The sequence below is a fragment of the Sturnus vulgaris genome, chromosome 4 (assembly GCF_052056855.1).
Source record: "Sturnus vulgaris isolate bStuVul1 chromosome 4, bStuVul1.hap1, whole genome shotgun sequence".
In the NCBI taxonomy this organism is placed as follows: domain Eukaryota; kingdom Metazoa; phylum Chordata; class Aves; order Passeriformes; family Sturnidae; genus Sturnus; species Sturnus vulgaris.
In genome coordinates this window covers 27,026,751-27,145,195 of record NC_142246.1, presented here as the reverse complement: position 1 = coordinate 27,145,195, position 118,445 = coordinate 27,026,751, and the positions used below count along the sequence as shown (strand labels likewise).

General features: G+C 39.9%; 3 protein-coding genes across 11 annotated transcripts; 1 reads left to right on the top strand and 2 right to left on the bottom strand.

Annotated features, from left to right (window-relative positions):
- The first annotated feature begins 871 nt into the window (after nucleotides 1-871).
- Nucleotides 872-62,533, top strand: CLOCK (clock circadian regulator). 7 transcript variants are annotated; one of them, XM_088163380.1, is made up of 23 exons: nucleotides 872-1,044; nucleotides 10,917-11,015; nucleotides 30,432-30,542; nucleotides 32,800-32,890; nucleotides 34,534-34,593; nucleotides 34,994-35,142; nucleotides 39,255-39,346; nucleotides 40,665-40,754; nucleotides 42,058-42,178; nucleotides 43,812-43,925; nucleotides 46,480-46,598; nucleotides 50,347-50,429; nucleotides 50,659-50,765; nucleotides 51,208-51,355; nucleotides 51,562-51,637; nucleotides 52,527-52,668; nucleotides 53,054-53,154; nucleotides 54,026-54,115; nucleotides 56,036-56,182; nucleotides 57,286-57,492; nucleotides 58,533-58,741; nucleotides 59,027-59,306; nucleotides 60,892-62,533. In XM_088163380.1, the coding sequence occupies exons 4-23, from the start codon at nucleotides 32,844-32,846 to the stop codon at nucleotides 61,069-61,071; spliced, it is 2,562 nt and encodes an 853-aa protein (XP_088019506.1). In that variant the 5' UTR covers nucleotides 872-1,044; nucleotides 10,917-11,015; nucleotides 30,432-30,542; nucleotides 32,800-32,843; the 3' UTR covers nucleotides 61,072-62,533. The 7 variants fall into 7 exon arrangements, with proteins under 7 accessions (XP_088019506.1, XP_014728903.2, XP_088019507.1 ...); XM_014873417.2 differs by having other exon boundaries at nucleotides 56,024-56,182; nucleotides 60,892-61,739; XM_088163377.1 differs by having other exon boundaries at nucleotides 962-1,044; nucleotides 10,920-11,015; nucleotides 56,024-56,182; nucleotides 60,892-61,739.
- Nucleotides 62,534-70,302: 7,769 nt separating this feature from the next.
- On the bottom strand, nucleotides 70,303-80,677 carry TMEM165 (transmembrane protein 165). 3 transcript variants are annotated; one of them, XM_088163384.1, is made up of 6 exons: nucleotides 80,526-80,677; nucleotides 77,982-78,207; nucleotides 75,455-75,630; nucleotides 74,658-74,840; nucleotides 72,472-72,577; nucleotides 70,303-71,199 (listed from the first exon to the last, which is right to left on the bottom strand). In XM_088163384.1, exons 1-6 carry the CDS (start codon nucleotides 80,574-80,576, stop codon nucleotides 71,123-71,125), a joined length of 819 nt encoding a protein of 272 aa, XP_088019510.1. In that variant the 5' UTR covers nucleotides 80,577-80,677; the 3' UTR covers nucleotides 70,303-71,122. The 3 variants fall into 3 exon arrangements, with proteins under 3 accessions (XP_088019510.1, XP_014728886.1, XP_088019511.1); XM_014873400.2 differs by lacking the exon at nucleotides 80,526-80,677 and adding an exon at nucleotides 79,786-79,992; XM_088163385.1 differs by lacking the exon at nucleotides 80,526-80,677 and adding an exon at nucleotides 79,077-79,127.
- Nucleotides 80,678-81,207: 530 nt separating this feature from the next.
- Nucleotides 81,208-88,902, bottom strand: SRD5A3 (steroid 5 alpha-reductase 3). Its single transcript, XM_088163383.1, has 5 exons — nucleotides 88,040-88,902; nucleotides 85,055-85,210; nucleotides 84,453-84,643; nucleotides 83,258-83,380; nucleotides 81,208-82,848 (listed from the first exon to the last, which is right to left on the bottom strand). Exons 1-5 carry the CDS (start codon nucleotides 88,384-88,386, stop codon nucleotides 82,589-82,591), a joined length of 1,077 nt encoding a protein of 358 aa, XP_088019509.1. The 5' UTR covers nucleotides 88,387-88,902; the 3' UTR covers nucleotides 81,208-82,588.
- Nucleotides 88,903-118,445: the final 29,543 nt, after the last annotated feature.

Here is a 118,445-nt window from a genome sequence, read left to right as displayed (position 1 = left end):
ACTGGACTGAAAAGTAACCGCGAAAGAAAATCCATGACAACTTGCAGCCAAGTTCTTTATTTCGTCCTAGACACAAACACGAATAAACTTTTATAGATACTCTTAGATACATTGATATTCAGATATCAACTGAGAAACAAAATCCTTTTAACTGAGAGAAAAACTGGGATTACTTGCACATTACTCTTAAGCGTTTTATTTTACAGAAAACGGTTCACCGCAATGTTCTGAATAACAAGTTAATGTTTAAATAGTCGTCGCGTATTTATCGAATGGTATTAAAAGCCTCAAAAAGCAAACACGTCTGGTCTGTGCCGCTCTGGGAATTTCACCGGTGTATGCACAGGAAAGAAGAAACCACGGACCTCTGCTGGGACGGGTTCGTTGAACCCCTAAAGATCTCGGGACGCATTTCCCGGAGAGGAGCTGGGATGTCGCTTGTTCCGCTTTGAGAAAGCGCGTGTGACCGCATTCTGTGCCGGGTTCACCGTGCCGGTGGGGAAGCGTGTCCGTTCAGCGGCGCTCCTTGCGCGGGCTCGGCTGGCGGCTCTGCGCCTGTCTGTCCCCGGTGCCTCCTTGCCGCCGCCATTTCCTCGGCCGCGGGGTGAGGTGAGGCGAGGTGAGCCGAGGTCAGGGAGGCGCGCGCCCACCGCGCCTGCGCAGCGCGCGCACCCCTCCCCCGCCCCCCTGCGCACGCGTGGCGAGGCGCGCGCGCAGAGCGGGGATCACCTCCCCGGTGCGCCGTTCCTGCGCACGCGCGGCGGCGGCGGCCCCGGGGTGCCGCGGGTTGCAGTGCGCGCTGGCGCACGCGCGGTGGCGCGAGGCGCCGCGGCGGCCGGCGGCGGTGGGGGCTCGGCGGCGCAGGCGCGGTGGTGTCGGGGGGACTCCCGGGCCCGGGTGCTGCTGTGCCGCCGCCGGAGGAGCAGCAGGAGGAGGAGGAGGAGGCTCAGTCAGGCAGTGCCGGCGGGCGGCGGGCGCGGGGCTTCGCGCGGGGAGCGACGCTCGCCGGGGCAACGCAGGCGGGCAGCGGCAGCGCGGGGCCAGGTGAGCAGCGAGCGTGGCGCGGGGCGGTTCGGGCGGACCCGCCGGGCCCCGGTGTGCGGCGGCGAGGGGAAGGCGGGGGCGCGGCACGGAGGGGAGCGGTGGAAGTTTGACAGCGCCGGCGTGTCTTTCGCCGCGAACCGGGGGGCGGGAGTGCAGCGGCTGCCCTTGGGCGGGCACGGCCGCGGCCGGGGGCGGGGGGCGCTCGCGGGGCACCCGCTAGGCCCGGTGACCCACTTTGCTCCTGTCACAACTCCCGGGCGCGTCGGGAGCGCTGCCCGCCTGGCCCCGCGCCCGCGAACCGGGCAGGGCTGGCGCGGGACTCCCCGGCATCCCCCGGCCCCTTCGCCGCCTCTCCGTGGGGCGGCTCGTCCCGCGGGCGCCGAGGGGACGCGCCCGACCCCGCCGCCCCACGCGCGGGGGAGGTTTCCGCGGCGGCCCTGCGGAGCGCGGGTGTTTACACGGCGGGCGGGCGGCGGTCGGTGCCCGCTCGGCCCCGGGCCCTCCCCGCGGCGGGACAGCTCTGCGGGGCCTCGGGCTCCGGGCGGTGGCGAGAGCGTGCCCCGCGCTCTCCCTGCGGCAGGTGGGCTGGAGTTATGGGGTTGAGTATGCACTTCATAGGCTTTTGGTTTTTTTCCTTTTTTTTTTTCTGGTTCCGATAACTTCATTGCGATAACTGTAGCGTGTTCACGCTCGTAGAACCGAGGGATTCTCAGTAGCTCCCGGTCCTTTTTCGAATTACTGCGGCCTTAAAATCAGTGTGTTAAATACTCCATGCATGCAGGTGTGAAATACGACCAGCGAGGGACTGGAAATCCGTGGTACTTCAATTTTGTGTCTGGGTTAAGGTGGATCAGGATTCCTGGTTGGTTTCACTTTCAAATTCCAGCTATTTTAGGCCTCGATATAAATTGGAAAGGTTTTGGTTTTTTTTTTTTTTTTTGCACGAAGAGGATTGCTTGTGGACCAGTCAAACATATTTGCAGTGAGATTTTTGTAAGGCCGTTGTTGGTAAGAGTTAACCTACCAAGAGGCACAGGGAAAGTCAGATATGGCTTTGGCTGGAATAGGAAACTGCATGGTAGAGGCAGAGTGGCCGATCACACAGAACGTGATTCTCTAAATCCTTAAAATATATCTTTTTTCTTAAATGACTGTTTCACAAGCAATGCTTTTGGTGCCAGTATTGACTTGACCTGGCCTGCCTCTTCCTTGCTTCAGCTGCACCAGCTCAACGGTTTGTGGAATTGTGTCCCGTAGCTAGCTTGAGGAAATGATCCAGGTTAAAATTAACTACCTTGGTTTTGTGTTTTTTGTTTTTTCTTTTTAATGTGGTTATATTTAACCTATATAATTTCTCTGGCTAACAGGTGTGTCAGGAGGCAAGAGGATTGTTTAAGCAAATATCCTAGTGAAAGAAGTACTTGAGAAATATACCTTGACTGTGGTAGTCCTGGCAAAGTTCAGTATGAACAGTTGCAGTTGTTTCACAATATTCAGTTTTACAGAAATAATATTGACTTTCTTTATAAATATCTGTGGTTTTGGGCCTGTTATTTGAAATTGGATGGCATTTGATTGTTGTAATAGATTCTATTTGAAACTCTGCTTTTAAATTTTTTTGAATTGAACTATTAATTTTCATATGCATCCACTTAAGACACTTCCTCAAACTCACTGCAGACACTACTTTCCGATTACCAGATATAATGTATTTGGTTTAGGTTCTTTTTGTAGCATATGGCAGCTTTGTCTGAGAATTTTGTTAGTAAGGCAAGGGTTACTGCTTCTTAACAAACAATTCAAACAGGGAAAAAACCTCCGAACTTCCGGGTTGATATTTAATAGTTTAAGGTGCCATTCAGCCATGTCTTGTTTTTTATTTCTTCCGCTTCATGTTCTTACCTGGAAAAGTTTAACACATATCGGCAAAATAAAAGAATGTGAGGAAAGCAGAGTGTTTTCATTACTAATGCTCTTCTAAGGACCCCAAAACCTCTGCTGTAGGTAACTTTACTCTCTTTATACTAAGCAATTTAAAAACTGAGTGGTAATTACCTTAAATTTAATTTGTAGTGTTGGTTAATTAACTTCTTAGTATAGAATTTCACAGCAGTCATGAATCTTCATGGTTGGATTGGTCTTGCAAAAGAAATTGCTGCTTTTAAGAGCTTTGAGCTTTTGCTTTTTTTTTCCCCCTGTATTTTAAATTTCTGCAAAAAGTTGTCGGTGCCTCATGGTTTCAGCTTAGTTTTATAGATGAAGACTATGGATAGCTCTCCTCTTAGAATAGAAAATTAGTATCCTAATCCAGTTTTTAATACAAAGTACGATTCAGAAGAAGTGGAATTACAGCTGAAAGGTGCCTTTTCATCACATTGTAATGAGTTAGTTTTTCTCGAGGCAAAGACTTTGGTAGATCTCTGAAGTAAAGAAGAATTCATTTTAGTGTTTCTGCTTTTTAAGACTACTAGCTTCCCTATGAACACTGCAAACTGTGAAGGTCAAATGAGAAAGGAGATGTAGAACTGTTCCTGAGAATTTCCTAATATTAGTAGGTACCGGCATAGCAAAGTCAGTAGTGATTGTTCCAGCCATTCTTACTTTCTTTTTATTTACTTTGCAAAGTATTTTTAACCTTTCAGTGTTAATGAACTGGTTCACCACTGAAGAGGTGGCACAAGACCAGGAGAGTTACCAGACTGTTGGGAGAACAGTAGGTGTTTTACAGGAGCTTTATCTCTAGAGGAGAAGAAAAGTGTGAGACTACAGATAGTGGCCAAACCATTCAAATGTTTCTCTCATCTTAAGCTAATACTGAATTATTGTTAGTAGCATTGGTATTATTATTTTGAATTTAGTGATCTTTCAGAATAAAAAGATGTGTTGGAAGCACACCTTCAGTTCTGAGCAGAATCTGAAATGAAAGATCTCAGTGTCTCTGCAACTGGTGCAAGCAAATCTGGCTATATCCATTAGGAAGGTACTTCATTCACTTCCCTGGGTGGTGCACCTGGGGAAAGGAACTTACGAGTATAGTTGGTTAATTTGTTAACTCAATGGGAATCTGTAATAATTTGAAACTCTGGCAGACATTACATTGTTCATTTGCTGTAGAACTTAAAAGATGTGAAATGCAAAATCACAGAAGAGAAAGGAGACTCAGGGTTAATGCAGCTGCCCTGAAGGATTAAATTCTCTATCCTTACTGCTGCCACAAAATTCCTTTGTTAATAATTTTGGCATACCTCACTCCTGAGTGTTTAAATTTATAGTTTTAATGTTCTCTTACCATACCTTTTGTGTATGTTATGAATTCTTTATTATAGCCACTTTCAGAATATATAATCATATACATAAAACGTTTTGGTCTTCTGTGGTTGTCATACATTTATTATTATGTGGAAATAACAAGGCTTCACAGATTCTTTCAACAGTTTAGAGCTGCACACTTTGGACTCTTTCCAACTGTTACATTTTGTCGTTAAAATCAGTGAATAATTTTCCTTATCCTGTACTGATGTTCTGAGTATATTATGAAATCATCATTAATAGTATTAATATTTTATTAAATATAGATACTTAAAAATTATATATATATATGAGATTCAAGACTGATAATGACTTATTTAGAGTATGATGCTTTTGCAGCTTAGTAGATGCTACAGGCATTCCTCATATTCATGATAAAAAAAGTAGCCAAATTAGGTATAAATATGGCTACTTCAATGCTTTGTTCTTTAAACTATGTGTTTGATAATCTCAGAGTATGTGAGAAGGCTTCAGTTTTGAAGCTAATATCATTTTACCAATAATGACAGCCTGGTACCACAAGATAAATGGCATTAGACTATTATCCTTTTGTTAAAACAGAAGAAAACACTTCTTGAAGTAAGACTGATCCAATTGAAGTGGATTTTTAAACTAAACATGTGACATCATTCTTCTATACAGGTCCTTCTAGAATTCCACTAAAAAGAATATTTGTGGGTACCTCTGAGATGGATTTTGATGTATGTTATTTTGGTATATGGTCAGATCCATAAAATAATATGGACGAGTCAAAATTGATTGAGATGGATTTTGTGTGTCCAGCCCAAAATCAAATTTGTATCCTTGCTAGAGGTTTCTGAGCTTTCACTAGTAAAGTTTTCCAAAGTTGAACACTGAAGTTTTGTTCTCATTCACGTCTTCCAGAATCTTATCGCAACCGATCATCTTGGCATCTAAATCTGTTTACTATTCATAAATTAGGCAATCTGTAAATTAGGCCTTCACTTGTTCAAAGGCATGTTCAAACCACACCTCAGGCACACCTATGGAATTGGACTTAGACCAAAACCCTGTGGTGACTCTCCCTTTTGTTCAGAAGCATAAAGGAGTGAGGAGGAAGAGGTTTTGTTCATGTCTCCTTTAAAGAAAAGAAATGTCCAAAATAAATAACAAACCAAAAAAACTCCAAAGTCTAGAACCTCACTTTTCCTTGCAGACAAGATGATTAAAGTCTAATTAGGCTAAAGAGATATACTAGGCCAGTTGTTTTCTTGGAGGAAAGGGAGATGATTTTATATATATATATATATATATATATATATATATATATATATATATATATATATATATATATATATACACACCTATATTCTGGCCTGTGTTCCATTAAAATTTTGAATGCCATTATAAACTGGAACCCATGACTTACGTCTCTTATTTGCTGCCCTTCTTAGAGAGGCATGCATACTTCTGGTGCTGCTCTGTCCAGTAAAGCTTTACTTTTTAGTTTTGCTTCCATATTCTGAAAATTGGCACGGAAATGAAAAGTTGTGAGTTGATGCACCTTCCCAGTGCGATCCAGAGCCTGCTGAGAGATTATGGTTTGAACCCTGTTTGGCAGACTAGAGATTGGCTTTCCAGTTTCTGTGTTCCAGGTTACTGTGCTGTAACCCTGTGCTGCTAGACAAAATGAGAGACATATTTCCCCCCCGATGGCATGTTACAAGAATATATTACTCCTGCTTTGGTGGGAAAAGCTTAACTATGTGTACGGGACCAGGATTGTGAGTACTAACCTTACCTATGTCCTAGACTTCAGAAACAGGTGAAGGCAAAATACTGTGTTCACTGATTACTTACATAGTTTGCATCTCTTTTAACTTTTGAAAAAGTTCTGCTGAATAATGCAGCTCTCACTGGCTTTGGTACTTAAGAATTGTGAATCTTTTTGTATGGAATCCCCTTTTTGTGCCATGTTTTAATGAAGACTCTGCTCTTTGGGATTATGTTGCCTATTACAGCCAGAGCAGACCACAGAACTTACTAACCTTGCATAGTAGTAGTCTTGCTGTGGGACACTTAGAAAAGAAGGAATAGCTGGGAATGGGCTGGTCATCCAGCATGATGCCAGAATTTTAAGTGCTTTATAGTAGGGAGTAGTATTTCTAGCGACCTCACCTACAAGAGCTTTTAGCTTGCAGCACCACAAGTTTGTGAGTGTATCTCCATTGCTTGCAGAAGAATGCTCCCGGATCCCATAAGCGTGTCATTCATTATCTGCTGAACTGGTAGATCTCCGGAAAGTTTCAGCACTTTCTTCACTGGGGCAAGTATTTGTGAGCACAGAGGAGGCAGGCTGGCCTGCAAGAAGAGGCTCTTGAGGGAGGTTAATGCGTGAGTTTCCTCGTGGACATTAAAAACACTGAGGAAATATATATTTTTACATCTTAAATTATGATCTTAACGAGAGTATGAGATACTAAGCTGCCTAATAAAAAAAAAACTTCAAAACACATTAATATAGCTAATTTAATATTTTAAATTCTGAGAATCCTGCTGCTGTTATAAATAAAACATAAGTCACCATTTTTATGTTTGAGTAAAGTTTTTAATGAAGTAGTTAATAATACTTTCTGGCATCAAGAGCATTTGAAGTGTTTGGTGGCTATTTCATTGCATCTTAAATGCAATGTCAGTGACTGCCTCTTGAGTTTCAGGTATTACTGACATGGACCCTGGCTGAGCAATGTTCCAGGAGTTTAGAGGTTGCTGTTGAGAAAATGGTTGTGAATACAGAGAAGGTAGTCTCTTGCTGGTGTGCTGAAGTAAAAGGTGTGTAATTTTTCAGATTAGTCTTGCTAGAGAAATGTTAAATGCTTGGATTTTCACCAGTCATCCAAAAGCCTTAAGATACATTAGGAGAAAAAACCTCTCTTGTTTCACGTGGTAACTTTCCCAGACCTTAGTTCCCCAAAGCTTAATTTGAAACCTTTACGTGAAGTTGTAAAAAGATAAAAAATATTGTGCCAAAATCTGCTTATTTCCTTGGCTCAGGAAATGTTCTAGGAAATGTTCCTTGATTAAAAGTTGTAGGGAGTTGCCTTTTTTTAAGACTGATTTCCTAAGAAAATGTGATTTATGCTTCTTCCTTGTTTTCTCTCATTCTTTCCTTACATATTCACCAGTAGCTTTTGAAATTGTTGATCAGTTGTAGCCGTGTTTGTAGGAGGGATGGAAATCACAGACTGCAGTGTTACCACAGGTTTTGGAAAAATTGGCAAGCTCGGTAGAGAGAAATGTGTCACTGTCCTCTCTTGAGAGAGAGATAATGCAATGGGATTTTGGTAGTGATCTGTTTTTTTCAGCATGCACTGGGTCTGTGTTGGATAGGAGGACAGGAGTTTTATGTGTCATCAGGACTTGAGGAGACAGGAAGTATATTGGGTTGTTTTGGAAAGGGATGGGGACCATCAATACCATAGTGTGACATTATAGCAAAATAATAATAAAAAGAATATTTTTCTGTCAACATAAGAACAAAAGATAGTATTTCCCATATCAGATCTCCAGTAAGCCCACTCCTCTATCTTGTAACATTGAGTTACTTGTTGAAAAGCAGGAGCTGAATTTATGTCTAGAATCACGTTTCTCGCCTTTTTTCCTGTCTGGCCTGTATTTGCATTATCTATTTATCGTAATCAACAGCAGACTAAAATCTGCCTCATTATGTTCAACTTGAAGATTTTTATCAAGTCTCAGTAGAGAAATGTAGGGTGTCCTGCTGGTTGGTTTAGAAAAACTGAAAAACTTAGTAATGGTAAGAAGGAAGAAAACTTTATTAACTTGTGCTGCTTTCATTTCTAGAGAATTCTGTGTTGTATAATATGAAATATACTTGTCAAGCCTTCAGTAACCAACATAGTCTTCATAAATTTTAATTTAGTGGCTCCAAGTATTGAAATAGTTAATTTTTAAAATATCATAGCAGACTGCAAAATAGGTGTTTCTGACTTGTGCTTATTTTAAAGTAGTTTTCATAGTAACAACAAATACTCTAAAGGAAACAGGGTTTTCGTCTACGGTGAGTAGAAAAGCAAGTAGCAGCATGAATCACAGCTTCCAAGAACTGTCAGAATAGGAATGCAGATTCTTTCATACACACACGCTTTCCTGTCAGTTTTAATGTAGTAATGTGATTTAATAAATTTTTCTTACCATCCACAGCAGCAACATCCATTATGTGTAATCAAACTAGTAGTAAAGTTGTGTGTTTGGGAACTACAGTTCAGAGCCAGTATGGTAGTTCCACTGATAGTTCTCTAACATCTCAGCAATTTTACATCTAATATATTTTTCTGGAAGTGTTTTTGTTGCTAAAATGTTGTGCTTAAATTTTTTATATAGCCTTTTTTTCCTACTTCATTTTTTTTATAGTCTTTTTTTCCAGCTCAGCTTTAGCTAAACATTTTGTGCTGCCCTAGAGCTTTTCATGATGTTTCATAGATAATAAGATAGAGTTTCAGCCTTGAGAAGCTTGTGATCTGAATTTCACTGACATAGAAAATGATGGTAGTGACCTCAGAAAGGGGGACAAGGATTCAAATTAATAAGCGAGTCATAGTGAGTGAATTAAACAAGTTCTCATTTCTAAGAACATGATAAGATAAATCAGCAACAAGTAATATGAGAATATAGAAACAAAAGTCAGCATAAAGCAAGTCCAAATAATATACAGATTTGGAGGAAATGGAGCAAAATATTTTACAGGATCTGGAAAGCATAATGAAATCAGAAAAGTAGTCTGAATCAAGAGGAAGAGTAACTAGAAGGTTTTATGAAATAGAGCAGGAAAAAGATCTGTAGAAACTTACAAATTATGTTGATGGGTTTAGCTCCTCTGAAAAAAAAATGAGACAGGAAAAGGATTTGAGAATATGCTGTTTTCATGAGTTTGGATAGGATACAAATTCTAGTACTAAGATATATATTTTTTTAACCCTTTAAGAAATTTAGCTGTCACTCGAACTTGCTTTTAAAGTGAGTGGCAAAACAACAGGCAGTGGTGCCTGAAAATTTCATCTCAGGCATTCCTGGAGCTCTGTCACTACCTTTTATTGCACACAATTTTTCTACAAGCTGGAGGACTTCATATAAATTTCAGTACAATTGAGTGTGAGACTATAGAAGTTTGTAACATCAATGGTGATTGACATACTGCCATTTTATCTAAGTCAAAAGGATCACAAACTTTTTTCGCTAAAGTAACTGAAATTGCTTTTCCAAATTATTTTAGTTAAATTTGTACTGCCTTTATAGAGACAATTAGATTTATGGTTGATTTAGACTGAGTTACATTAAACTTCATGTTGCCAACATAAGAGGTGAAAAATAGTCTTTCATAAACTGGCATCGATTTTTTTTTTTTAAATGCACCTAAACTTCCTGCCCTGTAGAATATAGATTGCCATTTCTTATCCACATACTGATATTTGATTTAATTAATTGATTTCCAACACTAGAATATTTCATTTGACCACTTAGGAAAATAGATATGTAGGTGACAATAGTCTGCATTTCTTATCCCATTAGACTTGGCAGTAAATCTTCCTCAAACATTGGCATTCTTCCCCAAGCTGACAGCTTCTTCTTTATGTGTACTGGGGGACAAGGTGGTAAAGAACAGGGGTTTAGAAATTACTTTGTTTTGGTTATTTTTTGTCAAAGGAAATCCGCCTATCCTTGCATACAATGGAAGGGAATAGATTTATGTATGCCCTAAAGGATATGCTTTGCCACATGGGAGTGCTGAATAGAAAATATCAACAGTGGGTAACTAGGAGTAGATTTTTCCAGCAGGATTATCATCAGTTAGATGATATTACCAAGTTGATGCATGTGTATTTAAAATACAACATGGTGTGTAGGAATACAAAATTTATGATCTGTGGCAGGTGGAGAGCTATTTCTTCGTTGAATTAATAGAGTATTTGTGTGTCGATATCTCTGTTATATAGTTAGCTTTTGCTCAGCACATCATACTGAAATTGGTTTTTTATTAGTGAGGGGAGTTTGATTAGAGGAGGGGGGAGTCTTGTGCTGTTGCATGCCATGTTCTCTGAGAGTTTCAAGTTGTGTTCTGAGTTCATGTGTCCTGTTTGAACCATAGTGCATACAGTTAAGATTTTATTGATGCATTTTCTTTCCAGAAGTTTGCATAGTGTATTACTGATATTCTGCGAGGTCATAATACAATCCAAATCAATTGTAATTCAATAATTGTAATATTAATGTTTTGTAGACATCATTACATCTGTAAATTTCATTCCTACCATTGGGCTATTGCATTTGAATCTCAGGTTTGGATTTCAGACAGTGCCAGAGCTATGTAAAAGGTGGTGTGCAATATTGAAATTCTTCATGAGTGTTTACATTATTCTATTGAATAGAAAAATTGGAAAGTGAAATTGTGAACAATTTAAGGATGCATATAAAATAAGTTAAATGGCAGGAGAGAAAACAGAAATAATCAAGGGCTCATCCCCAAAAGCTTTTTTGAACAGATTAATTGTTGTTAAACTGTGGGGTTTTTTGTTGTTTTTCAGAAGACTGTGCCAAAGACTTTTACTCAGATGACATCACGTTTGGACTACTAATGCTACCCACCCACCCTACAAGGCACAATGTATTTCTAGATAATTTAAGTAAGTATGTAGATTTTATTGCTACAAGAACAGTAATGCTTTAAACAGAAACATCTCTTTTTCAACCTCAGGCAAGGTAGACATTCCACTTCAATTTGAGATTCAAATTAATGGTGTGTGTGGGCAAGAATAAACTTCAAATAAGCTTTTTATAAGCTTTTATCCTGTACACTGGAGCATGGAATAAAACAACTGAACTGTACCTGAGCTGCCTTAGAAACTAGAAGGAAGAAAAAACTCAGACTTCATGAAGGCACTGTCCTGAGCAATGCAGCCTGCTAATGTGGCCCTGTGGTTTCTGGAGACTAAACTAATATCTCTCCCAGGGATGTGTTGCAGTGAATGAATGTATGTACTGCCACACTTACTGCTTTTCTGAGTGTTTTTTTGTTTGTTTATTTATTTGGGGTTTTTTTGTGTGTGGTAGATCACCTTGTTTATGAAAGGGTTGCTTCTCCCTGCTTCCTTGATTGGACAGTGTGTACTGTCCAGCTGAGGATGCATCAGGAGGTGCAGATTTTCATCTTTGCAAGACTTATCCATGTCGTGTCTTGCAGTGAGATTGCTGATTGCTTTGTACATCACACAGAGAGAAGCACAAAACAGCAGGGTAGTTTGTTTATGGTTCATCTTTTGAGCAACAAAGGAATTTTGATTCAGTGTATCATGAGGATCATGGCCATGGCCCTCTGTAGACTTCATGTATGTGTTTTTTGTTTTATCTTTCTAAGTAGGTGTTATTTTTCAGATGTTCTCTTGGCTTTTTGACTGGGTCAAAACATACACTTTTATACTGAGTCAAAAGAAATCCAAGAAATTGATCTATTTATGTAGAACAGACATTGTACCAATCTTGCTGAAATGGGATTATTTTGTCTTGCTGGCAGAAAGCCTTCCTGTATTCCAAGTGGCTTATAATGCATCGGAGGTGCTTGGTCATGCATGATGTTTGGTCATGAATGGAATTACAGGTAGCAGTGCTTGTAGTTAATGATGCCTGACACTTTCTGTTCCAGAACCATGGTTTTCGTTGCTTGTATTTTGCTAAGATGTAAATCTCTGTTATATGTCTCCTTCACCTAAAATTTGACCAAACATTAGCTTGTGTCTGAGAATGAGTTGAGAGGGAAGAACATACTGTTTTCTTGATGCACAATGCAATGAAAATCTTGCCACTGGAAAAATAAAGCACCTGCATATGCTGGAGCAAGCACTCAAGGTTTTAGGAGAAAGAAATTGTTAAGCTGCAGTATTTTTTTCTGCTATCCCACTTACATTAGACAGTATGATAGATTTCTGGAAATATGTTTTCTGCCAGTTCAATGAATTTCCTGAATCCATTTCATCTGTCCAAATCAGATGAGGTAGATATATTCCAAATCCTTTTAGTCATAAGCAGACAGAGCTACTGAGCATGTTCTAGCTGGACTGTGAGAAGTGAACAGGTCTAATCTCCTCGACTCCATTGTAGCATCAGTACAAACACTGAGTAAGAAGATTTTCTTCTGTACTCTTTGTGCTTTTCCTTTATCACCCATCTACTGTTGATTTGGTCCTTCAAATTCTGCTTCAGCAGTATATTTCCATAACTGTTGTCCATTTTTTAATTCAATTTTTCTCAATTCTTTGCTTTTTTTCTTTATTGCTACTCTAATGTTCCCAAGAGATCATAATAAAATTGATCTTTTGATCAAATATATTTCATATAGTGTTTCTTTAATGAAGTTCTTGCATTCCATAAATTGCTTGATTAGCTTCCCGTACTATTTCTTTGTTCCTGTGGCTGTTTGCTGAGATGATGTTTAGAGCCAAGCTAATTTCAGTCTTCCTGTGTCATTAATCTGATTTTTCTCAATTCCCATAGTTGGTTAGCATGGGATTTAGAGATTGATTTGAGTTACTGCAGTAAACCCATTATCATCTTTTACCCGTTTTAAATTTTGTTTGAGTTAGGTAGGGCAAGTTAAATCACAGTAGTAGTGCTTACAAACCTGTCTCAGACTATACTATCTGAATTTCCAGGGAAAAAAACAATAGTGACACCTCTGTCTGAAAGTTCAGAAATGCAAGAGTATTTTCCTTTACTGTATTTAATAGCACAAGTAATAGGAGGAAATGAAGAAATAAATAAGAGTAAGGCTGAAAGAAATAAGATAGAAACAAGAAGAGAAGTAAAAGATTTGAAGTGAGAAAACAGGACATAAAAGATGAAATAAATAAGCAAAGAAGGGAGAAATGGAGCCTAAGGAATAGGGATATCTAGATTTATGTCTTCTGCTGAATTATGGCACAGAGGAAATAAATTTTTTTGTGGAAGCCAGTAGATGGTCTTTTATCATGATTTTGTTTTTCAATTGTGAGTCATTATGAAGAATGCTTACAGAATTTTTCTGAAGTCTTTCAGTGCCATCAGGTATTCTGTTTGTGACATGATATCTCTGTTGATTAGTCTGATTTGAAAAGGAAGGGTATAACTCTGAAGCATTCATTGCAATTGTGATTTGGATGATTAAAACTGCTTTGGAAAAAATTTCACTGTTGTCTCCCCTTACCACTTGCTTGGCTTGGCTTAGTGTGTTTTTGAACTATATTCCTTTCTCAGAAAACTGGTCTGTGAGTTCTGCTGCAGGTGTAGAGTGTTCTTCTGTCTCTACTGGGGACATGGAGTTCTGCATCAATCATGAAATTCCTGGAAAAATTTGAATGATCCATGCGATAATGATGTTTGCTTCTGGAGACCAGATGAAATCTAATCCAAAATAAACCCTCTTGAACAGCTAGCATAGGAGTGTCAGCACCAGCTGCTTTGGTCTACTGATCCATTTCTGCGGTTTCAGATTACTTTCTAATGGGGACAGAGCCATAGTTGTTCGCTTTGCTTATAGGTCAGTAGATGAGGGCAGTGAACTTCTAAGATATGTGTCTGTGTGACAAGTCCAGTCATAAGTTTGGGTTCTGATTTTGAAAAATCAGGTGCCAGGAATACTTTTTTCCAATTTTGGTAATATAAACCGTCAATGACGTGCATAAATACTATAAATGACAGTGGTTCAAACAACTAAATTGTAACTGCTTTTTGTAATTCTGATGGGTTAGTGTGGGTTTTTTCCATACTTATATTTTTAAATTGTCAAGCAGAGGAGTTCTAATTTGTTTCATTTTGTAATTTTAGTATAGAATTCGAAAATATGTATGCTTCCCACCCGAAATGTTTTGCTTGAGCTGCTTATCTGCATTGATAAAACCTCAAGGCCGGTGTTTTATGGCAGTCATTAAGTAAGAGGAAGACAAAAAATGAAAAAGAGATGGTCTTTGCAGGTTTTTGCAGTTATTACCCTTTTTCTTGCCTTAGCTGTCATGAATCATGACATTGCCTGGAATGAATTCCTCAGTTGTTAAGGTGTTGAAAATCTAAGTAATATTTAGGTGCTGGTGTTATATCATTTCATCTTGAAATAGAAGTTGAAAGAGTGCTCTCCATCTGCCCTGTTTAATTTTAAGTTCTGAGTTTCCCAAAAATTTTGCATTCTTAACTGTAGTATAATATCCCACATATCTAAGCCAGTAATTAAGACTAAATTCAGCTATATTTCATATTTATTAGACCTTTGTGGAATCTTGACCTTGGCTTTCAGCATTTTTTCCAGAAAATTTCCAGCATTCAATTAAGATTTCTGTTGAGAGGAATGTTTAAACCTACAGTCTTTTAATATAATCATTAAAATCCTCCTGAAACTCTTAAGCTTGTAACAGCGTAAGCAGCAGTAGTAGCATTTTGGAACTGTTTGGAAAAAATCTGATTTTAATAAAGACCACAAAGCTATTTGCAGTATTAGTTAATTTGTTCAAAATTGAGATATAAACCTAATTTAAAATGAAGAAAAATGTTGAGAGTCAAAATGTGAGTTGTAAGCCAGTAAGTTCTGAAGACTTCTCACTATTTTAAGTAATCTTGGCTTAATAATATTTCACTGTCATATTGAAGTGCTTTGTTTGTGAGTTTTTTAATGTGTTTGGTATAAATAAACTATTTCAAACTTCTATGTGTGCTTAAATACAATACAGCTGTTTTCATTACCCTGTTAGCATATGGCCTGAATGTTAAATTCTATGTTAATTTCAGGATTTCCTGTAAACATTGATAACTTTTGGTATTCCATTCCATAATACCAGGGTTTCATAGGCCACTAGCAAGATCCTAGGTCTTTGAAACCGTTCTTGCAATGTGGTGAGCAGAAGTGAGTTAAATAAAACCTGATTTTAATTTTGGTTTTTGGTAACTGATACATTAATTGTGAATTGAAATAGCTGTAATACTTGTATAAATCTTTCTAGTGTTGCTTTTAGGGACTTAAATGCTGGATGATCTAAGTTAGATTTTTTTAATTAAGTGGGAAAAGAGCCCTCTGAGGGATAAAACCACCCACTGTGAAGGGGCTGAGGTGCCAGCTGTGAAAGTCTCTGATGGTGGGAGTGACTGCCAGAGTGGATCCTGGATGGTCAGACAGGAAATTTCCCTTAACGTTGGGATCTCAAGAGTGCAGAGAAGACTTTGAGGGGCAGGAAATAAGCACTCAGAAACACGTGTCTTGGCACATAGAAATAATGTGGTCTGATTGTTCTGTGAAAGAAAAACTTGATAATTGTAGAAGATAAAAATTAAAAAACTAAGGAAGGGAGTTTGAAGTCACACAAATGTAGCAAATGTGGTCCTAAGTAGTTGATAAGATTTTTTTTGTTGAGTATTATAGATAGTAAAAAGGACTAATAGTTCTCACAGAAATAACTTCTAGGACTCACTTGAAATGTTGTAGGGTTTGTTTGGGATGTCAGGATAGAATTTGAATATCTAGAATACAAAAATACAAAAAGGAGCTGAATTTGTGACTTTTTCCCGCCCTTAATCTAATCTTGAAAATTCTTATCTTAAAATATTTTAGCTGCAAAGTTTTTAAGTACTTGGTGTACAATTTCCTGATACTTGTTGTCTTTCAGTAAATATCATGATCTTAAAATATTTTTGAAAGAATGAGAGACACATGATAGAATTTTGCTATGAGTATTGAACTTAGTCTGCAAGGTATGGAAAGCCTTCATTGTAAAAATTCCCAGTGCATGAAGGGTAATATTCTCATCATAATTAATCAACTTAATTTACAATTAAATTGATGGAGCCAATATTTTGAAGATGGTACTGATATATGAGAAAAAGGAATTTGTAGTTTGTCTTTTGCTGTTTCTCTGGTGACCCCCAGAAGGTGATTTCAGTAGGTTTTCTGGATTTAGCTTTGCACAAGCTCTGAAAGTTTCAGAGGAGGGAGTGCATGCTTCTGCTGCTCAAGAGAATAAAGAAAAAGTGAAAAACATTGTTATCTGCATGAATAGATAATGTTTTAGAAACACAGAATGTTAAAAAATATTCAATGTTACAGTGTTACTTTAAACTATAATTTTGCTTTGAGCTTTGTTTCCTGAACATTTAGAAATTCGGTTGTGTTCAGTGCTCTAATACTCTTCTTTTATTTCCACATAAGAGTATATGCAGAGTGATTACAGTAAAATTAAATTAGATTTAGAGTTGATTTTATATACTTTTTCCTATTGCTACATTGTTGTTTCTATTTAGTAAGTTCAGCACTATCTCCTTTGTTATAGTATCATCTTTTCTACCTGAACAAGTCCAATGTCTGACTAAATGCTGGCTGATTCCATTTCCTTTGAATTCTTCCTTGTAGCAGGATGGCAAAAGGATACTTAGCATCTATACCCAAAGTGGTTACTGAGTGTTTTGCCAAAAGTTTCTAGGGACAATAAAACGAAACTTATTTTGTCTTAGTTTTATTAATTCTTTATCCAAAACAAGAGTTACTTCCTCTCTGTGTCAATTGCAAAACTCTTCTGGTTTGTTGCTTTTTGGGGGGTTTCTGTTTAGGTTTGGTTGGTTGGATTTGTTTATTTATTTGGGTTTTCTGGGAGAGGTGTCCCCTTTCCCTATTAAGGCACTTCATGCCTTTGTAATATGAAGTACTTGTCCTTTATCTCAAGTCTTGCAATCACTGTGATTCCAGTTGAGCATAGATTCTTCTGTTGAAAGTTCTGACGAAAGAGTAACTCCAGTATTTTCTTTAGTGAAATTAAAGTCTGGAATTCTCTAAATATAATGTTGAGTTTTTATTTACAGTATAAGCTTGCTTTTTTAATAATAGGTAGTTGTATTGAGGGATAAACTGAAGGACCTGGCAGACACTATAATTCTAGAAAATTAAGTTCTTCTGTTAAAGCTTGTTAACCATAGGAATATAATAGTAGGCATACTGATACAGAAGTGTGTTTTGCCACATATTTTTGGGGTAGAATATAGGCTTGGTTTGGAAAATACCTTAAAGATCATCTAGTTCTAATCCCCCTCCCCCATGAGTAGGGAATGCCATTCACTAGATCAGGTTGCTCAGGGTCACATCCAACCTGGCTTCGAACACTTCCAGGAATGGACCATCCACAACTTCTCTGGAAAACCTGTTTCAGTGCCGCAGCACCCTCTGAATAAAGAATTTCTTCCTAACATCTGATCTAAATCTTTGCTGTTTTAGTTTTAATCTGTTCCTCCTTGTTCTGTAATTATCTGCTTATGTAAAAAGTTGCTCTCCTTCTTTTTTAAAAGCCCCTTTCAAGTATAGGGAGGCTGCAGTGAAGTTTCTGTGGACCCTTCTCTGCTTTAGGCTGAAGAACCTCAGCTCAGCTCTCTCAGCCTGTCTTCAATAGAAGAGGTGCTCCAATCTTCTGATCACCTTTGTGGCCTCCCTTGGGCCTGCTCTAACAGGTCCCTGTCTTTCTTGTGGTGAGGATCCGAGAGCTGGATGCCGTCACCTCTTGTTACTGGCCTTCATCTGGACTTAGAGTCTGGCTGTGTCCATCCATCCAGTTAGTTTTCCCTCCAATAGACCACCGTTTAAACCTATGTCTCGCTAATTTGGTGAAGAGGATGTTGTGTGGACCATGTCAAAAGTCTTACAGAAGTCTAGTTAGATGACATTGGTTAGTCTTAACCTTGTCAGCTGTTGCTTCGTCATTGAAGGCCACCGGATTGGTCAGGCATGACAGGTGCGCTGGCTGTCTCTGATCTCCTCCTTGTGTTGTATGTGCCTTAAAATTGCTTCCATGATCTTCTCAGACACAGAGGTGAGGCTCATTGTTCTGTGGTTCCCGGATCTTTGTTTCTCCCTTTTTTTTAAAATAGGACTAATATTTCTGTTTTTCCAGTTTTTTCATCTGACTGCCGTGGCTTTTCCAATATGATAGAGTGGCATGGCAACATCATCTCCTCGGGTCCCATAGCCTTCTGGCTATTCAGTTTCATCAAGTGGTCTCAAACTTGCTCTTCTCTTAGAGTGGAAATACACTGAAATGACCATCCCCTAGTTCTTCCCATGTTTTGTTTTGTTCTTTTTTCATCTACCTCATTCATTTTTCTTACCACTTTGTGGTCTCCAAAATGATGTGCAGGAGTTCTGGGTAAAGTGGTAGGTGGAGGTAGGGAGGAGGGGCTGCTTGTTTGGCAATTTTTGACTTGGACTGCACTTCAGTTTTGTAGCTTAAAATTTTCCAACTGTCTCACTTCTTTCTTTTTGAAGATGCTTTCCAGTGAAGTACACTGCCTACTCCATTTTTCAGGCAGGCAAACAGTCCACTCTTCACAAAAGCTTTACAGAATAATTTAGCTGTGCATGAGTCACCCATGCTGGGAAATTTAGGCACCAGAAGCACTTCCACAGCTGCACAAATCATGGATTGTGCAATCAACTTGTAAAAAATAAAGTGGTGACTAGCACTAAATATTTTTAGAAGTGTTTTACTTACATGTATGCATGCATGTGATACAGGTAATTAAGTTTCAGATGAAATATTAGCTTTCTGAAATACATTGGTGTTCTTGGGTGTTGCTGTTAGCAACTGCTGTAATTTTTAAAAAATTATGTCCATTTGGTATACCTATGCAAATTAAGTGTTACAAATAGCTGCTGTTTGTGTAAATCATTAATCAGATTTTCTTAGTTTCAGATTATTAATTTAGAGGAATAATCTTGTATAAGTGTCTGTACTGAGGATCATCCTAAAACCATCCAACTTGATGCTGATTAACATGCTGTTTGATAAACAGGTTGACAACTAAGCAACACATAAGGTATATATATTTACATTTTGCTTGAGAGTCCTATTGACTCTGAGTTCTGGGTTTGTTTTCATATCCAGAAGCTGATCCATGAGTCTGGATCAGTATGTAAGAATGAGTCGCATTCTGCCCAGAAATTTAATTTGTCATGGATTGTCATGTGCGAGGCAGCAGCACATGGGAGAGTAAAGATGTTTCATATAAATATGATGCAGCCTTCTCATATAGTAAGTACAGTGCTCATTTCTTTGAAAACAAATTTGAATCTTGTTTTCCCTAATTCTGCTCTCTGGTTGTGATTTAACACATGGTATAGGTCAGCGTGAAGTGCCACTGTTGCCAAAAGATGTCTAACCTGGTGATTTGCTGCTTCTCCTTCCCCTGTGCCAACACAGCTTTTGAATAGTCGTATGGTGAAACAAATGTAGTTGATTTAGCTGAATGAAACAACATTTGGGTTAGTTTGGGGCTGGACCCAAACTAAAACACGTAATTTTAGGCTATGTTGACTGATCACATATTAATGCTAGCTAAGAGGGGATTTCATGTAGCCGTGGAAATGAGTGGTCAGAGTAATGATCAAAGGCTAACATTACACAAACTTTTGGCTTATCAAAGAGGTTGGTACAAGTGCTTGTAAACATAAGTAGCTGTTAGAGCATCAAGTGCCTGGTCTCTGTAGCCATGTAGTTACCTGTGTTGTCTGTGTATTGCTCTAGCTATCTTTCATGTGGTAATTCTTCATCTGTGGACAGATTCAGAGGAAGTACTTAGTCTTACTTCTCCCACATTCGAGGTAAATATGCTGACCATGAGATAGGAATAAGTCTTTTGTCTCTTATTTAGAGATAACCAACCAGCCACAGAAAAAGGGGCAAAACAAAACAAGAAAAAAAACTCCAACAAAACAAAACCACCTACAAAAATCCCTTGAGTTCCTTTTGCTTAGTTGTCTGGCATGGTGTGCCAGTTCCCCTCTGACCCCACCATCACGTTTTTATGTGGGCATAAGTGAGAGCAGGAAGATGTTTCTGGATGTGCTAGATAATTGTAGCTTAAAGGATTAAGTTGATGATATAAAATAATTTGGTGCCCCTTCAAATTGATTTCAGACTCATAAGCTATCTCCTTTATGGACTGTAAAGGGTGAGGATGAAGCAGGGCAGCAAGTAAGATTACAGCCATGGACTTCAGGAGAGCTAATTTTGCCTATCAGAGGTCTTCTTGAAAGAATCCCATGGGAACAGCAGTCCAAGAGAGCTGGTTGATGTTCAAGCATGACTCCTTTAAGGCTCAAGAACAATGAGCAAGAAGTTGGACAAAGTGGGACAGGAGACTGGCATGAATGAATAAAAAACTGGTGTCATTTTTCACGTGTAATCAGGAAATACACAGGAAATGGAAGCAGGGGCAGATTGCTTGGAATCACTGTAGAGTGCTTGGCAAAGTAGAAACAAGACAGGAAAGGCCAAGATCTACCTGAAATTAAATCTGATTGAGGATGTCAAGGGCAACAAGAAGGGCTTCTTCAAATACATAAATAACAAAAGAAAAACCTAAGATAATGAGGGCCTCTTACTAAATGGAAAGGGGACCCTGGTGATGGAGGATGCAGAGAAGGTGGAGACACTGAACACCTTCTTTGCATTGGTCTTCACTGGAGAAAAGCTCTGGAATATTTTACTCAGGAAACCAAGGTAAAGGAATGTTGGAAGGAAGGCTTTTCTTCAAGGAGGATTGGGTTAGAGAACACGCAGGTAAACTGAACATTCACAAGTCCATAAGCCCTGATGGATTGCATCAACGAGTGTTGAGAGCTGGTGGACACCATAATGAGTCTGCTCATGAGAGATCAGGGCAATTAGGAGAAGTATCTGAGGACTGGAAAAAAGCAAATGTCATCGTGGTCTTCAGAAATGGCAAAAAGGAGAACCCAGAGAATACTGGCCAGTCAACCTCATCTCAATCCCTGGAAAAGTGATGGAATATCTCATTCTGGAGGCCATCTCTGTCCATATGGGTAACAAGAAGGTGATCAGGAGCATGGGTTCACTAAGGGCAAATCATCCTTGGCCAACCTGATTGCCTTTTATGATGAGATGACTACCTGGAGGGATCAGGGGAGAGCGGTGGATATTGTTTAACCTGAGCTCAAGCAAGGCTTTCAGCACGGTCTCTCATGATATCCTCGTAGGCAAACTCAGGAAGCGTGGTCTGGATGAGTGGATGGTGAGGTGGATTGGGAACTGGCTGACCCCAGAGAGTCGCTGTCAGTGACGCTGGGTCTGGTTGGAGGCCTGACACCAGTGGTGTCTGCCACCATTCAATATTGGGAATTGTTTAACTTACTCCTTGATGACTTGGATGAAGGGGCAGAGGCATCCTCAGCAAGTTCACTGATGACACAAAGCTGGGAGGAGCAGCCAATACCCCAGAGTGCTGTGAGCCCTTCAGAAGGGCCTCAGCAGGCTGGAGGGATGTGCAGAAAGGAAATTCAGGGAAGGCAAGTGCAGGGTCCTGTACCTGGGCAGGAGTAACCCTATGCACCAGCACAGGCTGGGGATTGAGGTGCTGGAAAGCAGCTGTGCAGGGAAGGACCTCGGGGTTCTGGTGGAAACAAGCTGTCCATGAGCCAGCCATGTGCCCGTGTGGATGAGAAGGCCGGAGGTGTCCTGGGCTGCGTTGGGAAGGGCATTGCCAGCAGGCTGAGGGAGGTGATCTCTGCTCAGGAGTGCTGTGTCCAGTTCTGGGCTCCTCAGGACAAGAGACATGGAGCTCCTGGAGCAGGTCCAGTGGGGGACAACAAAGATGAGTAAGGGATTGGAGCAGCTCTGTTACGAGGAGAGTCTGAGGGAGCTGGGCTTGGCGAGGAGACAGCTGAGAGGGGATCTTAAATATGTACGTAAGTATCTGCAGGGAGAGTGCCGAGAGGATGAATCCAGGCTCTTGGTATTGCCTGGCAGTAGCACAAGAGGCAATGGGCAGAAACTGATGCACAGGAAGTTCCACCTGAAGAGGAAGAAGTTCTTTACTGTGCAGGTGAACAAGCACAGGACCAGATTTCCAGAGAGTCTCCCTCACTGTAGATACTCAGGAACTGCCTGGACACAACCCTGTGCCCTGTGCCCTAGGATGACCCTGCTTGAGCAGAGAGATTGGATGGGATGACCCATTCTGGTCCCTCCCAGCCTGACCTGTTCTGTGATTCTATGATACAGGCATTCGGTGCAGAAGTAATTTCCGTAACTTCTTGCAGACCCTCTTGGCCAACTGTTGACTTTCTTGATTTCTGAAAGTTTTAGAATGGCATAATGAAAACACAGAGCAGGAAATTTTGACTGAAGTTTTCTCTTGATTAGTCAAATTTTTATGTAAAAAGTGTAAGTGTTCATTTGAATGTGAAAGCTAATAAATCTTCATTTTTTTTTTCTGGTCTTGGATAGAATTTTAGAAAGATTCGTTTGTGTGAATTTCATAATCTCTTCTTAGTATCCTTTCCCACCTTTTAAGACATATCTGCATGCTAAAAGTCTGGCAGTTGATGTGCTTATGTAATGTTCGTGGGTTATTTCAGGAAGAGTAATTGAGGTGGATAGCTGAACATTGTTGCAGTAGTAATAACAATGATAAAGTCTCATTTTCTAAACTTAAGCCTGCCTGTTTATATCAACACCAAACAGAAATTTAGCATGGAATGGAAGAAGAATGTCCTTGGTGTTATCTTGCTTTGAATGTGTAATAATTATGTCGGTTGAAATTGATAATTAATTTTCTCCAGGACAGTTTGCAAAAAGTAGTTGACTTTCTGTATTTAGTCATTCTTCCCTTTTATTATTGGAGTAGACGAAAACCAATGTTTGACTCTTTGATCTGTCTCATTTCTTGGTGAATTACCATGTTTATTTTCCAGTATAGGAATTAAATGTTTAATAAATTTTTCTTCTTTGGTTTGATTTGTTAGGATTCTTTGTAGTATTTTTGCTTTGATGGAAATGTGACAAGCCATTTTAGAAAAATTGATTGTTAAACTAACACTTGTGTCTGATACAAAACATCTCTAAAATTCGTAATGCTCAGTTTCATAAACATTCTTAATTGGATTAAGTATTTCAAAGTGTTTTTAACTCCAGGATAAATATCTGGGTACTGTATTTTAAAGTTTTTTCTTTAAATTTCTGTTGATATTGAGAAATCATTAAGTGAAGATTTTTTTATTGTCTGGTAACTTTATTCTGTAGAAAAAAAGGTGATTTGTGTATAGTAAATAATTTCATGGGATAGTTATAATATTAATTGGGAATTTAAACTTTAGAATGTGCATGGGGAATTTTTTCATCTTTTGAACTTCTGAAAAAAAGTGACAATTGTCAACCTGCTTAGTTCCATCTAAGAGGCTGGAAGGAGGAAGCTTGGTTTTATTTGTTCATTGGAAAATGTACCAAATGTAGGTGGGTTCTATTAGAGAGTAGCAGATTGCAGATTTTACACCATTTATAGCACTTTTTTCCTCAGCACAGTCAACTTTAATTTGTGTTCTTCAGCTGGCTAGCTGACTGCAGGTTGTACAGGAATGTGAAAGTTTTCAGTTTTGGATTGTAACATTAACAGGTTAGAAATTAGCTTCTCTTGACTTGAGCTCCTGTTGTGAAGTACTGGTTTTGTGTTAAGCACCATTGAAAGAAACAGTAGGTGTTCTTTTAAGCCAGACTTGATTATGAAATGTATATTGTATTTTAGGTGTGCAAACACAACACGTACTCTAAGTCTAACCCAGGGTACTTTGTTATAGAACCAGGAGTGGGAGATGTAGCTAAGAGAGATGTTCCTGACAGTACAGAGGGTGCTGTTTCTTAGCTGTGCCAATTTTCAAAGGTAGATGGAGCCACACTTTTAAAACACAGTCTCTATTATTTTGGTCTCATTAAAACTGTGTGGTATGTATGTTCTTTTAAAGACATAATTTCACAAATCTGCTTCAGTGTGTGGCCAGAGCTAAAGAGGTATGCACTTACAGTGAAAGCCAAGGAAGGGCGGAGCCTTAAAAAATGGGAACAAGTGGGATCATAACATGTAGCTACTGTCTTTTTTGTACACACTAGTTGCATGTGATCTGTGAATGTTATTTCTGCCTCTCACTCTTACAGCTTTGTTATTGAAGGAAGAGAATCTCTCATAAGGAACTATGTATACATATGACTGAGAAAATATTTTAAATGAGACTACAGAAGAATAGCAGCTATTTCTTATGGCTAGGTTATTAAATGCTGCCTTTCAAATTTATCTTACAAACTTGGGTTTGTACTATTTTTTATTGTCCTTTTTGTTTTTCTGATTTGAGGAGCTTGTTCACTGATGACTCCAAAATCTGTATTGTATTACTTTCTTTTAGTATCTTTGTTAGTAATTTGATGGAGGAGCATAAACAGCACCTCAGGTGTTTGTAAGTGCAGTTAGTTGGAATCTTGGAAGGCGAAGATAATACAGACAGCCTGGAAAGGGATGGAGGGGAAAAAGCCTGGTAAGTGCTTCAGCACCTCACAGCCAAGGACCAATTATTAGACACCTGGCAACCTGCTGAGTGCTTTCCTGGTCACCCCCAGGGAGCTGGAGGGAAGCCAGGCTCAGGCAAAGAGCCCAGATTGCTAGTGAATTCCTGGTGAGGTGGCAGGTCTGAGGATGTTTTGAGAAGTCAGATTGGTGAGTCAGAGACAAGATCATTGGGGTACATGGAAAAATGTGGGCTAAGTTTGAATGTATCATAAAATAGTTTGGGTTGGAAAGCACTGCACAGAGCATCTGGTTTCAATGTTTCCCTTTTTCCAGTCAGCTGGAACTTAGCTTAATTGCCATGACTTTTCAAATATTATGGAGAATGGCTGTGCAAATATATCAACCAATTTCCTCAGGACTCCAGGATGCATCATATCAGGTATCATGGACCTAAGTGCAGTCAGGTTCCTCAAGTGATCATGAATCTTATCTTCCCTTACAGGGGAAGAAACCTTTTTCTCTAGTTTCTGTCTTGCAGTACACCCATTCAAGAAGTGTGGGAAGAGAGGTTGCAAGCCAAGACCGAAGGAAAAAAGTTGAGTACCTTAGCCTTCTCCTCATTTGTTGTTACCAGTTTACCAACCTTGTTTAATGGGTGTCACCCTCTTCTTTGACCTTCCTTTTCTGATTAATATACTTAAGGAAGTTGATCTTGTTATTCTTTGCATCCCTTGTCAAGTTTGGCTCCAGCTTCACCATGGCCTTCTTCATCCCATTCCTTTACAACTGGACTGCGTCCCTCTACTCTTCCCAGGATATCTGTCCTTGGAGAGAGTAGAGGGATGCATTTATGTCTTGCCCTTTAGTTTGACCAGCAGTCCCTTCTCATCCTTGCTAGAGTCTTGCTTCCAGTTTCTTGTGCCTGGAGATCATTAGCTCTTGTTCTGTATGGAGGACATCCTTGCACATCTGTGAGCTCTGTTGCTCTCCCGTGTGCCTGAGGGCAGTTTCCCTGGGGCTCATATTGGCTAGCTCCAGAGGCCTAGCTTCACATCCCTTGGGACTGCAAATTCCACCAGCGTGTAATCACTGTAGCCCAGGTAAAGTTTTGAGGCTTATTAAAGCTTTCCTGCGTGCATCTTCACTGAAGTCTGGACAAAGACTAGGGAGCTGCACTCTATCAGGGAGGGAGCTGTGAGGCCATCTCTGCCTTGAGTAAGGGGAAAGAGATAAAGACTGCAGAGAAGGGTAGAAGAGTGGCCGCAGAACAGCTGGTCTAGCAGAGATCAGCCCAAAGGATCTGGAGCAAAGGAGTGAAGGGCAGGGGTGTTCTCTTTTTTCGTGAGCTAAAGTGATGGAAATTGCAAATGTCAGTCAAAACTGCCATCAGTCTCAAGTTCTAGAGAAATCTCTCTCCTGATGGTGGGACAATCTAAAACATGAAGCATGCTGGAGAGAATTGCTTTTTCCTGTAGTCCTCATAATTCGTGTTTCTATGAAGATATTATTTGCAGTCACTTTTGAGCAAATTTGTTTGAGCAGCTTGTTTAGGTCCATTACCTTGTCAGGGAATAGACCAGGGCACATCTGTGTGACAAACCATTTCTAAGAACTTCACCTCTCTTTACCTCTGTTGTCACGTTTTCTGCTACTCAGGGTGATCTATAGTCTCTTCTAGCTGCTGTGGACTGCGTATGATAGTACGCAAATAGTATGCACTCTTTCAAATGTCATTATAACTCAACTAAATCAGTGATAGCACTAACTATCACTGTAACAGGCCTTCTGACAGGCATTTAACATCTCATATAGACTGCTTGGACTTAACTCTCTTCCCAAAAATCCTTCAGCAGACGTGAGACTGCCATTCAGGCAATGGCAACTCACGCCACCAGTCTTCTGTTCTGCTGCACTTTCTCCATTATATATCTTGAGTACTCCCTGAAAAGGTGGTGGCCTAAGGAAGCTGCTTATCCACAGCAGACTACTGATGCTACTTACAAATTTTCCTATTAAAAGTCATCTGGGATACATCCATGCTAGAAGCAGCCCTCTCATCGATTGTCCTGTGAAGCACTGAAGATGAACACCTGCTGCTATAGCGTGTTTTATCTCAGGAAATGACATTTCTAGGATGTGTCATTGTTTCTGCACAAGCACAGACCAAAAACTGATTTGTTGATGTGGTAGAGAAGAGCTTGCAATATGTGACTATTCCCAGCTGCTGGAATAACCGGTTCAACTGCAAAGTTTGAGCAATGTTCCTTGAAGCTCCTTTTAGCCCTATCTTTTGATTTATTTTTTTTCCAATTGCCCTTTTTTTTTTTAGGTAAAGAAGCAGACATGTCAGTTTTTAAAATACAGTATTTTCGCAGACAGCCTTTGATTAGAAAGAAAAGATTAATCAGTCATTACCCTAACTTGTTTTCTGTTGGTGTATCTACCATTGCAAGCAAAGGAGCAATTACCTTGAAACCTGCTTGCTTGTTCTATTAGACCAACCTATATGTGACTAGAGAGCAGGTGGTTATGGTTTACCTGTCTAAAAATCTCTTGCTCTACAAAATGCTATGGTTCCTGGGGAGAAACTAAACCAGAGCCAATTCTTCCTATTACTCTCCCCTCTACCCCACCTCCAAAAAAAGAGAAAGGTAAAGAGAAAAATGGCTGGGCTGGAGGTAATCCAGTGAAGCAAAAAGCAAAGTGGAAAATATGAGTGATAGTGATTGGATATTCTGGGAAGAGATAATGACTGGATCTCTGCTTGCCCTAATTATGGTATAATGTCCTAGTAGAGTATAACCTCAGAAATTCATAATCCAAATGATCAGAAGGTCATGGAAAGAAGTATCAGGAAGGTTTGTAATTACCTTCACAGTCTCTATAGTGAACAGGGCTTCTGACGCTGTGCTTACATTGGAAGTCAGGTTCTGCTCAGCTGTTTGCTCTGTGTGATGTTTCTGCTCTTGGTATTTCTTACCCTGGTGGGTGACTAATGTTAGAGCTCTGCAGGGCACTGGGTGCTGTGGCTTTGATTCTTTAAACAAGATCTTCTCTACAGTTAACTGTCAATGATTTTAATAACTAGTTTGCTCCCCTGGCAGAATTGGATTATAGCACAGAAATCAAGTTGTATTGAAGAAGTTAGTATATTTCTGTTTGAAGAAACTGTAGGGTTGGAAAACTGTATTGCTTCCCATGTTTTTCCTGTGATATTCCTGGTGTGAAATTATTTGTCTTAATAATACAAGCCACCTCACATTATTTCTGAGGGCTGTAATCTGCAAAATCATGTATTATTTGTATGCTGTAACATAAATCAAGGCTTTTCTATAAAAATATTTTTTACAGTATAAGGGCAATACTTAATTCTTCTTCAAAAATAATTACCAGTGTTACCATTACGGTGAAGTGCTGGAGACGTAGGGAGTTCAGTTACTGGCTCTATACAAAATAAAATACAGGCAATGTATTCACCATTGTCCCATTCAGTTTTCAGTGCAGTCCTGACAGAACGTCTGTCATTAGCAAGGCTGTACTGTAATTTCGTAGTTTTTTCAATCTTTGAATTTGTTTCCAATATTTAATATTACCAATGTGCATTCCTATATTGATAATAAAATTTGACTGAAGACACTGAAATTCTTTCAGTCTAAAAAAATGGAATTTTTTATCAAATGGTGTGGACCTTATTACCTTATGTTGGATTATGACTTTTTACCCTCTAACTTATTCAGAACCTTTTTTGTTTGGCCAAGCAATGACTTGGGACCCAATAACTTATTGCCTCTCCATGAGTGATAAGTCAGCATAGTGCAGAATTTGCAGTGTTGCTAGTTTTTGTAATTTTTCTACATATTGAGCAATTTTGTGTAGTAATGTTTTGCACATCCATGGCAGCAGCTAAGATTTTTGATTAAGGACCTCAGCTTCCTTTAAGATAATAAATTTCTAGCCACCTTGGTTACAGAAGAGTTGGAAAACATGTCTGAATGTGTTCAAAACACATAGGATCAAGTGACAGACACACATAATTAATTTTTTTAAAAAAATCAATGAGTTGTGGAGACAGAATGATGACCTTTGAACACTTGTGGCTGCCAGTGCTGGCATGTAGGCGTTTTAACCTTTCTGCTGGCTTTCACACGCATGCCATTTCTACTGAGTTAAGAGATCTATGTGGTTTTGGCAGCAAAAGCTTTTCCGCTGTGTTTGGCTTCTCTTTTGGTCTGACTTAAGCTTGCTTGTGTTCGTTCATGACACAAGCATATTCCTTTCCTGCTCTTCTTCAAATCTCTTTTTGAAATGCGTGTAAGAGCTCCCTTTTTTGACATTATAGAAGATCGTTCTGTGATTAAGACCTGTGATGTTTATCTTAAGTGTATAATTGTGATTTAAAAGAAATGCACCTCTACATACTGCAGAGAGGTCTAAAATTTTCATCGTTAGAACTCTGTTAGGCACTGGGTGAGAGCTGGCAGAGTTGCACTACAAGCAGTTTAAAAATACTGGTTTCATGTTGCAGACTTCCATGGGACTCTTTGTCACTATTAATGTTTGCACTTGTCAAATGGAACAAAACAGAATAGGAGAGGAGGCTGTAGGCACCTAAAAAAGTAGGTCAATGGGCCAGCAGGTTATTTGGCCAGACATGAACGAGTGGCTTCATTGAATCATGCTGTAATTATTTCTCTCCTGTTGGCAGATTGTTCTGCTATGCTTTAACTTCCTATGTTAATATTTGCATCTGTATTTTAACCCCTTGAGAGTCTCTGTTAGGTGCAGAAGGCACTTAACTTTTCAAATCAAATGATAATTTTGGTGATAAGTATCAAGTGGTAATTCTGGTGTTTTCCATAAAAATCATTAATGAATTTATGAGTAGCATAATCTTAATTTATAGATCCCAGCTTCCTTTTTAGAATTTAATATACTTTAACATAAAATTTTTCAGAAATGGAAGAAGTACATGCTACAGTGAATTTGTTTTAAGACCAGTAAGCAAGACAGATGGAAACAGGGATGAGGGGAAAAAAATCTGATTTCACGTAGCTTAAAAATGTGGAAAGCAGCATAGTTCAGGGGAAGTAACTATAAAACTAATGTAATGGTATAAAGAGACTGGAAGTAGGTGATCACTTACATGAACTCGGTGCTGAGGTTTTTGTCTGGAAGAAGTGCATTGTGAAGCAAGTTTGTGATTCATTCTAGGAATTGATTTTAAAGTGGGTTTTGAAACAAAGTGTTAATGGCTGTGTTTGAGGGAGAAGCAATAATGCAATGGGGCAGCTTTGCTAGTTGTCAGCAGCAGCAGCATTCTACATGTGCTGCAGTCCTGAAAATAACAATTCTGGAGACTCGGAGAGGAGAAGATGAAACAGAGAAGGCCAGAAAAGACCGTAATAGGAACTTCAATGAAAAGATGTTTAAATAATGGTGTATAAATACACTTTGAAAGTAGTGGATGTGAAGATGTAGTGGTATGAGTGATACCAAATTTGAAAGTGAAAAGGACATCAAGACTAAAGATAGGTGTAAAGTGATAGCTTATAGCCAAGATAAAACTATGCTTATCAAAAAGAACTTTAAAGCAATGTCGATTCAGATAGTGAAATACTTGAGATTTATTTCATAAGTAGAATATTGCATTTAGAGATTACTCTCATTGAAAAAATTGCTTGTCTTTATTTAAAAAAAGAAGTAGATAGTTTTTAAACGCACTGATTTTAAAGCTCTCCGTTGTTATTTTTTGACAGTTCAGAATTTGTTTTCTTCGGAAGAGGATACATCTAAGTCCACATTGTTCTTCACAGAAACCAGGTTTCATCCCTAAACCTCATACTTTAACAAGTCCCAAAGTGTAAAAGGTAAAACTGTGTTCTTATAATTAATAAGGTTCTCATGGCTTTCACTAATCAACACTGACGGGCTGAGTAGCAGTGTTAAATAGTGTCTTTTGTTCTCCAGAACATGACTGAATTTGAGTCGTAGAAATAGACATAGTCCTTTATTTACCTAGTGTTTACTTTCAACTTGACTGATTTGGTGGCATTATCTCTGCAGTCTTATCCTTGGCATGTATAAGCACTGACAGTGTTCAGTGTCTTGCAAATTTGGATGCAAAGACAGAAGGGTCAGACCTTGAAAGATGAAAAAACAGTGTGCTACAGGTGCATTTCCTGTACTTTTCAGTACTTTAAACTATTTGTCTTGGATACCAGATCTAGGTTGCTGGTTCTGACATAGGATCTGTATATTGAAGTGAATGATTTTGTTGAATTCTGGGAATTGAGTGCTCTGTTAAAGTGAAGGATACTGACTTTTAAATTCTAATTCTGCATAATGAATATGTCAGTTATGTCACAAATAAGTTTTCTGTATTTAGTTGTAGAGGTGGTTTTCTTTTGCAGATTAGGGAAAGTGTATAATTTGTTACAGAATTTCATATTGCTCTTGATCCCTATAATTTTAGGTACCATTTTTGTATAAAAATTAATGCAGGGCTAGAAGTGTAATTAGTGCATAGCTGTATTAGTGCTAACTGTGTAAGAGAAATGAAAGCCAGTTTATAGCTCTTGTCTTGATTGTAACTTAGTTCCATGCCAATCACGATAGTTGGCTTTTACTGCTGAGCAACCTGTCTCTTGTTGCGCATTTTTGACAAAAATTCAAACAGACACTTCTTCATAATTTACTTTTCTCATGCAATTTATGGCTGGTTTTCAATGGTACAACTCTGTTACTTGGCCTACTAATTTGGGGAATTTAATTTGCCAGTATGTCCAGTGCAGTTGTTATTTTGAAGAATTGGAGGGAAGAAGTGATTTGCTGCCAGTCTGTCTTCAAAGCACTAGATTTTGGAGGGTGAAGGCAAGGCAGAGGTGGTCTGTACTAATTGAAGAAGTGAGGCGTTTCAGCAGAAGCACCAGCACACTTTGTGATGTGCCTTGAAAGAGATTCTGCTGCAATGCAGCTCTCTCATTTACTTTCTTGCTGCACTCAAGTTATGAAACTTTGTGGTGAAAGATATTGCTCTTGTGAAGGAAACCCACACGGTATGTGGCTGTTGTAGATGCAGAGACAGTTTGGTTAATCACAAGCTTTCTTCCTCAGTTCCCTCATCAGGCATTTGTTGCCATATTTCTCGTAGTATTGACATTGCAAGTTCCACTGGTGTTAGTACTCTCAGAAACAAACAAATATTTATCAGAAAATACTGAGTCACTAAATGGACTAAGATAATCTTTGAAATAAATAGCCTTTTTACTATTAGCTTTGTAGCCTATTAAAAATTCCTGAAGATCAGCAAGTTCAGCTCATATAAAACTTACTGCATGCAGTTGTCCCCTAATTACTGCCAGTGTTACAATCTTGGTGCTCCATGACATGCTCCATGCTGTCCTCTGACAACTGACTTTTCCATATGAAAGAAGTCTGTTTAATTATATTTGTTTTGTTTGAATTTAGCCTTTTCATAACCTGTGTTATATTCCTTTTCTCACTATTAATATTTCGTTTGCATTCTTAACTCAAAGTCAAATGCATGTCTAGAAAACCAAAAATTTCCTGCCATGAGTGACTGCTTTAAGAAATGGTCAGATTAAATTTCTCACAGTACAGAGATCACATTCTAATTGGTATCTTGTTATTATCGTTTCACGTGTCTATGATAACAATACGCTCAAGAAAACGTACAGTAAGAATAAATTATAGTTGTAAAGTACTATATCCCAAATGCCTTCTGTTTGCACTGTTTCTAAATAGAATGTACTGCTAATTGTATTTAACATCTGTTCAACCTTCAGACTTATGAGGGTTCTTTAGGAAAAAGTGAAAATAAAAATTAAAAGCTATATCTCAATTCAGAGTCATAAAAAGTTTTGTATTGGTTTAGTACAGACTTATTTACTGTAGCCTTTCATAATAGTCTCTTGAACTCCGTCATGTACAATGAGATATCAAGGCCCAGGTTTTGCTGGTAATGGAGACTGCTTGAGAGAACAGGGCAGAGCAGAAGGTTGGAAGACAGGGGAGGATTAGGAGCAAATGAAAATGTCAGTATGCTCTAACGAAGAACACTTTTTTTCCCTCAGTCACATTTTGATATTTTTTCTTCTTTTATAGGCAAGCGTACAAATGTCTACCACAAGACTAAAGTGTGATATGTTATGTTTTTTACCATAAGCACCCATAAAATGAGCTCCATTGCAGACAGGTATGTTAATAGATATGGAGAGTTTTGGGAGAATTACTGTTCAGTTATTTCTTAAATAGTCTCTGTATGGTAAATACATTTTGGTGTTAGCTTATGCAAAAACTAAAGGGTGATGTTTTGCTTATTTTTGACAAAGTTAGTTTGGTAGTTGTTAGATGTGTCATTTCGTAGTCACTGGAAATAGTGATTTCCATTGCTTGAGGTTAATCTTAAAATGCATTACTTATTTTCAGCTATGGAACAACATCTGTGCAAGTTGAGCTGATTTTTAATGTTTACTTGAACTTTTAATTTTTTTAGTACTTCAGTTTTTGATTAAGAAAAGCAAATACACTTAAATGATTAGTGTTGCTGTAGATGATAGTAAAGTGACCTGCTAACCTATTTCAAGGGAAAAGTAATAGCTGAAGTATGTTTTCTACTTGATTCCTTGAGCTGCACTCTCCTAGCAGCTTAGGTGAACATCTGTACTTAATATCCTGTATATTACCATTTTTGAGACTTTGCAAAATGAAACTTACATCTAATTTATGTCAAGTTAAATACAATTGAAAAAATAAGAATAAAAGCGAAGGGTAAAACTTCTGTAATGCGTGCCTAACTTGTCAGTTCTTCTAGTGAAATTTTGTGGCATCTCACTGAAACTTCAGCCTTTTAAATATATGAATTGCTTATAAAAGCTTGATGTTTATGTAGTAGCATACAAAATAGCAACTTTCTAACATCACTGTTTAAAATAATGTACAGTACAATTGCCTGATGATTTATAAATCAGAGAGATGAGGTAAGCATTTTAGAAAGGTTGTTTGTCTTAAGGGAAGGAAACATTAAGATAAGAAATTCCAAGATAGACACACAGAGGTCAGTGTGGACAACACTAAATAGACTAAAAGCAGGGAGAAGTTAGAGAAATAACATGTGAAAGTCCATTATAGAGCAGTTCTGGAAAACAGAGGAGTTTTAACTTGATTTTCAAAGGAAAAGGAAATGAAACAGAGGAATTGTATGAAGGATGCTGAGGCATCTTCAACGGAAAACACATTCTTATTTTGGTATTTTAACACCTCTTTAGCAGTAGATGGACAGTTGTCAAGCTAAGAAAGTATGTGATATTTATCGAGGAAGAAAATATAATGAATAATTACTGTTTATCATTGGCATTACTTGTGTATTTATGAAATTACGTATGTGGATGAAGAATAGCATATTCCTTAGATCTCTTCCATTAATAATATTTCAGAATTTAAGAAAAATACATTTTCAGTGGTTGGAATAGAAATTGCCAGTAAGTAAAAATGCAAGTAATCAAGAAGATAGAAAACCAAATTTAAGCCTTGTTCAGTTAAGTGTTTCTATGGGGTTGTAAGTTCTTTTGAGAAACAGTCTGAGAATCTTTTGAGTTGTGTCAGAAATATAAGGTTTTTTTCTTTTTGTTTAGTAAATACAAGCAGAACATAGAAGACTTAGCTTCAGGTTACTGATGATGGTCCTCATGAGACATCACAGTAAAATAATTCCTTGCTTTCTTGATGTAATGGAGATGATGATAGTGAATAGCCAGCTCTTCTTCTTCCTTCTTTGTGATTGGACTTCAAAGGAGAGGAATTCCCACTCCAACATTTATTTCTTTTTGTTTCTTTCAGAAATGACGGAAGCATTTTTGATGGACTGGTGGAAGAAGATGACAAAGATAAAGCAAAAAGGTAAATTTCAAAGTTATTTAAAGCTAAGAAATGTCCTATACTTGTACGCTTATCAGTAGTGTGATTTCTAAACAATAAAAAGATTACTCTTACAAGTAAACATATTACTCAACAGCATTTCTTCTACTATCATTTTTTATATATATTGTATATTTATAATTGTGGTTCCGTTATTTGTCTTTTGTAAAAGGGTACTTTATTCCAAAGGCTTTGCTGCAGTGTTCCTCAAGGAGAAAGCCATTCTTCAAAAATAATGTCTGAGATATTGAGGGAGGTGTTTTTGTGACAGTTTCGCAGCAGAAATTCTTAAGAGTTCTTTGCATCAGGAGCCTGGCAGTAATATGCAGCTTATAAGAAAGTCTCATAGTTTTTATAAAACATTTTCTGATTTGCTTTTCAGAGTGTCTAGAAACAAGTCCGAAAAGAAACGTCGAGATCAGTTTAATGTACTTATCAAAGAGTTGGGCTCCATGCTTCCAGGTAATGCTCGGAAGATGGATAAATCCACTGTGCTGCAGAAGAGCATTGACTTTTTACGGAAGCACAAAGGTAACAATAAACGTTATTTATAAATTCTTAATTTTTTAAAGTGATACTCAGTTATTACATAAAATAGTAAAAATTTTGCAACTTCTTTAAGGAATTTGTCAAAAAAGTTTGAAGCACTCTGGAGAAAGATATTCTTAATATCATCTAGATAGCAGAGATGTAACTGTGTTTTTGCTTATACTTTATAAAACCCAGTACAATTTATTTCGTCCCATAGTTTTCAGTGAAATCTTTTTCCCAAAGAGAAGATTTATTTTTTAAATAACCTCAAAGTTTTTTGTTCTGGACAAACGTTGGTGCAAGTTGTTGAAGTTTTGCTTCACAGGAAAACGGTGATCCATTTCAGTAGAAGTACCTGCTGGAAATACTTAGTTGGTTATTTAGATAAGCCTGGATTCATGAAGCAAGATAAATCACTGAAAAGCTAGTCCAAGAGAAGTTAGGGCTCCTTCTTGTCATGTCAAGTGCTTACACAACTGGCTGCTTAAACAAAAGTGATAAGGTCATTGTGGTTTCTAGCAGTGTTTCTGGGTTGGTTGCTTGACAAGAGAAAGTGAAATACAGGGGCATAGAGACCTGGCGTATGGGCATATTGGCTTTGTATTTTTCCTTTTAGCTGGGAAAAAATGCCAGAAAAATCTATAAATACTTTCAACTAAACTCTTAAAGTTGAAAAATGTACCCTTGGATGTAGAAGCCACTGAGTGTATGTGTGTGTGTTGTTCTTTAAAGGTCATGTGAAAAACCAGAATGATCAATATCCTTGAACATCCTTGCTATGCTTTGTTCATCTGGCTGTTTGCATCAGCTGATGGTGGGGATATACTCAGATATGTTGCACTGAAGTTTGTTACAGGTTGTTACTTCTGTCATGAAAAAAATTCTTCCACCAAGTGTACGCTTGTTTATGGCTAGATATTATATATATTAATATATATATAATATATATATATATATATTAAAAAATCCCTGTTCCTGCTCCTACAGTTGTTCTTAATCTGTCACCTTCTGGTTCACACTGCCAAAAATAAGATGAAATTTGAAGTAAATGGATTCTTTTGCTAATTAAATAATTTCCTTGGGTGGTTTCTTGGAATACATAGTAACTATAAAGCAGTAGGGTCAAAAGAAGTAGGTATAAGGTTATAAAATAAGTAAAGCTATTAAATGGATGAATAGTTATGTAATTGTCAACAGTATGTGTGTCAGTTTAACGTATGAGAAATGCTTTTCCATGCCCTAGCATGTCTCTTCCATGAGTGTTATGTTTCCAGTAATACCAAATGTGCCCTGAATTTTGCGATCAAAATTGTAAACATAACTTAAATGCAAAAGGAGGGGGGTATAATTTGTATGATAATTCATAGATTTGGGGATTTTCTTACAAATTAAATATTGATTATGCTGTTTGAATTTTCTGAGATACGTGTGTCTCATAACAAAAAAAGCAGTATGAAGGCCCTTCTTCTGTAAAATCCAGTTCTTTAGGTTATAAGGGCTTCGTGAAAATTGGTTCTGTTTCAAAGTTGTCTTATCTTGTATTGGTGACTCCTGGCATAAAATACAGAATGCAGAACAAACGTGCAGCAGTGCCAACCAGCAGCACCAGCCATATTTTTTTCTTCAAAGTGCTTTCTGAGATGATTTTTTTTTTTTAAATAAAGGGGCAAAAAGCAGCTCTGGAGATGGTTTCCTTTTAGGGCATGGCACTTTTGTCCTTCACTTGGTATGACAGAATGCAGCTCTGTGTGACTGCACATATCATATTAAGTTCCCTAAAGCTTTGGCTGCCAGTGCTTACTAGCATTGCTGTGCAGTGTTTTACACTAAAATGTTTTTGGACAAAATGTTGGCGAAGTTCAGAAGGATATTTTATTTCCTGAAGTGCTTGGATATGTTGCAATAAAGCAGAATGACATAGCAATAAATGGATTGTTCGGCACTGAGTAGCTGTTTTATGGTGGAAATCCTACTGTGTTCAGCCACCAGGATTTAACTGTGTTGCTTCTGGTTCTTTCTAGACTATTTCCACATTATCTGAGGTTGGTACTCTGTCACCAGCTCCAGATGAGCTCTCTGGGTTGGTTATTGGCCAGTGTGGATTCTGTTTCTCACTGGGAAAATACGGGAGGCTAAACACACTGGAATTGTATCACTGGGAACTTCTCCTTGACTAATACTGCCTGTCATCTTTCTTTGAATTTGTAAACAAGAATTTTTTTTTAAATTAGTAAATGCTGAGCAGTTTAGCTGCAGGTAGAATAATTGCAGGTACTCCTGCAACCCACAGAGAAATGGTGCAGATCTTGGCTTGGCTAGCAATTTCTTTTGAGAATTCTACGTGCTGCTATAGTTACTTCAGATACAGAACTTGAAAACTGTAATTTAATGTCAGAGTTTGGTTATGCTCCTCTTTCTGTTATCTAGCTCAGGAATGTGACTTTACTGCCATTTATCTGAGTGCAACCTTCTGACAGAACTTCTAGGCGTTTCTCTGAAGGTACCAAGTGAAACAGGTTCTTTCTGTTACTTCAGCTGTTTGCCTCTATCATAGTTGCTGTAATGATGGAAAATGTAAAAGAACACCTGTACTTGTGGTATTTCAGAGTTGTTTGTTAAAGGCATGAATTTCAGCTTTTATTTAGCACAAATCCATTCTAATGCAAAAGACAGTCTTTTTAATTCTGAAGTAGGATGGTTACAAGGGCCAGAATAAGCCACTGAATCAGACTTTCCCAGTTTAAAATGAAGATTATCTGTGTTCTGTGGTATGAGAAGTTCCTGGAATTTTGCCTCCACTTTGGTGCAAAGCTTTTCATTTTTGTGTCCTTTGACTTGCCCCTTAGTATTCAATATCATTTTGCTGACTGAAAAGCTACATTTGGGGTCATACTTCTGTTTTCTTTATTCTCCAGCCCACTCTTTCTGCTTTGTGCTACCATTTCAAAACAAATTGGAAGAGCCTGATGAATTTATGTTTTGTGAGATCTGATTATTGGAAAGTCATATTTGTTGATATTTTTTTCACCTCTTGCAGCTTTCCACTTCTGGCCAGTTTCTTGCATGACGTTGATGTTGTTTGTGGTTCTTTTAGTTAAGTCTAAAGCCTTTTTTGTAAAGTTTTCCCCCCTCAATGTGGTAAACAGAATTGCAAACTGCTCCAGCCCTTTGCATATTTAACTCAATTCCAGGTTTTCTGGCTCTTTAAGCCATCTGAACTAAGTCTCTAGCTTATGGTCTTTGTACAGATATGTCCTTTAAAAATAAAAAACTTTAAAGAATTGGTTTGGTTCTTTTGATTTGTCTAAATACCTGATTACTTGTCTAAGATTGTTCTTAAGGCCAGCACATCTGTGATACCCTTGTTATTCATCAGAACTGAAGCACTAAGAGGTCTTGCTTCTTGTTTCAGTTATCACTTGATAAAGGAGCATCACTTTCAGAACCCAGGATCAGGCTTTGCTTAGCAGCTGTTGATTCTCTCGCCTGTATATGGAAGTTAATCTGTATATTTCTCAACTCCTGCAGGAACCTCTACTTAAGATTCATCTATGTCCAAATTCATCTGTGTATTTGTAACAGGCAGGAATTCTAGACTGGAGTCTGTAATACAGCACTTAACAATCTTTGTTGAAAAACTAATCTTTTTAAGTGTAACCAGAAGAGAGCAGGAAAAAGAGAAAGGACAATGATAATTTTTTGTCAAGGATTAGAATGACAAGGATTTACCAAGATACTTGAGCATTAGCCATTTTAATGACATAAACAGATCAGGAATTTTGGCTTTCTAAATCTTTGTAAACAACACTCCTAATAAAACATTTTATTATAATCTCAGAGGAAAGTGTAGTATTTTTGCACTGTCAAAGTCCAATATTTCAGTATTATCTTGAAGTCTGGCAGGACTGTAGCATAAACTGGTTGAAGGAAAGAGAAGACAAATTTAATTATGACACGGGAGAAGACATTTATTTTCTTTTCAAGGAGCAACATCTATATGTAATGAATGAACAACAGAGGAGACTGGAGAACTTTCTACTTAACTGTGTATATGTAGCTTAGGGGGAAAAATTGAGTATTAATCCTTTTATTGTGTATGTGTTTGATTATAGAAATTACTGCACAATCAGATGCCAGTGAAATTCGACAGGACTGGAAACCGACATTCCTTAGTAATGAAGAGTTCACACAGTTAATGTTAGAGGTATATTATTTCTGTTTCTCTGGGAGTAGAATAATTCCTCACCAGGAGTCATTCCATTATGAAATTTTTCAGTTTGATGGCATGCCTTTTTATTCACTTATTGGGTTTGTAACTGTATGTTTTCATGAAGATAAACCATCAAAAGGCCTATGTATTCAGAGTCTCAGAATTTTGTTTCAGAAAAGCAGATTTTCTTTGAACTACATTTTCAATTAAATGAACGTAGTAACAGAGCAGGTCTGTAAATCAACAATGTTTACTGTCCAAGTGGATTTTTAAAATTATCAACATAAGGTACTAGATAAAGAATATTATGCGTAAGTTAAAATCCTAACTATGAAAAAGGCATAACATATCCATGTAACTTGTAAGCAGTAAATAAGTGTTTAATTTCTTTACTTGCTATGCTTTCCAAAACTGGTGTGAGAACATTATTTTCATGAAGATTAAATGAATAATTGCAAAACTACCAGTAAGAAACTTTAAAGTATTTCATTGAAAATGAGTATAAGTCATTTATATCTTGTTAGTGAAACAATTTTTAATAATAGTAAAATGAAAAATATTACAAATTAACAAACACTTTTTTATTTTCATTCCATAGTTAAACCTTTGCTTTGATGCACAGATACTAAAAAAAGTTCTGAGTTTTGGTATTTTAAAAATTAAAAAAAAAAAAATCCTCCGATATAAGACTTTTTTTTGAAGATGTGAGCTTTAAAATTTCCTGTTTAGAAATACATTCCGACATGCTTTTGTGGGTAACTTTCAACTGAAACATTGTGTTGTATTCAGTGGAAAGAAATTTGAGTTCAGTAGAAGATAAGGTAGTCTGAACTGTATCTCACAGGTTTCAAGTCTCAATAAAGTCTCACTGCAAGCTTCTTTCTTTGAGATTGGGAATATTGAGATTTTTAAATACTAAAATTCATTGATTTTGCTGGCTCTTTTACTTGTTCTTCTCATAGTTTTCCCACATCTTGCTTTTGTCTCTAGCTCATTTATGAGCTTTCTGACATCTAAAATGGTGACAGAATTAAAAATAACATGCAGGCAGAGTAGGAGTTAGAGAAAACAGTGGCTGTCTATACATGTACTTTCTTCTGAAACCACAGATAATTTAAAAACAGAACAGTATGGAAATTGTAATGCTTTTAGTGTAAAAACAAGATTAAGGATTTTTAGTAGGGAAAGACATTCTCATTTCTCTAATAAACTAAACTAAAATTGGTCTGTATTTTCTGTATTGAATATAGCTTAACGTTTTTAGTATGCTCTGATTCTTTTTTATTTAACTGCCCATTATGTTTAATTTCAGGCTCTTGATGGTTTTTTTTTAGCAATTATGACAGATGGAAATATAATATATGTGTCTGAAAGTATAACTCCCTTACTTGAACATTTGCCAGTAAGTAACAAATTGCTTTCAGTAACATATCGGTTTGTCTGTGGTTGATTCGTGTTCTGATATGAGTACTAATTAATTGTTGGCCTTTTTGACATTGTAGGTCAGAGGTGTGCTTTGTTTTAATGTTTCTCTTTATTCTTCAGCACAACTGCTTCCTGCTGGTCTGTCTTCTATATTAAACATTTCCTTTGGAAATGCAGAATGCAGTCAGCGCTCTGTTAGAAAGGATTATTATTATTATTAGCATCAGTTTCAATGAAACTGAAGTTACAGTTGTTTGCAGAAGACCCGTTATAGTTCACAGCCTCTACATGAGTCAGAAGAGTATTATAAAATATCTAAATAACTGAATTTTTAAACTACTTTTTTTACTTCTTTTTTTTGACAAAGAATTCTTATAAATACATTGCAATTAGTTCTGCTTTTTAAGTCCAGTATATACTTTAGGGTTTATCATATTCACTTACCTTTAATCTGGGTGACATTGCTGGCTGGTACGTGTAACATTCCAGGTTTTAAAGTTACCTTTGAATAATGCTGTTGTGAAGTGAGGCAAATTAATGAGTGCAAACAATTGATGAGTTAAATTGAGTGCTTTTCCAGAAGAGAAGGACAAACTCTCTGTAAAGTCTAGTTGTCTTACTGTGGTAAGAGACAAAATCAATTCTCTTAAGGTATACATGATAACATTCTAAGAATTTTTAAAAATAATGCAGGTAATTGTGATTTTTATTTTTTCTTTTAGTAGAGTTTGCCAGGTTCTCAGAGCCACATTTGTTCTTGGCTTTTAGGTGTGATTTATGAATTCTAAACATATATTTTATGATTCCTCTTTTTTGAATACTTAACCAAATGCATCCATGCATATAAACACTTGTTCAGTTTTGCTGCATCCGTCTCTGTTGTTCACAGTTTTGTGTACACAGCTATAGAACTGATTATAAAATATGGTAACTGGCAACTCATCCTCACCCAGCAGCTCACTCATCACCCCTCAGTGGGATGGGGGAGGCAATTGGAAGGGTAAAAGTGAGAAAACTCATGGGTTGAGATAAGGACAGTTTGATAGGTAAAGCAAAAGCCATGTATGCAAGCAAATCAAAGCAAGAAATTCATTTACCACTCCCTGTGGGGCAGGCATATCAGAGTGAGTTTTTTTTTTTCCTTGCAAAATATTAATATATATTCCAGCAGGTGGCTTTGTTGAGTCAGTAATGAACTTTGGAATTGTTTTGCATTAAAATAGTAGGCTTTGTGACATTGCACATCTTGAATTAATGCTTATTAAATCTTTTTCTTTCAGTCTGATCTTGTGGATCAGAGTGTATTTAATTTTATCCCAGAGGGGGAACATTCAGAAATTTATAAAATATTGTCTTCTCATCTGCTGGAAAGTGATTCCTTGACACCGGAATACTTAAAATGTAAGTAGTTATTTTGGGCTAACCCCTGTAGGCAGCTCAGCCCCACTCAATCTCCCTCCCTCCCTCCCTCCCTCCCTCCCTCCCTCCCTCCCTCCCTCCCTCCCTCCCTTCCTCCCTCAGCTAGATGGGCAAAGAATCTGAAGAGTAAAGGTAAGCAAACTTGTAGGTTGTGATAAAGCAGATTTACAGGTGAAATCAAAAGCTGTCTGCACAAGCAAAGTAAAATAAGGAATAGTTTGCTCTGTCTGGTTGGTAGGCAGTTGTTCAGCCGTCTCTAGGAAAGCAGGTTTATGTCATGAGTGATGATTACTTGGGAAGACAAAAGCCATAAACCCAGATGTCTCCCTCTTCTTCCTTTCCCCAGCTTTTATTGCTGAGTACAGTGTCATAAATATGGAATATTCCTTAGTTCAGCCCTCCCTGCACTGTCCTCTCCCAGCTACATGTGCACCCCTAGCCTCCCCACCAGTGGAGCAGAGTGAGATAAAGAGAAGGCCTTTGCACTGTGTAAGTAAGTGCTGCTGAGCAATAATGGACACGTCCCCGTGTTAGCAGCAGTGTTCTAGTCAAAATCCAAAACAGAGCACCATGTGAGCTGCTATGGAGAAAATTACCCTATCCCACATAAAACCAGTACAGTAGTTGTGTTAAAACTATCTACTTGGAATTTTACATGATCAGTTTTTGCAGTGTTATTTAAGCAGAGACATATACTTCAGCCAAGAAGAACAGAAGTGTTACTTTGTGTCAACTCTGCTCCAGAGTAGAATTTTCAAAGTTACATTGCCTTTTAGTCTATAACTATTCCTGTGTATTAGAAATGTTCATTCTGTATATAGAGCTTCTATTTAGACAGTTTTAGCAGTTGGCAAGTAAATACATAGCACCCTAATGGAGTTTGGGAGCATGTGCTTTAGTGAACTGAAATTCAGGGCATTTTCTTTAATACAGTTCTAGTTCTCAGAGGTTTTTGTGTCACTAATATTCAAGCCCTTTGTGCACAAAATCTAAAGTATTCTTTAGGTTAGTTACTGTCATTCTGGTTAAAAGCAGACACTGTTGATGCCTTAAGATTTTAGCCTTTATATTTTTCAAATCCTGCACTGCGTTCATGCAAAACTCCAGACACCATCTAAAGTGTTAGTTAACTATCTTCACATTTTGGTCAGACAAGACAATCCCTCTAGGCCTGAGATTCCAGAACACCCCACAGCATCAGGCTCTGAAAAGTATAAATGAAAGTGAATTGAGGGGGAGCAAGCTGGGGGTATATGATTTAATTACTCGAAGCTGTAATTGGAGGATTTACCGCTGACATGTAAATGGACTAAACATATCTGTCTGAAAAAACTCATGAATGTCATCCCTCTTGAGTGTAGCCTCTGGAAGGCTTCTGAGTGTCCACTGTGTACCTGTTTGAAGGCCTTTAATAAATACCTACTTTAGTCTCTTAATCCTGTCTGTCCTCTGTTCTAGGTAGCCACTCCAAGGCATCCCTGTAGCCAGCTGTAATCACTACATGTACAGTACCTCAATATAGATTCAGCTTCATTATTCCTGCTTTCCATTGCATGTTGCCTGTGTACTTCATCAAGTATATAGCCTATTACTTTGTTGGTTTCTTTTTTTCTAGCAAAAAATCAGCTAGAATTCTGTTGCCATATGCTGCGAGGAACAATAGATCCAAAAGAGCAACCTACGTATGAATACGTAAAATTTATAGGAAATTTCAAGTGTTTGAATCATGGTAAGTAATTTCAGCAGTGTTAGAATGGCACACGTAGGCAGCTCCACAGCTAAACTGGCTTGGGACCATGGTGCAAAATGTAGGTGAACTAAAACCAGGCTTTCGAAAGAAGATCTTGAAGCAGTTTTATCACTTCTATATTGGTGTAATGGAAAAGAAGAAAGTGTAGTATCAAGTATTACATGTCTGTGTATTTGAATGCAAAATGTAGTAATTATGCTCAATGCTTTCAATTAAAGAAAACTAGTATTTTGTTGTAAAACATTGTTTAAAAGAATGTAAGAGAAATATAAGCAAATGCTTTAAAATAGAAGAGTTTGAATTTAGTTCAGCATAAGCCATATTAAAACAGGTGACTAACTTGAAGAGTAGTAATACTAAGTACCTGCAGTTCTCATTACACAGGCAACTGGGAAGGAAAATGTAGGTTTTCCCCTGTTTCAGTTTTGTGCTTTCACTTGACCACTCAAATGAGTGGGTGAGCCATACAGCTTTCTGCACTGAGTTCCTACTCCCTTCCATTGAAATTATTTTTATTAGCTGTGTTTAATATTCTTCCTCCGTGCTGCATCTCTAATCTGTTTGGCCAGGCTGAGCTGACTATTTACTCGAGAAGCCTGTTTATTTGTCCAAGTGGGTTCTGCAGTGTGATCACTTAGAAAGCTCACCCAAAAATATTATAAAAAAAACAGTATGTTGTAAATAAATCTGTGGGGTTTTTTATCTGATACCAGTATTGCTCTCACAAAATGGGAAGAGGTTGAGTCTTAATGCAAATACAGTGATGTAATATAGGAAAGACAAGAAACAGTCCTGAAAAGGTCAAATATTGTGCTAGTCTTGGAAAGAGGAGTTGGGAAACAGCAGACCTACTGGCTGCAATTCAGTATTTGGAAATACTCTGGAACAAATACTTAAACTATATATGAGCTTCAAGAGGCTAGCAGGGAATTGAATGGCAACTATTGTGGATTTTTCAGGAAGAGATAGCATCAAATCAGTTCAGCTTCCTCTACCAAAAAGTGACACACTGTGTGGATAAGAGGATAAAGCACAAATAAATTATGGACTTTTAAAAGATGTTTATGTTATCATATTCTGTTCTCACAAATGTGTAGGGGAAGCACATGTTAATTGAAATTGCTGGAGAGTAGCTGCAGAAACTGATTGGAAAGCTTATCAGTGTTGACCATCAATGTGCAATTTTAATTGGCAACTTCTGGATTTGATCAGTGTTTTCATTAATTTAATGTTAATTTTCATTAACAACAGAACATAGTTTGCAATTATGAAATAATCCACTAAAAACAAGAGAAGAATTCATTCCCAGATTTAGAAAAGAAGTTATTTTGGGCTAAAAACACAGAAAAATGGACTAAGAAAAATATGCAAGTTACTACATTTAGGAATATTAAACTATATGAACAGGGATGGTTACAGCCAGCTACATAGCAGTCCTTTAGGAAAAAGAGTTACTGTGGAATGTAAACTGAAGAAGACCAAATCACATTGACCAGCCACCAAGCTGGGAAAATGCAACAGCCTCTCTAAAACATAGTCTAAATCACGTGAAATAATCCTGCTGCACTTCTTAGTAGCACTTACATGTCCTCATCAAGTTTTTGATACTTATTTGTCAGAAGTAAAGAAGTTGGAGACTTCAGAGTAGAGCAACAAAAGCACGAGTATTTTATAAATCTAACAAGGCAAGATAGAAGAACAAAGGACAAGAGCTAAGATAAAAATGAAAGAAACTGCTGATTTTCTTTCTGTTGGAAAGAGCAAGGAGCTGTAAGAAGAAATTTCATGAAGAAACTTCAGTAGGAGTTCCAATCTAGAGCTGAATTAAAACCAGTCAGGCTTCAAAAAGCCTCAAAGTGTTTTGAAATCACCATCTCTAGACCTTGATAAATATAAACTAAATTTGGTGACTGCTGGAAATGAAAGATAAGGTTAATCTGTTTTGAGGTCTAGTCCATACTTTGCCTCCTTTTGATTCCATCTCTGTGATTCAATAAGTGGAATTTGTTCTCAGCTCAGTATCCTGATTCTTTCACTTCCATAATTGTGCCTTTGATTCTTCTGTTACTTAGTATGTCTTCAGCATGTGTTGCTTAAATGTGATGGAAGTCTAGAAAAGAAATACTTACCTCAGAGCTCAAAAGAAAAAGTTAGCAAAACCTGATACAAAAGATAAAAGTTAAGGATACTTTTGAATAAAATGTAATCCAGTAATTTTTACCAGTTAGCAAGAATTGGAACTGTTACTAGTTTCTTTGAAATGCTTTGTCAGCATATATAACTACATATTAACTGTAGTTTTAGCTCTTTAGGAAAGTTATTTGATGGTCGCACTCCCATAACTGCTATATAACTATTCCTACTACTGTGGTACTGTGCATATATATGTAGATATGTAATATTTTTGTTAATACCTGTGAAGTTACAAGCAAACAACAGATAAATATTGGGCCATTTGTCTTCTGATATTTCTGCAATTTTCCTCCATACTTATATTGTGATCTGTGTTGTCATCTCGTCTGTCTGCCCTCAGTTCCCAACTCAGCGCACAATGGTTTTGAAGGAACTATTCAGAGATCACACCGGCCTTCATATGAAGAGAAAGTTTGCTTTGTAGCCACAGTTAGATTAGCTACACCTCAATTTATCAAGGTATGTACAAAGGAAATCACTTTTATATCATTCTTAAATGGACTCTGAATGGGAAAACTTAAGAGAAAATGCATACAACATTCAAAATATTAATGAAAACCATAAGGAGTTCTGTGATATTAAACTGAAAGCATTTCTTACTTCAAATAGCCTAAGTTTTATGCAAAGTATCAAACACTTATGGTGAAAACTAATTTTAAATAGTAATATAAAGGAGAAATATGCAAGAAATAAATTTTGAAGAAGTCCATAGGAATATAATTTTGCAAGATGAACTTAAACAGTATGAAAGATTACATTGGAATTCCACTTTCACTGGAGAAATGATTGATTTTATTTGAAACTTGGATGTGAATTTTTTGTTGCTGATCATCTTTCTGCCATCTGACACAGAAGTAAATCTCAGAGGGCTTAATGAAAGTTTACATTACTTGTCAGTAATGAAGAGTTGGGTTTGAGGTAACAGAAATCTTTTGTTTCAATGCAGTTATTCAGTAACTCAGTGTTTAAACCTAATATTTTGCTTATTTGCTAATGTACAATGTGAAAGTGCCTTTCCAAGTTTAGAATTGAATATATGATACTTGTAGTTCAGAAAGTATAATCCTGTTTCTCTCTAAAACCAGTCAAAATAAAGACTCAGGATACAGTACAATGTAGTCTGTGGTTGTGATTCCGATTATATATTTCACCCAAATACATGAATCAAGGTTCAGGATAGTCTGTTGTCTAACATTTGTTTTTGCAGTTCAACTGTAAAATAATGCCATGAGATGCATGTGGCCCGATGTTAAGCTATTGTCTGTAGTACAAGAACTCTGAACATGCAAACATTTTGCCTCTTAATTTTAAAGCACTGATATCTTAAGCTGAAGACTGTTGATGGTAGCATCTGAAGAACTTGATTTATATACTTTTCACTTCAAAAGCATAGTTGGGAGTCTGTGGAGAAATCATATAACCTTCTTCAGTTCTCTCAGGCTGAATAGGAATTTTGTCTCTAGACTCCAAGCTAGAGAAAGTTTATTTTTTCTGAAGCTTTCATTTGACACTTTTCTTCCCACGCAGGTCTAAAAATTATTCTTCCTGTTATGCCTACAGTTGGTAGAGATGTTATATGTAGGATTTTTTCTTCATTAAATAACTGTGGAAAAAAGACCAACCTGACATTTGCAATTGCTTTTGTCTTTTAAAGTCTGACAGTTCATAGTAAAACTTCTATGGTTCTTACTTCTGGAAGCTGAGAGACATCCATTTATGATCTTCAAGTGTCTCAGTCTCCTGCAGGCCAAAGCCTTACAGATTATACTTTGGCCAACTCTGGTCTCACTCTTGTACCTGAACTTCTGAGCCCTTAGTGCCCACAGAAGCTTCCATGTTACAAAAATTTTAAGATCCTCCCAAGACTTTTGACTGATGCTATTTATTTGGGAAGTGTTTTGAAGAAGAGTTACATTAAAGACTTAATCTGGCAATACATGTTTATGCTTGACATACCCTCTATTATTATTGTGATACCCTCAATTATCATTGACTAGACTTCAGCAAATGAGTGTATGTCAAGAATTTTACCATCCCAGTAACTTCACTAACACATGTGTGATGAAGCCAGTAAGGAGATGTGTGTTTTAGTACTTGCCTTATTTAAGGTAGAATCTTCCTGCTCATCTGTCACTTAGACTCTTTCAGTTAGTATACGGTTCTGGATTTTTTTTTTTTTGTCCTCAAATGTAATTTCTCAGGATATGCAATGCTTTTTGCACCTTTAAAGTTCACGTTTTTATTTTATGCATATGACCCTACCACTTTTGCAACAAAGCATGACACAAATACTGCTCCCTAGTGAAGGCATTTGGTTTTACATTCTGTAATTACATTACATTTGGTACACATTCTTTTAAACATTTGTCTTGCATTTTGGCTAGTTGATGATTTCATCCTATCAAGAAGACAGGATCAATCCAACCGAAAGGATTCTACCAGAATACTTTTTGTTGCAAATGAAAGTCCTTTCTTTTCTAGATGCCTTGTTGACAACTTCAACAAGATGCCTTGTTGAACAAGCTGGCTTCTGTCCAGGGGTACTTTACAGTGGAATATCTGCAAATCATTAGTATAAATGCATTGAGTAATTGGATACTAACCTACTGCCATTTCCTCTCTAACCATGAAGTTTTTACTGTGATTTTACTGCCTGCACTTCAGTGATTTTTACTTTTGACTTGTGCCAAAATAATTAGATCAAAAGAAACAACAAATCAAAAGTATATCTCAAGGATATACTCTTGCTTTGTCATTTCTCTTACTTGAGTGGTGCTTTGTTAAATGCTGTAATTTTAGAAAAGTGGATGAGCTTTGGGTTCTAGGGGTAGTTTCGGGTTTGACGCTTAAGACTTCCTGGCTGGAGTTCACATCAAGAGTCATAAATTTGTGCCCAGGGTTATTTAATTCATTGTTTCCATCTAATTCATCTATCATTCCATCATTTTCTAAGTCATTGTCTTTAGATTTTTGCAGTGATGAAGGTGAACAAAAAACATTGCCTAGGTATGGTCACTTTTTCCTTTCATAGAAAGAAAACTTAGATCTGTTTTAAAAACTGTAAAGTATCCAATTAAACTCCTTGGATTATAACCTGAAAGAATGAAAAGAAAGGTGGTCATTCCCTCTGTTGGTCTTCTACAGTATTTTTCTACAGGACTACTTTAATTACAGATGTTTGCAGGGCAGCAGTGTGCTCATCTGTCCACATCTGTTGCAAGTGTTCTGCCAGTGTAGCAGCAGCTTCTACATTGCAGTCTTTAGGAAACTCTTGTACCTAATCATCAGTAGATTCCAGTGCATTCCTGGCACTGGGAATACCATTGCAAGCTCCTACTAATGACAAATGTGTGCAAGTGTTCAAAAAAGAAAGATTTACTTATCTCTAATTTTAATGTAATTCTCTGAGGGGTGTATTTATATGCTTGTATTTCATCATCCATCTTCCTTCCTGTAAGGCAGTACTGGAAGAGTTTGCAAAAGAATTGGCAGGCTTGGGGTGAGTGGTGTTGTGGCTGTCTCTGCATGAGGCACAATACTCAGTGGGATGTCTTTACCTTGCTCCAAGGGGACAGTAGAAGTTGACTGACATGCTTTGAACACATTTGAGTGGAATACATTTAGAATTATGTGCAGAATACCTTAAGGTCTTGTTGTAATGGAAATACAGCCATTCTCTTACTTTCCGTTCTAAACATAAGAAGAGTGTGTTATATCCAGTGCATGTCTGTGCAGTCAAAAAGGTTTAGAATACTCTGTGTTCATAAGGGGAAGAATTGGATTCCTAAACTCAGATTTAAACAAGTGACCATCTTACTAATGTTGGGTTTTACCATTATAAACACAGACTATAATCAGACTGTGTGGTGGGACTGTTTCGCCTCTTCTTTTGCGTGTTACAATTTAAAAGCATAACTGCAGGAACTGTGGATTTCTGCTTGTGCTACTGTGTCTGTAGATACTGAGTTTGAGTTCAATCTCGTGACACGGTTAGTCCATTTAAATCAACTGAGCATCAGCTTGACACAGTTGAGATTTGATTCTACCTCAGTAGTGTGTGTCTAAGCAAGCAAAACCAATGAAACTGTCTAAAAATAACATAACTATTGTTGAATTGCCTACTAACTTTAGGTAGGTCTGAATTTTGACAGAGCTTAGATACTAGAATAGAGCAGTTTGAAGAGATTTTTATTTTTTTCCTTTTTAGGAAATGTGTACTGTTGAAGAACCCAATGAAGAATTCACATCTAGACACAGCTTAGAATGGAAGTTCCTATTCTTGGATCACAGGTGCAGTTCTTTCTGTGTAGTAGCAATAGCAGCTGAATCACAGTGGTGACTGTAGTATTTGGAGTTCACTAATCTACATTAACTACTCATAGCTTGTGTTGGGTTTAATTTTTTAATTTTTTTGGGAGCACATACTGTAAACAAGAAAGCTTATATAATTAGTTCTGGTTTGTTTGAGATTCTTTCATATGTGTGAAAATAAAATGACTTTTTTTTTATTATTAATTAGGGCACCTCCGATAATAGGTTATCTTCCATTTGAAGTTTTGGGAACATCAGGCTATGATTATTATCATGTGGATGATCTAGATAATTTGGCAAAATGTCATGAGCATTGTGAGTATAACTAAATCACTAAAACTAGCAAATTTGTGAAATTATACAACTGTTTTGGTGAAATTTTGTGATATTTTGAGTGAAGTGTCTACTCTCATTCGTTTGCATAATTATACTGTTGTTCCTTATCTTTTTTTCTCTTGATACAAAACTACAAAACAGATAACTTTGTCTTACAATTCTGGAGTTTCATTGTGGTAAACTGGAGTGCACAGCTCTATGACTAATACTTTTCCAGTTCTTCCAATGGCATTTAAAAGGCTTTATAATGTTTAATAAGTGCAAAAATTGGAAAATTTTCAAATCTGTTCTTGGTCATCGTCTTAATACTGGATTTAGACGTGCATTTGGGCTATATGAACCTGGGAAATAATGTTCTTTTTATGTAATTGTAGTATTTACAACCTGGCAAGACAGTAAACTTTATTCTTCATCTTTACAGTAATGCAATATGGGAAAGGGAAGTCATGTTACTACAGATTCCTTACAAAGGGACAACAGTGGATTTGGCTGCAAACTCATTACTATATCACGTATCACCAGTGGAATTCCAGGCCAGAGTTTATTGTCTGTACGCACACTGTTGTAAGGTAAGTTACTTTTTAAAGTAGTCCTACTGGTATGGGAGCTATCTTGATGATATTTTGGAGGTAGAGAAATTATAGCAGTGTGAAGAATCACTGGAAAACTTCCTGGGATAGTTTGTAAGCACGATGGGTTTGAGGAGTTTGGTCTTTGTGGTTTATTTTTTAAATCATCCTGAGATATAGTAGTCATCCTTGGTTTGTTCTTCTAGTTATGCAGAAGTTAGAGCAGAAAGACGACGAGAACTTGGTATTGAGGAATCTCTTCCAGAGATAACAGCAGATAAAGTGAGTATTTTATATAATTTTATATTACATCTTCACATACTAAAAATAATAAGCAAGCAAATATACAGCAGCAAAAAGTGGTTTTGTCCCCAAATAAAGTAATTATTTGATTTCTAAATAATGTGACTATTGAAAATGATAAAAGAAGTCTAGAGAGAGTGTTTAACTGTACTCTGCCTACAACACCCTTCTTTTTCAGGAGTTAATGTGCATGTAGTTATAACATGGTAGCACCCATAAGTTTTATTAATACCTGATTTCTGCAGTGTTAGATTCCTAAATAAATGGTCTCTCCCTTACTGGAGGTACCCATAATCTGAAAAACCAAGGTCAATACACCAAGAAGGAATTAACAATAGGAAAGTAGGAGCTGTTTAATTGTGTGACTCTGTCCCACTTCTTAAAAGTTTACAAAATTAATTTTGAATTAATGTCCTTGGAGGCTCAATGAGTCTTTACCAGCTTGTGGAGATTACCTGTCATGTTTTAGTTTGACAGTTCAGAAATGCTTTCCTTTGGCAGTTTCACAAGTTTAATCTGTCAGTGCTCCTAGTGGAACAATCTCATCCTTTCTTAAAAGAATAAGCAGTTCACTCATTACACTGTTGTTCAGAGTGAATTGAGTGGCTACAAAGGGAGGGCAGCTCAGTTCGTCAGTCTGTGGCCTAAGACTGCATGCATTTTGGTTTCTAGGCTTATATAGCTTTGGTTTCCACAGATAAAAGCCTCAAATGGAAACAGCTTACAGCCATCAAACAGGCCACTACTTCTGCATGGTCACCTGTGTAAGGGGGTTGATTAGAAACAAGAAGGTCTGAGATATTTTCTAACAAATATACATTGTGTGCTGGATTAGATAAATAATTGTTGTTTATGTGTGTCTCTTCAGAGTCAGGACTCTGGGTCTGACAATCACATAAACACAGTGAGTCTCAAAGAAGCACTGGAAAGGTTTGATACCAGTCCCACACCTTCTGCTTCCTCCAGGAGTTCAAGAAAATCTTCACATACTGCAGTATCGGATCATTCATGTAAGCACCAACTGTTGAAAATAGAATTGCCTTCCTAACGAAGGCTTTCTCTACTTAATTTAATTAAATGCGTAAGTGGCAGTTAGTAATTTTATGAGAACTGTGCAAGTGAAAATACCCTTTTTGATGGTTCAGAGATCTGCAGACTACTCTGAAAAAGACTTACTTCTAGGAGTACAATATCAGACAGTAGTACACCCTATTTCAATCCATCAGATTGCACTCTATCACAGTCAGATTGGTGGATAGTCGGGGGGAAAAAAAAAAGTCCAAGTCTTAACAGTTTTTTTATTAATTAAAAGCTTCCTGTAATTAGATTATTGCATTACAGAATTGAGATAACAACTAACGTGTTTCTTTCTGTTTTAACTCTCAACCGTGCCAGCAACACCAACTAAAATGACAGTGGACACTAGCACTCCTCCAAGGCAAGGCTTATCAGGTCATGAAAAGACTGCACAAAGAAGATCATCTCTGAGCAGTCAGGTAACTGCAGAGAAAAATGTTGTACTTAAACAGTGGAGTTCGCCTTTAAAAGCTATTATTAAATTCATATAAGCTTTGTTTTATTTCTTCTAGAAACACAATTTAAACAGTAAGAGTTTCTCTTGGAATATGTCTCTTAGAATTGCATCATCAGTATGCAACTTTGGTATACTAGATTTTGAAGGAATAAAATAATTAAGCATATATGTTTAGCCTTTGTCATTAAGATCTGCAAGAATGTGAATGAATGTCTGCTTTCACTCACACAGAACTTCCTTCTGTGATTCTGGATTTTTAATAAACACATATATCTATATATACCTAAAATTGCCAATGTAATGCTGTATGTGTCCCTATAAAGAACTCATACAAATTTATGACTAAGAATATTAGTGAATACTTCTATTTCTAAAATCTTGGTAGTTTGAGAAATTATCATGCTTCATGTACTTCCTGATGAACTAATGCGTTCACTTCATAAACAGAATGCTTATTAAAGTATGTATTTCTAAAAATCCTTAGTTTAAGACTAAATCAAAGGTGTCAACTTCCAAACTTGTTGAAAAAGTCTTTCCCTTAATTTAATTAAGACTTCTAAAATATTTATAGTGGTAATTCCTGTTTTATACCTACTACCTATATATATATATTTTTAGCAATGGAAAAATCATGTATATATTTTGTAGATAATCAATTGTTCTTGTTTTCTTAATTCTCTAATAATTAAGATTAGATATTTCATTAAACAATTTACTAGTTTCATCATATGTTCATGCGATGCTGTTTTGGATTTGACACTTTAAAGAAATATTTCATGTCAAGTATGAAGTTCATTCTCTTATGATTATGGAACGATTTTTTTTAATCGTAGTCTTTAAGCTCACAGTCTCTTGGACAACCAGTAACACAGCCAGCAATATCTCAACCTGCAACTTTACAGCTCCAGTCTGGAATGACTCAGGTATGGATTAACTCAATTTATTGTTTATTATTTTTTAAACAGTCTTGTTCTCCTAGACAATAGCATTCTCTTGGAGTAATGGGCTACCTGTGGCTTGGGTGGATGCACTGTTCACTGAATGAAAAACAGTTTGGATGGCTAGGCCCAGAGAGTGGTGGTGAATGGAGTTACATCCAGCTGGCAACCAGTCAGTAGTGGGATTCCACAGGGCTCAGTACTGGGGCCAGTCCTGTTTAATATATTTATTGATGATATATTGATGATACTGATGACAAAGGGATTGACGTCACCATCAGTGAGTTTGCAGATGACACCCAGTTGGGTGAGAGTGTTGATCTGCTGGAAGGCAGGAAGGCTCTGCAGAGGGATCTGGACAGGCTGGATTGATGGGCTGAGGTTTGACAAGGCCAAGTGTCAGGTCCTGAACTTGGGTCACAACAACCCCCTGCAGCACTTTAGGCTGGAAGAAGAGTGGCTGGAAAGCTGCCCAGCAAAAAAAGGACCTTGGGGTGCTGGTCAGCAGCAGCTGAACATGAGCCAGTGTGTGCCCAGGTGTCCCAAGAAGGCATCCTGGCCTGTATCAGCAATTGTGTGGCCAGCAGGACCAGGGCAGTGATTGTCCCCCTGCATTCAGCACTGGTGAGGCCATGTCTCGAGTGCTGTGTTCAGTTTTAAACCCCACACTGCAAGAAAGACGTTGAGGTGCTGGAGCAAGTCCAGAGAAGGGCAATGGAACTGGTGAAGGGTCAGGAACATGAATCAGACAAGGAGTGGTTGAGGGAGCTGGGGTCGTTTAGCCTGGAGAAAAGGCTCAGGGGAGCCCCCTGAAAGGAGGTTGTAGCGAGGAGTGTCAGTCTCTTCTCTCTGGTAACAGGGACAGAGTGAGAGGAAATGGCCTTGAGTTGCACCAGGGAAAGTTTAGATCGTATATTAGGAAACATTTGGACACAGGCTGACCGGGGGGGTTGGTGGAGTCACCATCCCCGAGGGTATTTAAAAGCCATGTAGATGTGGCATTTAGGGACATGGTTTAGTGTTGGACTTGGCAGTGTTGGGTTAGTGGTTATCCTTGATGATTTTAAAGGTCTTTTCCATCTTAAACAATACTCTCCTTCTATATTCTGAATATAATGTTAATTTCTCTTTTAGAAATTGAGTCCTTTGGTGTCAAATTATACTCTTGAAATGAGCAAGTTCTGTAAATTGAAACTTTTCCTTTATTTTTTTCCCTGTTATTTGTGTGGATATAGTTTTCAGCCTTGTGCATTAGCAACACAGATACTAAAATCGTTAAAGCTAAGATATTTTAGGGCATGAATTTAAAAATACATCAACTCTGCTGGTAGCTTTCAGTCATATGCTTATAACACAAGGCTTCTTGGTCTGTGAAATGCTTCTGTGTAATAAGAGCAGGATATAAGTATCAAAAGGTCATACTGACTTGGGTCCTGTAGCAAATGTCTGAGGAAGAACAGAAGTGGTAAATAGTTTTTCTTAGGGCTCAGGCTTTAGCTTTTTGTGACTGAGGGCATTCCCAAGTTACTTGTATGTTTTAGCTCTGGGTGAATCTTTTTTTCTAAACTGGTACAACTCTAATTTTTAATATGAGAGAGCTTTAGCATCTACAGTACCGTGTAAATTACTAACGCTACACACACATATATATGTGTGTGTGATTTGGACACCAGTCAATTTCTTGTGCTGTGGGTTTTTTTAGTTCACCATCATGCCTCAATTAAATGTTGATTCTCTGATGTTTTCATACTCGTTAATTGGTCCTCAGATTATGGTTTATTAGTAATTTAAAGAGCAGTGCTTGATTTCTTTGCTTCTATGGAGGACTGTACTTATCTCTTGTAAATAAAATGTCATTTTTGCTCAGCTTTTAATTTATTCATTGCACTACAGCCTGTGTTTCAGTTTTCAGCTCAATTAGGAGCTATGCAACATCTAAAGGACCAGCTAGAGCAAAGAACACGCATGATAGAGGCAAATATTCATCGGCAGCAGGAAGAGTTGCGTAAGATTCAAGAGCAGCTTCAAATTGTTCATGGTCAAGGACTCCAGGTGAGTTAGTGTATCATAGGTTTCATCTGTAGAGAATTTAGGCATCTGAAAAGTGTCTTGGGCACCTAATTCCAGAACATGATCCTCCATATTCCCTGTCAGCTGCCATCTGGGCCTAATATGTCTAAAATCCTTAGTATCTGAAGCTGCTGTTCCAGAGGTACCTGATGTTTTGCTTCTGAATGTATTTGGAAATGCCCCAGTGTTGAGCAGGTCAAGCCTAATTTACGACTTAACCTAATTAAATGTAAAAGGATGGAGTGGTTGTTAATTCTTGCCAAGTCTTTCAGCCATTAGAATTTTAATCCAAAATCTGCAAGATGAGCATCTGTTTTTCATTTTTAGCTCTGAGGATGTTAAATCATGTTTCTTTGTTTCTTAAACTGTCCTATCGGGCTGAATGGCTGTACTTTGCATGATAAGCTTGAAGGAGTTATTGGATTCTCTGGATTTTGACTAAAGAGTAGAAAAATACTTCCTGGAAGTATTGAGTATGTTGCTTAAATTCTGTTGGAAGAGTAGGAGTTTCTGGCGTGTGCCATTTTCAGTGTTGTGTAATGTCTAGTGTAAACACGCCAGCAGTAGACTGCCTTACCCATGTCTCAGAAGGAGAGATTCACAGCTCTTCTTCCCATGCAATGTGGAGGGACCTTGTTCAAAAATGTGAAAACTAGAGAAAATAATTCAGTGCTGCACAATTCTGCCTTGTTTTAGGCTTGGGCCTAACTTTTCCTAAAGAACCTAGTAATTTTGTGCTGAGTTCTGTTTATTACGTTGGAAAATGCAGTGTTATCATTATGATTTCCTGATTGTCAGGGAAGATTACATTCTTGATGCTATGCCTAGATCTACTAATTCAGAGATTTTCTTCGTCTGATTTAGTGTTACTGTGGAAGGTCCTGCAAATAGAAGTGTCATCTCAAATATGCTTTGTCTTTAGATAGTTATAGACTGCATTACTGATTAATCTCTAAATGGTGATGTTTCTTTAAGAACAGTTATTGAATGTTAATGTTTAGAAATCTAGAAATCAAAATTCTGATTCTTACCAGTTAGAGTTGAGTCTCTGAATACTGACCCTATAACTTGTGGAATTTTTTAAGATGTTCTTGCAGCAGTCAGCTTCTGGACTCAACTTTGGTTCTGTGCAGCTTCCTTCTGGAAATTCTTCAAGTGTTCAGCAGCTTACGCCAGTAAACATGCAAGGTCAAGTTGTTCAGACTAATCAGACTCAAAGTGGGATGAATACAGGCCACATAAGTACTCCACACATGATACAGCAGCAGCCTTTGCAGAGTACTGCAACACAGGTAAAATTCTATTGCTGATTTTGCTGGACAGAATATTTGCTCAAAACCACAGCTGAAACACAACAGCTTCTCTGACATTCCCCTGTTATGAGCAAGTGTTTGAGATTGCTTAAGAAATCATTGGCAAGGGTATCAGCAAAAGCCTGATTTAATATTAAGTGGCAGCACAACAAAGTTTGTTGGCAAGATTCACTCTACTACTTACAGAACACAACAGGAGGCACAACAAGAAAAAAATAAGCAACAACAAAACCAAACAAAATCAAAAGGCAATCAAAACAGAAATGAACTGAGAACTATCTAGGGGAGTGTCTGTGTTTCGGTGCACGTGACAAAAGGACAGCAAGGACAAACATAAAAAGGAATATGGCCTAAAAGTTTAACAGCACTCAAGCTTAACTTATACATTAAACCTTATAATGTAACAAAGAAACAGCTCTTAACTTACACCTTAAACTTAACAATTTAGCAGAGGAATAACACTCAACAGCATGTATCCCCACAGAAGCTGGTTCTTCATGCTCAACATTTCTATGGGTTTGACCATTTTGTGTATGGAGACTATATACATCTGATCTCTGTGGTCATCCTTCTCTGTACCCTTTTCCACATTCCGTACTTTCTTTTTGAGATTTGCAAAGAGGCAGACTAGTGATGCATTTTACCATCTCAGCAGTAGGCTAGTTCCAAACTTTAAAGTAAGAAATTCTTGACATGTGCACGTTTTAGTCTTAAGTTGGGCACAGAGATGCTAAAGGAGTAAAAAGATAATTTTGAACAAACAATATGCAAGTATCTGAAAAATTCAGGGAAAAAAATAAACTGAATGGAAAAAGAAGTTAATGTAAGAGACTCAGATGTCCAAGGTCCAGTCCTACCTATAAATCCTCAGTCAGTAGAAATACCTGTGTACTTTGAATTAAGAATTCGTTTGAATAGAAAAGAAACACTGGTAGTTTTGAAGTGTGGGTAGTGACAGTGAGGAGAACAGCTGTAGTATCTGGCTATTTTCAACTTACTATCTCAAAATTTCTTTTCAGCATAATCAACAAAATGTACTAAGTGGACATAATCAACAGTCTTCTCTTGCCAGTCAGTCACAGAACGCAGTCTCAGCACCTTTGTACAACACTATGGTGATTTCTCAGCCAACTGCAGGAAATGTGGTGCAGGTTCCCTCTAGCTTACCACAGAACAACAACCAGAATGCTGCTGCAGTAACCACTTTTACACAGGACAGGCAAATCAGGTAAACCTTCAAGACCTGTATTTAAGATGACTTTTTATAATGGTATGCTTATGCATATCCAAAAGGAACTAAATTCGCATTTAAAAGATGGTGTGGTTTGTGTTTCAACTGTATGGCTACAACCCTTGAAACTAAACTGCACAAAGTAACATGTTTGCAGGCTTATCAAAACCCATGTTATAATAGCAAAATATGACTTTGAGAAATCTGCCTTTCTCAAGTGTATGTGATGCTTCATATATTTGTTTTCCTGAAGGGACTTCAAATGTCTTTTTCTATTAACAGATTTTCTCAAGGTCAGCAGCTTGTAACAAAACTTGTCACGGCCCCAGTGGCATGTGGAGCAGTAATGGTACCAAGTACTATGTTTATGGGACAGGTGGTGACAGCTTATCCCACTTTTGCTGCCCAACAGCAGCAGACACAGACTTTGTCAATAACACAACAACAACAGCAGCAGCAGCAGCAGCAGCAGCAAAGTCAGCAGGACCATCAGCAGCAGCTCACCACAGTGCAACAACCAGCTCAGTCACAGCTGGGCCAGCACCCCCAGCAGTTCCTACAGGTAATGAATGTAGAGCTGTCTACAGTTTTTTCTGAGTCCTAGCACTTTCAGCATTGCTAGATTATCCACGGGTGCTTTACCTGAAAACAATGCATTTAAAATAATAACCTGTGAATAAGCCCAGTGCATGAGGTAAGTTTATTCTGTAGCTGTTCTCTAAAATCCTGTTACTTAAAGGAGAAGTGGCCTTTCCTGCAGTGTTACTCTATGCATTGTCCTATCTTACATTTTTTCCCTTTGAATTGCTGCTCTTAATTGACTGTGGGATGAAAAAACAGATTTTTCTTTTAAAACAGTTTACATTTTCTTTCATTAACTTTACATGTTAATGCACTAAGGTATGAGAGATGATGGTTGGTCTGGAAAGCAGCATACAGCCCAAAGCAAGACATGTCCCAGTAACATGGGAGGCATTCATTTCAAGGCATGAAATTCTGTCTAGGCTATAGGGGAGGCTGATCAGCAAGTAACTTTGTAAGCAGAGAGTAGGAAAGAACCTTGTTCTAGTGGAGATAGAAGAGAGATTGGGTCAAAAGAGAAGGAAGACAAAACCTTTGAGAAGGAATTTAGAAATAGAAATCTCTAAAAGAAACAGAAGATAAAAGGAACTGATGGGGAAATCTGTTGCCATTTGTTAATTCCAATTAATTACTGGCACCATGGGTCACCCAGCTTCTGGAGTTGGTGAAGGAGATGTAGTAGTGGCTAGAATATTAGAGAAGCTGTTTAGTAGTTTGGTAGTGTCTGTATGTCTGTTTCTAAATTTAAAAGTTTATACAATTTTGACTTAATTCTGGTGAAGCAGACGTGAAATATGAAGATCTCAAAAGGTCTATTCCTACTCTAGAATTCAATTCTAGGCAAAAGTCTAGTATTTTTAACATAAACTATTAAAGTGCTAGAATTTGAAGTGAAGCAAATGCTCTTTAAAAAGGACAAAAGTGGTTTTTCTGCTTCTGTTTACTGGGGCATCTTATAGTCTGATTCTGTAGGTGGAGCAGTTGATGTACTTTACTTTCTGCTGCAGAACATTTCAGCATTGAGAAGTCAGTGCATTTGTACCCATCCTTCATTGTTTTTCTTCAGTGATTTTTTTTTGTTTTAAGACAAATTCCATTAAAGCTATGTGCCTTTTCCAATGGTAATAAATCTCCTTCAAAAGGGATGTTTGGGTCTGAAATGCACCATTTTCTTTGACTGTGCATTTTGTCTGTGGAGAATAAATGTGATCTGTGCCAAATCATGCACTATTTTTTCATTTGACTGCAATGACAGCTACCTACGCTTACTCAAATAGATTTCTTATGCCCTGCTATGTTTTAGTGGTTTGAAATGAAAGGAAACTGCCATGTGTTCCTACCTATTGCCACAGGAATTAAAAAGACCAATTGCAGCTGCTTTATTAATTGGTCAGATGCACTGCTTAAATGTGTTAGTATGAACAAATCTTTACATTCTTTGCTCAGCTTAACTGGCCAAATCCGAAGTTTATTTTGATTGAACCCTTATGAAAAGTTAAAAAGCAGCTAGGCCCATGTTTCTCAGTGCAGTGGGAAAAATGTTTTTTTCTGTTTTCATGTTCTAGACATCCAGATTACTTCATGGAAATCAGTCAGCTCAGCTTATTCTCTCTGCTGCTTTCCCACTACAACAAAGCACTTTTGCTCAGTCCCACCACCAGCAGCATCAGTCTCAGCAGCAGCAGCAGCTGTCACGACACAGAACGGACAAGATGACGGATCCTTCCAAAGTTCAGCCACAGTAGTGTGGGCGCTGCCTCTTTTTGAAACAAACTGCCAGCAGGGGCTGCCCCACAAACACTTGCACTGAAGCTACAGAGGTAACAGTATGAAGGTTTTCTAGCACCATGGTGTTGAGATCTGCTTCTAACTTCTGGAATTTGTTAAAAGCCACAAGATGATGATGGGGACATGGCCAACTTTGAGAGTTGCCCCAGTTTCTGTGTTTTAAAGGATTTGCTGCCATGTTGTAATTTGTCCAGGTGAAATCTCCAAATGTGACTGAAATGAGAGTGATGGTGAAAATATTGGTATTTTTATCAATCTTGTACATTTTTAAAGTATTAAAATGGACATGGAGCAATTGTTTTGAATTAGCAGGAAAAAATGCCAGAAATATAGTCCAAAAACCATCTAATTTTTTTTCAGATGATTACAGGACAGTAAATATTTTGAAAATGTTGTGTGAAATCCAGTTCTCTGTTGTACAGATGCTGTAAAATATTGTGTATATGTCTGCATAAAAGGAGAAAGAGCAAAATATTTTATATGATGCATGAAAATGTAATCTGTTATTTGTAGGTTTGAATATGTTTCCCTAAATTCTCACGCCATACTCAGACTAATGTTTTCCTCTGTTCTACCCTTTTGTTTACAACATGATGCATCATTATTTTCACCCTTAATGTGGGCACAAGTCTCTTGTTTGTGCTTTGTCCGTGATGTCAGGGTTTGTTTGGTGAGGTATAGCGTGTTGGTTAGTTGACTGCTTGAAGTTAAATTATTGATGAAGCTGTTTGAACTGGTGATCATGCATCAGGGTTCAGGACATTCAGATTCATAAATATCATTCATCATTTCATAATTAATTCATCATTTTATTTGAAAAATAGGAATTTGCACTGCTTTCTTGCGGATGGTTTGGAATTTTATTCCCCAAAGCTATCTTTTGATATAGTTCATAGTTGGAAATATTTATGTAAAAGGTTTAAAAAAAATGACAGTAATTTTCAAGAATGTTTCAGTTATAGGAGTAATTTGCACAAAAATATATTTACATTTAATAACCTTTTGGGCACTTTTTAACCACTTTCTCTGTGGTGAGAATTGTAACTTGTTAAACCATGTTGGAATCTTTTTATTCTCCTTCAAAAATTAGTCAGAACTAATTCAGGGTCATTTTAACAACAACAACAAAACCCATAGTGCCTTGATTTTAATTCAGGTGATAATGTTGAACATCTTGAATTACAATGTCTTGAATCTGTAACCATTTTCAATTTTGAAGTCTTAGCACATTGTCAACCAAACTTGTGTATCTACTTCATAGATATTTCTGTATTGTGTTAATTTTAACAGTGGTCTGAATTGAGACCATGAATATTTTTGAATGGTCCTCCCCCTCAGACAGTATCCAGAAATACAAGAGTCTCAGAAATCTCAGATCTTTAAGGTAATACTCTTAAAAAAAAAAAAAAAAAAAGCAAACCTTAAAAGACAGGATTCCTTTTGCAGAAGGAAGAATAATAAGCTGATTTTTTAAAAATAATTTTTGGAAGCATTCGAAGTGTGTTTTGGGGGAGATCATGATTGCATTTAACACTACCAGGTATTGATTTAAGAGCTATCACTGAACTAAGACTTCAGAAGGCAACTTCACTTTATAAAGAAAATAAAAAGTTCCAACAGATATGTGCTATTTAAGTAAAAGTTGGTAGGTTTTTTATGGTACTAGTTTGTGGAAACCAGAACTTCAGAGGAAAACTAATAAATGCTGGTAGATTTGAAAATTAATTAAAAACAAAAACAAGAAAAAAAAAACCAGTAAAGCAGTTAAAACTAGTGCTAGGGAAAGAAAGCTGGATTAATCTTGAATACTAAGGAGGAGTTGAATGAATGTAACCAAATGGTGATGGTCTATTTTGTACTATGGAACAGTTTGATTGTATTACTGGATGAACCAAACCCGCAGGAGATAAAACCAGTTTAGCCAAGCCTTTGATGCCGTTGGTTACGTTTTGGGGCAAGCCTTTGCCTCTGCACGTGTCCCAGCATTAGACCTTTGTTATTTCCCAGTCATAAAGCAAATGTTTGGCACCAAAAAGCCAAGCAGTGAACAAGGAAGGAGAGTATGAGAAACACAGTACCAAAGAGAATCCGATTGCTCTCTGCTCCAAGAAGCCTATTGCAACCTGGAGCAAGGAACAGATGCCAATACCAAACATAGCAAGAAACACTTTCCCTTCTTTAAAGGGATTTCTGGCATTCTTCAGACTGGGCTAATTGTCAGAGACCTGTTTCTGTAAAGTTCTATGTAAAGAAATCCTGCCTTGCTCTGCTATCCCTACCACTCCATTCCACCTGTTTCTATATGAAGCTGCATTGACTAGAGGTCTGTGCTATCACTTCTTTGCCTAATGGAAAATAGGTTAGATAAAAAATTTCTTTAACCAATTACAATAAAAATATAGCACTAATAAAGAAAACTGGGAGAGCTTTAATAGTGCTGTTAGAACTACTGAATAGTGGCAAAATAAGTATATTAAACTGTAGAGTTACAGAGAGTTACAGAAATTAGAGATACCAGCCAGACATTAATGATGCAGCTTTTTATATGAAGCTTCATTTCAACTTCTCTTCCCATTCTCCCCTCCCCAAATATTCTGGTGTGCTGCTATAGGTCTGTCAGTAAAAAGGCTAAACAAGGAGAGAGAAATTAGATGATGGGATAGTGTGGCTGCTGAAAGAGAATATAGAAACGTAGGCTTTGATCAAGAAGCTTTTTGTAGCCTCAGAGAGAGGTCATTCAATTACAGAGCTACCAGCTAGTAGAGAAAGCATAGAAGATGGGGAAATTCTAAGGAACTGGAAAAATACAGCACACATTTGAAGAATTCCTGACTTGAATCAGGGAAACTTTTAACAAAGGCAAATGTGTAGAACTTGGTCCGGATTGTGTGCAAGTATGGAGATGCTTTGTTCACAAGTAGTGACTAAAAAGTGTATATTTAACAGGTCTGCAGCTTCCTCTGTTGCTGAATCAATTGCTGAACTGTCCTTGAGTTTTAGTGAGAAGAGGACCAGGCTCTTGCCTCTTTCTTAATCAGCCTTTTACTTTTGCCCAACTCATTTACTACAGACTTACTTGCAACATCCTGATAAATAGCACGACAGTGACTGCTACGATGCTGCAGGTTCTGGAGCAGAAATGTTGCAGAACGACTCTGACAGAAGGGAAGGAGTCTGTTAAGGGGAGGATCGTATTTGTGAAGAAATGGGCTGGTGATACCTAATGGAGTGAAAAGGACGGCATTTGCACAGTGGTTAGGAGGCAGACATTGTCTGCAATGGGTGAGGCTTTGAAGAAAAGTGTCTGGGATAACTTCAGAGAGAAAAAAGAATATAGCTATTTTTATATTATATTTAATATATATTATATTTGTATATAAATATGAAAGGATTCTAGTAGGAGCTCTCCATATGCCTTCCACTTCATCTAGAAGGTTTACCTTCTGCACTACGGTTCCAGTGTGTCACCACCTTCTGTGGGCTTCTTGCCTACTGCCAAACACCAAAATTAGTAACCCAGCATCCTTACAAGAAATAGGTTTCATTTCAGCTTTATGTAAAAATGAATAAAGATTTATCAGGCAGTTTTTTCACAGGAAAAAGAAATTATCTTAAATAGCACTTTCTCGTTTTGTTTTTTTGGTTTTTTGTTTTTTTTTTTAGTAATAACAAGCACTTTACTGAAAAGACTATTTGAAAAACAGTTTATTTCTTTAGTCAGTGAAACTGTTAAAAAGGGGGCACATGGAGGAATAACACAAAACTGTCAGGAGAGACATTTCTGGAAAATGTTTCTTTATTATGGTGATCCTTTGAGGTTTAAAGTGCAGGATTAAAAAGGCTTCTAAAACTGGTGGCCTTTGTGTTTTATATATGGCCAGGGGAAGAGATTAGTGATGATGGCTTCCTTGGAAGGAGGCTTTTTAAGTTGCACAGTTGCCTATGAGAGAGAATCATCTGGAGGCTCATTTGCCTGCTCAAAAATTCTAAGTGTCCCTTAGGATTATAAATTCTGTGAAAATGTTCTGAGGGTTTAAAGATGTGGCCTTTTTCAAATGTTAAAGTCGATTCAAGAATCATTTATATTTTCAGAGATTTAACCCAGGTATTGTTATGAGTGTTTTAAATGTCAAGGCATCAGGAGATGTCAGATGTGTCAGATTCATAAGCTTCTCTATTTGAAATAACTATTAAAATTAGATGTACAGTCAGAGGGCTGGAAAATGGTTATTTTGATTAAAAGGGAAAAGAGACTAGTTTTAATAATTAACCTTTTATTTTTTTACTTATCCCTGGTGGAAAAAATTGAAGAGAATAAAATTAATTTGGATTTTAAAACATATTTAAACAAATCATAGTAGATGAGACAACTGTGAGAGAACATTTGAAATTGTCTTGGTCGTCCATGAGACTGGGTAGTTGCTTTTTCACTACCATGATTTTTAACACTACATTCCTTGTCTTTTTCTTTTTTTGTCTGTTTTAAACAGGTGATTTTAAACTCTGCGATACTTCATGCTATGCCATCTGCATGAATTTTGCCAGCATGATATGCTATATTAAAAGAAAGTATACCTAAATAAAAAGGAAGGGGGGGGAACAAAACACTGTGTCTGAAAAAATACTTTATGGCCTAATAACAGAGACCCCAGCTATGTCTGAGAGATGCTGCATTAATAGACAATCAATCAATGGGTAATTATTTATGAAACACTTGGGAATGGTCTTAAAGATGTAACTGCTTTGAAAGCAGTTGGTGAGTTGTCTTTTTCTAACAAGAAAGGTAAAAATATTTATTTTCAAATATATCAGATTGAATTTTGAGTTTTTAAGCAGTGTTGATTTCACAGTGTCTTGGGTTTCAGTTTTGTTTTGTATTTTTTTAACTGGCATTAGATTTATATACGTAAAAGAAAACAAACAAAACCCCTAGTGCCGTTCATATTGACGTCAGGAAATGTAGATACAGTTCCCTGGTGTTCATGTGACCATTACTAACTGTCAATTTTTTAACTGAATAAATGTAACTCGTTTAAAATTTTGTTTTCTGTAGCTTCTAAGGTTCTAGAAGATTTTTTCTGAGTTGCTTGATGTCAGTTTTATCCAAGTTTCACAGTGAAGCGCTCTTACCCTTCCCACGACTGTACCAAAGGCACTCTCTCTCCCCCACCCACAGAACTGACTTGTGAAAAGTTGCTTGATGTCACTTTTCTCTTCTCTTCCCTACCCAGACAAATGACTTGTGAGATTTCAGTAAAAATGCATACTGTATTTTTTCCTTGTCTTCTCTCTGTATCTCTTTATAAACTGATGCCCCACTCTAAAGGCTAGAGACCTCTGATTTGTGTATTTACATTACTGCCTTGGAATTTACTCACACAGCACTTGATTGAGTGTGCATGACTTGACACTGTTTTCATACCTTCATGTCTACCATCCCTGTTCTTGCCAAAGGGTTTGGATGGGCAGAGCCCTTCCCTCACTTTCTGTCATGGGCAAAACACCCCTCTCTTTAAATTGGTGCCACTCCCCTCCCCGGGTATTTCTTCTGCTTATGAAATGTCAAAGAAAAATATTTTTAAAGGAGTAGAGGTGGCCTGAAATATTGTCTGTGCCACTGAGCTAGGAAGCAGAGACTTGCTGAGAGCACATAGCTCCTGCCTGGAAGAGCTGTGTGATAATATGTAATCTGTCAGGGTAGTCTAACCCTCTTTTCACTGATCAAAGTATAAACATTAATAATTCCAAATGAATTAAATGTTCAGGGAAAGGAGGGTGGGAAGAAAATTGTGTAATTGAAACTGAATGCCTGGAGAAAATGATAAATATGCTTAGCCATTTTTACAGTCTACAGTACTTTTTTTTCCTGTACTATCACACCAGATGCCCAGAGGAGGATACTGATCTTTTGCCTTTGAGAATTTAATACTTGTGCAAGTTGTATATTACTTCTGTATACCATGAAGCCCCTGTGGCCCAGGAGTGAAACAAAATCAGCTGTTGAAGTACTGTAGCTGTAATTAAGAACTGTCACCACCCATCAGCAATAAGACTGAAAGCATGTAGCAAGCAAGACTGTCAGTTTTCTTAGAATTGAACTTTGGAAATAGCATTATATTTTTCCATAAACTTATCATGAAGAAGAATGGTAATTACAACTGCTGCCACACCTGAAACAATACTGTTAAATGGCATTTTGCTGTCATGCAAGCTTGAAAACAAACCCCATGTTTATATGAAAATGAAGCTGTTAAGTAATTGTAAAGATTAGCAATCCAAAGGTTAGTTGCACTTCTGACATTAGTGATATAAATTCCAGATTTCAACATAAAATAGCAAGGGCCTTATGAGCATTCTTTGTGGCACACAGTTCTATCACTATCAGACCCTTGGCAAATGCATTCTCCCTTGGAAGTAAATGGAAGTAATGCCAAAGAAAAGCACAGCTATCATCCATGCCCACATCAGTGGGAAATGCTACGGAAATGCACCCTGCATCTCCATTAGCAGAAGCCTGTAGCTGGAACATGCCAAGAGTGCTGACTTCAGGGGCCATATAAGGCCATCTCTGGAAAAATGCCACGTCAGTACAGCAAGTGCCATTACATCATTATTTCCATGGCTCTGGAAATAAAGGATAACTCGGATTATATTAGGATGGAACAGTCTGCTCCTCCTGGTTCAAGATCTGATTTTGTTTTTTAAATACACAGTATCTGGGGCAAACATGGAAGTACACTGAGCTACCAACCTCTTTCTAGAAACAAAACCACTCACGTGAATCTGGTGGCAGCATTCCAGCCTGAGCTGGAGGGGCAGCTGAGGTGAGGGACAGCCTGCATGCCAGCAGGCTGCCTCCTGCAGTGCTCGGGGAACACAGCCCCTCTCTCACTTCCAGGTTTTCAGACTTGGTGTCTGACTCACAGATCTCAAAACAGCAAGCCCATGCACCAGCCCAGCACACACACACCTGCTTGCTCCATCGTAGGAAGATCAGGCTTGCTCGTGACCTGGTCCTGTACTTTAGTTGAACAGGTTTCCTTTAAAAAACTTGGTCCTGGCAGGATGGAAGATGAGTTTACTTCAGTCTTGGCTTATTGCACTTTGCCATATACAGAGTAATGACAGGCTTTACCCAAGGATTGGAAATGGGCACCTTTGAAAATAACAATCACAAGCATTTCAGTTGATGTGAGAATTTTCCATCCCAGTAGAATTGACCATCATCTCCATTTTACTTTCATTGCCTGGAAGTGAGGAATTGCTCGCAGCATGCACTTGCAAACCTCTGCTTTGTGCAATGTGCAGTCAGAGCTGTAAATTCCTGCTTTAGATGCTGCTTTCGAGGTTCTTTTGGCAGCAGCTGAAAGCGGCTGCATCTCACTCACCCCAGCAGGGAGAGCTGCAGGACGGATGGCAACCTGTGGTGGACAGTTGCCCATCTCCCATTTGCAGACACAATGGTTTGCATAGCCTTCCCTTCAACACTTGAGCTCTCATTGCATTTCACATTCTCCAGCTACAAAAGAACAAGGAAGCGCACAGGATTGTGGTAATCAAGGTTTCAGCTGGTTACCTTATATATAAATGTCCATACACTCTATATTGCTTATTTCTCAAGTATCCAGGTATTTTGAGACAGAACAGCAGCACACCCCTCTCTACTGGCAATGTGCTAAAATGACAAGAAGTCTGATAAAAACTGCTAAAATCCCAGCCCCTGAACCAGCCAACAGGTGAGAGCTGGCCAGTGTGGAAGTTCTTTGACACACTGTGGAGGGACAAGACCAAGTCTGTGCTGGAAACTGCACAGCACACATAGAACTGCTAAGAATATGTCACCGGATCCCTCCATCACCTTCAACAGTCCTTCCTTACATCCCAACTTGATTCTTTCAACTGTGAAAAATTCCAACAGGCAGTCAACATTCGATCACTAAGTAGTAGCAACTACTAAAGCACCTTTCAAAGCTTTTACTAAAATTTCACAAGCTGTCTAATTTTATGCTAGACTTACAAGTCAATGTTTGTGCTTTAAAAAAAAAAAGCTGCTTCAACAGCACTATTCAAACTAACCGGTCTACCTCGTCTTTGAGAGCAGCCACATGCATTGCTATGACTGAGCAAAAGCAGTACTTGGCATCTGTGTAAGTTTGTAGATGTAAAATATAGATGGGGAAGTTGCAGAATTGCTCTGCATCTTAACGCTCACCTCTACAGGCAGCCTCTTGCAGAGCTTCATTCTTCTGCTGATCCTATGATCCTAACTTTTCATATAAAAAATAGCATTAAGCAGCACACACAAAGTTTTAGAAGCTTCTACAATTAGAGCATGGCAAACTGGGTTGGCTTTTTGGATTTTGAGAAAAAAATTTCTGTGTCTTTTCCCAATTACATTTCTACTCCTAAAAAGAAAAATCAGGCGGCACCACAGTTACCCTGCCTGGGATGGATCTGTATGAACGTCCAGCAGCACCACTTCTGATTAGCACGAGCAATTGTCCCATGAACAGTAAAAGTTTAGGCTCTTCCCTGTTCCTGCCGTTTTAACATGACCTCTGCTATAAATGCACTCCCTACAGGAGCTAAAACTCATCATGGACAGTGTGGGCCCTCAGACTGTGGGAAAGAAGAGGCTACAGGTTTTGGCTACAAAGTTTGGTTCAAAAGAAAACAAAAAAAAAACCCAAACAAAACCCCTTAAAACAACCCCCAAAAAACCCCAAACCACCAAACCATAGAGTTCGTTTGGGCCAAGACATGAACACGCAGACCTGGAGCCTGTGTTCATACCACTGTGCATCCCTGGCATTGCACTGCTATGGTCTTAAAGAGTTTGAGAAATCTGGCATTAAGGGGTTTTCTGGAAACAGAAACCTAAGAGAAGGATTAGGGGCTGCTCTGTTTCTGCTCTACAACTGGAATGGGGTCATATCTGTAATGCTCCATGGTACTTCAGCTTCATAATATTAGAAATCATGTCTTCTGTCTTCCAAAACTGCTACAAAGTAATGGGTTATACGGGCTCAGAATCCAAATCACCATTGGAGAGCAGAGATAAGCAAGTATTTTATCAGTAACCAAAATAAATTTTGTAAACTTTCCTCACCTAAAGTACATAATCACTAGGCAAACCTTTGTGGCAGGAATTATGGCAGCCATCAAAAACAAACTGAAAATAACACAAATGGAGACACTTATGTTTTATTAATACTCTTCCAGATTACATTTCTATTCCTAAAAAGAAAAATCAGGAATACATCTAAAACTAAGAATTCCATTACTGCTCAGTCCTGGGAATAGAACATGGTTAAGTTGGACCACTTCATTACTTTTTGTATACTTTAATATTAAAAATAAAAAAAGAAAGTCAAAAAATACTAGCTCCAGCCAGATTGCATATTGAACACAGCAGGTTGTTAATCACCCCACATCAGTTTCCTGATAAAAATCCCTGATTAAGAAGTTTTCCCTCTAAATTAAGTATAACATTCTCTGTTGGTTGGCTTAGCCACTGGATGGCATAGGGACTGCTCCCAGGTTTCTTGTTGCTTGAATTATCCAGCCTCAGGTGCACCATGGAACCACCATCTTTGGAGGTGGGAGCCAGCAGTTTTCTCCTTAACACAGTCTGCTTCAAGAGGCCTGAAGAATCAGCTCTTGAAAAAACAGGAAATGTGGCTGTGTGTATCAGAGGAAGCAAAGAGGAATTCTCAATACTTTGGAGAGTAGATCCTTGAACTCAGCTGAGCCAGGTCCAGCAAGTGAGAAAACCACTCAAATCCCACCATGGGAGCAGGCACCACAGCACAAACAAACCAGACAATAAGCAGATCTCCAATGCAGAAGCTGGCCATAAATGCATCAGTCCCATGAATCATCCGCTATAAAAAGTTCAGTGTCTCATCTTCAGCACTTAACTAGTTATTCTGTACATTATATACAAAAATGCACAAGGATAACTGCTTGATGCTTCCAATCCTTGTTCTTTTACAGCAATGAAAAGTATTAAAAACCAGAGTCTGGACTTATAAATAGTGCAGAAAATGCAAATGCTAAGAAGACAATGCCTCCTATGATTGTCACTGAAAACAAAACACAAAACAAGAAGAAATTAGATGCAAAAAGTAATTATCTTCCATGACACATTACAGATTGTTTTTTTAAAATGTCTGATTCCCAAATAGCCTTACATAAAAATTCATGCTACAAGCAGGGGATGATGCTTCTAGCTCAGTACTGGGATGCCCATATTGCCAACTCACTGTCCAACTGCATCTCCAAGAATATATTCTGGCCCACAGAAAGAAGCTTTGCTTTACTCATTACTTGAGCCAGTATAAAACTAGGCTAACACCTGCTGTTGAGTATTTGGCTGTATGGCAGAAAATACAGTAGAATATTCTCATGCCAGAGCAAGCCATCAATTGGGACTAACATATAATTAGCATTTTTTGCACATTTAGGTAACTGTATGGAAAGAAAAAGTATCAAAAGCATGAACTGCTTGCAATGGCCACAGACTGCTAGAGGCTGGGACAGAATTCTGGGAAAGCACCACTGTACATGTTCCCCAACTCTTTTAACAAACTAACGTGCTAGAAGAATCTTTGGTTTAATCTAAAGCTACTCCCGTGGCTGAAGACCCACATTGTGCTTGCAGAATATGAAACCATTGTTAGATTAGCATTTTGTCACCAACTTCCTCAGCAAAGAAACACAACTGAGTGTATGCTTCACTTTTAGAAGTGAAGTTGTTTTTTTACCACCTCTGAAACTACAGAACAAATATTCTGAATGAACATATATAGGAAACAGCTTCACAGCTGCCTCACAGGATTATTCTTGGAAGAAGAAATCTCACATCATAGGACTGACAGTGGAAGCAGGCTGCAACCTAAGTTAAGGTAAAACAAACAACCCAATGTAACCTCACTGATCCTGCCTGTTGCAGTAAGCAGGTATGATTAAAAAAAAAAAATATGCCACACAGAGTAGCTTTTATGGTTTTTAAATGGCTGGTGTAAATCATTAGGATGTAGTTCTCTTGCTCACCTGACTAGATTCAGAATTGCAACCGAATTTTTATTATCCACTGTCAAACAATAAATACTAACCATTTAAAATGGTGTATTTTCTTCCTCTGGTCTCCTAAAAAGAGTAGCTAATAGTGAAGCAAAACGAGGTGGGATGTAAGACAGACTCAAAAAAAAAATCCCCAAATAATCCAAAACAAAGTACCAGTTTTTATAGGTTTTCCAAAAATTTTGAAGAGCACTGTTCCCAAGCATGCAGCTCTCTACACCACAAACATTACCAGCATTACGTTTTTTTGGTTGGAGTGAGTTTTCACTTACCAGTCCTAACAGAAATTTTTTGTGCTATCATTCTCCCTCCAATAACTGCTAAACCAGTGCATAGGCAATGTCCTACTGTTCCTCCTACTGCCACACCATAGGGGTCCTAAGGGAAAAAAAAACCGCAAAAGGACAAATCAGCACTGTTGAAAACTTACTAGTCCTACAACAACCTTGGAGCAGTGCTTTGATTCCCTGGTTGCAGACTGCCAAGCATGGAGGATACTTTCTGGTGATTCCTCTGCTCTGCTGTTCAGCACTGTCTTAAAGACTAGCAATAGTGAACATCAGCTGGTGAGACAGACTTAAACCCAGCCTAAGATAGGAGCATATAGCATGCTTCAGCCAAGCAGCATCTTTAAGTTGTTAATTATAGATCCAGAAATTGCTCCAGTGTAGTTAAACCAATAAGCAACCTCTAGAGGGAAGGTGGAAGCTGTTGAGAAACACAATATACATCAGCTGGAAGAACACCAACCTATTTATAAAGAAAGAGAGAGATAAGTCCTTGAACTGCAAATGAAAGCTCTCAGCAGCTACAGCATTGCAAGTTCTTTGCCCTGCTTCACCCACTTGTGTGCTACACTCTGCCCCACTCTATAATTCAATGACAGAAGCATGAAAGATCTGAAGTCCAGAGGATAATAAATTATTTTATAATTTACTGTCAACAATAGCTTTTCACATCACTGAATAACAAGCAGCTCCTCAGTGTGTGAACAACGCACGACATAAAGAGGTTTCTCAGATCTCCTTAGAAATTACACAGTTAAGGTCAGCATGTGTCCCCTGCTCATCTCTATGTGACACTTTTAGTTCCAAGAGGAAAAAAAAAAAAAGCTGCTGCCATCACCTGAGGAATGCATGAAATCTCAAAAGGCAAACAGCAAAACTGTCTAAGGTTTGAAGACAACACTTACTGGCTCAAAAGAACCAGAACCACAAGCCAGTGAGAAAACGTGACGAGCACTAAGCAGCTGGCAGGTTGGAAAGCACCAAGAAATGCAGGAAGAAGCAGGGCTGGGCCAGCAGAACAAACAGGCCCCCAAGATAAGGACCCAGAGTATCTGGATATCCCTATGGCCAGCAATTACCTATATAGCCCTCACTGGCAGAAGGTGGATCTCATCTCCCCCATTCCATCACAATTATTCACTGATTTTTGAAACCAGTATCAAGATACCTTCAATTAATTTTTTGTTTGGTAGCACTCTTATGAGTATTTCATATTCTACAGGTACAGCCCACAGGTTTTAACTACAGTGCTCAGCACTTCACAAACCAGACTAAAGAGTCTGACAGACACTTCCTAAGGGGACACTTTGGAAATGCAAACCAGAAGTCAACAATCCTCAATAAAAAGATGGACTTAAGCAACTTGCCTAGCAAACTGAGCAGAGGCTGTAGTGCTACCTTTTTTTCCAAGAACAATGAGATCATCCTCTCCTGCTGTTAGCTCTAAACATCTTCCCTACACTGTAACAGAGAAAAGAGGTTCCTGCAGGTTACAGCCTCCTTCATTAAACAGCCCTGATTTATCCCTAAGGAACATCTGAAAGTGCACCTGAAAGAAGCAGGAGTCCTACAGAAAAAAATGTAAATTATCTCAACGCATGAAAGAGCACAGGTAAACTACTTATGTTTATTAAAAGCTTGACTACAAGACTTCATTTTCCTTTAAGTACAATACAGTTATATACACTCTAATCACCACAATGCATATAATTTAATTTACAGCATTACTTAGTGCCCAGCAGTTTAGAATTTATTGTCCTTCTATGCACTGTACCATATTAACTCGTATTTTAACAACAGGTATCTGAGGAGGTCTCTAACAATGTAAAGCTTGATGGAATTGAAGTATCTTTTAAAGATACCCAGTTAAAACTGAACTACCACAAAGAGCAAAGAAACATCTCTTCTGTAACATCTCTCAACACTGTAAGAAAACCCAACTGATTTCAACTGCATGACATAAAGCAGCTATTTCCAGAAATGCCAGGGCAGTTCCAATCATGTAACAGTAGTTTTAATACTACACAGAGCTTCAGTGCATTTACTGTCAAGTCTTGACACAAACTACATAAGGCACATCAGGGCACCTCCTGCAAGAGTATTTTGTCTCTTACCTCTCTATGGGCAACCCAAAGAAGGCAAAAGACCAGCAGGGATTCTGCAACACTCACCTCTCTGGCAGCCAAGACTATGGTTGTTAATTGGGAACGATCGCCCCATTCTGCTAAAAATGTTAATGTAAAAGCTTGAACAAAGATTGGTGAAATAAAGTGTAGCCACTTCTTCTGAGGTATAGTGGTGCCTGGCCCAGATTCCACATCTCCTGGCCCATTTAACAGTTTAGTTCTCTGAAGCTGTGGAGGTCAAGAGAAAAAAATACAAAAAATAACCATAATATTAAAATGTCATCTAAACAATTCAAATGAAACACTTAACAATAAAGCTGGACATTTCGTTTCTAGAACGTTATTAGCCACTGCCTGCTGCATTATCAACATATTTATTCAGTCACCATTACAAAAATATAGCTAAGTATATGCACACATGTACGTGTGTGGAAATATATACACATATATGTAGCTGTAAGCAGCTCTAACCTCTGATTATTGTCCATCTTGTACTGTCTACAAATGAAGTGTCTGACCATAAAAAGAGATAAAAGTAGACCCAAGAATCAACTGTTGGTGTCCTCTCTGCAAGTAATGCATTAAAAACACGTCAAAAACACCCACGCTAAGCAGAAGGTCCCCTCTCTCCTAAGCGGCCAAGCTTGCCACAGGACTGGAATCGCCTGCTGAAAGAGCCTCCAGGGGCCACTTCCATCCCATCTACTACACATTTTCTGTGGTTTCTGACAGTTTCTCAGCCACAGACACAACTGATCACCCCAAACATGACAGTGCTGCTCTGCAGCTTCACAGCTGTAATTCTTCCACCAGCTGTAACTAGCAGCAATTTTATTACTTACTTCCTCGTCTTTTTTTTTAATTTCTGCTTGAACTTCCTCCAGCTCTTCCTGACCTTCATCTGGACTCATTTTCAAGCCTTCCCGAAGCATTCGGATGCCAAAGATTGCAAACAGTGCTGTTGACACATAGTATGTGTACACACGAGGAATGACCGTGGTGGCATAGCCAAACAAAACTGAAAAGAAAACAAATGTGTCATTTAAAAAAATAATCATGAGGATCAAAATTGTTTTTCTCACATCTAAGAAACGCTTGCTAGCAAGGTCTGCAATCCAAATATCCACTGATAAATAAGTTATTGCATCTTTTGTTAGTTTTGTATAATTTTCTAAGTTTTTGGAAGATAACACTCTAGAAATCCCAACCATTACTGGTCATGCCAGAGACTGAAGTCCACTACGACACAGACAATGCACTCCAGCCAATGCTGAGGTGCTGCTGTTCTCGAGAGCCAGTCCAAACAAAATTATCTTTCACATCAAGGTCTATGCAAGTCCTGCCTTTCTCCATGCACACCGTGTAACTACCATCTGTAATCGTGTTAGATTAGTCATAGTGTACCCCAGTTAATTCTATTTACATGTTAGATAGCATCTCTTTCCAATAATTTAATTTATCAGATAAAGTAAGAATAAGGTTTTCAACGAGGTAAATCTACCAGGCATATCTACAAATCATCCAGCTGGGTGAATCCATACCCGTCTTCCTTTGCCAAATGCACATTACTATTCCCTTGTCCCCCATATTCCCCACATACACACAATGTGACCAACTTTAATCTTTCTTTATTTCAAAGACAGATCTCACTTACAGACTGAAAAGCAACCTTCACAGCACATCTTTTAGAGGTATTGAGGGTGATCAAACTAAGCCAAAACTAGTTCTTAAATAAGAAGTCTGTATCCAGGACAAAGTACTCAGTTTTTACAAAGACCACTTAGCGCTTTTTTTGAACAGAAAAAGGCCGATATAAACGGGAAGAAATAAAAAGTCCACACATTATATATAAGGTTGCTTGGACCATGCACTCACAAGTGTTTCTGCTACTCTATTCCACAATCAGTTAGCTAAAAGGAAGCATATTACCACGTGTGCTTTTTTGTACACACCTCTTTAGTTGAAAAATGCACTCAGAAGTTACTACATGAGCTAGAAATAATTCCGTACTGCCACTACCAGAAGTAAGAATGAGACCAGAATTAATCAGCCTTATTACTCATAAACACTGCACATACATACATACACAAATAGCAGTACTATTTTCAAAGCTAAATAAACCAGGAGTTAAACCAAGGATCTTTAAAAAGACTGAAAATATTGCAGTAAAACAGTGCAAGAAAGCTAGATTAAAAAAGCTATCTTTTTCTTAGCATTTCTTGCATATATAAGCATAGGCACAGTGAAATAATCAGAACTGCAAGACAGCTCATTTTGTCAAATAAGACACCCATGTACATTACTTAGAACTAATGAGTTTAAGTGAGCAAGTCTTCATGAAATCAAGGTGGGCAAACCCCCCAGGAAATTCCAAAGTCAGCTTGCATAAAACAAGGGCAAGAGATAGGGGTGTGGAGGAAGAAGACCCCAACAACAAAACAAGTTCCTTTCTGAACAGGGAAGAAATAACTGGAAACCTCTAAACTGGGGGATAAAAGCAGAAAAGGAAGCTTTTATGAGAAAGCATTAAAAAAGATTTGAAGAAAGAATTTGTATAGAAAAAGAGAGTCATAATGGGCAGGAGAAATTACACACAATGCAAGTGGAAACTGCTCTAACTTAAACTGCAATAATCGCAGCAGTGTACACGGCAACAGCTACACACCCAAAAACCATTCACATAAACACTTGCCAAGCAGCCTGTGCCAGTGAGCTGGCTGTCTCCAGCATGTATGAACCAATCACCACTATTTAAAGTATTTCTGAAATGGGCATGGTTAGAAATGAGCACACAGACAAACTCTGAGCTGCATCTGATATACCTGAAGGCTGCTCCATTTTACAATCACAGCTATGTAAGTGCCCACAGCCCAGGTTCCTCAAGTGCCACCTGATACCTTACTTCCCGCTCCCTCCCCTCCATCTTCCACTTACACAGTTCCCAGCACAAGCAACTATGTGTGCAGGAATACAAGTAAGATGAGGAAAATGTGTCATCATACAAAGAATCTTTTGCCTTAGGAGGAAGAAGCCACTTTCACATTCCCTTGAGGCACACTAATTTAATAGGAGAAAAAAAACCCCAAAACATAAACTAGTCCAAAAATCAAAGGAAGCACTTAGGCTCTCCATTTCATTCCCTTTCCTTAAACTCCACTTGAAGCCTAGGGAACACAAATACTTAATTAGAGGAAAGAGCCTAAATACTTGATCTGAGATTCCATGCTCCACAGGAAAAGCTTCACACTCTCCTCAAAACAGAAGACTACATATACATACTACCTGCATTCCAATTAAGGTTTTTTTGATAAATACACATCCATAGCTTCTTAAGAGGTAAAAGAAAACAGAAAAAAGCAGAGTGCTAACCTGATAAACACGTCATCAGTCCCAGGGCAAGCATAGCACCAGCCAGCACAGTCAGACGGTTGTAGCGCATGGCCATGATGGCGGCGATGAAGAAGGTCTTGTCCCCCAGCTCCGACACGATGATGACCGATATAGCAGCCACAAAGGCATGAATAAAGCCCAGGTTAGTCTTGTCAGCTGACTCTTCACTGACAATGTGGACTGGAGCAACCAGTGACGAGCCTTTCTGTAAGGGGGGGGGGGGCGGAGAGAAAAAGACAAATTATAAACATTCATCAATTAGGCTTGAATGCTTAGTACACAGAAATACAAAGCCTTGTATTTCTCCCGTCATACCATTCTGTGAGGAGTGACATTTTAAGCAGAGACACCTCTCATGCTCATTAATGATTGTTAACTAGTTCGTGGCTGCCTGGCTGCCACCCACCTCAAATTGCTAGTTAGGCACTTAGCAAGAGCATCTTGCCGATTATTAAAACATTACTTCACCTTGCACACTATTACCAGAACATGAGAACCACCATTACAACAAAACATGGTCAGCTCAGGTCTAATACTGCCACCTTTAAAATCCCAACCTATTTTATGACCTTAACCTTAAAAAGTTTTCTGATATAAGTAAGTGCTTCAAAATAAAACTGGGTGACTATGATACCGTAGGAAATAAAGAGAAGCCCCTTCAAAAAAGGTCAGGATCATTTTCATCCCTTGCAAAATCTTTGCATCTCGGACACATTAAAATTTTATAGATTCATAGAATGGGCTGGGTTGGACAGGACCTTAGCAAGACCCCTGGAACGGTGTCTTTTTCACTAGACCAGATTGCTCAGAACTCCATCCAACCTTGAACACCTTCAGGGATGGGACACCCACAATTTCTCTGGGCAACCAGTACCAGTGCCTAATCCCTCTCACATGGAAGAATTTCTTCCCAATATCTAGCCTATATTTCTCCTCTTTCCGTTTGAGCCCAAGCCAAATTTTGTGCCAGTTTTCATCAGCTTCTTCTGCACTTTCTCTGTGTTTGTTGAAACTAACTTTAAGACTCTCCAGTGGTGAAACCAAAACAGCACATTGCAGTTCCCACTCACTCACCGAAGTGTTTACTTCTACACACAGTAAGGCATCCATGATCAAAAGAAAGGCCCAAGATCTCTATACCGATGTTCACATCCCTGACCAGGGCTGGCTGAGAAAGCTTGTTCCAGCACATCCACCAGCAGAGACAGCTCGCAGCGTGTTTTGACATGATGGCTTCCCAGCATTCCACTTTCAGCAGTGCTCCCAAGTTTTCTGGTGTTGATATTTAGCTCCTACCCTCTGTGACACACTGTGACTTCCCAGAGCTCCTTCACCTTTCGCAGCACTCTAATGATTTCTGGTTTGGGTATGTGACACCTGGCATGCTCGATGTGCTACACCAAGCCGCATGTCTGTAATTTTTCCACCCCTCTGTGTGATCAGTGGAACTAGCATCCCCTCATCGAGAACACTGTTTAATAAGTTTTAACGCAAAGGAATTTATATTAATTGATCCGAGAAAAAAAAACTGCCACCTTTGGGGAAGCAACAAAGCCTGCTTTCAGCTGCTTCTGCGGCGGAAAGAGAGCACTGACCCCCTTCCCATGTCGGACATAGACGTCCCTCTTTTAGCAGAGAAAGCGGAGGATGCAGCCCTCCTTTTTTCTGCTATAAGCGGGCAATTTCGGAGCCCGATGGCCTCCGGAAGGCGCAGCGCGGCGCCGGCCGAGCGCTGCCGGAGGGGCACGGCGCGGGCAGCCGGCGCGGCCCGTCCCCGCCTCACCTCAGCCCGCGGCTCCGCTCCCTGCGCCGCCGGCGGTGGCGGCGGCTCCTTCTTCCTGCCGGGCTCTTCCTCGGGAGCGGCGCGGAGCCGCGCCGGGGCCGCCAGCAGCAGCGCGGCCGCCAGCAGCAGCGCGGCGGCCCGCGGGAGCGGCGGGAGCGGCGGCGGGGACCCCATGGCGGCCGAGCGCGGAGCTGGGGGGCGGCGCGAGCCCCGGTTCAGGGCGCCGCGTCACCGCCCGCGCCGCGGCCCCGCCGCCGCCCGCGCCCGCGCGCTTCCTGCCGCGCACGCCCCGCCCCGCCCCGCCCCGCCCCGCCCCGCCCCGCCGCTCGCTGCCCGGGGCGCCGCGCCTGTGCCGCCTTCCCGGGGAGCGGCCGCGTCCGAGCGCGTCCCTTCCCCGTTCGGAGTTGCTTACGGGCACGGAAAGGGCGTAGCGGGATGGACGGGGAGCGGCTGCGCAAGGCGGCAAAAAAATCCGCGTAGGAACGGCCCGGACACGTCTCGGTTTCGTTGCACCGAGTGCACAGCAGCGCTTGGTGTATGCGTGACCCTAGCAGCGTCGTGCGCCCCGAGCACGGAATCACAGAACGGGTCGGGCTGGGAGCGAGCGCGGCGCTCATCCCGTGCAAGCCCTGCTCAATCCCAGAGCACACGGCACGGGGCTGTGTCCGGCAGGTCCTGACTATCTCCGGTGAGGGAGACTCCACAGCCGCTCAGGGCAATCTGTTCCAGTGCTCACTCACCTGCACTGTAAAGAAGTTCTTCTTCATATTCAGGTGGAACTTCCTGTGCATCAGTTTCTGCCCATTGTCCCGTTGGCTGACACCACCAAGGAGAGCCCGAATCCATCCTCTTGGCACCACCCCCCTTTAGATATTGTAGATATTGATGAGTTCCCCTCTCAGTGTCTTCTTGAGGCTGAACAGGCCCAGCTTCCTCCACCTTCCCTTGTGTAAGAGAGATGCTCCAATCCCTTAATCATCTCTGTTGGCCTTGCTGGACCTGCTCCAGGAGCTCCATGTCCCTCCTGTACTCCTGAGGAGCCCAGAACTTGATACAGCACTTCAGAGGATGCTTTTCCAGGGCACCCCAAGATAGACGTGTGCCACGATGCTCTCCCCAGAGCAAGGACAGGAATGTGCTTCCTGAGGAGCAATTTAGGAAACAGGACAAGAACACCATTTAAACAGAAGACATTTGGACACAGGCTCAAGGAGCCTCTCGAGAACCACTTTAAAAAGTTACACAGATCGATGCAGTTCCAAGACATGGCTGCTGATGTTCAGTGGTGAACTGAAACTGCAACTGGAGTGTTGATGGAGAAAGGGATGCGACAGCCAAGAGAGGCACAACATTTTGTATAAAGTGATTGCTCATGTTTTCAAATACTTAAGCTCAATCTTGAAAGACCATAAAAAAAGGAAACAGAGTGTAACAAGCTTTTAATTAGGCAATTAATAAGATATACTTATGAATTACACAGTGTAAAAAAAGTACTTCTTATATACAAAATAATGTATGCATGTAAATGGACAACGTGCTGAAACACTAGCACTTCATCACACTGTGGTAACTGAGACTGAGAGCACTGTAGATTTAATTAGCATATACAGTTTGATAACCAAGATGCCTTGGCAAGAGCCAACAGAGCTTTGAAGATTACAAGAAGATTGGATCAAGACTGGCTGACAGGAAAGAAGATTTAACTAAGGAGAAATGTAAAGTTTGTCTGTGTGATGTTTAACCCAATGAATGTAGTAAAAAAATACTAGCCTTCCTGAAAACGTATATAAACATATGTACCTCACAGTAAAATTGGGATTCTGATCACAAATCAGTAGTCTCTGTCTCTCTCTCAATCATCGGTATCACACAAACTGATCATTTACACCAGTATTGTGAGAAGACCCAAAATATTCAATAGTTAAGTGCAAAAAAAGTCTCTGAGCTGAACGACATCATCTTTTCCCATGTAAAGAATTTCTTTGCAATACCTGTTCAGGTACTGTTTTCTGTGTGTGCTCTGCCTTGTCATGTCATTTTATCTGTTAAAAAACAGTGTAGTTGTGGTCATGGTCATCCTGCACAGCTGTCCCCTCTAACACACGAGTGACTCCAAGAATCCACTATAAAGACAACAGAACCACAACAAAGAACATTAATTTTCTGCAAATTCTCTTCTACTGTCTTTTTAGTCAGAGAACCTTCCACTGTCTTCCCAGTTTATGGATAAAGCAGTCTTCATCAATGAACAAAACCACTTTGGTGCAGAAGAGACGATGCAGCGAATGGCTCTGTTTATCACCACTGCTGAGCATGAGTCACTCCTCCACCGCAGCTTTCTCCATCACTTTTTGTGCTTACAGTTGTAAAGCGGTGGCTGATTTTCATTGTGACCAGGAAAGCACAGAAACATACACAATTTGTCTTCCTCTGAAGTGACTCAAAGGAAAGAGACTTGGAAAGAAATATGCTTAAATATTAGTCAAGGCATGTAATTCAGTAATTCAAATGATTCCTTCCTTTCAATAGTTTTCACATGTATGAATTTGGACTTGCTGTATGTGTTTTAGGCATAAGATATAATTATAAAAGAGAAAAGACACAATTAGCATCTCTTTTTTAGCTTGCATAATATGCAGAGACCTGGCATTTCCTCACAAATTGGCTACATGGACGAGATTATCATTAAAATTATGAGCTTTTGAGTTAGAATTAGAGAAAATGTGTGATTTTACCTTGGTTTTAATAAACCATTAATCTCTTATATTCCCAGTTTGCATGAAGATACTTTAGAAAAAATTCTCTAAAAAACAAGTGGTATAAATGCTTTTCGATGTTTTGGGTAGGAGCTGAAGTTTTTCCGATAAAACTCATGACACAAAGCAGCAGCCAGTGCCTGGTTAAAAAGAACATACATAACTACACACCACCATGTGACATTGTGAATTCCAAGTGTGATGGCCATAGAAATATATATGAGGAGCTCTGCAAAATAATGAGGACAAGAAACGCTCTCAAACCAGTCTCCAAAAGGTACACTGTAGTTCAGACTTACAACCTTTCCTGCAAGCAAGCAGAAAGAAATTAATTGGGAAGATGCATTAAAATAAACTCTTCTCACAATTACAGAACAATATGCTTATTAATCATCATCTTCCACCTCCATCTGATCTGGCAGCTTTGCACTTAATGGAATAAGATGCCACCTCTGGCGGTGCAAACACAGAGTAGGGAAACCATGTCTATCCTTAGGATGTTAGAAGACAGAGCTTCATTTTAAGCTTGACAATTATGTATACAGACATACCACACCCTCTCCCCCCAGTTCAGCCATCCAAACAGCCTCGTTTAATCAACACACTACAGGAACTGACAAATACTCATGTTTGAGGTATTAGAGGCCATAGGAGCCTATCGAAATAACTAGGAAAAAAAATCTATATAAATAGTTGACAGAAATGAAATATCTTACCTGATCTGCTTTTTCTAAGATTAGCTAGAATTGCAAGGCATCTATGTTGGTGAAGAGAGGCCCAAATGTACATCATAACTCCTATAATGTGATACCAGCAGATCTGCACAGAAAGCTTTTTTCCTGAATGAAACATGTTTTATTAATATACGGCCAGGAAGTAACATCCCAAGCATCATCCCAAAACACTATATACATTTTTTCAAATGTCACTGTCTTACAAAATTCTAGTAGTGAGCCTCTAATTCCTTGAAAGATGCTTTTAAATCGCTGTATCATTGAAGTGCCCAGCTAGTAGCTAATTTCCCTTAACTGGTCTATACTAAAATACCTAATTATTAATCCATCATCTTAAAATACAGCATGATGTACAACGATACATAATTGGTAGTCTAAGACCTCAATATTCAACAGTGTTTGTAACTATTATTATCCTAATTAAACATTCTGTCATGGGTCAGGTCAACATGCAAGCACACAGTTGTCTTCCTCACAGTGATACACATACATGCACACACCAACACACCATCCCGTGCCTGACAGGGTTCAAAGCGCTTAAAAACTTCACCAAACTTGGTAATTACTGCTTCACAAAAATTAATCATTGGAGGAGTGCTACAGCCAGCTGATGGTTCATCTATGCAGAGGATTTAGCAGCTCAGTTGTCAGACCAAACGGAATGTGTTGGCAGAAACAAGTCATATAATACAAATTTCTCATGTATCAATGGAAACATTACAATATCAAGGGAAAGAAGACACTGCCTGAGTGAAGGCAGAGCAGTGGCAAGTTCTCCGTGGAAGAAAAAGGAAGTGGCCAAGATAGCCTTGCAGACTCAGCTTGCAGGAAAGCTTAGAACAAAAAAACTCCTCTTCAGTTTGAGAACTGGAGTTGTGTATGGCATTTGAGAACTGGTACCTATTACAGTCCCTCACAAAGCATTTGATCTGTATCCTTTCAGCAAATAACCATGATGCTTAACATGAAAGTGTATCCCTGTCTGTGTCTGCGTATAATGCTGGCTGATTGTATGTTATACTGAAATGCAATTACTTTGAACTATGCCAGAAAGTACTTTTATATCTCATCAGTTAACACACTTCTAAAACAAGGAGCCCTCTATAAAACCATTTGCCACAGTGGAATCAAATGAGAGCAAAACTGCATCTTTGATGATAACTAAGCAGACACTTACCATTCCTGACATTAGTAGGTACTTGACACAGTACAGTTGAGCCAACAGCAATGTAGTAACCAAGTCCAAAGCAATACTGCACGATATGAATGACACCATTAGAAAACACACTGGTCCAGAGGCATTCTGCAAGTCTTCGACAGCTATGCAGCCAAAGGAGCAAGAGAACCAGGAGCGCAGAGAAGTGCTCACTATCTGTTTGCAGATAAAAACCAGCAACTTTGAAATAGACAGGAACAATTTAACCCTGACAGTGCTTCAAAAGGACTGTTGTTCCCTCTTCCCACAACAGAATTTTACCCTCATTTTAAATTAAGTGTGAAAAATATTTCTACAGGCGAGGCACTGCTGACCAGAGCAAGATTTTTTCCAGAAGGTGCTAATGGCCCTTTTTGTTAAAAGGACTGCTGAAAGCCATCATATCCATAAATTAAAAGTATTCTATCTTCAGCAATGACAAAGGTACTTCGTGTACCAGGAAAGTAATTTGGAACGTAGTTGAAAAGCAACCAATAGAAGTAGCACTTGGATACAAATTCAGCACAGTGTTGGCAATACAGTTTTAAAATATTTATATGGCTACATTATAATATCTGGAATACTTGCCCGTGTCCTTGCTCTGAGAATCTCTGCCAAGAGCATGCTGCATGTTCTGAATCCATGATGGGAGTGACTCTCCAAGGAACTCAGCTCGGAAAAGACAGATCAGCAGGAAACCATTCCCGAGCACAGAAACCACATAAAAGTGAGTAAACCACCTGTGGGAAGAAAAAAAGGTTTTCATTAATCTTCACATCATTTCTTGGAAATGTAGCTGCAGGACATGCTTGTCTGATGGTGAGTACATTCCATTTTGGTGCCCACATCAAAAGTCCAAGCAGAGAACTCAGGACTTCAGTGGTACCAAGCAGGAATAATCTTAACACATTTTACCCAAGTGAAATGCTGCCTGGAATAACCTCTAACTTAGTTTACCTTACTAACCATAGCTGTACTAAAGAGGAGACAGTGTAATCCACACATTGCAAAAGTATTCCTCAAGGCTTACAAATAATCGTGATGTACATAACATTTTCTTTATAATTTACAGCCCTCAAAGCACATCCAGATTATTTTTCTGCTTTTTTTCCTCACAAGTTGCTGCACCTCACAGCAGTCTCACTTTTCTCAGTTCCACTGGGTGCATTACATGACATGTTAAAGTTCATCAAAGGAACCCAGAAGTAATTACTTTGCTCTCCATTAAAATATCTTATCCTTCTGCAAATTAAAGGTCTGCAACAATCATATAGAAAAAAAGCAGTAACCATCAACACTGCTGGGTGATTACAAGGCAAGACCACACGTTTGCTTTTTTTAAGAAAACAATCTCCCAGCCCCATAATGCACTTACAAAAGCATACTGTGCATTACCAAAATGCAATACATGACAGTCAAGGCAGGTAACTTGGCTGAGTTAAACAGCCTACAGCTGTTTACAATATCCAGCAATATACAGCTGTTACAATATCCAGCCCAAACCAGATGATCCAGTATTTCCTTTTGTTTATAAAATTAAGTCCTTCTGGCAGTGAAGATAAATCAGGACTTCTGGAAACATGTGCGAAGAGGTAAAATACGTCCCATGGGAAGATGCTGACGGCCTTGACTTGACAAGGTAACTACAGGTACAAAACGAGGATATAACTGTGTAGTCAAGGCAAGACCATATTTCTGTTGAACATGCAAACTCTTCTCTTGGGGCAGTGAAGGGGTACAACACCCTTGCTTAGCGAAACCAATGGAAGCAACCTCTCCCAGAGCAGCTCAGGTATCTCTCAAGAGCCCAAAAGAGATCAAGTCAGAATCACAGCAGCAGCGAGCATCCCTGAGTGCTCCAGAGCACCTTTCCCAGTAGCAGCTGTCTTTCCTTATAGATTATGACTTCTCCTCAGTTCTTTCTCCTACCAAGCAGAAACTGCAACATTCTGTCTGCTGATTCGCAACAGCAGTCAAAAAATTTAACCCCTCTTCCTCACTTTCTGTTTATAAGACAAACAGAATTTGTATATTGATAAAAACTCACTGTTACCTCAAAGTTTCAAGCTCTTTCCCTGCAGTCCTGCTACTCAGTTGACTCCTATCTTGTCACCTGCTGGGGAACTTTCTCCACACATTGATTTTGCTACCAGCACACAAGAAAAAGCCCTGGCAACTTAAAAGAGACACACCCTTGAGGTTTCAGCAATCCCAATTACACTGGGGATATATCTGACCTACAGATCAAACCAGCACTGCAGTGCATGTGACATCTCTCCTCAACAAGAGGAATTTTCACTATTTGCCAAACCAACCTGATATGCAACAGAACATTTTACAAGAGAGAATAGCAAAGTTAAGAACAAGCCCAGGCTAGTGAAAACACAATGCGTGTCTGGAAACAAGACACAGATGAAAAGAATAGAAAATGGTGGCTACCTTCAGGAAAGATCTCTCTTCCTTCAGGTAGAAGTGTTGCGGATTCACTGATTAAGTAACAGAATTGCTCTGCAGACCTTGAGACCAATTCCCTGAAAAAGCATATTCTTCAGACATCAATCTCTAAGAAGGGGTATTGGGAAACTTCTGCTGGAGAAAGGTCAACTCAGACAAGAACCTGCAGTACAGTGACTAAGATACAGCCTTTATGAATCCTTATTTTCACTCAGGGTACTGCACATTTTAAACACATCTCTGGGTATTTTCTGTGTCAAGAAGTCTGATAACTAAGATACTGCATTACAACTTTTGCATTAATAATATGCTGTGTCACAAAACATATTTTAAACATTTGGTTTAAAAGCTTTTTAAACATAAAATGTGTCAGAGATTGTTACAATAGGGGAGATCAGATCTTCAGGCTAAGTAGCCTCCCAGTCATGTCCTGCCAGCTTTGCAAGATCCTGTCTAGCCTATGTTCAAGTCAAAGACTAGTTCTGGTCATGAATCTCAGCTGATTAAAAAATAAGAAATCCCATAATATACAAAATCAGAAACATATGAAAAGCTGTAAACGGGGGAGGGAGAGGGTATTATTACATATATTTAATTTCGTTTCATCAAACATCTCTTAAGATGCATTTGGATAATGCAGTGGTTCTTTTGCCTTATCAGAGTCTGTTAATGCAAGGTCCAGACTGCTGTGCTCCAATGCTATTATTGGCCACGTTTCAAAAAGAAACCTTGAAGGGAGAAGGCAACGACTGAGAACTGGTGTAAGACAGTCAACCTACAGCATATTTGCAGTCACAGTTACTCAGGATTCCACGTTCTCAGGTGCCTGACCTGAGCCTTGCAGGGAGGTTCATTCTGCACACCTCGTATGCCACTGAGATTGAGGGGATTAGGCTTTTGTTCCGATCTGGAACACACGTATTCTGTATGATCGCTCGCAGTCTGCACGCTCCTCAGTTCCCCATCTGCAGAAGCAGAGTAACACTTTGCAGCAAAGCTGAGCCCAGCTCCATAAACCCCGCCGTGCTCTCTGCGTGAGCCGCTCACCCCCGCGACCCCGGGCTGCGGTAACCGAGACACGGAGGGCCTGCCGCGGCGGCAGGGCCGCCCCTCACCTCTTGGGCACCTGCAGCCACTCCGGGAGCTGCTCGGACCCGCGCTTCGTCTTCCCGTACCGGACGAGATCCCGCAAGAAGATGGTGATAACCGAGTCGCAGCCACCGCGCCGCGTCCCAGGGTCCTGCTGCAGCATCAGCGCCCCCAGGAAGACGGAGGCCAGGAGGGACCAGGCGATGGTCAGCACGGACCACGCCGCGGTCAGCAGGGACCAGGAGGTGACCAGCAGGGACCAGGCTGTGGCCACCAGGGACCAGACGGCAAGCAGCAGGGACCAGACAGCGGCCAACAGGGACCAGGCAGCGCCCAGCAGGGACCAGGCGGCAGACAGCAGCGACCAGTCCATGGCCCCGGTCCTCCCCGGCCTGCTCCGCCCCGGTGCTGTCCCTTCCGCTTCCCGTTCTCTGGAGCAGCGGGGCCCCGGCGGGCGAGCGGCGCTGCCGGAGCAGCGCCGGGAGGAGCTGTGTGCCGGGGCTGCGCGAAGCCTGTGCCGCCGTTCCCCGCAGTAGTCCCCTGGAGAGGCTGTGTGCACGGGCTGCACAAAGCCTTCGCCGCCGTTCTTCGCGGTAATCTCCTGGAAAAACTGGCAGCCCACGGCTTGGATAGGTGTACCCTTCGCTGGATTAAGAGCTGGCTGGGTGATGTTATAAATCCACGAGAAATTATGGTCTCTCCAATGATTATTTATTAATAGAAAAAGCAGCAAGCAAACAGCGCTGGGTGCTCCGGCGAGTCACTGCTCCACCAACGATGCACACCACATAGCATTAGTTCAGCTTTTTATACAGTCTGAGTTTTCGTTTTCCTGATAACTCCCTCCTTCTTTCGTTTCCTTGATTTCACGTTGATGGCCGTCTTCTGCGCAGGCGCCCGCTGTTGCTAGGGAGTCGTTTGCCCTCTTTCGGTCGTCTTTGGATGAAGGCTTAGCGTCTTCCTCAGTGTCTTTTTCATGACCTTTTCTTTTTGCATGCGTGGTAATCAGCTACTTATATATCTACAGTTATTTGCTTAGTATAGTTTTTGCAATTTCCTTATTTTTTTCTCAGGTAAAATATAACCAAAAGTTCCTTATTTTTTTTTTTCAAGTAAGCATAGCCATGTCTTGGTTTGAAAGACAGGTGTCAGCCAAGAAAGGCAGGAGCCTCTTTTTAAAATGGAGAAGGTAAACGCCCTCCCTCCAAATTATTATATTTTTGAAATTAAGGGGCTCTCAGGCAAAGATATGGGAATAGGAATAACAGTACTTTACTAGGAAAATTAAAATAGAAATACAGTATTACAGAGAAACAAACCCAGAAACACTGACAGAGTCAGAATACAACCTGACACCCCGTCAGTCAGTCAAGGGTGTTGGTAGCAGTCTGATTAAATGGTGGCTGCATCCTCCTGGATGACAGATGTGGTTCAGTTGAAGCAGTGGTCCTGTAGAAGGTGCAGTTTTCCTCCAAAGGTCTAGTGATGATGTGGAAAGATCTGGTTTTTCCTCTGGAATCCTGTGGAAAAAGGCTGCCTTGGTGTTCCATATCTCAGTTTTTATCTAAGTAGGAAAGGCTTGGCTCCTCCTCCTGGCTGGAGCATCTCCCAATGAGATGATGCAATTTTATCAGTCATTCAGTGGGACCCAATGGGCCATTAACAGATGATATCTTCCTGGAGGAAGGATGGGTTGTGGAAAAGATAAAGATGACTGCCTCACCTGGTTTTAACAGATGGCCTATTAGCAGAGAATATTTCCCACAGAGATAAGGATCACTGCCCCAGCTGATTTCAACAGATGGTGATAGAATACATACTTCTGGTCACATCCTGTATTGCAACCTAAGACATTATCCACCCCTTATTCTATTACCATCTGCATAATGAAACCTTACACACAGTTCTCACTTAAGATTAGGTTTCCCTGCAGTACACAATGGGCTTCTCCATCTTTCTGCATTACCGAGCAAGTATAACCAGGTCCTTGAGCAAAGTCACGGATGGGTCTGTCTTTGCCTGAGGTGGGACTAATCCAGTCTTTCCTAAAATACCTTTCATGTATACCACAGGGATTTTATCTCCATCCACTCTGTGCAAGGGTTCAGACTGGGCAGGTTCGGCTCGATTGATGGACCTTGGGTGTTGACCATCCAGGTGGCCTTTGCTAAGTTCGTTTCCCAATTCTTGAAGGTTCCCCCACCAGTTGCCTTCAGGGTAGTCTTGAGTAGCCCATTGCACTGTTTTCAGCTTTCCTGGCAGCTGGCATGTGGTAAGGGATATGATCTATCCATTCAATGCCTTGTTCTCTGGCCCAGGTGTTGGTAAGGCTGTTCTTGAAATAGGTCCTATTGTCAGACTCAATTCTCTCAGGTGTACCATGCCTCCACAGGACTTGTTTTTCCATTCCCAGGATGGTGTTCCGAGCAGTGGCATGAGGCACAGGGTAGGTCTCCAACCATCCAGTGGTGGCTTCCACCATGGTCAGTACATAGCGCTTGCCCTGGCGAGTTTGAGGCAGTGTGATGTAGTCAATCTGCCAGGCCTCTCCATACTTATATTTGGACCATCGCCCCCCATACCAGAGGGGCTTCACCCGCTTGGCTTGCTTGATGGCAGCGCATGTCTCACAGTCATGGATAACTTGAGAAATACTGTCCATGGTTAGATCCACCCCTCGGTCTCGTGCCCACTTATAGGTGGCGTCTCTGCCCTGATGACCTGAGGCATCATGGGCCCATCGAGCCAGGAACAACTCTCCCTTGTGCTGCCAATCTAAAAATCTGTCTGTGACACCTCTATCTGTGCAGCCTGATCCATGTGCTCGTTGTGTCGGTGTTCCTCATTAGCCCGACTCTTGGGGACGTAGGCCCCATAGATACATGACAGACTTTCACAGGCAGCTTCTCTATCCGGGTGGCAATGTCTTTTCACTCATCGGCAGCCCAGATTGGTTTTCCCCTACGTTGCCAGTTAGCCTTTTTCCACCTTTCCAGCCATCCCCACAGAGCATTGGCTACCATCCATGAATCAGTGTAAAGGTAGAGTTTTGGCCACTTCTCTCTTTCAGCAATGTCCAGGGCCAGCTGAACAGCTTTGAGTTCAGCAAGTTGACTCGATCCACCTTCTCCTTCGGTAGCTTGTGCAACCTGTCGTGTGGGGCTCCATACGGCTGCTTTCCACTTCCGGTTCATCCCCACGATGCGGCAGGAACCATCAGTGAAAAGAGCATAGCATGTTTCATCTGCTGGCAGTTGGTTATACGGTGGGGCTTCTTCGGCCCGGGTCACCTGTTCCTGTTCCTCTTCGTCAGCAAGACCAAAGTTTTCACCTTCGGGCCAGTTGGTAATTATCTCCAAAATCCCAGGGCAATTCGGGTTTCCAATACGGGCACGTTGTGTGATGAGGGCAATCCATTTACTCCATGTGGCGTCAGTGGCATGGTGGGTAGAGGGAACCTTTTCTTTAAACATCCACCCCAGCACTGGCAGTCAGGGTGCCAGGAGGAGTTGTGTTTCCATGCCAATCACCTCTAAGGCAGCTTGGACCCCTTCATAGGCAGCCAAGATTTCCTTCTCTGTTGGAGTGTAGTTGGCTTCGGACGCTCTGTAACTTTGGCTCCAGGATCCCAGAGGTTGGCCTTGAGTCTTACCAGGCACTTTCTGCCAAAGGCTCCAGGATAAACCCTTGTTCCCGGCTGCAGTGTAAAGCACATTCCTCACCTCTGGTCCTGTCCTGACTGGGCCAAGGGCTACTGCATGAGCAATCTCCTGCTTGATCTGGGTGAAGGCTGTTGCTGTTCAGGACCCCAGTGGAAATTGTTCTTCTTGCAGGTGACCAGGTAAAGAGGGCTCACAATCTGGCTGTACTCAAGAATGTGCATTCTCCAAAAGCTTATGGCACCTAGGAAAGCTTGTGTTTCCTTCTTTCTGGTCGGTGGAGACATTACAGTGATCTTATTGATGACCTCACTGGGAATCTGGCACTGTCCGTCTTGCCACTTTACTCCCAGGAACTGGATCTCTTGGGCAGGCCCTTTGACTTTGCTCTTTTTAATGGCGAAGCCGGCTCCCAGCAGAATCTGGATGATCTTCTCTCCTTTCTGAAATACCTCCATTGCCATGTCCCATCCCACAATGATGTCATCAATGTACTACAGATGTTCTGGAGCTTTACCCTTTTCCAGTGCAGCCTTGATCAGTCCATGGAAGATGGTGGGACTGTATTTCCACCCCTGGGGCAGTTGGTTCCAGGTGTACTGCACGTCCCTCCAGGTGAAAGCGAACTGAGGCCTGCACTCTGCTGCCAGAGGAATGGAGAAGAATGCATTGGCGATGTCAATGGTGGCGTACCACTTTGCTGCCTTGGACTCCAGCTCGTACTGCAGTTCCAGTATGTCCGGCACAGCAGCGCTCAGCGGTGGAATCACTTCATTCAATGCACGATAGTCCACAGTCAATCTCCATTCTCCATCAGACTTGTGCACAGGCCAGATGGGGCTGTTGAAGGGTGAGTGGGTTTTGCTGACCACCCCTTGGCTCTCCAGCTCACGGATCATCTTGTGTTTGGGGATCATGGCATCTCGATTTGTCCAGTACTGCCGGCGGTGCACTGTTGAGGTAGCAATTGGCACCTGTTGCTCTTCCACCTTCAGGAGTCCCACTTCAGATGGGTTTTCAGATAGTCCAGGCAAAGTGTTCAATTTCTTAATACCCTCTGCCTCTATAACAGCTATTCCAAAAGCTCACCTGAGTCCCTTTGGGTCTTTGTAATAGCCGTTCCTGAGGAAGTCTATGCCTAGAATGCACAGTGCCTCTGGGCCAGTCACAATTGGATGTTTCTGCTACTCCTTCCCAGTCAGGCTCACCTCATCTTCCAACAGAGTCAATTCCTGCCGTCCCCCCCATCACCCCAGCAATGGAAACTGGTTCTTCCCCCACGTCCCAATGGTATTAATGTACACTGCAAACCAGTGTCAACTAATGCTCTGTCTTTCTGTGGCTCTGATGTGCCAGGCCATCAGATCCACACTGTCCAAAAGACCCAGTTTTCCTGTGCCTCTCCCTGGCTAGAGGTAGGGCCCCTCTAGCCCTGGTTATTATTTCCTTCCTGGGATACATAGTAGAGGTTCCTTCAAGTGGGTCTGGCAGATTATCCTCCCCTCTGTAATAGCCTGCACCTTGGTCATGGGAAGCTGAGGCTACCTTCACTTTAGTAGAACTCCCTCGGTTAGTGTTTCCCTCCCTGAGTTAACGCACCTGTGATGCCAGGACAAAAGTGGGTTTCCCATCCCACCTTCTCATGTCTTCCCCGTGTGTAACATTGACTGGCACTGCCTGAGACAGAGACACAGCACTCTATGATCCATGTGACAAAAAGCACTTTTATTGTTCTGACTTCACCTTCAATACCTTTCTTAATGTTCCCAGGTAAGCACTTCTAATTGGTTCCAAGTTCAGGCTGCTCAGCTCTCTGACCAATAGCTCTTGCAGCTTGGGCTGGGACTCATTGGATCAAATCCTTGTCTGTCTCCAATTATGTCCTATCTCTGTTCCCTGGAGGCTTGTCTGTCAGGCCAGGCTGCTTCTCCCATATGTGGCCAAATTAACTACCAGTACAATCCAGCTTGCACTGTGACAATTCCCTGTTTCTTTTTTATTCATTTGAATAAAAGATTTAAAACAGAAATATGCAGTTTGTTCTCTGTTATCTTACCTGCAAGGGTCCTTTTGCATGCAAGATTACATTGACAGCATAAATTCAATTGGAATGGGGCTTTTACCTAGCTTAATACATTTGGCTTTCTTAGATGGTGATGAGTTCCACATACCAGAAGCTGCAGTGCTTATGTTCAGGAGTGGTTGTGTGAATTTAGTACCTTCTGGTTTCACATATAACAATTTAACTGCTTAAAATAGAATTATAACTTAATTCTATAACCATAAAACTTTAAACTTCTTCTTTTAAAATTATAACTTAATAAAACATTTAGCTTTAGTACTGTGCACAATTCCAACTTAACAGAACAGTTTGTAAACAGAAAAATATTTTGTAAACAAACAACTCTGTTATTTCAATGTCCTGTAACTCTGTGAGGTAGGTACAATTTCTGTCATTCACTTTCTCGACCAATGATATATGAGCTCCTAAGGTCCAAGAGATGAACTGGGATTCTCACCCAGGTACCTTGACTGCTTAACAGGCTGGCTAGGTTTCAAATTGCGTCTTTTAGAAAAGCTGCAATATTTACTGCCACAATTCCTTAAAATTTAAATTTTTGTTATTGAATTTTATAAGCTTAGTATTCCAAATTATTGATATGCTTGATGTATCATTGTAATTGTGGTGTTTTTATTTAGAAAACTGTTAACATAATTTTTAGCTTGACATGTTACAGGCTCAATGTTTAGTAACTACAATGTTACAATTTAACATTGAACAAGAACCACTTAGTTCCAAACCATTAACATTTTAAAAAACAAGAAACCATTTAACTTAAAACCATTTCAAATAAGAACACACATACTTCCTTTATTCCTTACTCCCCTTTCTTTGTTTTATTTAAAAAACAATACACCATTTAACTTAAAACTGTTTCAATTAAGAACACACGTGTTTCTATCTGTCCTTTCTTCCCCTTTCTTTGTTTTCAGAAATTAGAACAGGAACAAAACATCCACTTTTAAATTACCTCAGTGTGGTGAGAAGTATAGTTGCTGATATATTACAATTTAATTTTAGTGTTTAATATTGTTGAAGAGTTTTCCTTTAAATGATAACTTAGGAGAATTTTCTCCAGATAGGATTCTTTGTGTTTATCCCAAAGGTTGATATTTTAGAAAACTTTGCAATTGTGATTTGCCAATGAAATATCTTTTACTGAACTAATCCATATAGATCTGCCTTGTTGAACTTATATTAGAGTAAGCAAGATTTTCAAATTTTTCAGGATAGCTGATTGAGTATGATGATATTGCAATGTATGTGAATACAGTTAACAAGCATTCTACTGTGAACTTCAACATACACTTATAAGTTTGTAGACTGTATTTGCAACTCTGATAAAATACTCATTTAGCAACTGTAAAAAAACAGGCTAACAAGGCAAATATTAACTTAGTAAAACTTGCAAAATATACAGGCTTTGGCAAAGTTAAATTGGAAGTGGATGAAGCAGCTGTTGAGCTCTGCTGAAGATGAATATTATTGGTTACATTGCCTCGGTTGGTGTGGTTAAGTTTTTAATTTTCCTTTTCACTGTTCCAGTTTTTCCACCTTGATTACAGGGTGAATTGACGTTACCTTGTCCTTGAGCTTTCTTCTGTGAGGCAGGATTTTTGGGACAGTTTGCTTCCATGTGGCCTTGTCTCCAGTTGAAGCAATGTGCTCTCAGCTTTACTGCAGCTGCAATAGAATTAGCTAACATATCCATGTTATGTGATGCAGTCCCAACCTTAGCACATGCATTAATCATTTCTTCTAAGGATGGATTTTCTTTGGGCAATGAACTTATAATTTTTCTACAGTCCTCATTTGCATTATCTCATGCTAGTTGTGGCAATATTTGATTCTTTGCATCATTATTAGCTATCTGTTTTTCTATGGTATCCTGCAATCGCTCTATGAACTGCATATATAGTTCACTTGGGCTTTGTCTTATGTTTGTAAATCCTTGGGTTGGCACAGACATGTTTGTGTTCTTATTTAGGGCTCGCATCCCTAATTCTTTTGCTTGGTTTAATATTACAGAATTTAAATGTGCTTGAGTTTGTGGATCTTCCATGGGACATAATCCCATTAGCTGTGGGATCCCTGCCCCAAAGCACGGATCTTGTTGTGAGAGTCTCAAGTTTTTTAACTCTTGTTCCTCTGCATATATTCTTCAGGTCGATTCAAACATCATATATTGCAGTGGAGTACAGAGTAATTTTGCAATTTACTTCATATCATAAGGGGTTAATTCACTAGAAGTTATAAATCAAAGCATATTTGCAACAGCAGGGGAACCCAACCCGTGTTTAGCAGCCATTTGGCATCACTCTGAAAGGATTTGCCAATTAAAGGGTAAGTATTGGTTAGGTTGTCCCATTACTAACCGGGAATGCTTCAATTGTTCACTCCCCCTGTTGCCAGTCTCCTCATCATGGTGACTACATTGGCACAGAAATTAATGCATCTGTCTCTACATCCCCACATCCCATCGCCTTTTGTTTTACTTCCATTCAGAAGATTACTGGGTCTTGAATGGGGATGGTTTCTGCTCAAAACATTGAGGAGGCTGAAGCTGCTGTTTGGAGTGTAGCAGCAGCAGGGTGACTTGTGTTCCTTTCTAGGGTGTTTATCTGTGCAGTGGTTTCCTGAAGCTGTCCCATTCTTAGCTTCCGATGTGAAGAAGCTGTGGGTGCTGTGGTTGCAGCAGGATTGGGGCTGAAGCTCGGTACTGGAGTGGTTTTGGGGGCTTCAGTGTCAGTGTCTCTTGATTCCGGTGCTCTTCTGGGTTTGTTACCTGTCACTCCTGGTATGATGTCATCACGGCGTGCCCCTTCTCAGAGGTCAGCGGGGATTTCCATGGCGACTTGGAGTGGAGACATGCCCTCTTGCCGGGGCAAAGACGCCCTGCAAAGGCTGGGCTGGGGCTGGATTCCCTCCCCACAGAGGCAGGACTTCTTGGGGCAGAGGCATACCTGCTTGGGGCTGGCCTGGGTTGGGACCCCACCTGCCTGAGGCTGGACCGAGACCGTGGGAACCACCCACCAAGGCTGGGTCAAAGGAGGGGGCATGCCCCACTAGGGCTGGGCTTGGGGCGGAGCCATGCCCCATGAGGGAGACTGTGTTTCTTTACTCCCACCCGTGACCACGTGGTCGCTGCCAGGTTGGGATTTTTCCTGTCTCTCCGTGCTTTCCAGCAGGTATGGCTATGTCAGATCATGTTGGTGTCACCAGCTGTAATGTTGACTGGCACTGTGCCTGAGACAGAGACACAGCACTCTATGATCCATGTAACAAAAAGTACTTTTATTGTTCTGACTTCACCTTCAATACCTTTCTTAATGCTCCCAGGTAAGCACTTCTAATTGGTTCCAAGTTTAGGCTGCTCAGCTCTCTGACCAATAGCTCTTGCAGCATGGGCTGAGACTCATTGGATCAAATTGTTGTCTATCTCCAATTCTGTCTTATCTCTATTCCCTGGAGGCTTGTCTATCAGGCCAGGCTGCTTCTCCCATATGTGGCCAAATTAAATACCCAGTACAATCCAGCTTGCACTGTGACACCCATGGTCACAGAAAGAACCACAAGTCAGCTCATGGGGTGTACCCTCTCTCCTTTGCTGAGGGACGTTGGGCTCTAACTTTTGGGCCTGTGACTCGCACTGGTGCTGCATGGGAACTGTTCCTCCTCACCTCCTCCCTCACCTCCTCTTGGAGGCTCTTAACTACAACAGAGATATGGGCCTGCATCAGGCCATTGATCATACTCTCAAAATTTCTAAGCTTGTTGGCAGCAGAACCCACTGTCTCTTGGTTGTTATCAGCATTAATTGTTGCAATGAAGGTGGTATATTGAGATGGCCCCAGGTTTGCTAGATTCCACAACATCTGCCCTGTACACCTGCACCCATAAGGTCCCAGACACGAAGTAACCAGGTTGTAAAAGCCTCATGGCCCTGTCGTACAATGTCTTTTCACATGTTGCAGAGACTTTTGGACTCAGTGATGATCTCAACCTCTGGCTCCCCTGCTGGTTGTGATGGCCCTCCTTCTTGACCCTTATTATCTAGGTGCCTTGTTTTCATCTTAGACTTCCTAGTTTCCACAGGGGCAACTGCTGCTGTCTGTGACTGCTTTTGTGGTACAGGCTGGAACCTGGACAGATGTAACATCTGTGGGTTCCACTGCTGAACCATCAGAGTCTCCCTCTTTAAGGCAGGGGGAGGGTTTCTCGCCAGCTGGGGAAAGGTACTCCTTCAGCATCTGGCCTGTCTCCTTCACTAGAACCTCCACCCACTCCGGTGGTTCCTTTCTGAGATGAGCTGTGGGGCAGAGTCAGGCTCTGGGGTAACATCCCTAATCTCTGGGGCAGGGTCAGTCTTTGCAGCAGCATCCCTGTTTCCTGGGGTAAGTATCAGAATGGTTATCCAAGCCGATATTCCCTTATCTCTGAGCACTAAATAGAACAGGCATATCAGCAACACCAGCCACTGTATGATATTAACATTTAGAGGACATTTGAAAATCTGGTGGGGTAGACCCAAAAACCTGGGTAAAACGGTTGGGAGAAAATTTTCCCTGGTGTCATTCCCTCACAGTAGGTACCATTATTAAAGTAGCCCCAAAAACATACAGTTAGAGTGTGATAGCCTTGAATCCATGTACCTACCTTCCAAAGGAATTTAAAAATCCACGAATTCCTCACCTTATTAATCCATAAAGCAAACTGGATAACAGACACAGTAGCTTTAGTTATAGGGCCCATGTTTAGATAAGGGCCTTCAAATGGGAGGTATACAGCCACAACCATGTGCCACCCGAACCAGGATAAGCTAGACCACATGGTGCCACCCAGTGAGGTTTCTATATCCAGCACACAAAAAAAACAGGTTACTGAAGAACTGTTATTCCTTCTTTCTCTTGATGCTCTCATGCCCTACGTTGGGCACCAAAATCTGTCTTGGTTTGAAAGACAGGTGTCTGCCAGGAAAGGCAGGAGTCTCTTTTTAAAATGGAGAAGGTAAATGCCGTCCCTCCAAATTATTATATTTTTGAAATTAAGGGGTTCCCAGGCAAAGATATGAATAGGAATAATAGTACTTTACTAGGACAATTAAAATAGAAATACAGTATTACAGAGAAACAAACCCAGAAACACTGACAGAGTCAGAATACAACCTGACCCCATCAGTCAGGGTGTTGGTAGCAGTCTGATTAAATGGTGGCTGCATCCTCCTGGATGACAGATGTGGTTCAGTTGAAGCAGTGGCCCTGTAGAAGGGTGCAGTTTTCCTCCAAAGGTCTAGTGATGATGTGGAAAGATCTGGTTTTTCCTCTGTAATCCAGTGGAAAAAGGCTGTCTTGGTGTTCCATATCTCAGTTTTTATCTAAGTAGGAAATGCTTGGCTCCTCCTCCTGGCTGGAGCATCTCCCAATGGGATGATGCAATTTTATCAGTCATTCAGTGGGACCCAATGGGCCATTAACAGATGATATCTTCCTGGAGGAAGGATGGGTTGTGGAAAAGATAAAGATGACTGCCTCACCTGGTTTTAACAGATGGCCCATTAGCAGAGAATATTTCCCACAGAGATAAGGATCACTGCCCCAGCTGATTTCAACAGATGGTGATAGAATACATACTTCTGGTCACATCCTGCATTGCAACCTGCAAATAATCAATCCCATCAGCGAATCTATCAAAGCAGGACATGCACTGCTGAAGCACTCATGACGTCAATAACATTGCTTTGGGAAAAAAAATCATTGAAGTTCACATTTCCTGCTAAAATGCATTGGTAGCACTCTGGTTCTATCTGCAAAACAGGTTATAATAAATACATTTAATTCAATATCATTTATGTCAATGCTTGGCACTCAGTCTAATTCTCTTGTCAATTCTGTGTAACTGAAACCTAAATCTGGTTCAAGGATTTCATGGCCAAATGGTTCTGGTAATTAGCAGGAGATGAATACATCAGTCAGGTGGGTGTAAATCTTTGGGAACTGAGAGGAAGGAGCTGGATATGTGTGGGTAGGCCCCCAGCTGGTGAGAGCAGGGGGAAGAAGAACATGTCCAGGCTGTGCTGGGCAGGAGGTAGGGGTATCACCATCCCTGTTTCCCAGCCCTGCAGCTGGGAGCTCAGTCAGCAGCTGCCTTGTTGGGCTTATCTCTGTGTTCCACACGGCCACATTTCCAAAGTGCTGCTGTGATGACTGACTCCAGCAGAGCAGGGCATGTGTAATCAGGGAGCAGCTATGCCTGCTTTGCAAGCAGTGATGGCACAGGAGCTGTCTGTGACAGCCTGCAGGTCACAGCTACAATGTGCTTGTACAGGTCCTGACTTGAGGCACCCTGTCCTCTGGTGGTGCACATTCCCCTCAGCTGGACATTGCCCACTCTTGCAGTGTGTCTCTCTGAAACATGGCACTCTTTCTTTTCAGCCTCATCTCCTTCCTGAAACAAAAAGGAGACATCTTGCAGCCTTGTCTCTGCAGTCTGCTCCTTTTACAGCTTCTACAACACAGATAAGACAAGGGGCAGCAATGGTCTGGCCTATAAAGCAAGTCCTTCCTTTGTCTGAGCAGCAACCTTCTAAAACTTGAAATAGCTTCACTCAGCAATTTTGTTGGCCAGTGCACTTGCCATTTTCATGAAGTCATGGTCTAAAGACTCCTGGCTGGGTGTATAGCATGGCTCTGCAACAGTCCGAGTGGATCCTTGGCTTCCACAGCACACAAAAGAAATTTTTCTGTAGAGTTTGGTCTTTGGGAATGTTTGTAAAGTGAAGGATAAGGAATATGGCTGTTAGAGTGCCCATGAGACAGTGAAGGCCAGAGTGGCTGCAGGTGTGCTGCTGGAGAAAATATCTGGTGTATGACAGGAGGACTCCAGCAGGACAGTCCCACATACCCAAAGACATGCAGTGCATCTTGCCATGTTCCCATTTAGGGTGACAGGTACTCAACTTTTTGGCACTTCAATAATCTTCCAAATTTATCTAACTCAGCACCTTAGAGGTACAGCTCTCACAGAGGTCAGTGAACTACCAAATATTTAATATCAAATAGCTCTTCCATGAACTAAGCTTTAAGGAATGAAGAGCAGGAATTTTCTACCTCTGGGTACAAGTGCATGAGGCACTAATTCTACATGGCAAGCTGTGTTGTCAGCTGTGATGTGTGGACTGCAGTGTTACTAGCAGCAAAGCCTGGCAAAGAGCGATTTAGTAGGCATGGCCTAATACTTGTTCTGCACCTCTACCAGGACACAAAGGTGGGAAGGGAGAGAATTAGTGTTTGACAAAACCGCAGCCATAACAGCTGGACCTTTAATATCTTAACAATCAGCTTCAGTATGGCTGCCATATGGGATTTCCTATGGGGCAAATTAGAGCCACAGCATGAATGCTGTCCCCATGAACCAACCTATGGCAGTGATCATGTGCAGAAGCTTAAAGGAAAGTGCTGTGGTGCATAATGTTTTGGTCAACACTTACTGAGAAATTACTTTAACCTACTATGAAAGGGTCGCAGAGTCCACCAGTCAGCAACACTTCCCCAAGCTCCACAGTGTCCTTGCAAGTTACTGTCACTGCTGTAATCATGGTAAAACCTACAGGTTGTAGGTGGCAGATTTAATGATGAAAGAATTACAATGATTTATGTTTATGTTTGAATCCTTCCTTTGCTTGTGGATGCAGGCCTTTTCCTGCTATAATGCAGAGCAGATTTAAGTTAGACAGGAAGATGCTAGACCCCAGATGGATCATTTGGAAAAGCCGGTGGTCTGCAGAGGGCTGGGGAGTTGCACCCCCAAGGCTTTCTTGACCACATAGTCAGTGCTTCCTGGATGCCCAAGGCACCCTCCACTCCAGCTGGCTACAGGAAAGCGGGATCCAGCCTCCAGCGTGGTCAGCTTGTTCACTATTTCCTCAGAGTTCAGATAACTGGAGGAAGAAGGGAAGGAGTACAGCTGTGTGGCTGGGAAATATTTTCAAGGGAAGAGGAATCAGTCGTTGGTTGTCTTAAATATACTGTCTGCATTTATAATTTCAAGCTAAAATGAGATGCAGATGCAAGTTTTACACTGCTACTGCCCATATTGTGTAAATAATAAGAGAGAGCCCTTTTTCTAGGTATTTTTCTCCCAGTGCTATACAATTATAGCAATTGCGTGACGCTGTGTGCAGTGACGATTCCCCTACTTCAGGCGAGTAATTCCCTCTAGGTGGCACCAGCACTCTTCGGTTTCCCGAAACCCGCCTGCCCTGCGCTGGGCTCCGGCTTCTGCTGCCCGGGAATGCCCCGAGCATTCCTCCAGCATCTTCCCAGAAACCTTCCAGCATCCTTCCAGCATCTTCCCTGAATCCTCCCAGCATCCTTCCAGCATCCTTCCAGCATCTTCCCTGCATCCTCCCAGCATCCTTCCAGCATCCTTCCAGCATCTTCCCTGCATCCTCCCAGCAGCAGTGCTGGGGGACTCCCACCTCACAGCCTCTCCTCACGTTAGCTGTCTGACACAGCTGGTTTTTGCATTTGTAGGCTTTGAACTTCGACAATTGCAGACGTTTGTGGTTGCTTGTTGGCTTTCTGTGGCAAATAGTTGTTCTCAGCTCCGTGACACTTATTCCATCGTGAGGGGTGGAGTTCAATTTACCTAACTTTATGCATCTGAAAATTAGGTAAATAGATGAAACTATCTGATATATATCTGATGGAGACAGGTATCTCCAGAATATCAGTTTTTTCTTCCTGAGCATGAATGTCTCAGTTGCTGAGCTGCATTGTCCTGCCTGCTGAAGATCCACTTCATGGAAAGAGAATCTTAGAGGATCCAGAATAAAAGTGGGTATAAATTATTTACACTTCTGGATCTAGTGTTGATTTGATGAGTGTCATGCAAAGAGGTTTTCACTAAGTTAAAAAAAAAAGACGTTTCCACAAAAGCCCATATCATGCAAGAGAATTATCTGTAAATGTAACTACTTTATGATTCCTGCCTGTTAAAGGAGACCTACCCAGACAGTTTATAGGCTTCTGTGAGACATCATTTATAACAAAACTTATTAGGTTTTAGTGTATGGAGAACAGAGAGAGAACCTGGAAAGATGGTGTGCAAAAGCAGAGAGGAAGATCAAGTCTTGGCTGAACCATATAGGAAAAGCTGGAGAGGTCAGACAAGAGCTCAAATTTCTGTGTGACAAAGCTGGGCTTATGTGGGCCACTGTGGACCATAATATCTGATAGAACTTAATGAAATGCTCGTAGGGTGTGGGACAGGAAAGCTCTGCTTTGGAGATTTTCAACTCAGGCCATCATATTATTCAAAGGAATTTGTCTGCATGAGGGACAAAAATCAGCATCATTTACTGGCCAGCCCACAGCAGATTTTACTGCAACTCCAGACTTAATAGACTTACCCACCTATATTATATAGTGATTTTTGTTGGGGCTTTGGTTTTTTTGTTTGTTTGTTTGTTTGGTTTTTTTGTTTGGTTTTTTTTGTTTTGTTTTGGGGTTTTTTTTTGTTTTGTTTTTGTTTTTTTGCTTTTTGTTTTTTATTTTTTGTTTTCTTTCCATTTATAAGTGAGAATAGGGAAATTATTCAGTTACTCAGATGGTTGCTTTGTTTAGACTTTTCTTTCCAACAAATATTTTTGTTTGCTAATGAAGCCCAAAAACTTTGTGATCAAAATAGCTATGGTTAGGTTCCTTGGTAATCTCTGAGACAGGATTCAATGTGAATTTAGCACAAAGACAATGTGAAGGTAGAATTAGAGGACACAGTCTTTCAGAGTTGTATCAAAATGCTTAAAGCCAGGATGGGTGAGGGTTTAAAAATCTAGACACTTGTTTATAGGATGTAATGATCTGTGTTTATTTGGTTGGTACTAGTGGGTCTAGAAACCTTAGTTGTCCAAACATTCTTTGATTCAACTAATTAACACAATGGGGTAAAGTCATACATTTCTGTAATTTGTGGGCAAGTAAACCAAGAAAGCCATCAGATTGCTACATTTGAAGTTTAAAATGCTAGCCTGTGCTCTACTGATCACAGTTTTGATCACGGGCAGAATATACTGAGATACTGTGACCCAGAAAACAAATCGCAGAGCCCAAAAAACCCCATGCTTAGAATTGTGAGAAACTTACACTGAAACGCACTTCCCACCATTCAAGGGATGACTATGCCCCCTTGGCTTTCAAATTATGAAATGTGAGTGTTTCCACTAGCTGATGTAAAGCAGGAATCAGTCTCTGATAAGATGAGAGCTCCTGTTCAGGATTGGTGCCATACTCCTGAGATGAACACTGTTATATTTCCATAGATCTTCATTCATAATTCATGCACAGGAATCTATAGACTTCAAGGTGTGACTTCAGCATGTCTTAGAGCCATGATACTAAGATACATGATTTATTCTCCATTCAGCTGTATTATTTGCTGCGTTTTTACCAAACACAGCTAGCCAGTATCTTTGCAACATAGTCAGCTTGGAATCTGAGACAGTTTGGAGTTTCACCCTGGGAATAAAAGCAGCGTTATTCAGCTTGTATGATATGGTATTGATCTCAGATTGGTAATTTGCTATGAAGGCTAAGTCTGGGCAAGTTGTTTGCCATGTGAACTGGCATTTGGATTTTTGAGAAATTATCATTATCTAAGGAAGTTTGTAAAGGAGAAAACTGCCTAAAGCTCATAATTATCACTTGAATTATATTGATTTTTAATATATCTTAATGAAAAGTAAATACACCTTTACTTAAGATTATAAGTAAGTTATTGTTAAAATGAGAGCAGGGAAGATAACTTAAAATTCTCAGGAATGAGTCCTTAATAGTTGCTTTGTGAAAGGGCACTGTTCCATACTACAATCACAGGGCTTGGCAGGGGCAAAATTAGGACCCTAAGAGTAGCAAATAATTGTCTGACTCTGTACAAAAATTCTTAAAGGACATGCCTGTCTCTGTCTTCTGAATTATTATTTTTTTAAATTTAGAAATCTGCCAGAATATATTTTCTTGCAAAATGATCAGGATTTTCCTGGAATAGACAGGTTGCATTCAGGCATGGGTTCAAAAGTAACATTTCTCCCTGAGATTGTTTTTGAAACTTTCAGACTCAAATACAAGATTTGAGAGTTCAGGGGCACTAACTGCCTGCCAAAGGAGAAAGACCAAGGCTGATAAAAGTAATGGAGGGCAGTTAGCTTTCTCAGGGATATCAGCTGAAGAATGAAAGTTCTAAATAGACTCGGCAGGCAATGAGAAAGGTAATAACAACATTTATAGCTCACAATTGGAAAGAATCAAAGTGCCCTCGAGGAAGCACAGACCATTTCTATGCTGCTTTATACACTCCATGGAAATGGATGACATTAGTGGGCTTTTCCTGCACCCTCTGGGACTGTGAATGAAAAGTGCTTTAATTCTGGTACCTGTTTAATAAGAATAATCTCAGAAACAGAAGGAATTTTAGGACATAGGTCCTGTTCTCCGGGTGGCAGATGTTCCAGTCTATACATGAAATCATGAACAGGAGCAGGACCCACATTTGTCATGGACTATGGGAATGATATTACTGAGTAGCAGAAGCACCTTCTCAACTGGGCATTATCTGGAGTGGGTACCTCTCTCTTTGTATGGGAGCAAAAGAATGTGCCTGTATCCCAGGGATGCCACCTGCTGTAAAAAGGCAAACATTAGGTTTGAAAATGTCAGGCTGCCTGTTCCAGAATGCAGATGTATAGTTTTTCCCTATGTTATCAGTGCTCTGCCATAACATGAAGTCATAGGCTAAATTCATGCATCTGCTCATACTTACTGGTGATCCTGCCTTGGGAAAGATGCAGAGACTCGATGAACCCTTACTGTCTGTGACCTGTGACTAGAAAAAAATTCAGGTTTTCAACTACTAAGTACAGTTAACAGCTGTAAAAACAGCTGTAGAAAATAATTTGTATTGCTAAAGGTAAACATGTCACAAGGGAAATGAAAGCTGTTGATGAATATTCAAAGACTTTTTTCATTTATCCTTATTGTATAAATATAATCTGGGCAAATTAATTCTTCCTGATTAACTAATTTAGTGTAATATTGGAAAGACAGTTTAACATCTTTGCATTCTTACGAATGCCACATTAATGCCACATTGCTACAAAGGGCAAAAAAGATGCAAGGTCTGTGCTAACACTATACGGTTTTTACTTCAAACTGATAAGTTACCTTAGCAAGACTTGATCCTAAATACATCTGAGCTCAATCTTTCAGTGTGATGTGGCAAATGAGACAAAGTAGTGCTGACTTTGCAGTATTTTCAAGTGAAGGTGCAAGAGAATGGGATTGTATTCAAAGGAAGTCAATTTTATCTGTAGTTTTTGTTACAAATCCCAGGCTAGTTCTGAATGAAATCTGGAGTGAGAAGCGAATCAGTTCCACTTTAGCTAACACATGTTCTTTTAGTCTCTCAAACCCTTGGTTGTGTATTTCTTCCCTTGCTGGCATGTGCTTAAATTTTGTACTCCTTTTTGTCAGCTATTTGATTAATTTTTATCTTGTCTTGCTTTTCTAATTAATTTTTTGCAGTAACAGATTTTTAAAGGATCTTTTTTCCTTGGTGTGCTTGCTTACTGAAAATCTCTGGTAAATATTCATCAAGAAAGTGGTATGTTAGTAATTTTCTCAATAAATATTTATTATACACTTAACACTACAAATGCCAGTAGAATTGTGATAAATACTGGCTTCAGCTGAGGGAGAAGCAGTGCCTGAAGAGCACTGCATGCTGCAAGCATGTTCAGATGAAGCCAATCAGTGACAAATACCTGGTGATTTTTAGGTAGGAGAGCTGAGATTTCCTTACCTACCATGTCATGGCACAGGATTAGCTTCTGATCTGGGGAGACAGAATTAACAGGCAAATCATTTAAAATGGGAGTAGCAAACCAGAGGAGCTAGGGGCTTGCATTGGTTTTATAGAACTTTTGAAAATTATGCTGCATCTTCTCCCAGGGGAAATAGTTTTCTGGATTTGATAGATACTTGAGAAACCAGAGTGGCTTCTTGTGATACAGCTAGAAAACATGTTGGTGTCCACTTCATTGCCATCTGCATGTATGGCTGGGAAAAAAAAAAATTAGAAAGAACCCTGGAAGTGTTAAAGCAAATAAAAGGTCATCCACAAGTTAATTACTTGTAGTGCCTTACCTGTGTATTTGCACTGACACATGCTGCTCTGCTGCTCTCTGAACTAAGGGCTGGAAAAATAAACAGTTATGAGTGGGTAGATATGATTGAGGCATGGGGGGGTCTCTGGCCAAACATAATCCCAGCCCCTGTGTTCAGATGCTGCAAGCAGCTTTGGCCAACATCATAACTTGCTTGCCAGATTCACTGTGTGATTCATCTCGGTTCAGCAGTTAATAAATATTCTCATTGTCCCAACTCAAAACAAAGCTGATGTCACATGGGGCTGGCATGTTACCTAGAGGAGATGCAGGCTGTGTTCTCCAGACTGCAGTTTCTTGGCTGTTTTAATGAAATCTTATCCTGACAGGTTTCAAATCCCTTCGACTGAGAGCAACAAGATGACTGTCAGAGCAATAGGGATGTATTATTTGCATGTGCTTCTGGTCTTTGTGCCAGGAACACAGCAGTGTGCCAGGAGCTCAGAGCAAAGTGCTTTACCCATAGCTGTGCTGAGCTTTACATTCAGAATACTATTCCTGCTGAAATCACTCCTGAAGCAGTTAGAGAAGGAAGAGAGAGAGAGGTGAAAAACCACAGCAATTTGTACCACAATGTAAACAATTTAGGTTATCCTTTCCAACTGTGCAGGCCATGGATGTGAGGGGAAATACAGCCAGATCATTAAACCTTCTAGGCTAGCTTGTTTAAGCCACTACTCAGCATAGACAGAGCAGTAAGTTATAAACACCTCTCCTTAACTGCCACTCGTTTACACCATGCCAGAGGGGTATGAGTGGCCCTGTCTCCACTGTCATTGGCAGGGATGTAGGGATGTAAGCACTGGGCATCCTGCATGGTGGGTCTGGGCTTGATGGGCTAGCCTGAGAAGGTGAGCAAATGCTGCTGGCCAAGAGGCTCTCCCTGATTCCTTTAAATTCAGTCATGTTGCAGCTGACTTAGGTCTTATGTCAGGAGTCTCTCCCTATTCAGCAAGGGATTAAACACAAGCTTCAGTGGCTTTTCTGAACAGGGATAGAGTTAAACTCAGGACCTTCCTGATATTGATTAGCACAATAGTCAGAGATCTGACTGTCATGAGCAGGATATGTAAGAACTGTGAATGCCCAGTGAATGACCAGCCTGCTGCCTGTCACTCCTGCATTTTGTTGGGACCACCAGTGCAACAGTCATGCAGAGTCCCTCTGCTTGTCCTCAGCCCCTGCCTGACCAGGTGTCTGGGGATGGCAGTATTTGCTTCCTTCCCACTTCTGCAAAAATCAGTTTTAGCAGTGCCTCCCAGTTCTTAGCGATCAGAGGGTCTGTTGGAAATGTTTGGACTCAGCAGTTACTACGAAGGTTGCCTGTAGTTGAATTCAACTCCTGATCTGTTCATAAGCTCCCCGAAAATTCATCTTGGCTGAGGAAATACAGTTTTCCATTTCACCCCAATACAGACAGTTTTAGCCTTCTAAATTCCCTAGTTCACCTCCAAATCGAATCAACAGCTTCCTTATGGCTTGAGGACTTAAGGAAAAGCACAAATTAATTCCCAGTGACCTGTGTTCGAGTGATGTACTGGAGAGGCAGCTTCAGTGTTTGTCACACAAAAATGCAGTGACAGTGTACGGTTTTCTCTGCTCAGTTCCTTTCTTTTGCATGCAGCATTTGTTTCCACTTAGATCTAAAGAGATTTGGAAGTGATCTGGATGAATTAGAAGACACTACTTAGAAGGAAATGAAAGTAAATCTTTGCAGCTCTCTAAGCCTTTCTGTGACTAGTTCTAAGCTGTTATTGTACAGGATTTTTGAGATGCCAGGGAAGGAAAAACAAAGGGATTTATTTGCAGCACGAAGTTTCCACCCTGGAGTTTTGGGTTCCTGTTTGTGGGGCTGACATGGAGCTATCCTGCTGCTGCCCACCAGCAGCCTGGAGCCCTTGCCCATGGAGAGGGCTGGCTCCCACCTTGCAGGAGCTCCAGTCTGGCCTGTACCAAAGCCCTTGTTCACTCCCACATAAACAAAAAAGGCTTCTTTCTTCATTTTGTGATGGAAAAGAAGAACAGGCTATATTGCAGAAAGTAATAGCAGTGCTTCTTACCTCCATTCTCTGCTTTGGAAATCAAATGTGGTTGGTGAGTTCTGCAGCCAGGCTGGGCTACATGGGAGCACCTTGCGCTGGTCTGAACCTGCTGTGCTGCTGCTGAGGATCTAATAAACTGTGCTACTATAGCTTCTTTACGTGTGTCCTTCCAGAAATCTCCCTCTCTCTCTTTCTCTCTCCCTGTCTCCTTTTTCTTCTTTTTTCTTCTTTTTTTATTATTTTTTTTCCTCCTAACTCTACAGGAAATGTTTTGGAAGGGAGAGTCAAGAGACTTAAGTCTGGAATTTTTATGTACACCAGAAACTTAAATGTGTGGCTCAAGCTGATAAACTTGCCACACCTCTTTCTGTTTTCTTTATAGACGTATTACAAATATCTGACTTGGAACCTTGATTTACGGTCTGAACAGAAGGCAAAAGGAATATAGACACTAGAGACATGAAAAGATAAATCTCTGGAGGATACATAAAAGAGTTTGTTCAGCTTTTAGAACTCTTAATGAAAGAGAATGACAGAAAAGATCAGAACACTAATTTTTAAAATATTTGTGTTTAAGGAAGCAGTTCAACATTACTGATGCCACATATGAAATATCACCTCTATTGTTTTATGCCTGAGTTGAAATTGCCTATAGAGTGCAGCCCTGAGTTTCCCATAGCACCATCGTTTGTATTGCTTTCAACTGGAGGTTTTTACAGAAAAAGCACCAGCAGGCATGGAGAGCTCGTGGGGTATTTTTAAACAAGAGCCATCCAAAATTTCCCAATGGTGCATTTAGGAGCACTTTTTTGATTCATTTCTCATGGACTGTTTTGTGAAAATGTGTATATTGCCATGATATTTAATCGAGATTTTAATTTTATTTTTCCTGTATATGTACAGGATGTCTTCCTCCCCAGCAAAGGCATGAGACTTCCATGAAAGTTTGACCTACAACACCTTTTAGAAAGGAAAAAAAAAAAAGAAAAAAAAGAAAAAAAGCACTCTTGACTTACAAAATTTCCGTAGTGGAGAATTCCCACAAATTTAGTAAGTTTTTCCAGTGATTAGTTATTCTTACAGCCAAAGAGCTTGCACTTTTATCTCTTGACTGAATTTGTGTGGCTTCAACTTCTCACTTCGTGGACTTACTATACCTTGGTCTCCAATATCAACACAAGTGCACCTATGATCAAATAATCTCTGTTCTGATTTGTTAATTTGAATAAGAACTACCACTGGTATCTGTCCATGAAAGACATATGTCCTTTATGGCTGTTCTTTGAGTCTCTTCCAATTGAGCAGGGCTGCTCCTTGATTGCAAGCACCAGAATGAATCCTCCTGCTCTGGCAGCAATTTAATCCATGACACATAAAGAAGAAATCTAACCTTCCTACTCAGTATATATTATATCACCAAGAATTGCAGAGGGCATCCTACTGCAAGAGGAGTTCAGTCAGTGCTTCATAAATACCTGAATACCATTTAGTTTGAATGACAGTGGGTTCTTTTGGTCTGCCTAATTGTCTGGTTTGAAACCTCAAAGATTTTGCATGCCAAAATCATATGGCACTGAAAATGCATGAGGATAATTTTGTGAGGTGAGCAGGGTGCTGCCTATAAACATATGATGTTCTAGGTCCTCTTTGAGGGTTATTTTGCTTAGAGTGGATCTATTTGCCTTTGGAAAAGGGGATTTTAGAAAGCAAAGATTCATATAATAATCATAGTCAAGTTAACATTATGAAAAAAATGGTTGCTCTAAGTTTATATATTTCAGCATCTAATTGCCCAGATAAACAAATTAAGATTTACTTTCCACTGTTAAGCTCGAAGATCTGGGATGAGGAATTTACTTGTAGGTTTAGTCTGTCCTCATGTCACCAGTAAGTGAGTTACTGGCCTTTAATGGTTACTGGGTGTCCCATGTGAAAGGAACTATTGAATCATATAACTACAAGTAGCCACACCATGCTACTGCCACCATGGCTGTTTTTAGCAGGCAGTTTTCCCAAGGGCTATGGAAGCATTCCAGGGCCAAAATGACTGTAGAGACAGACCTACCCATCCATCCCAACAGGATGTTTATCAGAAAAGAAATGAAGCACCTCATCAGGAACAGGTGGGGAATTTACACTGCTCCTAGCCGAGTTGTCATTGCCCTATGGCTAAATAAGATATTTGCTCCCAGCTCTTTCAAGAACACGGAATTAATTTAAAAAAAAAATCAGGTCTGTATCCAAATGTAAACAGATTATCCCTGGGCCCTACAAATGAGATTGCAGCAAAGAATTATGTAATTCTCAAATTTGACCTCCAGCCAATGCAAACTTTCAAGAGCAGCCTCGTCTTTATGGGGATCTACTCCAAGCTTTAAAGCATCCATGGCTCTGGTTTTGTCATGAGCACGTAGTAAATGTGTCTAAACACAGCTACTGTGAATGTCTGGAAGTTACCAGTGGAGGCAGAAGCAGCTAATTGAATACAGCACCAGCAGGCATAATGAAGGTGCCTTGATTTTAATGTTATGTGGGAGATCAAATACTCAAGTGACTACATTACTATTAATTGCATTGCTTATTCTGAAAGAGAAAAAGGTAAGGAATTACTAAAATTACTATGTTAATTCGACTCAAATGAAGCGATTAAAGGTAGAGGGAAAAATGAAAACAAAGCATTACTAAATCCTTTTACTCACTTTTTTGGGTAAACAAGATCTTTCTGTTCAACTAAAAAGAAATATTGATAATTATAATGTATTATGCGCCAAGTGAGTATTTTCCATTGCAACAATTATTTTCACTTAGCTGGTTAATGTTGACAGAAAAAGACCAAAGCACCCTTGTGACTTTACCAGCATGTCATAACAAAATGAAGGCTTAACCTGTTTCTGAAGGATTGACTTTCAAGCAGGAAACTGGGCTATTTTGGAAACTTAGCTAATGACACTGTTATTTTTTCTCCTGAGTGATAAGGTTGATGGATACATACCATTTGTATTTTGCTTAATCCTTTTTCTCCCATGCTCAGGACTATCACTTACACCATAGTGTTGATCAATCAATGTATATTAGTATCTAGCTCTACAGACAAATGCTCTTGCTCTGTCATTTGCAGCTGTAAATTTATTTTGACAGAATTATCTGACACAAGGTGTCCTTTTTCTCCTTTGGAGAACTGTAAAGAATAAAATTTTCAGAGGGACCTAGTATAATTTTATTTCCAACTCTTAGTGAAATCTTAGGCGTCCCAAGTGCCTGTGTGCCCCAGTAGTCCTGGACAATGCAGCCAAAGACTCTTAGGATCTTTCTTATGCTCCAGAATAATGTCACAGTACAACTAATGGGATAGATGAAGTTTCTATAAAATATGGAGATGTAAAGAGCAATAAATATACAGATTTATGAAATTTAGAAAGGGTGCTAATAACAGTAGCTACTGCAGGTGTTCAAACATTCCAATTTTTTTCCCTAAGGTGAAGGTTTTCAAGTTAGCTCACCAAAATAAACTCTTTTAGCAAGCACACCGTAAAGGATATATTTGGATTACAGAGCTCTGCAGTATCAGTGCTTGGCTTCCTTATAGAACTTAAAATGCATTTTAACTGATGGTGAAGAATTTCTAGTTGAAGAGAAGAGATGCTCAATAAAAACATGATTTTACCATCACCCGACACTTCTGCAAGGTCAGGAGGGCAGATAAACAACTTCCTGCAGCTGTGGCTACATCTGGCACACGACTGAGGCAGAGAGCGTGCTTCACAAAGATAAACATATCAGGTTGTATCTCCACAGTCTCCTACACTTCTGGATAAAGCTTGGGGAACTGAACTTGGCCCTGCAGTGCCAGTGGTAATTAATATCTGAAGCTGCTTTGCTACTAATGAAGCAAAACAGCCCTGGAGTGAGTTTAACCCCCCCACTCCAATAGTGTGTGGTGGTTGTGGGTAGCTTGGGGCCATTGTGCTGCCCCTGAAACCCCACTGTTTTTTCTCACCTGGAGACTGTAGCTTCAAGGGCAGAGAGCTGCAAGAGAAGAAATGACCTGTGGATCTGTGCACGGTCTGTGAGTGTGTGGTGTGTGAGAGCCAGGTAGCAGATCTGCTCCCAAAATTGTCACATAAGCAATTCTTGGGCTGGGGAACGAGTTCCTCATGGCCTCATGAGTTCCCAAGACACATTTTATTAGCCATTTTTACAAAATAGTATCTCTATGGATTGCTTAAATTCAGTAGGCTTGGTTGAAGAGGATTTCTAACGTATTGTGACTCAGCTGGCTGGTTCTTTGTGGTACTTTCAGGTGTAGGGTGGGGTAGTTTTTATTTGCTTCTGAGCAAACTGATACCAATAAATGATTGTGGACTGATCTCAGGTTGAAACTTTTAGGCATATTCACTGCCACAAACTGAGTTAGCTTTAACCTGAATAGTAGTAGATAAAAGGAATGAATTGAATTTTGCATGGTTTCTGTATTTGGATAGTGGAATAATGTTGCATAGCTGGAGTGGATTACCCTTGTAGCTCCTTAGGCAAATTCTGTGTGGGTGCCTCTGCATGTTTCTGGAGGGAAATCCTGAAAGGTGCCTTCCTCTCTCCCTGGACTATCCCAGGAACCCAATTGTCCACAGAGGGCAATCCAGACTCTCCTCTGAGGTAGGACAGAAGTAGACCATTGACGTCTCTGCTGAGATTGGGCACCTTGTGGAATAGGGAAAGGCATGTGAAAGGGAAGGGTAGGCAGTACCCAGCATTTTTATTACCTTATATATTCTATTACATTTTGGTTATTGGTTAAATGGGGTTACATTGATATGGTCAGGTGGGCACTTAGCCCATGACCAGGAGCTGCAACCCAGTGAGCTTGAAGAAGAACCTGAGGAGTACCCCACAAGCTCTGTACAAGGAGTCCTTGGAGAGCCTGCATCCCAGGTCTTGCCTGGACAATGTGTCCATAAAGCACCACAGAGGTGGCCCTTGGTGGATGTACCACAATGGAGGTGCTGGGCAGACACAGAATTTTTGAGGCAGACTCTTTCCCCCCTCTTATTCAAGGACCACTCAGCCAGCAGCTGGCAATGGAAGGATCACGTAGGCATTGTACCAGCCAGATCCCTCAAAGAGGAAAAGCAGAATTCCTCCTCTGCCCTTAGCATGACAGCACTAAGGAGCAGTGGTTTGGTGGCATAGCTACCTTCTTATGTGTTGGGAGACACTACTTCTTTGCTTGCTTATGTGTTAGGAGATTGCTGGCCTTGTTGCCTATAGATGTTCATGATATGTTCCATGAGAAATAACTAAGGTTACTGGGACCTTGGCCCCAAGTTTATTTCATCTGGAACAGTGTAGTTTTCTGTTTGAATTTAATTCAGTTTCTCAAATAAAAACACAAAATGAATGAGTTATAAAACATCTATTTTCTTCACAAAAGCCCAAGTTCTGTAACAAACCATGCCAGGTAAGTATTTGTCCACAATTCAACACATCAGAGGGTGAACTGCAGGAGCTGACAATATACAAACCATTTGATGTTGTGTTTCTACCCTGCTTCCTGGCAGACACCTCTCAGAGATGACAAGAGAGTATCATTTTTACATGACGGTGTTTCTACCAAACTGCTGATAGAGCCCTTCACAAGATCACAGAAGGTTCCGTATCATCTGATTAGCATTTAGAGAAGCTGGTCATCTGGGAGGGAACCGCAGGAGACCACAGACTGCACCTCAAGGGCTGAGAGAGGAAAGACTCAATCAGTGGTTGATAAGGCTTAGCAATGATAAATCACAAACAAAACTCCAGGCTTAGGAATTCACAGCACAATCTGTCATGAATTTCCTTCCCTTTCCTCCCTCCCTCCCCAATATCTGATGAGAATTTGACTTTTAAAATGATCTCTGGCAGTACAAGAAACCAAATCAGTGAGAGTTGCTGAGATATTCCTGGCTTTGGTTACTTTTCTTAGTGTTCTATTTTGTTTTACTTTTTTATATAACTGTTTCCTTGTGTGTATGTATGTATCTGGGTATATCTATGCAATATTGTAATGTTAAAATGCAGAAATCCCATGTGAAAAACACTTGGTAGCAGATTATAAAAACTTCAAAAGAGGGACGTTTGAAATCTGTCTCGGAGTCCCAGTTCCCCACTGAAGCAGACTGCAAAACCCTTTATAAATCACTTCAGAATTGACTTCAAACAAAAAGACCTTTTTTACAGGAGGTACTTCTGCTGGGAAGAGTGCTGTCTGCACCGGGTTTTCCAGCAGTTCTGAGAGGCTGTCACACTTCACCCTGCTAGCCGCACACAAATGCAATGTACAGGCACGGAGGTGGAGGCCAGTGAGTGGGCTGGAGATACATCCTGCCCCACTGCCTGTGCTGGACAAGGAGCCCTGGGAGTCCAAGCCTTGGGACAGCACATGTACCTGGACTCTGTTTGGAATGGCAGCACTGCTCTAGCTCTGCCCAGGACACTTCTGCTGCGGCACCTCTTCCCCTTGTTAACCATTGATGAAAAGGAAAGATGCAAAGATCTTCAGGTCTCCCTTTGCCTAAGAATGGTATAATTAGGACTTAACAGAGTATTCCTTCCTCCTATAGCACATGTACAGCCTCTCTCTCACTTTCAGGGTACAGTGAGCAGGGTAGAAGCACGCCCTTGTTTTGTCTCTGTCTCTGGGCACATGAGCCTCCCTGTAGACTGTGAATTCCCTCCCCAGCACCTTTTCCATGCTGCACCTCACGTGAAGGTTGGAGGTAAATGAGTGCTATTAGGCGTCTTTCATACAAACCAGATTCCTCCTCCTCTTCAGAGAGATGCTGGATGAGCAAAGCCCACAAGAACAACTTCCCTCTCAACTGCACATCTGCTGCCCCTCACTTGTCTGGCAGCAGCATGTGGGGGTGCAGAAGTGGGGTCAAATAATCCAGTTAAGCTAAAAACAAGGGAGAAAAATACAGTTAGAAGGAAGGGGGAAAAAATGGATTTGGGGGAATGGTTGCAGAAAGCAGACAAGAAGAAAACAATTCTCTTGGAGAAAAATAATTTGGAAAATGCACATTCACCGCCTAGATTGAGGGATGGATGGTAAGAACTGCATTGAGATTCTCACAGAAGTGCCCTTTAAAAAAAATTAAAATGTTGGCCAGTGGACTTGTGATGACATATGTGAGTTTAACTGAAACCTGTGATCCTGGGATATTTTGAGCCACTGTTGCACTTATAGGTAGCTGATAGGATGAACTGAAACAAATGCAGAAATGTCCCTTTCAAATTGATGTGAGAAAACCTCTTTCCAGAGGGGAACACCAAGGATCTATTTTAATTTTTTAATTTATCAAAAATCATTGTATGACTGTCATGGTCTCCTTTTCATAGATGTAAATTTCTGCTCCGTGAGAGCAGTAGGATTCCTCCTAGGGATATCCAAGTATGCAGAGGTGCTGACACTTGCCTGATGCTGATGCTAACAGTGTGCACTGCTTGCTCTTATTAGGCAATAACATGTACCCTGCGGTGTCTTCAGGCTTTTGATTAAGCTCCCTGGGATTCCAGCTTTGTAGATGGGCCATTGTAAATGCAGAGGCAGGAGAAAGATGTGATCCCCTCTGCTCCAAGGGTGGTACAACCACCTTTCCCTGCAGGAAGTGTTCAGATGCCCTTGATGACAATGGGCAAACAGACAGTGTTTTTGTTTATTTTCTCATAAAGTGCTGATGAACAAATGAGACAGAGGCATTAAGAAACTCATGCTGTGAGAAGAGATTTGAGTTTATCAGCTGCTTCTTGGCAGGCTAAATTTTACATAGAGTGAGAGTATAGAGCAGTCCCTTCCTGAGGTGTGAGAGTCTGGAGTTTTATATCATAAGTAAGAGGGGAGGAGTGCTTTCCTGAGAGATTTGCTCTTTTCTGTGGTCAGATTTGAATAACATAATTTATTTTCTCTGATTTTCTTTGGTGTAACACAGTCATGAAACACATCACAACTAGCTAGTCTATAGCTGACAGGTAATAGTGGATGAGAGGTAGCACCTGTGGATAAAGCACAGCTTGGAAATACTGAGGTAAATCTCTAACTAACTAACAGGCTAAACTTTTCTATTAAACTTCATGTGACCATCTAAGCTTTCTGTTGAAAGGTTGTGTTCAAAACTCAGGCTGGTATCTGCTCTCCCTGAAGGTATCAGAAATGGATCAAAATATAGAATCACAGAGTATTCTGAGTTGGAAGGGACCACAAGGGTCATGGAGTCCAACTCTTAAATGAATGGCCCGTGGGGGATCATACAAAATCATGCCTAACAAAAATAGGCAAGAGTGACTCAGGCAGATCTCCGACCCGCCAAGTGGTGAGGGCTGAAGATATCAAACCTCATAGGTAGCACACACAAATCTAATTTTTCCTGGTACCATTACCCAGGACATCTTTATATATTTCTGCAGAGAACTCGTTGTACATGGCAGATTTGGAAAATATTCTGAAAACTGTTGTGTGCAGCAAAGTGGGATTTTCCCTCCAAAGCATCTATCAGCTGGTGGCAATGCCCTCATGATCTCTTGTAACAAGGTGATGCCATATGGCAGGAAGCCATTTATCTGGCTTCATTGCTCTAGGGAGTGAAAATTGACAGGACAATGCTATCTGCAGAGCTCATGGAGCTGGGTCAAATCCTGCTTACCTTACTTATGTAAATAGTTCTCTGCATCTCAATAGCTCTGTGTTGTTACAAACTGTCCTGATTTGCACTTTGCAAACTGAGAGCAGAAATTGCTTCCAAACCTTCCAAATGCAGCTTTTCCCTCAAACAAAAAAAAAAAAAAATTTTGTCCTCCCCTACCAAGTCATCCACATGACTGCAGAAATCCAGTAGTGTTTAACAGGGAGTTTTCTTTTGAAGTTTGGTGGTGTAAGACAGGAGGAAAACCTTCCTCCCAAGCATAATCCTGTAGTGTAAAATCAGCTTTATATTTATTTATTTTGACATTCAAACCATTCTTTTTAATCCATATGTATAAAGTCTTAAGGATTTATGTCTACATCTCTTGGTGATTTGCCTAGTATTTGTCAGAGCCCCCTACACACGGGAAGTATTTTTTAAGAAATTCTTCAGTTTAGGCTTTGCTATTGCTTTGTAATGGTTGGAAAGAGAGAGCTGGTGTGGGTAACAGATGTTTAAACAAAATGTTCAGGGGTGGCTTTGTAGACTACACAACCCAGAACTCAAACCTCTTGAATTGTTGCCAAATCTTCTTCTCAGATTCACCTGAAATACTTTAGAGCTGCTGCAGGTCAGGTCTGAACTTCAGCAAGAGTTGTCCTGTGTTACCCCTAGGGAGACCCCACCATACTGCACCTGCCTTTGCAAATAGAACATCTGCATGGTGAAGAAGCACTGAAAACAATAAAGGAGGGTACAATGGTTAGGCAATTATCCTTGAGCACAGGCTCTGCATGTG

Coding starts and splice junctions, on each gene's coding strand:
- TMEM165 (XM_014873400.2), bottom strand. CDS start 79,959: ATGGGGTCCCCGCCGCCGCTCCCGCCGCTCCCGCGGGCCGCCGCGCTG. Junction 74,841..75,454: donor TTAAAAAAAAAGACGAGGAA/GTAAGTAATAAA, acceptor TGACCTCCACAG/CTTCAGAGAACTAAACTGTT. Junction 72,578..74,657: donor TAGTCTTGGCTGCCAGAGAG/GTGAGTGTTGCA, acceptor TTTTTCCCTTAG/GACCCCTATGGTGTGGCAGT.
- CLOCK (XM_014873417.2), top strand. CDS start 32,844: ATGTTTTTTACCATAAGCACCCATAAAATGAGCTCCATTGCAGACAG. Junction 43,926..46,479: donor TTTCAAGTGTTTGAATCATG/GTAAGTAATTTC, acceptor GTCTGCCCTCAG/TTCCCAACTCAGCGCACAAT. Junction 54,116..56,023: donor TCCAGTCTGGAATGACTCAG/GTATGGATTAAC, acceptor ATTGCACTACAG/CCTGTGTTTCAGTTTTCAGC.
- SRD5A3 (XM_088163383.1), bottom strand. CDS start 88,386: ATGGACTGGTCGCTGCTGTCTGCCGCCTGGTCCCTGCTGGGCGCTGCC. Junction 83,381..84,452: donor ACCTACTAATGTCAGGAATG/GTAAGTGTCTGC, acceptor TGTTTCATTCAG/GAAAAAAGCTTTCTGTGCAG. Junction 82,849..83,257: donor TCTTAGAAAAAGCAGATCAG/GTAAGATATTTC, acceptor GCTTGCTTGCAG/GAAAGGTTGTAAGTCTGAAC.